This window comes from Aulonocara stuartgranti (assembly GCF_965226115.1).
Source record: "Aulonocara stuartgranti genome assembly, chromosome: 18".
Classification (NCBI taxonomy): domain Eukaryota; kingdom Metazoa; phylum Chordata; class Actinopteri; order Cichliformes; family Cichlidae; genus Aulonocara; species Aulonocara stuartgranti.
In genome coordinates this window covers 32,199,763-32,343,941 of record NC_138954.1, presented here as the reverse complement: position 1 = coordinate 32,343,941, position 144,179 = coordinate 32,199,763, and the positions used below count along the sequence as shown (strand labels likewise).

The 144,179-nt window shown below is 40.2% G+C and overlaps 5 protein-coding genes across 11 annotated transcripts; 2 read left to right on the top strand and 3 right to left on the bottom strand.

Moving 5' to 3' along the window:
• Positions 1 to 15,410: 15,410 nt before the first annotated feature.
• Positions 15,411 to 17,766, bottom strand: LOC309694076 (uncharacterized protein). Of its 2 annotated transcripts, XM_082513826.1 has the most exons (5): positions 17,624 to 17,766; positions 17,105 to 17,229; positions 16,730 to 16,829; positions 16,515 to 16,624; positions 15,411 to 16,282 (listed from the first exon to the last, which is right to left on the bottom strand). In XM_082513826.1, exons 1-5 carry the CDS (start codon positions 17,703 to 17,705, stop codon positions 16,094 to 16,096), a joined length of 606 nt encoding a protein of 201 aa, XP_082369952.1. In that variant the 5' UTR covers positions 17,706 to 17,766; the 3' UTR covers positions 15,411 to 16,093. The 2 variants fall into 2 exon arrangements, 1 of the variants encoding a protein (XP_082369952.1); XR_014272787.1 differs by lacking the exon at positions 16,730 to 16,829 and having other exon boundaries at positions 17,624 to 17,719.
• A 30,260-nt stretch (positions 17,767 to 48,026) lies between these two features.
• Positions 48,027 to 49,512, top strand: LOC309693654 (piggyBac transposable element-derived protein 4-like). The gene is made up of 2 exons (XM_082513078.1): positions 48,027 to 48,601; positions 48,691 to 49,512. The coding sequence occupies exons 1-2, from the start codon at positions 48,059 to 48,061 to the stop codon at positions 49,237 to 49,239; spliced, it is 1,092 nt and encodes a 363-aa protein (XP_082369204.1). The 5' UTR covers positions 48,027 to 48,058; the 3' UTR covers positions 49,240 to 49,512.
• A 36,114-nt stretch (positions 49,513 to 85,626) lies between these two features.
• Positions 85,627 to 105,418, bottom strand: klhl20 (kelch-like family member 20). The gene is made up of 14 exons (XM_082514237.1): positions 104,970 to 105,418; positions 102,661 to 102,724; positions 99,010 to 99,267; positions 98,778 to 98,886; positions 98,163 to 98,369; positions 92,998 to 93,156; positions 92,721 to 92,815; positions 92,488 to 92,603; positions 92,148 to 92,331; positions 91,898 to 92,041; positions 91,643 to 91,776; positions 90,204 to 90,412; positions 89,990 to 90,096; positions 85,627 to 89,565 (listed from the first exon to the last, which is right to left on the bottom strand). Exons 2-14 carry the CDS (start codon positions 102,681 to 102,683, stop codon positions 89,481 to 89,483), a joined length of 1,830 nt encoding a protein of 609 aa, XP_082370363.1. The 5' UTR covers positions 102,684 to 102,724; positions 104,970 to 105,418; the 3' UTR covers positions 85,627 to 89,480.
• A 153-nt stretch (positions 105,419 to 105,571) lies between these two features.
• LOC309694289 (uncharacterized protein) lies at positions 105,572 to 143,644 on the top strand. 5 transcript variants are annotated; one of them, XR_014272837.1, is made up of 6 exons: positions 105,572 to 105,807; positions 106,933 to 107,017; positions 137,105 to 137,194; positions 138,717 to 138,972; positions 139,078 to 139,253; positions 141,145 to 143,644. XR_014272837.1 is itself a non-coding variant. In XM_082514247.1 (6 exons), the coding sequence occupies exons 1-6, from the start codon at positions 105,794 to 105,796 to the stop codon at positions 139,117 to 139,119; spliced, it is 582 nt and encodes a 193-aa protein (XP_082370373.1). In that variant the 5' UTR covers positions 105,572 to 105,793; the 3' UTR covers positions 139,120 to 139,847. The 5 variants fall into 5 exon arrangements, 1 of the variants encoding a protein (XP_082370373.1); XM_082514247.1 differs by lacking the exon at positions 141,145 to 143,644 and adding an exon at positions 136,898 to 136,956 and having other exon boundaries at positions 106,897 to 107,017; positions 139,078 to 139,847; XR_014272838.1 differs by lacking the exons at positions 138,717 to 138,972; positions 139,078 to 139,253 and adding an exon at positions 136,898 to 136,956.
• On the bottom strand, positions 107,892 to 118,035 carry LOC309694286 (LIM/homeobox protein Lhx8-like). 2 transcript variants are annotated; one of them, XM_082514244.1, is made up of 8 exons: positions 117,646 to 118,035; positions 116,141 to 116,299; positions 115,051 to 115,172; positions 113,580 to 113,800; positions 112,826 to 112,926; positions 112,265 to 112,360; positions 110,620 to 110,800; positions 107,892 to 108,586 (listed from the first exon to the last, which is right to left on the bottom strand). In XM_082514244.1, the coding sequence occupies exons 1-8, from the start codon at positions 117,676 to 117,678 to the stop codon at positions 108,510 to 108,512; spliced, it is 990 nt and encodes a 329-aa protein (XP_082370370.1). In that variant the 5' UTR covers positions 117,679 to 118,035; the 3' UTR covers positions 107,892 to 108,509. The 2 variants fall into 2 exon arrangements, with proteins under 2 accessions (XP_082370370.1, XP_082370369.1); XM_082514243.1 differs by lacking the exon at positions 117,646 to 118,035 and adding an exon at positions 116,580 to 117,484.
• Positions 143,645 to 144,179: the final 535 nt, after the last annotated feature.

Here is a 144,179-nt window from a genome sequence, read left to right as displayed (position 1 = left end):
AATTTATGTGTTTCTTCCCATTAGTCTTCTCTCAGGATGATGAGATCTAACAGTCTAAATTGTTCTCCCACAGTTGCTTTTTTTGAGCACTGAGGTGATATTACCTGAAATGTCTTTGCATAATAATGGAAATTTCGATTTGTGGTGTAATTGCAGGATGATTAGAGTTACATTAAGCAAAAATACTTAAGTCTACAGGGAATGGCTCTGTTTTGTACAACATATTATTTGACCACAGTGTCCCTCAAGCTTAGAGGCAATGTTATGCTCAAGTGGCCTTTCATTGTGATTCATGACTGTATCCAAACAGGTAAAACTGAGACTCTCAAATGAAACTTGACTCTAAAGAATGATGAAATCTTCCTCAGTGCCACCTAGGTACAAGTTGCAGCCTGTGTCTCTGTGTCTTTTCCCCTTTAACTCTAGTATGAAGTCCAGCCAGTCCTCTGTCAGAGTATCAAAGTAGTTGCCCAAACTCTAGTGGCAGAATGGCAAAACACGTGCCAGTGACTGTTGTTTCTGCCTTTGCCAGATTAATCATTGCTGTGGTACACTGCCATGACTACCATTTTTGCCCCTCTACAACAGCCGAGGCCGCTCATGGAGAAAATGTCTGTATCAACTGGCCAGCTTCACTCCTCTAGGCTGAAGTGCGGGAGATTCATGCCAGCTTTTCAACCATGCTCAGCCTCTATGGTACCACACCCCCCCACAACCACACACAACTACATACACACACACACACACACAAATTCCAAGCAAAAACAGATTTTTTTTTTTTTAAAAAACATGTTGTGGCACCTTGTGAACATTAGCTTGGCATTGACTACATCTGACATCGACAGATTATTTCTAATTTTCTTAGAAATAAGAAAATTAGAAATATGTGGTAATTGAGTCTGTGATCAAAGTGAATTATCTGGTTTAATGGTGTTTGTGGTTCCACAGTGTACTAGTTTATTCACTGGTTGACCTGGGAGGACACACAAGTCATTTTGGGGTTGTGTCAGGAAGGGTGCCTGGCATAAAACATCAAACGTGAATAAGGGAGCAGCCAAAAGTAGCTTCTTATTATCTGGTTTAATGCTTTTTTTTGAGTTTTGAGTTTCTGTCTATGCTAGCAATATGTGAAAGAACTAATCTTTTCAGCTGAGACTTCTGAGTGCTGAAATTGTGCATAGATATTTTGGAAAGTAAACCAGCTCATGGGTGCTTAGCCCACCATATAATATTACCAGATCCAGTCAGCCAGGCAATACTTTTTGTATTCTTAACTAACATTTATAACTAACAGGATTAAAGCTAATAAGCTGGTAAGATTTAAACCATGTGTCACAAGACAGGGTGATGAATGCTCTACGTCCAATTTTACGTTTGGAAACCACAGGAACTCTAGGAACTCTCTACGGAAAACTATTTGGGATACCAAGCAGTGCTCGGAGAAGCTCAACGAGCTATATGGTGATACTTTTATTACATGTGGTTTCACTTACCTAATACTTCTAGCTAATTAGCTAACAGTTTGCTTAGCTAATGCTCACGTTAAAACAGCCAGACTATCTTCTTAAAAATTCTACTCCAAGCACCCAAGAAGATTGACTTCTCCTATCACTGAAACCTATTAGGTTGTGCTTGTTATCCTAGGAATCAATAATGACTTGGCTCAGCCTCTCCATCATGAATTACATCTAGCATATGGTTAATTACAGCAGTTGACAATCAAACAGAACAAACAACAAGAAGGCCAAAGGCTCACAGCCCATATTTCAGCGTGTTCCAACACCGCAGGTGTTCATCTTTTTTTCTTCCATTATTTCCCTCTTTGCTTTTTGTCAAGCCAGAGCCAAGATAGGATCACTGCAGGAAAGGAACCATCATGTCATGAAAAATGTCCATGTTAAAAAGAATGTTGGAGTGAAAGATGGGGAAGAAGAATGATGAGAGAAATAAGAGGCTGAGACCAGATGTACACATTGTGGAAATATAATAGATTTCTTCCCTATGAAGCTCATGTCTTCAACACAGCCAGGACATCCATCATGGTGCAGCTGGCAGGGAAGACTGTCCCATGAATACTTTATAGTTATAACATTTATTCATTTTCTCATTTATAATAGGACTGAAAGTCTGACCTGATATCTCTGTACACATTTTCACAGATTTTCAGGGAGTGTATCAAACCTCTAAAGTAAAGGTGACAAAATGATCTACCTTCTTCACATTATCACATTAAGTTAACCATTTGCTGGAGCACAGATGACTCCCACTGACACTGATTATTATAGTAACTCAACACAGTCCACCTAGTTCAAAAATTACCTACAGCAGCATTTGGAAGGATTTGACACTAAAGCAAATCACTGAAGATTATAGAAATCAAATGTCTATATTCAAATGACTCAATCACATTTTTTGTAAGTCAAAATCTAAAAATGCATTCTTTGTGCCTAAATATGCAAATAGGCTTGATGATATTCCCAAATGCTTTCCGGTTTGGGAGTACATTATTCCTTTAAAAGCCAATGCCTATATTATTTCGCCATCTGCATTACACAGATGGAGAAATAATAATGACCTTTTAATGAGCTATCATCACTAAATTCTTATTATCTGTTTTTCAGGACCTTCAAATTGTAATTTTCTATCAGCAAAAATGGCTTAAACCCTTCCAACAGGATGTGATGAAATGATTGCTTTAACTTTGTAGGTTTTTAGTTTGTTTTTTTCCATTTTCAAGCTTTAATATCTCTGAAATCTTTCACCCAAGGTCAACAGTAAACTGTGGTTTATGCAGAAATCCAAATATTTGAGGGACATAATGCATTAGTTATTCTGAAATTAACTTGCACTTGCAAATTAAGCTGCACTCCTGAGAATCCTGAGAGTTGTAGAGCTATGGTACCATATATTAACCTATCAACTAAAAAAATGTGAAGGACCTAGATCAAGCAGTTTTTTAGAATTTTAAAATGACACCTCAAAATATACTTTTGGTAAATTGGGATGAAATGACCCTTCTGTCTAAACACTTATGAAAACAACACACAGGCAAAAAAAAAAAAAAAAATGAAAGCAATACTTGGGCTACGGTTCAGATTATTAATAATAATAGCACCAATAAAAAGATGAAAAAAATTGCTCCACCTTATTCAGCTATTTGTTTATTGCACCACGAAGTTAAGTGACTAATATGAGAGTGTTAGATGAGGTTTTAAATGCTCCCCATGGACCCTCGAGATTATGACCTCTACATTAAAGAATATTTGCAAGCTCTTATTCTTGTTCCATTTTTGCACTATACAACTGATGATGCAGCAGGCACTGAGGACTATATATTGTAGCTAAAGACTGTCATCTGCGTTGATTTCCTTATTAATCACAGTCGAATTCACTGCAGCGAGCGTGGAAAGAACGTCGCACCGTATCACGTATAATTTGATTCACATATACGTTTTTGTGAACTCCATTGTACACGAAGCGATCTTCACGGGGGGGCAAAATGATCTGGTCGATATGCCCCCGAAGGCCGTTAAGGCGCTACTGGCAGAGGATGACAGCTAAGTCAGTGTTAGCACGCTGAACACTATGCTGGAACAGCAACGGGAGTTTTACAAAGCTCTGATTCACCAACAGCAAGATAACTTTAAGACATTTGTCCAATTAATCATGGATGGAACTAACAAAAGGTTGGACAGCATTCTAAGGGATGTACAGGATGTTAAATCCAGCCTGCAATTCACGGATGGGGTTGTCACCGAGCTGCAAACTGAAGAGAGGTGCATTAAAATCAAACTAAAAGAGTTTGAATCGGCGGTCAGCAGCATACGCGAGAAACACAGAGAATTAACAACCAAGATGGATTATTTAGAAAATCAATCGAGAAGGAACAACATTGTGGTGGATGGATTAATAGATGAAAAAGCAGAAACATGGGAAGGATCAGAGGAGAAAGTCCGACACATGCTGAAGAACAAGCTGGGCCTGGATAGTGACAGCATTCGCGCTCACAGAGTCTGTCCACACAAGGAAAATGCACGAGCCAGGCAGATTGTGGTCAGACTACAAAGATTTAAAGATAAACAATTAATTTTCTCAACTAGAAAGGTACCAATCTTTACATCAACGAGGATTTTTCAGAGTCCATCAGGAAGAAGAGGAAAGAACTGTTACCACAGCTGAGAGCAGCCAGAGACAGAGGTGATATTGCCGTCCTGAAATATGACAAATTAATTGCTAAACCGAGGTCACAGAACGCCGGAATTAATATTTAGACTTCAGCAATGTTGTCATTTGTAGCTGTTGAGATCAATCGGTCTGATCGGTATTAGAACAGGTCACCCAGATTAAATTACTTGGTGTTACCATAAACCACCACCTTTCATGGTCTCAGCACATCAACTCTGTTATTAAGAAAATGGGACAGGGCATAGCTATGGCTAGGAAATGCTCCTTTTATATTACTTCTTCAATTATGAAATATGTCATTAATGCACTAGTATTATCTCATCTAGAGTACTGCTCAATGTGTTAAGGTGTTCATATTATACTTGTATTTTTAAAGAAAGCAATACTGGTAAACACACCACACTTTTTTTATGCTCAGTTGCAGTATCCAGATGAAATACATAATCATGCTACACGATTCTCAACTAACCATAATTTAGTAACTCCTCGAGTAACTTTTTGAAAAAATTTAGAGCATCTTTTCAGTGGAATAAGTTGCCTTATGCCAGTGGTTCCCAAACTTTTCGCTGGGCCCCCTTTGTTTTATAGAAAAATGTTGCCCCCCCGCGCGCACACACACACGCACGCACTAACACATCCTCCAACCACACACACCCATATTTTGCTCAATTGCGGTTTATTTCACACTAGTAAACAATTAAGCAAATACAAGTAATCTACAGGTAGTGAGAAAATAAACTACTAACTCTTTTACGCTATGTCCACACCAGGGGCGATTTTAGCCCAGTTTTGGAGGTGCTTCAGCACCCCCAAAATGAATCAAAGCACCCCCAAAGATTTCTTACTTTTTTTGAAAATATTTGCTGTTTTTGGGACACACTACTAAAAGTATAAAAAGCATACAGTACTTAATTGAGATGGAACATTTTAAGAACAAAAGTATAGATAGCCCCCCTCCCAAAATGGTTTGTTCCAGCTTGCCTCTCCCCTGCTCTGGCTCTAGCGCTCTTGCTGGCAGAGCGATAGTGGCTGAGACGCAGCGGAGCGGAGGTGGAAGTGCCTGGCTTAAAACAGGACATATTAGCTGCATTTAACCTTCAGTTACTCTTTATATAGTTAGGTAGGAGTCAGACCATGTTTCTTTTTAGCTGAAAAACATTACACCCAGGTAACCTGCAGTGTTGAAAACGTGTTTCCCGACTATGTTTGCTACCCTACAATTCGTCCTGCTCTGTAGTAAAAATCAGCGACATTTGACCGTCCTGTTGCTCCCATTGAAATGTATACAGCCTATTTAAAATCTAAAACGTAACATTGTCCGTAGCCTGCTGTTGTTGCCACTGTCCTGTTTGAAATGTAATGAGAGAAACTGGTTATTTTGTCATATGTGCCAATATTGAACCCAAGGTACTAACTAGCTAACTGGCTGGATGCCCATTAACCTTATAACTCCTGTTGTGTGTGTGTGTGTGTGTGTGTGTGTGTGTGTGTGTGTGTGTGTGTGTGTGTGTGTGTGTGTGTGTGTGTGTGTGTGTGCAGAGAGACAGCCAGGTTCATAATGGATATGAGGAAGTTTTTTCAAAAAAAGGAGCCACATTCAGGTAAAAGTGTAAAATCAAATGATCCATCATTAAAGGATAATGTTGGATCAGTGTTTCAATATTTGTATCCTTTATTAGATGTCCGTGTGGTTTGGTTATTTGCCTTTTGGTTGAAAGTACGCTGAGAGAGGACTTTTTTATTAGTGATCTTAATAGTATTTTTTTAATCTAATTGAATACAATCTATTTGTGTATGATTGTCAGTCCAAAGAGGGAGAGAGGAAAGAGGGGAACATGAGGACAAAGTCAGGAAGAACCAGGTAAGAAAACGGACAGGGAGCACTAACAGGCAAAACAGGAACTGTTAAACTGGCAAAGAAAAACAAACAATTTTACTCGTACAATCTGGAAGTTGTGTTCTCCCTATATTAAAGCTGCTATACAGAATCTGCAAAACAAACTGGGTTGTCAGCCCTGGCACTGCATTACCATATTGAGCTTCAGTCAGAGGAAGTCACGGTTGGCAAAAACTTTTTGAAGCTCAAGAGTGAGGCTGGTGCCATTCCAGATATGTTAACATTGTACAATCTTTTGGATAATCAGATCTTCCCCAAACTGAAAACTATTATTCAGGTTGCCCTAACAAACACAGTTAGCAGCTGTAGCTGTGAGAGGTCTTTTAGTGTCTTAAGTCAGCTCCATACCTGGCTGAGAAGGACCATGGGTCAAAGCAGACTCCAGCACCTGGCTGTGATGTCAGTTGAGAAAGAGATGCGTGAGAGACTTGACCACCAAAATGTGATAGACAGATTTACCAACCTCAAGGTGAGGCGACATAGGTTAAAAGAAAAGAAAAAATCTGCAGAGCCATAGTAGTATCTGCAGTAAAGATCTTTTCATACATTGTATACATTGTACCAAAGGCTAAGTTGTCTCCATTTTCTAATTTTTTAATAATATTTTGTATATTTCAAGGACTCTTCTATGTTTGGAGTGTATTTTTTATGTATCTGTATTGTATTATACAGACACATTAAAAGTGAATCTCTGTCCAAAAAATGCGCACAGTTTACTTTTTACTCACTGTGAGCATCATTCATCATTTTCCCCAGTAATTAAGGTTAGGATATGTATTGCAGCATTTAAATAACCTTGATCAGATTTGATGGTTTTGTTACAGACTTTTCAAAAAAGTGTTTTGCTTTTCTTTCACAAATGTGGGGATTAAATTGTGTTAAAATGTTCAAAACAATGATGTCATGTTTTGTGACGAGGACCAAGGCACAGAGAGACTTGATGAATTTAAGAAACTTATGATTTAATAAAGAAATTTGCAGACTTGCACAGAGAGGGTAAAATTATGATGACTGATAATGGAGATGAAGACAACAGATGATGAGGACAGGGAGGAACAGGGGTTTAAATGCACCAAGGAGACACTCAGAGGGAACTCGGGACAACTGGAGACATTTAAGGACGCAGGGACTGAGAGACAGGGAAGAAGTCTCATCGTGATGAGTAAAGTTTACCTTGCCTGGATGGGCAGCTCAGGTTCATTGGCTCAATCAACAAGCTACCTACAGTAAGTTCCAGTCCACACAAAGATCTTGGTGTGATCTTTGTTGCACACTAATAACAGAGATTCAGTGATTCCTATAAGCTCAGAGTAGACTAAAAGTGAGTGAGGCTTTCCCTGAGCATCAATGACTTATTGTCTTCCCCGGGCTACCAACTGATGCCTTTATTAGGGCACAAAATGTCCAGAAAGGCCTCGCTTGGTGGTCTGTTGCTGTAGGTACTCCTTCATTCATCTAGAAAAAAAATGAAAGGGGTCAGAGGTATAGTTTATTATGTTTTGGGGCAGGGGTTGGCAACCTGCGGCTCAGGAGCCGCATGCTGCTCTTTAGTCCTTAAAGTGTGGCTCAGCGTGGTTTTGGGAAAATAAATTAGAAGTATTTAGCTGAAGTGTGATTTATTTATGTTAGTTCTTTTTAACTTGTAGTTCTAAATTGGAAGATTATTGTGATATTGAAATATAAAAATAAAATTATATTCTATTATTTTTTCATCGCTCAAAATAAGCGTCAAACTCGCGGAAGCTGGTATACCCGCAGAAACGGCATTTATCGAGACTTTCAACCCCAGGTAGGTCAATTATGGATCTTCGGATCCACATTATGTCAGCAGCTGTTCTCCACCGTGAACTACGTTAAAAACAAACAGCGCTCACGCCTCACAGACGACAGCTTACAGTCCTGCGTAAAGATGAAAGTGACTTCGTACAGCCCCGATCTGCAGACGCTGTGCGCAGAGGTTCAGGAGCAGAAGTCCCATTGTAAACATACCACGGCAGACCCGACGATGTTTCCATGAACACACTTTACAGCATCTCTTTACTGACCACTTTTCAGACACGGCTGCTGTACGCATACAGACGGCTGTAGCTTTTCAGCTCACAGCCCGACACATACCAACAACAACACAACAGCAGAGAGAGCACAGACTTTAAGGCGGCGAGGTGTGATTGCGGGTGCCGCTCACGTGCGTCGCCTCCCCTGCAGCGGCGCTGCAGACCACGCCCCGCCACACACATTAACCAGGTAAAATACATATTTAGGCAGAATTTAACAAATATCTATTTTTAATTTTTTTTAGCAGCATAGTGCTTTTTACAATTATTTTTTAAAAGTCAGGTCAAGGCAAAGGTTGTATAAGGGTGGCGGCTCACAACAATTTTTCTTTGTTACATGGATCATTTTAGTTCAGCTTTCCTTTTTTTATATTTCTTTAAGAGTTCAAAATGTGTTAATTACCATAAATAAAATGTAATTTTCTCTGTAGCACTTCATGGATTTCATAAGCAACACACCTTGTTCACACAAAGCATAAAGGTAAAAACAGTATATACAGTCTTATCTTCATTTTAGATGTCAAAAAGTATCTGTGGCTCCCAGTGTTTTCCTTTGCGTGGAGACCGGGTCCAAATGGCTCTTTGGGTGTTAAAGGTTGCTGACCCCTTTTCTGGGGCATATTGATCCGGTTGGTGTTTGTTACAATCGGTCCAACGTAGCTTTCAAAGGAAAATAATTCTTTATACTCTTCTAAATAAACCTATAACCCTTAACCTTTCTAAAGTCACACACAAAACACGTGAGAAGGACTTCTAAGGCTTTCACATAGCAAGAGTAGTAAATATATGTCTGTCAATCAATCTTTGCACCCTGCTTTCAAAAGGACTTCAAGTGAGTAATATAGGTAGTGAATTGCTCTGTACACTGCAGAGCACAGAGTGATAGAACAGACCTTTACCTGACCTTCACAGCTGATGAGGCCTGCTTGTATTTCAACATGCCCCTCTTCTGTATATGGCCCCCACACTGAAATCAATGACGCTGCTATCAGAGTTTTTATGTGATTCTTAGAAACCTGCCAGCAGCAGCATTGAGTGATTTGATTCAAAGGGACTTTAGGGATTAACTAATCCACAGGTAGCAAGCCGCAACCTATTGGAGCTCTGCCTGGGTGCAAATTCAAGAAGGTATTCTTCAGAAATCCTACTTGTGTGAGTTACAGATAGGGTATACGTGTGTGTGCTCACTGATCTAACATTCACTGCTGCCCTCTTGCTGAGCAGTGATAACCCAGTTTACCCAACAGAAGAATGTATGACATTTTTAGGTGGTGTAACAAACCCTTTTACAGCCAAGTATTGGCAGTCTTCAGTTCCTTGCCATTAAAATATAAACAGCATTTTAAAATGTTTAACTTGCAGTCACTTTTCTCCTAAGGCCTCTATTTTGAATCTTTAGTGCAGCAGATAACATTAAACGTAGATCTTTGTCTACACGGGGGTGTAGTGATAGAGATAATACTTTTGTTTCCTGGATGAACACCTGGCACTCCTCACTGCTTGCCCAACTCTTGCTTATACAGCACACCTCACTTGTTTAGTACAGGTTTTTTTTTTAATTAGACTCAATACTTTAATCGTCTTACAGTCAGCATGTTGAGGTGTCTATGAGCAAGAAAAGCTATTGAACCCCAAACTGCAGTCAGAATAAAACATTCAAGAAAAAGCCTTTGACTAAAAACTAGTTCTGTCTGCTCCTTTATTTACAAGGGGTCACCACAGCAGGTAGCTCTGCATGTCTGATTTGGCAGATTTTTGCCAAATGGCCTTTCTGATGCAACCCCAAAAAGATCTGTGTCTCCTCTCAGGAGTGAATTTGGGATCTTTTACTTGTTGGTGAGTAATTGACTTTTATTAACCTTCTGTTGAGCTCCTGAAGATAATTGACTTTTTCTTACTCCTTCTGTTTAATGAGTATCGAGGAATTTTTTCTAGTAATTCTCCTGCACTGTTAGCTACTGCATTACATGGTTTATCTAATCTCAACATTTACTGAAAAGTATTTCAGTAGACAGAAAGCTCTCATTTGCTAAGAAGGCTTTTATTTTTGAGATAAGTGCAGGAACTGTTTTAGGAAATAAACCAAATAAGATTATCTAATGCAGTGGTTCTCAAACTTTTCACAATGAGTACCACCTCATAAAATATATGGCTCTTAAAGTACCACCTTTATGACCGACATTAAAGTACAGTAGGATAGGACTATATTTAACACCACATGCAGTTTACACAAGACAATTTTAAAAAATAAATGTTATTTATTTCAACTGTCATAAACAGGATGTGACAAGAGATAATAATAACAACTGCACTGCATTAAAATATTAAAACATTTTTTAATGTTCAGATTAAGCCTCTAAAAACATTAAAAAATGCCCATGCAGCAGTATATTAATATTATTAATATTATATTAATATTATACCTTCTACTGGGGATGGATTATCTCAGTTGTTCTCCTGACTGAAGTTTGGTCCATTTACATCATCCCAACATGTATGACGTTATTTTTGTGCCACTATTCTGAGCGCACGTAAAAAACATTTGAGCGCACGTAAAAAAAAGTTTGCAGGTGCAAGTGTTGCATTTTGAGGGGAAATTTATTTTGAGCAAAGAAAAGCTAAATTTGAGTGAACAAAATTCATTTCTGCGTGCAACAAATGTATTTCAGTGTTTGCTATTATCCATACACACACACACACACAACAGCAGCCCCTCTCGCTCAGTTTTTGCATTTGCGCTTGCTCGCAATGTGTTGCTCGCGCTCTCAACATTTCTGCCCGTGCGCGCTCAACTCTTTCTTTACACCGTTATATTTGTGCCACAAAACCAGCCAATCGCAGACTTGGATGCAAAAAAATCTGATTGGCTGTTTTGGTCTCCAATCAGCTCGAAATGACAAAATGCAAAATCCCAATAACAGGCATCTCCGAAGCTAGATAGATATATATATATACTAAATGAGAAAGATGATCAGACAGGAAGAAGGCAAAGATGAGGTTAAGAGATCAATGACTGTGTAATCTATTTATAAACTTTAGAATTTATAAAATTTTGTCTCATGTAGTCTGGAAGATGAGTGGATGGTGGGGTGGGTGCAGTTTTCTCTGTGGTGGGGTTGGGTGGACTGTCCCGGGCTCTGTGGGGCCGGGGGGCGCTGCTGCACTGGGCCCCGGTCTGGATGGGCCTGGGCCCCCTTTCCCTGGCGGGTCGCGGAGTATGGGAGTGCCTACTGGGGTCAGCGAGGGAGCTGGCCCCAGGGAGGGGTCACCTGCCCCTCCCTTCCTTCCCTCCCCATCTCCAGCTGCCTCCCTCTTCCCGCTCCACCACAACCACCCACACATGCAGGGCCTTGGAGTAGGGGTATGTCACCAGGGTGCAGAGGAGGCTACCCCCCCCCCCCCCCCCCCCCCCTCTGTCCCCTTCTGGCTGCCTCTGCCTCAATTTTATCCCACAACTTAGACATTCACATTACTCACACTCTCATTACACATACATATAGGATCTTGGGGGTGGGCACGCTACACGGAGTCCAAATTACCATCAGGGTGTACACCCCACCCCTGGCGTCGTTGCCCACCTCTCAATTTTGAATACACGTAGACATTGAGGGCTAGCAGGAGGGACTATGCGCTTACCTGCTGTTCTCTGGCAGGTAGCTCCATGCCCTCCTGGGTTTTAAATGCACCTTAGAACACACATGCATCAACAGTACAATGAGCGGGTGGAGGGAGGTTTGGAGTCTTCTCTCACCCCCGTTCTCTGCGGCCTGCTGGAGCGGGGAGCTAGGAGGAGTTGGCCGTCCGACTGTGGTCTGGAGTGTGGGGCCTCCCTGCTGCTGCGGAGTCGGGGCGGTCTTCCTCCCCCCACCACAGGGAAAAGGATAACACCACCTAGGTCTGGGTGCAGTTCCCCCCCCCTCCAGGGGCAAGGGTACCTAGACCCGGTTCGTAGAGTACGCTTGGGGAGTGTGATCGTGTGTACAGCGTCTCTTTATGTCTGTCTCCACGTTGGTTGAGTGTGGAGTGAGTGCATATGAGAGCATGAGGGTGGGAATGGATGTTTGTATCTGTGTGTGCCTGTATGTCTGTGTCTATATGTCAGGTTGGGTGTCAGGCGCCACCTCTCTGGGGACACCTCAGGCCCTCCAAGGTTTGGAGGCCTATCTCCACCCACCACCACTTCCCCTGCCAGTGGCGGACTCCCTCAGGTGTCGGTGCGTTGGTGGTTCTTTGTGTCTGGGGGTGGGCGTCCGGGTACACACCGGCTCACTCCTTGGCGGCCGCTTATCAGGGCCTGGAGCCTGGGGCTCGCTCGGGCCACTTTGGATGTGGGGTGCCCCCGGCCTCTCGGCCTGGGGCTCGGTCACTCAGGCACAGCTGGCTGCCGGTGGAGCTCACGGGCGCGACACTGCAACTCCCCCTGGCTTCTGCTCCGCGGCTGCTGAGTGAGCCCTCATCTGGGACTCTCCTCAGCTCTTTCTGGGACAGTGGCGCGGCTGCCCCTCTGTTGGTCTTCCTTGGTCTCTTGTGTTCTGGGGGCCTCTAGATGTCTGGAGTTTTGATCTCCTCCATACCTGCTTCATACCCTGAAGGACGGGGCTGTGGCTCCCCACACCCTCTAGCAGATCATTACATGAAGGAACCTTTGGAATGCAAGCATGCTGATCCACACAGGTGTACACACAGGTGTACACGCGGGTATTCACAGACGTGGACTACAGCTTTCTTGGCTGCTGCCTCAAAGCACATTGTGCGCTGTCTATCTTGCGTGCTGCACAATATCGTTTATTATTTAGTATCTACTGATATCTACTGCTAGCTAGTTTATTGTGATGGTGCCGTTTTTTTTTATTATGTTGCTCTTTGTTGTTTGCTTTCTCTTCTGTTTTTTTTCTCCATACAGGTGACCCAGGTGTTTTTTTGTTTGTTTTTTTTCTTCCCCCCCTTCTCACCGTCTCTTCTCCCCTTTGGTTTTCTTTCTCTCCCTCTCTTTCTTTCATTCTTTCTCCCTGTCCTATCCCCCAGTCATGTCTGTCCCATTTGAAGCAACTGAAAATAAAATAAATTCATAATTATAATAAAGGTCAATCAAATGGACCAATATGGCAAGACCATGATGATCCACTTGGTAAAATAAATCCGCTTGGCATCTTTCTTGGCCTTAAGACAACAATTCTGATGGCTAAAGATCCAAACGGGACACAAAAAAAAAAAAGAAAAAAAAAATAGAATTTATAAGATTTAACATGTGAGCATAATGTCAGTTAGGTACAGCAAGTTTTTTTTTAATGTTATTTAATGGCATGGAAACAATTTTGTACTTATAAATATATATATAAATATATGGTGATTTTTCTAGTTTGCATCTAAAACTACTGCCGACAAATTCTAATTAAAATTAGAATTAATCCATTTAAAATACATAGGAGGAAACCTCCATGTTTGCCTGCCATCTTGATTCACCCCTGCTCTTGCTCCCCCTCATTTACACTTCATCCTCTTCCTCCTCACCTCAAGGCTCATCTCCTTAACTGAAGTCAGGGCTCTAACACACAAAAACGTGCACGAGCATATTCACTTCTTTCTTATATTGTTGCAATGAACTCCCAAAAGATTTCACAGAAACACTCCCATCTCCAGACAGTAAACAATGAGCTGGCTAAACAACAACAGCAGCAGGTTAAAAGCTACTATTAAACCAGCTAATGTTAGGGTAAAGAGCTCACTTCCCCTCTGATAAACAGGTTTTTTCCATTCTCACATTAAGAGTTTTACTACGTGTTTGACTCCAAGATTGTTAAATCGACTTTTCAATTCAATTCAATTCAATTTTATTTATATAGCGCCAAATCACAACATAAGTCGCCTCAAGGCGCTTCATAGATACAGAGAAAAACCCAACAATCATATGACCCCCTATGAGCAAGCACTTTGGCAACAGTGGGAAGGGAAAACTCCCTTTTAACAGGAAGAAACCTCCGGCAGAACCAGGCTCAGGGAGGGGCGGGGCCATCTGCTGTGATTGGTTGGGGTGAGAGAAGGAAGACAGGATAAAAGACATGCTGTGGAAGAGAGACAGAGGTTAATAACAGATATGTTTCAATGCAGAGAGGTCTGTTAATACATAGTGAGCGAGAAAGGTGACTCGAAATGAAAAACTCAATGCATCATGGGAATCCCCCGGCAGCCTATGTCTATTGCAGCATAACTAAGGGAGGATTCAGGGTCACCTGGTCCAGCCCTAACTATATGCATTAGCAAAAAGGGAAGTTTGAAGCCTAATCTTAAAAGTAGAGATAGTGTCTCTCTATTCTACTTTTAAATACTCTAGGAACAACAAGTAGGCCTGCAGAGCGAGAGCGAAGTGCTCTAATAGGGTGATATGGTACTACAAGGTCATTAAGATAAGATGGGGCCTGATTATTTAAGACCTTGTATGTGAGGAGCAGGATTTTGAATTCAATTCTGGATTTAACAGGAAGCCAATGAAGGGAAGCCAAAGCAGGAGAAATATGCTCTCTCTTTCTAGTACCTGTCAGGACTCTTGCTGCAGCACTTTGGATTAGCTGAAGGCTTTTCAGGGAGTTTTTTGGACATCCTGATAATAATGAATTACAGTCGTCCAGCCTGGAAGTAATAAATGCATGAACTAGTTTTTCAGCATCACTCTGAGACAGGATATTTCTAATTTTAGAGATGTTGCACAAATGGAAGAACGCAGTCTTACATATTTGTTTAATATGTGCTTTGAAGGACATGTCCTGGTCAAAAATGACTCCAAGGTTACTCACAGCATTACTGGAGGCCAAGGTAATGCCATCCAGAGTAAGAATCTGGTTAGATACCATATTTCTAGGCTTTTCAGGGCCAAGTACAATAACCTCAGTTTTATCTGAATTAAGAAGCAGAAAGTTACACTGCAAAAACAGCTATACTTGAAACAAGCCAAATATTCTTAAATCTGACAAATTTTTCTTGTTTTGAGCAAAAAAATCTGCCAATGGGGTAAGCAAAAGTTGCTTGACTAGAATTCTTAAAACTAGCAAATTAATCTAACTGCCATATGCCTTTTAACTAGACAAAATTGTCTAAAATGTATGCTTATTTGAAGAAAATGTGACTTATTATAAGTAAAAGACACTTTGATATTTAGAAAATCTGCACCTAAAATGAGTATTATGCTTTCTTGAACAAGCTGTTTTCAAGAATTATTTGCTTACTTTAAGATTGTACACCTTAATTTAGATTTTTCACATTAAAAAAAACACCTTACTATAGGACAAATTTTCTTAAAACTGAATTGTTTCTTTCTTGATTGAGCTAACTATAAGAATTATGTTTCGACTCTGAGAACAATAATCAGCAAAAATTCCTGAGAATAAGACACCATCTCTTCAAAAAGCTACTAAAAATAAGGGAATTCATCTTAAATTAAGACAGCAAAAGCACTCTTAGATTTTGCGCTTTTATTGACACAGCAATGGGTCAGTAACTCACTGAGGTCTGTTCCAGGAGAATCATGCCTAAAATTATACATTTCAGCAGGGTACTGTGTAACATGGCCAATATAAGAAGTGCATATTCCAGATACTCTTAAAATGAATAATAACAGTATAACACACTCATGGCTGGTATCAAAAATAAATTTTGCTGAAGCTTAAAACAATCACTATTTCAAATCCTATATTACATAACATTTTAGAAGAACAAGTTTAACGACCACACAAACAAACATGTGTTTTACATTTGAACAACTTTTCTATAGAAAAAAAAACAACCTCACTGACTAACACTGAGTCTGATAAACAAGGCAGATGGAGTCTGTCATCTGGGAGACTCACTCAATGAATGACTTCCACTCACCAAGCGCCTTCTTGTAAGAGGGGGTTGAATCTCGGTCATGGATGGAGTCTTTGAGTATTTCAGTTTGCAAGACAGACAGCAGCGTGGAAATGCACTATGGATATGTGAGGTGGAGGGCATAGTAATATGCCATCAGATAGAGCAGTCCCTCATTAAGATCCTTCCGGTCAAAAGTGCTCACCGGTGTGGTTCCAACAGCTATCATGCAGTTGCCTTCAGAGACAAGCAGAACTGGACAAGCCAGGGGTCGCTGACGCAGGTAGCCTTCAGGGTCTTCTGAAGTCTACATGACAGAAAAAAAGAGTATTAGAACAAGACTGTAAGAAACACAATTTTTGAGTTGCATTACAGTTTAAAATAGATCAACTTTTTTTGTAGGTTTTATTAACATAAACATGTTATGGGGATCTGAACTTTAAGAATATTTGACTGACTCCACAGTAAAATATATAAAATGAAAACATGAGTAACTGCAAAATTCAAAAATATATACACATAGAATATTGCAGCCTTACCTTTAGGACATGGAAAAAAGCCTCACTACAGATGCCCAGCTTCTTAGGTGGTACTGTGCTGGAAGGGAAAAGCATGGGAAGGGCTCTGAACACAGCTGCTGCATGTTCCACTGGTTTGAAAAAAGAAAAATAAGACAGGGCAACACCATTAAACATTGCAAATAATGTAATCTGCAAAGCATAAATGTAGACAAATCAAAATACTGTAGCATTACCTCCATCCAAAGTTTTTGGATGGAGGTAAGTGCTGGGTTCCTCTCTGAAGAAGTCACCATCTCCAGTAGTTGTTAGCGTTTTTTCAGCAGCAGTCTTGTTCTAAAATACAGTGTACATAGGGCTAATTTCACATAAAATTGCACAAGAACTTTAGGTCTCTAAATATGAAAGATAGTACAACAAAATATCAGTAAAGTGTTGAACAATAAAAAATATGTATATTTAATAAATGTGTAGGCCACTTGATTTAAATCAAAACTAAAGAAGATTCTACTGTCTATCTGTTAAGTGAGTATTGGTGGAATTATTTGAAACTGCATAAAACAAGCTGGTGTGTTCTCAGTTTTGTCACACAGCGATAGGACAGAACTTACTTCTTCACATTTGTGCACTGCAAGCCATAGAGCCCGACGCCTGAGGCAATGTTCAGGACCAGGAAACAGATCTTTGATGTCATCTCGTGAAAGTGATGAGAGCAGGTCTTCTCCAACATTTGCTTCTGCAATAGGAGTTTCCAATTATCACTACATTGCATTATCCTCATGTGCAAGCCAGCTGATAAATGTTTTGGTTTTTTTTTTTGCTTCCTGGGCTAAAGTATATAATGAAATAACTTCACTAATAGAAATTTGAAACTCCCACAATTTCTGTAAAACTGGCATTAACTTATGGCACTTTGCACACTTGTTGAATAAATTCACAGACACTGAAACTAATAACTGGACATGAATTCTTTCATAACTTTCTGCACTAGCATATTTAAAAATGCTAATGCAACTAAGCTAACCGCACAGCTAAGCTAAGCTAACAACCGGGTATAGCCTGCCATGCTAGCGACTTAACATGCAACATACCAGAACACAAAACATAGAAAAAACAAAACAGTCACATACCTTTCAGGTTGGCAATTGTTATTTCGTCCAGTTTTTCCATGGCGTGCCTTAATTTCTTCACACTGTACCAACTGTATCGCATCTACACCCAGACCCCAAAATCCTGCAATCCAACCACTTAGGCACGGAGCTAGAGGCGGGAAGGTGGGCTGTACCAACTCAGGAGTATGGGGTTGTGTACGGAAATGGTTTAGTTCGCTCTTTTATACCTATAAAATGATATATATTTAAATATTTGACTATTTAGTTAGATTATGTTCTGTAAATACTGACGTGTGGGTGCTGTTACTTACTACAGCTGTTATAAGGCACTGAATTAGGATAGCCATTCCTACCCCATAATGGAATAATCCTGGTTATCTTGACTTTATGGGAAAAGTAGTTCACAGACCAGTAAAACAAAATGATTTGGCGCTGTGTTATCTACATCGTTTTTGTGGGTCTGACCCTCAAATCCCTACTGAGTCATATTAATTCTGCACATAGCCATAGTCCAGATTTCCGTGAAGATTGTGGCATAGATGGATGTGTCAAAGAATATCGTGTTTACAGCTAATTTTGGTATCACATTCTTCGAACACACTCCGACCACCTTGCCAATGGACGATGCAGCGGATCGATTAGGACACAAAAATCTGTAAGGTGAGACTGACTATATACTTTAATATCTTTGAAAATAATCATATAAAATATTCATGTTAGATGTCTACTTGTTTTTACAGCTTAACAGTAGATATGTTAATGCTTATTCCTTATAATCCACAACAATGCTATCTATTTATAAAGAATATTCTGATAGTGTTTAATTTCTTCTACTAGAGAAAACAACATTTTGTATTTTTTTAAACTTTTGTTTTAAATAAACCGATTGTCATGGTCCGCAGTCTCCTTGGTTGTTTGTGTTTATTAATATTCATTGTGTCAGTTAGTTTCCTAGTTATTTGTTAATTATTTCCAGTGTTTAGGTGTTCTCTGTACCTCCCTTGTCTTCAGTGTATTGTCCCTGGTTCGATATTCGTGTTTATTCCTGTTTTACTTTGATAGTCCCTGCCCTGCATCGGTGTATTCTGTTTTGCTTCCTCCTGGTCTCTTCTCATCTGATTAGTGTCAGCTGTGTTTCGTGCCTGTCTGCCAATTCCTCGTTTCCTTTTGTGTGTGTATATTTAGTGTGTTCTTTGTCGGATCGTCTGTATTCTCTCCTGTGTTATCATCTGTGTTCCCTCCCTGATGTTTTCATGTCTTATGTTCCTTGTTCAAGGTTGTAAGGTTTTTGCAACATTTTCCATGTTTCCTGTGTTCTTTAGTTTAGCTTTCCCATTTTAGGTTTTTGAGGATTTTTCAAGGCTTTTAAACTACAGTTAAGCTGCCAAATAGCAATGAGCATTAAATGAATATCCATTTATTAAACTCAGCTTGAAAACATGCATATTTTAGAGTAAATTATAAAATGCAGTATATTTCTGACATTAAAATTTTTTAGAAATTATCAGTGTACCTTGTATTTAATTTCCTTATCCGCAACTAGTCAATTAATCAACCAATCTCAATTGCAGTTCTAGGAGGGAACCCTCATCAGCAGTGAACAGAAATCTGAGTAACATGTGGGCATACAGGACTGATTCAGTGGTGGAAAGCCAGCCAACAATGATATGATATGAGATTCCATTCCATATTACAGTTTCACACACAAAGATATGACATGTGCGGTCATGAAATATTACCTGGGTGATGTAATTGGACTACACGTGAGCTCAACATATGTTTTATAAAAGGTACACTGCTTTACATGCATGAACTGTATTTTCAGGTTATTGTTTTGGACAGTTTTGTGACAATTTTTAAAATGAAGTTGTTGTTTTCCTATAAATTCTGACAGTTGAATGCGATTTTAGCATTGCCATAGTATAGATATACTGATGCTGATCTATTATTCTGTTTGACATGGCCTAAAGTGAATGAGTTGTGCTGTTTCTGTTTTTCAAATGGGCCTGTATTTCATGTTTACCATGTGCTTTTAGTTCCTGCCTTTGTTCATATACTGCATATTGTGTCAAACTTGACAGCAATTATATTAAACTTTAGTGTCAATAAATACATTTCTTAAACTGAGCAGCTGTTTAAATGCCCTTACTCTTGAAATGAGAAAAATAATCTTATTTTTATTCTGGAAATTCAACCAAACCATTGTCATGCCTTGTAACTGGTAAATAAAGCTCAAGATGAGCTGAAATATCCTTTTAAGGAAAAGTTAGACATATTTTCCTAGAATAAGCTTTATTTTCTTGTCCAAGACTTGCTTGTTAAGAATATATTTTCTTTTTAGGCAAAAAATAAGAAAAAATGTCCATAAACAAGGTTTTTTTTACTTTCTTGAAAATCGTTTTTTGCAGTGTAGCGGCCATCCAGGTCTTTACGTCTTTAAGACATTCCTGCAGTTTAACTAATTGGTGTGTGTTATCTGGCTTCATGGACAGATAGAGCTGGGTGTCATCTGCATAGCAGTGAAAATGTATGCTATGTCTTCTAATGATGCTGCCTAAGGGAAGCATGTATAATGTAAACAGAATTGGTCCTAGCACTGAACCCTGTGGAACTCCATAATTAACCTCAGTGTGTGAAGAGGACTGAAATGTGAAGCTCTGCTGCTACGTAATTATATAAAAAGATGTAAATTCTGTTTCAAAGTAAGTTTGTACTGTCCCTTATTTTAGATCTGTATACGGAAATTATAAAGCCTGTAATTACCTGAGATTAGAAAGCAATTAAAAAGGATCACTGTTGTCCCCAAAGCACCTAAAATCAAGTGGATACAATCTGCAAGAAATGTCTTGCAAATTAAAACAGACATGTTTGTGCTAGAATTGAAACAGCAGAATGTTAATTAACACAATAAACAATCAAAGCAATCATTTGGGAAGATGAAATAAACAAGAAGTGTGAGCCATGAATCGTCTCTGATGGTTTGATCAGCGTTAAAACCCACAAAGGTTCACACCGAGGTGTTAAAATTTTCCAAGGAATCTCTTGCTTTGGCTCTGGATTTGGTCTGTGGAGTACGATTGGCACTGTTAGGAAGCCAGTGAAGGAACAAGTTCTTTTTGAATTGTAGATCTTTAATCTATATCTTACATATTGTTGAAGTACATGCAGCTTATGCACTCTCCATTAGTTAAGTTAATATGTCACTGTTTATTTGAGCGCAATAAAACGTAAAAATGAGATTTCCCATGTCTGACACCCAACCAAGGCCTGATCTTTTTCAAGGGAGGGGCCAAAGTCCAAGTCTTCATCCCTCCATTCGCTCCATTCTGGCTTTGAACCCCCATTATGCAGGCTATTAAATTCCTGCCACAGAGCCACAGCATGTAAGAGCTGGAAGAAGTTTAATTGCTGCTGGTGCTACATTGCTCCGTTTTGGTTGGAGGCTTGATGTCATCTCTCAATTTACTGAGCAAATTTCAAGTTGGGTGGCTTGGTAAGCTGTATATTTTTGTTGTATTTTTTCTGGCATTCAAAATAAATTGAGTGGAGAAAGGTCTCACTCTGGTAGCACAGGCTCTTAACTCTCTGTGATGTCTCCTCTGTGCAGCAATAACTGCTGCTACATGAAGCACAAAAATAACACGTGCTGTTTTTTGTACTGTTTAATCTCAGTGCAATTAGCAGTACACTGCACGTTACAAAGATTAATAAATAAGTATGTGCGCTTAAATATTTTCCACACCATAACGTTGTGCCTTGAGAAATTACGCATAAAATTACTTACATTTCTTAGAATTACATATGCAAGAATCTGTGAACTCCCTCCTCTTACATGCCATCATGTCACTCCGCTCTCTTTGTAAGTACAGATTACTTTTTTGTGCCAAACCCAGTGTGTTTGTGTGTGTGTGTGTGTGTGTGTGTGTGTGTACTTAGTGAAAGTGAAATTAGGAAAGAAAATGTCTAAGTCAAGTGTGCACCACCTGTTCCCAGTACAACCACCATTTGTTCAATACAAAAGCTTTCTTGTAGACCTATTATGAAAGAGTACTGTCAGCTACACTTTAAAAACATTATACTTCCCAGCGGTGTCCACAGTACAGAGGTAGCATAGTTCTCCACAATTCTCGGAAGGAGAGAGAGTCCAAATTTATTTTTCTCAGGTTTCAAGAGTATTGTGTGTATTATGATATATTATTAATGCAAAAGAAAAAGTTTTGTGTGAATACTGCAGACAGAAGAGCTTACAGCTCCCCTTTGAGGAACCGATCCAACAGTGAAGTCCTTTCAGACACACTAGTTATGTGAGGCACATGGCCTCAGTCCAGCAGCTCTTCTAATAGTGCCTACTGAGACAACGATAATATGATTATAAGAAAGATAGTTAATTGAGCACAGGTGTCGTTCTTCTTGACTCTTCCTAGTCCTTCATCGTCAACCAATCAAATCCTGTTTACAAAATAAAAGGAAAAGAAAAGAAAAAAATTGTTGAAATATTGTCTGTAGATAATATTTTAGTTCTGCACAGAAGGATCCCAGAGCAACCAGGAACAACTTTTTATACATCAAACAGCAGTTGTACTGCAGTATAGCTGAGAGCCAAAGCTGTTGCAACAGCCTGAGCAAAGCTCAGTGTAGCTTTATCTGTAGGACTTTTTAACCACAATAGCTGCAGGGCTCAAGGGATTCCAGTGTGGGTGTGTGAGTCCTTCACTTTGGTCCAGACTGAAGTAGCTGAACAGATTTTGGATGTTATTTTGTACACATAATCACATGATCCCCGAAGGAGGGCTCCTAATGATGGTGAATTCCTGGCTTTTTTCTCATCACTCATTGAGTTAAATCTTCATATTCTTTCTAATAGCTGTGTGTTCTGTTGTACTCTGTCATACTTTTTCCTTTCGTTCTTTATCTTAATGCTAGTGATTACATTTTTTTGTATGTAATCTTTAAGTCTTGTATTGGTGATTTTTTTTCTTTCTATATATTTTTCCTCTCTTCTCTCAACTGTTCATGGTGGCTCTTTCAGTTTAATTCCTGCTTTTTTTCAAGGTTTATTCATCACGTCTAACCTGCCTCAATATTAAGTTCATGTCAGATTGAGTTTTCTTTTCATTAAGATTAGTGAAAAACATGTTTTTGTTAAAACAAGGTTAATTTCATAGAGACTTGTGGTTCTACAGGATATACAGATAGTTTCAATGTTATGGTGCCACTGTCCTGTGTCTGTGACCCAGTGTTTTGACTTTTGTATTATTATTGATTGATTTCATCATGGTTTTTGACTGCTACTGTTTTGGTTTCTGTTTTGTATTTCTAGCTCTCCAGTTCTTCTTGATTTGTGATTTCTAGTTCTTAGGTTTTGGTTCCTGTGCCCCTCATGTTTAGTGTAGGTCCAGTTCTGTCTTCTTCTTCCCCAGTCAGTCGTGTCTCATGTCACTCCAATCCCTGTACTCTGTGTGCCCTCTGTTTACTATCAACTCCGTGCCTCTGTGCCTGTCGTGTGTTTTCTGTTTTACTTTGAAAGTCCGTGTCCTATGTCAATGTATTCTGTTTTGCTTCCTCCCAGTCTCGTCTCATCTGATTAGTGTCAGCTGTATTCCCTGCCTGTCTGCCATTTCCTTGTTTCCTCGTCTGTGTATATATAGTGGATGTGTCCAAATTCAGGGGCTGCATCCGAGAAGACTGAGAAGGCCGGAAGTGCGAGGCTGTGAAATGGGATGGTCTAGCCTTCAGAGTTGTCACCGCTGTCTTGGTGGAGTTTAATAAACGCAGCCATCTGCTCCTTGCTATCTAAAGTATATCAGGACATTAGAGAAAATTCTCGACAGTCTCCCACTTCTGTTTGATCAGCTTTCTGTTTGACGTTTATTCAGCTGTGTGAAAACTAACTTTAATCTCAGCCAAACTGATTTACTCACGAACAAATAAAACACTGAAAAAAGCCAAACAATAACACTTTTAAGTTATCGTGTTTGACCTGAGTAGCAAAAGACTGCACAGGGTCTGAAAACAATGTGCTGGGAGTCCGGTGTTCTCGCCAGCTGTAGTGAGCCTTGACCACCCGGTCAGCTATCGAGGTGGTGGGTAACAGATGTCTCAGAAAACGTCAGAAGTTTACACAGCTACATTCTCACCTGAAAATATCTGCAAAGTTTATTTTGTGACCCCGAAAGACTATTTCAAACTCTTTAGCTGCCATTGCCACATTTGAAAAGTATTTTTTTCTTATTATACAAATATTATAAATAATAATTTAATTAATAAAGTATTTAACAGAGTAATAAGAGTAATATTACAACTAAGTAGCTGCCGCCATTGTTGGAAACTGGAATTGGCTGGGCCACACTATGAATTCTGGGATAGGCTGGGCCACAAAGGATACACCTGACCCATCCTTCAAATTCGGGAAAATAAAGGGCGCATTTGTCGGCCGTGTTTGGAGCAGCCTTCGAATTAGGACAGCCTTTGTCGCGTCGCTGTGACGTAATCAGCCCTCAAATGCAGCCTCCGAAGGACGCGGTCCTTTAATTGAGACACAGCCATAGTGTGTGTTCTCCTTTGCTCCTCGTCAGTCCGTCTGCTTGTCATCTCCTGCATTTCTCCTGTGGTATTTCTCCGTGCTCCAATGTTCCGTGTACCCTGTCTCAGGTTTTTCAATGTTTTATGTCTCAGGTTCCCGGCTTTTGTTCCTTCGTATCACTTTTTTAGTTTCACCCAGTTTAAGTTTGTTCAGTGTAGTCGCTGCAATGTTCAGTTTTTGTTTGTATTTCATTTTTGTCCCATTGTAAATAAAGTTAACTCACAATAAGTAGTTCGTCAGTGCCAGCACTTGGGTCCTTTCTCTCATTCCTTCCACGCCGTCTGGCCGACATATGGTTTAAAAATCAAAATCCCTATGGAGAATTTTATGATGGATTTTTTACTTCTGGAATCTCACTGTTGAGCTCTGAAGTTTGATATTGATTGGCATACTTGAATAGTTGGTCCTGTATGAAATAAATGAATAAATATCATTTTTTAAGAATACATTGGCAGTTGTCAGCTGGCAAGTCTGCACAAAAAAACATCAGTTAAATAACTGCAAAGAAAACAATTAGCATTTAACCACGTAGATATAAATTTTTTTCCTGCCCATTATGCAATAAAAACATCATCATTTAGCAAATTATAATAAACAATCAACATGGTATTGAAAACTTACATTTGTTTAGCAGTAACAGAATAATTAACAAAGCATATCTTTAAAGATTCCCTAATTAATATTTTTTTATTTTAACCCAATATTTGAAAATACCTCAGCTCTGCAGAAAGCTCTAGAATGATTTAATGCATTGTTTTGGTATTATAGCCCAGAGATCTACTGCCATGGTGCACTTCTACCACTCAACTATCCAGTTATCCGGATCTAGAATTTCCAGAATGGTACTTTTCTGTCACTTCAAAATTGGGCATTTGGTTACAATTAGAAATACAAATATTAGAGATATTAATGCATGGTGTAGACATTTCAGCTTTGGTCAACTTCTCTTGTACATCTATGAAATAACCAAAATGTGTTATCATCTGTGGTGTTTTATCCAGGTTAAGGTTAAGTTATCTGGCCACTAAAAGATATATTGGTCACTTGCCATATTAACATTAAGGGGTAATGGTGCTGTTGAGTGCAGTAGCACAACACTGACCTACAATAACATTTTATCTCTGAGCCATAAAATCTTAAACTGCACAAAAAGAAAAAGCAAAGAATTCTTTCTTAAAATATGTTTGCTTTTGTCATGACCTGTGGCAGCAGGGGGAGTCAAACGCAGGACTCTGAGGTAAAAGTTCACAGGTTTATTTACAACAAACTAATGCAAGGAATCTGAAGGCTTTCCTGCAGTCAGGTTCAAGGCCAGTCAGACAGGGACGTCTGCGGCTCCCATTTTCTCCAAACAATTTTCCAACCTTATCACTTTGAGTTTCTGCACAGAAGAGAGGTGAGTGAGTCCAAAACACAAGGAGCAAAAAACCCCACCAAACTGTTAATCCTATTAACAGCTAGGAGTGGCACTTGATGTGGTCTGGTGCTGTAGCCCATTTGCATCAAGGTTTGATGTGTAGTGCATTCAAAGACGCTCTTCTGCATACCTTGGTTTTAAGGGTGATTATTTGTTACTGTCGCTTTCCTCTCAGCTCAAAGCAGTCTGGCCATTTTCTTCTGACACTCACTGGAACTACCGAGGCGTGTGTCTGACACAACAGATCAGCAGTTTCCTCTATCGGTAGCAAACGATTTCAGCTCCCTTTCCCATCCCTGTAAACAAACGTTCTGATTGGCTGCCCCTCACAAATGAAAGGTCTGAACATCAGATGGGAGGGGCTGCTGTGCCTGAAATAAGCACACTGAGATGATAAAGAGCCAAGAGCAGGAAAAAACTGACATATTTGTACATTCATTGACCTCATCATTTAAAAATCTGGCCATCCAACCTAGTAACAGTACATATATAAGATAGAAAATAAGAAAAAGAATAACCATCCAAATATTCATCATATATATACAATGTAATACATTTTTTTTTTAAATATAACAACAACTAAAAATCAAGTTTATAGAAAGCAATAAAGGTAAAAACAAAGCCACCACGTCTGAAATCATTTTAAATGCATGATCTTTAGCAGATTGTATGAGAACAAATGAAAAAAATATCCTTATATTTATTTAACAAACATGTAGTTGTAGATCTGTTTATTTTAGGTTTGTTCCTTGTTATCCAGTTGTTGTAAGAGTTATTCTACAGTTTCTTGTTTTGATCAAAGTCTTTCTAATCTCTGTCTTTTGCTTTATATGTGATTACATTTTTACTGTCAAATGAAAAAAAAAAAAACATGTCATCTGACTAATTTGCCTTGGGGTGGGTGGGCAAGAATGGGATGGGAACATAGATAAAAATAAGGCTGAACAAATTTTTGTAATGTTATTGGTCACACTTGGACTACACTGTCCAAGGACTTCTGTTGGAAAGAGTTTAGCCATGGAATTTGTTACTATGTTTCAAAGTAGCATACAGTGTAAGGCCAAAACTGGCCTCTGGGTGAGACAGTTTCACTGAGTTTTTGTTAATCCAAAATTAATTGTGCTCTGAAAATGTACCAAGGTTACACTCTGGAATAATGAACTGCAAAATCTGGCCAATTATTCATTCCACAAATGTTATATGTGCACTATGTTTTGTGAGAAACAAAGAGAAGGGAAAAAGGAGAGAAGAGGCTTTTCAAGCACCATCCTTTGTGCCAAGACACTTCTATTCAGCTCCTAAGTATGCACTGTTCCCAGAGTTTGAGTTAATTTTGACAGACATTTCTATCCAAACATGTTCACTTCAAAGCTGAGAAGGCAGAGGGATTTTACTGAATCAGACTTGCTCATTTTTAATGAATTTGTCTCCCATCTTCTTTTAGGATCATGAAGTCTGACCATGTTACCCAGATAGCAGAGTTTAAATATTTAACATATACTCATATGTCAGATACGAGTGTCTACTCTGCGTCTACTCACCTCATTGACATTATTATGGAATAATAAATATACTCTGACAATAATTAAATTCAAAGCATCATTATCTTTTTTCAAGTCAAATAAAATGTGTATATCAAAAATGTGTGGATTTGTTAAGCCTTTATGCCGTGTATCGAAAAAGCTTTTAAAAAGCAGTCAACTGCAGGGTGAAAGGCCTGGTGGATATTGATTACAATAAACTTTAGCACGGCATTGAATAAAGCCTGCTGGTAGTGTAACCGTAGGTGGGAAAGGATTAGCCTGTGGTCTTTGACACATATGTAATATTAGAGAAAATATCAATCACATACTGTAGCTGATAATCATGTTGAGAAGTTAATATGCAACAAAAGCATTAGTTTGCCATAACAGATGAGTGTGTAATTCAATGTAAATTTAGTTACAGTTCTCACAGTTCTGCACACTACACAGCTCCCAATGCTTCTGGACAGAAGATTTGATAAACACAGGGGCTGAAGACACAATCGGAATCTAAGAAACAATGACCTATAAAGGCAATCTAAGCATAATAGAAATGAACTTCGATAATCTAATGAACTTAAATATAAACTATAAACATCGAAATATATTAAAACTCAAAATGCTGGGTCAAATGACCCAGATTTTATGAAAAAAAACAATATAAATTTCCTTGGTTTATTAGACAGTCAACAGTTTAAAGAATGGAATAGCCCTTTATTGTCATTGTACATGCACAATGAAATTGTGGGTGCTCCACACCAACTGAGGAGAAATAAAATATAAATAGTAAGACAGCAGAAACAAAAAACTAACAGGAGAAATATATACAATATATACAAACAAGAGAAAGGAACACATTAGAGGACAGGCTGCAAAGTGCTTGGAAGTACTTGGTGTGAGTAGAGTCCATGTGTGAGTGACCTGAGTGATGAGGGTTACTCAGACCACGGGCAGGGGTGGGGTGTGGGGGCGGGGTAATGTTTGTTAACAGTCCGAATGGCCCAGGGGAAGAAGCTGTTAGTAAGTCTGGAGGTGTGAGACCAGATTGATCTGAGGCACCTAGCAGAGGGCAGTGGGTCAAACAGGTGGTGGGCAGGGTGCAACAACTTAACAACCAGGCAAGGAATACACTTTATTTTCCCCTCATGATGAGTATTTGCCAGATTGATGCTGACTGGCCTTGTGTAACTGGACCCTTTGGTTAAATTATTAAGCATTTATTTAAGGCAGCTGCTGCCTTTTTACCAACAGAAATTTTGACAGCTTGACTCTGAACAGCTTGGTTGATTGCCTGTTAGTGTGAATGGTTGCCAGGCTCTGCCAGCCCTGTGGTTGATTTGCAAACTGCTCAGGGTGTACAAATTCTCTTGAACACTATTACGTGGGATAATCTTCTGTGAACATCTAAAAAGAAAAACTGGTATTGGTAATGGATAAATGGATAAAAGTACCACAGCAGGAAAAGCACAGCTGTAACTAACAGTAATATCATCCAATATCCCAGTAAAACCATTATAATGTGACAATGAGCCAAGATGCAGAACCCTAAAATTGAAGCAGATAATACAATTGGACCAGTATTATATCGTTACACCTGTGCTTTTCCTGCTGAGACATATTAAAATTTGCTTCTTTGAAATTGGCGTATTACACTACCTGGCATAATTTGGTAATTTCACCAACCGCATGGCCTGTGATTGTTCATTGCTCTCTCTCTCTCTCTCTCTCTCTCTCTCTCTCTCTCTCTCTCTCCTTTTTTTTGCAGTGGTTTCACTGGAGCAAAGGCAGATATTTTCTGTTGCACAAAAATAAACCTCACATTTACATATGAATCATTACTGTAAGCTGCCCCTGTTATTTACTACTTCCCATGTCTGTGATGTGCTGTAATTAGAATGACATTTAAAACTTTAGGGAGCAGTGTATTCCAAAACCTGCATCCAGTTTTATGTGCAATCATCACAGGTACATCCAGGAATGTAAAGGGGTGGGGGTCAGAAATTGTGGTCACTGGGTTGAAGCCAGTATTACATGATATCCAACATTCAACTGCTGTTTTCGACCCATAACTGTAACTCATCTTCAAGCTTCCAAGCTGACAGTGGTGGCCAAATTACTGACCATCAGGTCTAGGCCTTGAGCTCATGTCTCCTCTTTTAAGCCATAGCCAGCTGCTGCCTCTCTAATCCTGCTCACAGCTGTTTTCCTCCCTCATCTCTCACTGCACCTCACATCATTTGTCAGTGTGCTACCTGCACAGCTAAAGACTTTCAGGAGAAGTAGCTGAAAATAAAATGTGCTCTCCCAGCAACAAGCTGACCTACCACCATTACGACCCACCTAGCTCCAATCTGTATCACTCTTGCAATTATTGTACTATTTTCCCTTTGTGGTGCCTTAAATGCAATAGCTAATGGCTGACTAACTATCAGTTATCTTTTAATCTAATTATAAACAGCAATTTTAAAAAAAAACAGATATTCGTATTTCCTTTGATGCAATTTGAGTAGAATGATTTTACGATATTTTATATTCATATTCCATATTTCTTTTTTAATGTAAGTTTTACTCATTATGCTCTCCAAGTGTTTTCTAATGAAGATATTTTTGGCCATTGAAATACTGAACTACTAATGTAATAGCATATGTATAGTGATTTTTTTGTCCTACTGTCCTACTCTTTAACCGTGTATCCATATAGCACTTCATTCTGCAGTCTTCTATATAAATATAACATCTGCATGACTGCAGTGTTTTTAAGTATTTGTCCTAACCTGCTGTCTCTGATTATGACGTTTAGTTGATCTGGGTCAAACCCTTGTGTGAGTTCTCCAGTTCCAAATGGACTTTGGAGGAGAGGTTTTGTTCAATTAGGAGGACACTAAAATCGTGGGTCTTGAATTGAGGATGAGAGCATAATGCAGTCTTATGTCAGTTTGTGAAATTGTGTTCAAGAAAACTATTTCTCATGTGTTTGGTCTCACATGTGACCTGATTAGAAATGGTGTTGTAACACTTTCCAAACCGATCGGTTTTTTGTTGAATTCTGAATTGTTAAGAAACTAGAACACAGTGTTTTGCTACCAGTAGATAATGTGTACTGTGTCCTTCTTTCTACCAAAAAAATTTGTACTAAAATGTACACATATATTTGACACATTTGTTTGTTTGTTTTTTTTAACCAAGGCGATTGATTACACTCTTTGCATACAGAATCTTGAGTTAGAACAGCAGGCAAAGCATGCATGCATGCCACACAGCATGTAGGAAAAAATGCATAAATATATACTATCATAAATCAACATAAACAAATTGTAATAACATGTAGTTGCAGATAAATGTGATCTGAAGCTGAGGTTAAAGTAAAGCAGCCCCAGAAATGTGAGATATTTTGAGTCTTAAATATGTAGTGTGCTGTAATCCATCATCCAGGATTAACTGCAGAGGCAGTAAATACTTCTAAAGTTTGCTGCTCAGACAGCAGTCGATCACAAACTAGGATCAAGTCTGTCAAGGCTGAGACAGATCGATGAAGAGCAAGCAACGATTTCATAAGCTAAAAATACACATGGGTGTGTGTAAAAATGAAAGACCATTAGCAATGGTTCTGTGTGATACTGAACTGTGTATGAATGCTAAGAGAAAGAGTATTTAAAACACCTACTTTATGCTTTCCAGATTTCCAGTGTTATGTTTTTTTATTTAAAGAGCGAGCAACTTTAGAAACAAAATATTCAGTTAGCAAGAATGCAGGTTTATGGATTTCTGCTCTCATCGCTCTGCCTCGGTGGAGCTCATTGTGAGCTTCCGCTTTTGGCTCACACAACTGCTCCTAATCACGCACCGGTGATTCATCATCATGTTTCCTGGCCATTTCTTAAGAAAGTGGCTGTGAGCTCCTCGTCCCTGGACTATCGAGTTTGACACGTTAGTGTAAAATCCGGCATTGTGAGTTCTAGTTTCTTCGCGTGTTCCTATTCGTGACTATTGTCTCCCTGTAAATACATTCTCCGGACCCGTCTTGTTACCCCGAACCTTGGAACCATGAGCGTGGATGGAGCAGAGCGAGCGACTGAGTATGTGGAGCACTGATTTGGCGTATGAGTGAGAAGGACCTGTTTTCCTTCCCCAAACCTTCCTGTGGACCCCTGGAATCCCTGGCTTCTCCCCCCTGTGTATATTCTGCACCTGGTGTTTTTGTGTGAATAAAGAACTGTTAATTTGTAACTTTCAGTCTGCACCAATCCGCCTGCCGTGACACTATAACTGTGAAAAAATTAAGGCAGCAATATGCAGCAGACTTGTTTACTCATCATAGTAGTCATTAGTGATTGCCTAACTCCATTCACATTTAAATTGTATTATGGCTCACTGCTATGGTTTTATGGGAGACATTAATGCATTCCTAAATAAGTGGGCTCTTGACTGACACAGGGCTGTAAAACATTTGCTAACCACCAACAGGGACATAACACATTACAGCAAAAAATACAAATAAAAAAAAGAAAGAAACTGAATAATTACAGTATGTACTTTAGCTTGAAGGTTTATTCTTGACCTTCAGAACACATTCAGTGGAAAAAGTGCATTCCAAAGTAGTCCGAAGTTAGACTTTTGTTGCAGATAGTTACAGAAAACAATAAATTATTAGTGGAGTAAATGTTTTTAAGTCAGTGTGAATTTTAAAACTGCAACTTTTATTGTTAGTGTGAGAAAATAGTGAATGTGAGCAAATTGCTTGGAAAAGGCAGATTGCTAAGGGATGGATCAGCGTTACCTGAACCCTAACTATGAGCTTTATCATAAAGGACAGTTTCAATCCTAATCTTAAAAGTAGAGAGTGCGTCTGTTTCCATCCATCCATTCTTTTGCGCTTATCCTTGTCAGGGTCACCCTGCCTTTGACCCTACAGTAGCTGGGGTGGCTCCAACCCCCCGTGATTGTCTAGGTGACTTTCAAAAAGAACATCCAGCAGACACCAACACTGAAACCTAACTTTCAGCTTGGTACTATTTTTCAATCAAGATTAAAAAGATGGTCAGCCACGGTTTCTTCAACCCAAGGGTAGAAATGTTGGTATGTTAGAGCTGTAGACTAAACACCAACATTGCAATGACTCAGTCTTTCACTTCCATCATTCCTCAAAATGCTAAAGGAAACAAAAAACTTGAAGAAATAATCGCACAAAATCTAATAATACAGCATGGATATTTATAAGCATCTCATAAATGCAAAACAAAATAACCTCACACATCCCATAATTTACACAACAGAGAACAGAAAAAACAGAGCAAAAGTTGTAGCCAGTAAAGTTTTTGTGTCATTTTCAAATCACAGACAAAGTTTGTTTTGGCTGGCTTAGACAGTACAGTGACAGTAATAACGAATAGCATCGACAAAGACAGAATATGTTACCATGTGGATATTTTGGTTACTGGCGGTGCATGCGTGCAGCTGTGTTTGTGTCACAGGGCCTGCCTGACGTACTTATTGTTGAACGAGCTGATGAAATACTGACACGCCAGACAGAAAACAAATCATGTCAACCCAGAAACTAAATGACAGACACACAGCTGTCACACTCTAATGACTGTTAAAAAATAGATGTTGAAAATTGTTTGGCTGCCATGGAAATTTATGAGACTCCATGTGGCAATTTCCTTTGAAAAGTTTTTTTTCTTCCCCTGCAAAGAGCTGCTGGGAGAAAGGAGTCTGATAATAGAAATGATGATGACGATGATAAAGAGAAGTGATTTAATAACTGTTTAGCATTGAATGGCACTTTTCTGCAGTTGTTTATTTTGACACGGTGTAATTAGTTTGCACGTGATGGGGGAAAAACAGCCCGCTTTAATTTCCTTTTTTCTTTATTTTATTGTTGACCATAAAAGTGTGTCTTTTGCGTTTCACACAAAGATTTTGATTTATGAATTTCCACGAGTCCTGCTCTGTCCTTGTCTATGCTTTGACTGGAGAACATGAAGAATATTAATGCGGAGATAAACAGGCTACATATGAAGAAGCTCTTATTATGAACTACAGCCACAGGTCACGGATGAATAAGTTTGTTAGATGGGAGCTAGTGATGTCACATTTAGACAGGGAAGAAGTAACCCTAGTAACATTAAATATGAAGTCATCTTATTCATATTCAACATGTGAAACCAAACACTTGACCCAAATGATCTTTCCTAAGCACTAAACAAGTAGTTTGGTGCCTGGATGTAATCAAACAAGTGAAAATTCAACTTAAAACTACATTCTTATAATGCCAATGCACGAAGCGCCTCGGCACGAGAACCTTGACAATCTAGTAGTGGTATTTTTGGTGTTTACAAAAGAAAATGTCTGTTTCAGCGACCTAAAAAAATTGTTGGAGGGTGGTGGTTGCTTTTGTTTGCTATTTAGCAGAGTGACGTCTTTTGTATGTGATTTTTGACACCCAGTTTTGGTCCATTGAAGGGGTTTTGTAAGGATAGGCAATGTCTTTTTTTCTACATCTACTGAACGTTTAGTGTTGATGTCTGTAAGAACTTCATGTATGTCCTATTTATAGGTCAAATGTGTTTTCAATGTCAATCATAGACTAATTTTAGACATAGTTTTTCAACTGCTTCTGTTGGCTCTTTAGTCCCTTTTTTCCAGAGGGTGGAGGACATGTCTTCTATAGGCAACCAGTTAATTTTTCTGTAGTTTTGGTTACACTTTTATAGGCGTCTCCAGTTATTATCTGCGGCTGAGATAATCACTGAAGTTACTGAAGAATGATCGGGAACAGTATGACACCTTCTGAAATGGGACTACATCATAACAGTTATGTGTGAAGGAATGCAGAGTGATCAGCAGACATCTCCAACATGGCGTGGACTCTTGATGCTAAAATAAAAGCAGCTACACAGTGGATTAGCGCTTTACTTAGTCCCTAAGGACCCCAAAGCACTTTACAAGACATTCAGTCATTCACCCATTCACACACACATTCATACACTGGTGACAATCATCAGCTCTGTACAATAAAACAGGATATATATAATGACACACATATAATGCAATGTAATATTTCAAAACATTTTAATAAATAAATAAACATTTAAATTTAACCTGGTTACAAACAAACTTGATTAATTGAAATAAATAAACTATTTAAAGAACAAAATGGAAAATGTAAAATTACCACAAAAACACACATGCATATAATAAATCGTGTTTGTTTTTACTGTGTTTGTAATCTTTATTCATAAGTATCATGTTGATAACAATAATGTTGATATTTGTAAATAAAAAATTATTACATTTATTAATCATGTAAATCTCCTGCACCTGTCATAGACGTCCACATGACGTCCAAACAAATTACCCAGTCCAAAGTTTCAAAAGTTGAAAGAGGTACATGGAGCCCTAGCAAAATCCAGTCATGTGTCTTTTTGTGAATGCTGTTGCATCATGTATCCACTCAGAAGACAATGTGTTTATACAGGCATTACAAGTGCAACACAAACAGTGTCTGTAGATGGAACAGCCGTCAGCAAACAGGAAGCATCCCCTAAGCTCTACCTCTTCAAAGAAAGCGTCCTCGCCAACACAGCTGTGGGTGACTGTGCGGTACCAGCTCCCTAAATACGGGCTTAAGCACAGATTGACGTTAATTTTTCAGTGCAGAAATAGTGATTGATTTTATATGCACACATTTTAGTGACAGGAATGGAAATCAAGTTTGTAAACATGTAGGATGTCAAAACATTCCAGGACAGTGAAAGCCGACGGACGAACGATACACCTCGAGCTGATTTACACGTGTGTGATGCTCTACAAAATGAGCCTGCACAGCTTTCTGTGGGGTTGAATGACTCTGGTTGCACAAGTCTTGATGACTTTATATCCACTTCCACATTACTGACAGACTCCAAGACACCTAAACCTCCACTGTCTGAGCTCTGGCTAAAATGCACCATTGTCTTCACCATCACCTTTTCATGTTTGCAGTGCAATTTCCTGCAGATGATTTCATCCCCTGCTAGTGCCAGTGAGGGACTCTGCATTTTATATAATAACCAGCGACCCTGGGACACAGGAGTAGGGAGGGGGTGGCTTTTGAAATGTGCAAATGAAGGAAACCGAGCCTGCAGCCACCAGCAGGACTCAAATTTCTATTGCGTGCGCACACACACATACACACACACACACGTATACAGTATATGCACACATACTATCTCCCGCCTTACAGCAGAGACAGACAGGCAGAGGGTGGCCTTATTTTCTATCACGATTTACCACCAGGATGTGTGGGTTGTCTCCTTTTCTATCCTTCTTTTCTTTTAGTCTGTCTCCTGCCATTCCTCTCTTCTAATTTACCTTGCAGTCACTCTCGGGAAGTATTTTTTAATCCATTGCCAATCTATTTCTGCGATTCATTCTCTCCTGGTTCTGTCTCGTTTTAAAAGAAAGCGCTCTTCTGTGTGTTTTCAATAACTGTACCATAACACCCCTTCTTATTACAATGTGCCACCGCACAGGTCTTTCTTAAAGTTCTCCTAAATTAGTCAACGTTTCTAAACTTTGAATTAAAAATCCCCAGTTTGTTTGTTTTTCTAACAGTTGAGAACAAATAGATGTGCATTTGCAATGGCCATTCAGTATCTTTCCCTGAAGAAAAAGAAAGGGTTTGTCTGATGTGGTTAGTCATCTCTGCTGATTACAGTTATTGTGGGAGGTTTTGGGTTTTTTTTGCCTTTTTAATGAAACCAACATTTCTTTCTTTGGAATAAATACGGTACTATCTAATTTAAGTAATGTCTGGAAGTTTTATTTTAGTTCTAAATGAGAGTGGGTATAAGTTTTCCTGGAGTTCTTGTATTAAATCAAAATAACTTGTCCCTTCCAAGGGCACTGTTAGCCACCAGGAAAGTGGCTAATTAACATTAAGATGGTCCCAGCAGCTAAGCAGGAACAGTGGTTCACCAGCTTGCCCAGCAAGTAGTCCCTGCTGAAGAGGGCAAAGTCACAGCAAGCCAAATCTGGCAAGCAAGGCTGAAAGGTGAGTAATGATTATGGTGTTCTGTCGCAAAGAGACAAACACCACAGTTTACGTTCTTTGCTTTACAATGGAACTCTGGGAAATTCAGACTGTTGTGGATGAATTGATGCTGCACAACAATTTTGTAAACCAAAACACCACGACGGCTCCCGATGTGGCTCCCATGGCCTGTATAAAGAAGGACATGGGTCCCATGATTTCATCCATTGGTTTCTGAAATCCCATTTTGAAGCCTTGAGATTAACACTTTCATCATCACCATCTGTGTTTCAGAAAAACACATGTGTTAAAGTGGGGGTGGGTCTGACTATGAAAACCACTTGCTCATTTGTTAACGACTTCTGAATCAGAAGTCATTAACCAGCAAACATAACAAAAAAACCATGACAAAAAAAATTGTTTTCATTCAAAATGACCCAAAAGGAGTTACTGAGCTCATAAACTGAGCAGGAAAGTGTTTACAGAGGTCAAGTCAGAAAGCTGTTTTCCCATTTAACCTCTGTAGGACCAGGAGTCTTCTCGCAACCACAACTATCACCATCTAGTGGCCATCAAACAGAATGCAGGGTTAATGTATTACTGTATGGCTTTATTTTTCTAACATGAAACCTAACTCCTTGTTTGCACTGTCTGTGGTGGCTCCTTATCTGAAGTGTTTTCAGGTTTCAACTCTGCTAACTCTTTAATTAAGGACTGTCCTCTGGTTTCTGGGTCATAGCCGGTTGTCTGTCTAAAGAGTACAGAAAGTCCTTATGATTTCTTGCTGCCACTTATATATTTTTAGAGGTTGACAAGTCTTGGATAGCAATGCTTTTAAACTGACAGCTTTTGTCATTTTTCTAAGAAAATCTCCAACAACACATGAACTAAATCTCCAGCTAAAGTGAGGCAGTGAGTGATGATGTACAGGATGTGATATTGGGTCAGTATGAAAAATTATTAGATCCACCTTGTCATTTTAAAGTAGACATCACTACATATGGCTTCTAACAAGCTATCTCTGTCACTTCAGCTAGGTCTGTGCTCTCTCCCATTATAACAATCTGAAAGTTCAGGTTGAAACTTGAAATTGCTCAGGGTAAGGTAAGGCAAGCGCTTATGTCTCATCTCACCCAATTGACACCCACAGTTTAAAGCAGAAGAAAGGCTGGCTGCTGCTGTCATGCTGCTTTTTTCTTATTCCTTAATGAGAACATTCGAGGGAGAGGCGGACAAAGAGACAGAGGGAGCGAGGGAGGAAGCATCGGTGTGAGCTTGTAGGCCCAACAGCTGGTATCACAAAATATGGCTCCTCAGGTAGCTTGGCAGTTGGATCCTGCCTCAGTAACAAGACTAGAATAATGAGCTCCTTCACCCTCATCATCCAGTTCTCGCAAAATGCAAAAGTTAGCGTTCACGTCCCAGCCACACAGGGAAATATGAAAGTCCTACAGCACTCATCTTACACTTATACTCACTGGCTGGTATTTATCTGGCAGTTTTTCTTCTCACAAATACAAATGTGTGTTAATTTTTCTTCCTGATATTTATATTATTGAATGTGATACCAAAATTAGAATCGCACACGAAAAGTTCCGTTTGATATATCTCAAAAAAGACCTTACTTTACTTCATATCTCCGCTTTCATACTCACTTCTTTGCTCCTCACACTGACAGAAAGCACCACTTCAGGCAAAATCATAACTCAGCCAATGCTGAGGCAGATGTGTGAGCATTTTTCCACAAAACTATGAACCTCTTAATAGCTAGTTACTCTTACACCATTGCAACTGGGACAGTGTGTGCTGTGGATTAAATCCAAGAAAACGGAGTCAGTTTCCAAAGACTAGTGTAAAGGTGAGCAATTTCAGCCATGAAGATTGTATTTTTACAGCACAGTAGAAAAAAACCATTTGTTCATGCAGATTTCTATTACAGATCACCTGTAGGTGGGTGAATATGGATATAGCTAAGGCCTAAAAATAATGTGTAGCCATTTTTTTTTTGATTGGTCACCATAGTCAATTCCTGTATCCCAAGCTTCGTTTCTGCCATTTCCAGACATTAAACTGGACTTCTACATTCTATCTGTGATGTTAGAGACTAGCAGATAACATGAATTCTAGTGTGATAGAGCCCATCCACGTATTCTGTGCTTCATTCTTGGTAAGTGAATTTCTCTTTATTTGAATGTTATTTAACCCTTGTGTGGTGTTCGTATTTTTGTTACTCAGCCAGTGTTCATGGGTCTGGTGGACCCGCTAGAGTTTTGGCTTTCCAAATTAACACTATCAAACAATTTTATGTTAAATTACTCAACAGATGTTTACTTCATCCCAATTACAAGACATATGAACAGCAAACATGGTTAATTTTTTCCCTTTACCTTTGTTAGATCACATTTATGAATTAATGTGCTTCTCGTTTTTCTTTTATATAAAATGTTATAAATAAATCAGTTATAATCAAGTGGAGTGAGTGGAAAGACACAACACATTTACACGTGAAAAAATAATTAATTGTTTAATTTTTCTTTTGAAAAAAACTGAACACGGGTCTCACAGACCCGAACACCATACAAGGGTTAATATTGATTAGCATGTATTGTTGGTTACTGCTTTCTACTAGCATTAGCTCAATGAACTCTCCTGGCTAAATACTCTCAATAATGCCTCACAAAGCGGTGGCCAAAACCTTAACACAATCACATTTATTCCCTATATTTGATTTATTTTTGCATTTGCACATATATAAAATATGGTGTCTTGGTGTCTGCGTTTCTTCTTATCTGGTCACTACCAGATAAGAAGAAATGCAGACACCAAGACACCAGACACCTGCTAATCTGAAGCTCTGCAGCAAAAAGGGTTTTTACCTTTGGTTAATCTATGATTTAATCTGTGAATACACTTTTTAAAATATTGACACACACCTACTTAAATTATTGCTTAAATGTTGTACTTAATAAAATTTAAAAACAAAATCAAAAGATTGCTCCGGTGCTACTGGTAGAACCATTGACTATTTCAAACTGGTAAGCTTGGGGGTGTAACCATATGTGCATTCAACCCCAGCTATTTTATATTTGGTTCCATCCAACCATCCTAAATTTTCTTTTGATTCTCCAGTTCTGCCTTGAGGGGGTGCTGGAGCCTCTCCCAGCTGTCATGGGGCAATAGGTGGGGTACAACCTGGACAGGTTGCCAGTCTGACAGGGCTAACACAGAGAGACAACAGCTACTCGTTCATACACTTACAACCAACTGACATGAACTAAATGGCTGTGATTAGGTGAATCACCAGTTAACCTAATCACAGCTAGAATAGCTGAAGAGAACCCAGAAAGACACAGCAAGAACATCCAAACTCTACACAGATGGAGCCTCAAGTGCATGTTACAGCGTCTTACAGTAGCTAGGCCATGTGATGGACGATGTACATTTTTCATTGACTATGATGTGTTAACTCACACAGCTCTCGAAGACTATTTAAGTTGAGTTTTAATTTTCTGCAATTTTCTGGTCACACTGTCCAGGTCCAAAAAAGAACCATTGTAAAGAACAGTGGTCCCCAACCTTTTTTTCGCCACGGACCTGTTTATGTCCGACAATATTTTCACGGACTGGCCTTTAAGGTAAATACAACAATTTAAAACCAGTACTGGTACCAAAAACAAAGAAGATCTATTTATAACACACGGGAAAAGACCCAGGGAAACAGAGTTAACAATAAAAATGACAAAAATTACCCATAAAAACCCTGAAAACCATAAATTTCACACCCAAGCCTCAACTCTTGCGGCCTGGTACCAAACGACTTACCCCTCACGCTGAGGGGTAAGTCTGACACTGCACGGTTGGCTTCAATTGTTCATTTAAGTAAAATATGAAATTTCAATTGTCTTTATGGGCATATTTATTTTATTTCTTATATATTTGATAGTGGACAGTTTAGTTTTATCTTACTGACAGTTGCAACACTGTCAGTGTCATTGTTGTTGGACATAATATTATAAGAATAGTAATCAGTTTCTCTTTTCTAAAACAATAACAAAATAAAAAATATTCTGCTTGTAGAATCTGATCAAAATCAAGCTGCAACTTCTGGGGCTAAAGATGAAACCAGTGCAGAAGTGAAGAAATCTCCAGTCACTTGAAGCTGGCATCAAAGGCATGTCAGTCTCCATAAAAACCCACGTTAAACTGCGTTACTTCACATTAAAAAAAACACGTGTACAGCCTGGTAAGATTTCACTCTCTATGGACTTTCCCCCTTAAAACAACTGTGTGGTCAGTGGGGGTGTATATAATCTCACCCATTTGAATAGTCTTAAGGCTTAATGATAGGGGTGTAGCTGCTTTCATTGGCAGGTGTAGCCAACTGCTTTGTGATACAGTTTTTCCAGGAAGTGCGTACAGCTGAAATCCTAATCTGAGGAAAATGCCAGTATATTTGTATTTTTATCAGTCTGTTACTTGGCATTAGCATTATTTCTGGTTCAGAAACCAGCCAGCCTGCTGCCATCTTTTACTTAAAGTCTTTAAGGTCAAACCACCTTCAGATAATTTGACTTGAATCAACTAATTAGTTGTACACTTTTAAAATGTTTTAAATCTGTCTAGAAACAACATAGTAATTATCACATGAGCACAGAAACATGCTTAATGCAAATACATGATCGTGTTTACACGGAAGGATCACTTCTTAATTCTTAGTGTGCTTTCAGTGCAGGTGATGGAGCATAAATGTTACAGCTGTCACTTTGTGCTGAAATTAAATGATGACACCACATTACAACTGCAGATTCTGTATCCCATCACTTATTCTAATATCATCTGGCTGCCTGACTGTTTTTGAAAGCTGTGGTGTTATTTTGTAATTGTAAAAATCTGTGCATGCCATGTCTCTGTTTTTTAATTAGCAGGTTGGTGATAGTTGAGGAGGTTTTGTTACACTGTGGTGAACATGAAGGGTTGTTGAGGCGGCAGTGCTGCAGAGGAATGCTAGAAAATGAACATTCAAGCTGCATCTCTAAGCCTTAAAATTCCCTAATCCACCTCCCCCCAAAGCGCCATCCCATCTTTCTATGTTTAATATCACTGGCAAAATCATTACACAAGTCTGAGCCAGGTGATTAGCATATAGCCCTAAAGATGAATTGCTGCAGTCCAGCCATTACAACATTATAAAATTGCGATCTGTAAGCTGTAGGCTGCAGCTTCTTGTATAAGAATTTTAACATATGTTGAAGGACTGCGTGGAGCACCCTTGGGAAAAGTATTTAACCTTTAACTGCTTCCCTTAATGTCACTCCGTCCCAGATAAGGGCCACAGCAAAACAGAGGGAGAAGAGCAAAATACTGTGGTGCAATGATGCCCCCATATGGCGGCAGAGAGAACAACACAGGCAAAAATACTGGAATAGTCTTCCTGTAAGGATTCTTCCTCAGTTAAAGGTAGCAACAAATAATGTGGGGCACACATTTCAGTGACTGCAAACAAATCTTACAGATTTACATTAAACAAATAAAGTAGAAAATAAAATTTTCACTTCCCTTTTAAAGGGTTAAATGTAGATGTAAATGTAGCCTATGCTAATGTTGGGGGGGGGGGAGAGATAGCGCATATTGCTCATGAATAGTATAAAAGAGCAACATATGGAACATACATGTAGGATCAAAACCCACTGGTTTTGAGCTTTTTGAAGCCTCAACATTTTGTGTTTTGGGTGTCACCATGTGTTTTTTTGGATCAAGAAGTTACCCTTACACTGATAAAAGACAGGAGTGCTAAGTTATCGGCTAATGGTAGCCAACTACTTAGCAAGCTGCATACATAAACTGGGGCGATCGTGGCTCAAGAGTTGGCAGTTCGTCTTGTAATCGGAAGGTTGCCGGTTCGAGCCCCCAGCTCAGATAGTCTTGGTCATTGTGTCCTTGGGCAAGACACTTCACCCGTTGCCTACTGGTGGTGGTCAGAGGGCCCAATGTAGCTGCCATCCCCAGTGTGTGAATGGGTGAATGACTGAATGTAGTGTAAAGCGCTTTGGGGTCCTTAGGGACTAATTAAAGCGCTATACAAATACAGGCCATTTACCATTGGCTAATTGGCGCTAAGACTAATGAAACCCCAGAATTTCACCTATCCAGCTTTGGCAAATATATGGGATGGTCTGCAAGCCGTGCTCTTGATCAAATAATAATAATAATGTATTATACGAAGCATTTTGGCTTCAGTGTTGAAGCCAAAATGCTTCAAATGGCTTTAACAAACATACACAGAGTAGTGGACGAGGCTGAGCTGAGGAAACTACAGGGCTACAGCTGCTTTTTTATGTATATAAAAAAAAGAAACATTATTTTAAGGAGTAGTAGTAGGAAAAGCACAATAGATGTTGGCTATACAAGTGTTATAAAGGCACAGTGCTACATACTAAGTTTATTCTTAAAACTTCCTAAATACAAAAGGATTTATACAAGAGGTTGTTTTGGGACTGTGACTGATGGTGGGTGTCGCTTTCTCTTTCAATTAGGTAGTTTGGACTAACAGAAGCTATTTTAAAACTCATTTGGCCAGAAATTAATTTGCTGTGCCTTTGTAGAGTTCGGTGTTTGTACTTCCCTTTTACCTTCATCTTTCATGTAATCAAACGTTATGCTTATGCTCCCTTTTTTGGACAGTTTATCAGTTTTACTCAATTTACAGTACTGTGCAGAAGTTTTGAGTCATCCCTCATTCCTTTATATTTTGCTTCAGAAAAGTCAGACATCCTTGTAATTTGTTTAAAGTGGTCCTGAGCAGTTCTCCAGTCTTTCTGAAAGTTTTTTAAAGTTTTAAAGTTAACATCGACTGAGTAACATGCATAAAAAGGCACCAATGAACCAGTGTTGTGTCTACACATAATGGACAACATAGCAGAGAACCAATTAAATTATATTTTGTCTTTAGGCACTTTATTACCAACAGCCTGTTGTAAAAGCACATTGTTTGCACCCATTTGTTTAGTTGACTCTGTGACAAATGTCCAAAGATAAAAAAGTTTGACAGATAATAAAATAGTATTTAATTGTCTGGTCGTTAAGAAAGAGGGGAAAATGATCAGTTAATTCATCTAATGTTCACTGAAGCCTCAGCAGAAATGGTTTCAGTAGAAGGGTAGCTGTCACAAACCTATTGTTAAGGAAGGCAAACAGAAAGCAAAGGCTCAGGTATACCAAATTACAGAAGAACTGGACTGAAAATCAGTGGAAAATCCCAATTTGAAATTTTTGGTTTAAATCATCCTCAGTAATGTGCAGAGAAGGTCAGGAGAGAGGTACAATAGTGTCTGCAGTCTGTAAAACACAGTAGGGGCCCTTTCATGGTTTGGTGGCTACATTTCAGCCAGTGGTGTTGGAGATCTGGTCAAAACTGGTGGAATTATGAATGCATAAAAGTACTGTCATGTTTTGATCTGCAATGCAATATAATCTGGAAAGCATCTGACAACTTAATTTTACAGCAATGACAATGATTCCAAGCACATTGCCAATACAGTAAAAGCATAAATGGATTAAAAACAACAACAACACACAATTATTTTCTCTATTCCCCTGTTTGCATGTTTAAGTACATTACTGCGCCTATTTCCAATTTTCCTAGTGTAAGTGACTCAAGACTTTTGCACAGCACCGTATATCAACTTGTGTATGTCTATTGTTGGGTTAAGTTTCCGTACACATGTGAATCATGTTGGTCCCAACTGAGTTATACAGATACCCCAATACCTCAACATGACCCCATTACATTTCTTGAGAGAATGTATTTTTCTTCTTCTGCAACTTGTTTCCAGTTGGAACAAGTTTCAAAATGTCCAAGGTTTGTGAACTGTCAAAAGACTGTAAAAATATCTCACTGCATTTGAAGTAAATATAGAATAAGACGCAAGAAGACAGAGTTGCAGTGTTTTATTTGCCATTCCCTGTGGAAAGGATTAGTGAAATAACACAGACTGCAAATAATAACCTGTGGAAACTCTCATGCATTCGCAATGTGAAATATTTACAAAATGTGATTTTTATATGGATATACAGTGCTGAGAGTGAGAACCAAGAGTTACTCACGTCAAACATATTATAGGCTGTGTGAATACATTGGCCTTTAGTTGTTGGCAGGGTAAACTTACCCCACACATAAACACTGTCATGGAGCAGATATGATTTGCAGTGGCAGAGCTTACAGAGCTTTGTACAGCTGCTCTGGAAAAAAAGCTTATAGCAGCTTTCAGTGGCAGCCCCATTAGTATCATAGCCCTGTTCAATAGATGTGATGGAGGAATTTTCATCTGGATGCAAGCTGATCTTCTAGGCAGAGTGCCCGACAGACACGTCAACATGACATCGCCAACAAAACCTGGGCAAAGTCTCTTTTTTTTATCAAAGCTGCTACATTTCAGACACATTCAGCAAAATGGATCCATTTGTCAAAGTTTGTTTCATTTAAAAGAGACCTTACTGAAAATATCTGATCTCTTTATTCAGAATCACAAAACACTACTTAATTTTTTTTTTCCTCGCTCAATTCCAAGAAGAGAAATACTGTTCCCTCTGCGGAGGGTCATAAGTTCCAGTCATAAAGTCTTATTAGGCAGAAACCACTTATTTATCCAAGTCAATGTTGCAAAGTAGTTTTTATAGTAAGCGATCTTACTTGCATTTCAAATGATTTGTGAGGAGGCCTGAGAGGAAATGTGAGATCCACTACTTCCTGCAAAACAGTTTAGACAGGAGAATGTTTCACTCCTCCCAAATTGTCGATCAATTTCATTACATTATCAATTTCAATTGCCTTTATCCTCTCTCCATGTGAGGAGGGTTTGCTTCTTCTAATGTAGCTAGAGCACTTGTCATTGTCTCTTTGCTTGCCCCATACTGTCTCTGTGGGCTGTCTTAGTTCTGGACTTATATATATAAGCATATAATTTATAAAAACACATCATGTACAAGTGCAATATGTGATTAAAATTAAGACATTACATGTAAGTGGTAAATTTGATGTTCATCAAGCAGCCCTTTATATATAACCTTCCTTGTCCTCTCATTCTTCTCTTTCTCCATGTCTAAGTGAAGTTATCTCTCTTTCTTTATTCTCCTACTGAAGTACAGCAGCTGGACCTTCTGTTTGTTGAGCTGATAGAAACGTTGAATTTGACATGCACCTGCCACTTAAAACAGCATCACTCCCTTCATGCTTCCTCCTCTTCTGTAGAGCTAGCTAGATTCGGAATTACCACAATCACAGATTAATGCTATAAATTATACCTTTTAACCAAAAGTAACGAGTCAGTTTATTAACCTTAAATATTTGTAGCAGCAATATTCATCCAAATAAAATGTTTTCTACAGAATGAGTACATTAACATTTGGTATTTTAAATACAGTTTTCTGGTAAGAATTGTATAGGTTTCCATAATTTTTGATTGCATTGTTTCACATCTTCTGTGGCAGACGTGGAATGGAGAGAGTGTGGACCCAAATGCTGACAATGTAGTTGGAGTGAGGAAATTTACAAAAAGCGAGCCTTTATTTGGGGCTGCACAAAACTACAAACAAAAGCAGAAAACGACAAAGACTAAACTAACAAAACCTAATCTGGGAAGCAAATAAAAAACAAGCACATAGAAACTAAAGACCAGAAAACCTGAGACATGGACCATAAGAAACACAAGTGCACATATGCAGACGATCCAACAACAGGCAAAGAAAGACAGGGGACTAAATACACAAAGTATAATGAGGGGATGGGAAACAGGAGGGAAACACAGCTTGAGACAATCAGACAAACAAGACGGGGAAGAACCAAAACTGAACACACTGACATGGGACGTGAGATTGTCAAAGTAAAACAGGAAAAGTGAGACACGCACACACTAAGACACGGACTTGACACTGAGACTGGAAAAAAAAGCAGACATGAGAACGCAGGCAACTGGGGAAGACAGAAAGGTAACACAGAAGGCATACACAGAGACGATACACAGGCTAAGATGAACGCTGAGGGGGGGAGAGCTAAGATCACTAAGAACCTAAGACATAAAGATAAATAAAACCATGAATAACAGTAACCAAAGAATATTTAATCACAAACACAAGCTCTGGGTCTCCGGACCCAGGACTATGACATATTGTTTGCTGAAGGAATGAGCTTCTAAAACATTCTTCCACAACTCATCATCATTGCCTAATAGTAAATATGCAGTAATAGCAAATATTTATTTAGCTATAGACGTGATGACATTTTAGAATTTTTCAGTCAAGAAGGAGTGCAGAGGGGTGAAGCTGTCCTGGAAGAGTACAGCAGGCTGCAGGAGGTTGTCGACATTTCTGAAAGAATAAAAGCAGGCAGCACAAAACAGCATGTTTTAAACTTAGACCCCCGGAGAGCAGTCATTTTGGTTTTCTACCTTAGACCCCCGCGGAGTCATCATTTTGCGTTTCTACCTTTAAAAGCCGGAGAGCAGTCAGTCAAATGCTGGAGTCATTCATATGTATATTAGGTCGTTACCTAGGAATTCTGGAGGGAGGGGAGTGGGGGTGAGTGATTGAGGGGGTGGGGGAGTGGAGTGTTTCAGTTTGCCATCTTAGGGAGAAATCAACACATGTCCTTTGTATGTCCTTTGTTGCTGACATTTATTGATGAAAACAGTACAAAAAAACCAACCATTTGTACACATATTTACAAATAATGATAAAAAGTGAGTGAGTACATTTCAACATTTTCAGCAATCACTCACAATCCTGGCACTGCCACGGTATCTGTCGTCTGCATTTACCACATGTGTACCTGTAGCAGTGAACACATCGCACAGTGGCCTGATTTTTTTTGCATCTGTGTTTGACCTGACACGTGGCCCTTTTTCCAGGGCTCGGTGTGGAGGGTTGTGTCCGAAGCAACTGCTCTATGATTGTGCACCAATCATAGAGCACTGTGACGGGGCACTCCCCGCTTAGCGGGGCACACCCAGTGCTCTAAGCGGGGAGTGCCCCGTCACAGTACCCCGCTTAGCGGGGCACACCCAGTGCTCTAAGCGGGGAGTGCCCCGTCACAGTACCCCGCTTAGCGGGGCACACCCAGTGCTCTATGATTGGTGCACAATCATCTCTATGATTGTGCACCAATCAGAGCACTGGGTGTTTTTTGTACTGGGTATATATATGACACAATCTCACTGCACTTAGCCTAACCCTTCATTGCCCTGAAGAATTCTGTGGTGTACGGACCTCCTCTCCAAGGAAAGAAAATGCAGAGAAGACTCACTACTCAGCAGGCGTTGGAAATGATCCTGACGGAAGTCGACCCTTGTGACTCGGATGGAGAAGACCTAGAAGTTCAGCCGGATTCGGACTCAGAGCTGTCTGATCAGTCTTCCGGTTAGTTTCACTTCATGTTATTTCCTTTTTCATTTCAAACAAGTAAGTGGATGTAGTTAGTAAGTTTGTTTGACCTTCCCATTGCTCACAATTTGAATTTGTTCACACTGCAGATGAGGAGACTGCTTCTCCACCGAAAAAGAGAGCTTGTTTGGGGACTGAGACAGTGAAAGATGGCACAGTGTGGCGTGAAGAACATGTGGGGACCCGTCTCCCTTTCACCCCAATAGAACCGTACGCTGCAGATGGAGAGCCAACGGCTAAGGCCAGGAGAAGTATCTCGAGTCGCCTTCAGAGCTTCCTGTGTTTCATCACTCTTGACATGCTTCATAGCATTCAAGAATGGACTATTCAACATGCACAGCAAACGGAGCATGTTCATTGGTTCATGGACCTCCCTGAACTAATGGCATTTATTGCAATTGTCATCTTGCGGGGGGTTCACAAGGTTCCATCTGTAAATGACTGCTGGTCAGCAAACCTGGGAAACCCACAGATAATTGGAACTATGGCACGAAACCGCTTCCAAGAAATCATGCAACACCTACGCTTTGATGACAAGTCCACCCGCAGTGATCGAGCAAAGACTGATAAGTTCGCTGCAATTTCCAGTGTGTGGGGATCATTTGTCACCAACTGCATCACGTGCTACAACCCTGGTCTACATATCACCGTTGATGAACAGCTTTTCCCATCAAAGACTCGGTGCTGTTTCCTGCAGTATATTGCAAGTAAACCGGACAAGTTTGGGATCAAGTTTTGGGTGGCCTGCGACCTAAAATCCAAGTACATTTGCAATGTCTTCCCATATCTTGGCAAGGACCCCAATCGTCCCACTGGGGAGAGACTTTCTGAAAATGTAGTAATGAGGCTGATGGAACCATTCCTAGACAAGGGCAGAAATGTTACCACGGACAATTTCTTCACATCGCTTTCACTTGCGCAAAAACTTCTTGGACGGAAAACCACCATCCTCGGCACAGTCAACAAGAGTCGCAGGGAAATTCCTCAATCCACTAGACAGACAGATCGCAATGAATTCACCACTCAGGTATGTTGCAGGTCTTTTGTGGTTCTATGTTTATGTGTTTCATTGTGTGTAAAAGGGCTATGGAAATAACAATTTATCTTATTTCTTAGGTGTTTTCAACCTCTGCTGCCACGCTGACGGCGTATGCGGCCAAACGGAAGAAGACAGTCTATATTCTTAGCAGCATGCACAGCGTGGTTCAGACTGATAACACTACCAAAAGGAAGCCAAACACTGTCACCCTTTACAACAAAACAAAGTGTGGCGTGGATGTGATGGACCAGATGGTTCGGGAGTACACTGTCCGCAAAGGAACACGGCGCTGGCCAGTTGCCGTGTTTTATAACATGATTGACATGGCAGCACTGAATGCACATGTGCTGTATCAAGCATGCACCGGGACGAAGGAAAGACGGGTGGACTTCCTGGTGGAGCTTGCAAGGGAGTTGGCTCGCTCTCATGTAGCTGCGAAGAAGGCAAGAAAAGAACAGTTGCTTCGGACACAACCCTCCACACCGAGCCCTGGAAAAAGGGCCACGTGTCAGGTCAAACACAGATGCAAAAAAAATCAGGCCACTGTGCGATGTGTTCACTGCTACAGGTACACATGTGGTAAATGCAGACGACAGATACCGTGGCAGTGCCAGGATTGTGAGTGATTGCTGAAAATGTTGAAATGTACTCACTCACTTTTTATCATTATTTGTAAATATGTGTACAAATGGTTGGTTTTTTGTACTGTTTTCATCAATAAATGTCAGCAACAAAGGACATACAAAGGACATGTGTTGATTTCTCCCTAAGATGGCAAACTGAAACACTCCACTCCCCAACCCCCTCAATCACTCACCCCCACTCCCCTCCCTCCAGAATTCCTAGGTAACGACCTAATATACATATGAATGACTAGCCAATTTAGCTTCCACTTCCAGCATTTGACTGCTCTCCGGCTTTTAAAAACCTTTTTAACAGGATTTTTGAAATTGCACTTTATTTACATAATGTTTGAAAATAACTGCCCAGAGGTGTTAGGACAGCATGCATCTGCACAGCTTGCGTCTATTAGATCTTGATTTTGGACATAATCAGACATAATCTTATTTCTTTTAATGGCTAAAAAGTACAAAAAACTACTCTGGCTTAGACACTCCACTTGAGTGCATGTTTTCCAGGAGTGTATAAAAGACGTATAGTTAGTTAGTTGTAGATGTATGTATAGTTTATAAATCTGTAAAATTAAGCCAACACAAAGTAACCTAAATCTGCATTCTTTTTAATAGTCATCAGGTGGTAATATATGTGATTGCTAAAACACTTCTGGTTCCATAAAGCTTTATTGGAAAGCAGCCCTCTGAACTGACCTCTTTAAACACGTTTCTGATGAGTTTATTGGCTCAGAAAGGAGGATTAAGTATGGTAGAGGTGTGGCTAATATGAGTCATGTATGGGTAATAGTTTTTGGAAACATGGCTAGCATTAGCAACTAAACGACCTTTACTGATTTATCATCGTAATGGATAGATATTATACAGGCATACCATTTAATACATGCTAATATCACAAGTAGTGATTACATCCTGTGATCCAGTACAAATACAACTGACACCAACTGCACATTTTTTCACTTTTGTTTTTGTTATGACTTTCTTTGTAAGGCAAAAGTATAATAATGCATGAAATAACAATTGTACAACAGCAAAACAACAGCAAAACAAATCCCATCCTCCTAAATGTACCTTGATATAAGCTACACTTATTCTCCTGCAGTTTATCATTTCACACTTCTTCAAATGACCAATTCATGGGCCATGCTACCAACCATCTGCACTCTGCAAGAAAATTGCTTATAGCAGGACTAATGTACGGAGCATCGTGTTCAAATCTAGAAACACATGAAGTTGCTCTAAAACGTTTACAAACCATGTCTATTGTCTTCTATTGGATTTGACATGTGACAAAAAAAATTAAACACGTGGTCCATCTACCTCTGCTTTTCACCCACGGAGAGAATTAAAACAGAGTTGTGCATTTGCTGAGATGACAGCCAGACAAGCAAGGCTACTGCTACAAAGACAGCGTTTTTAATGACAATGACAAAAATAGACATGAAATATTTCTCCTTGCTCAGATAATGAAGTGTCTGCATTTTGTGGTAAACAGAAAAAGAAGCCGCTTATTACATACCATATAATTCTTAAACACCTTCAAAGCGATGTGAAGGCTGTGATGGAAAAATGCCTGCCTTTTACCTGATGTTTACCTCTAGGGTCTTTACAGGTCAGTGTAAAGTCAAATGTTGATCCTTTATAAGCTCAAGAAACACAAACATGAAACACATTCATTACTCAAGTTTCCTGGTCACTAACCAGGTGCTCTTTTAACTTATGAATCCTCTGTTTTTGTTTGTTTTTATGCAATATTTCCACCATCTAAGTTTGGAAAGCAAAACTTTACAGTATGGTTAAGGTCTGGGCCTGTATGTTTTATTCAACATTAAATGATTAAATGTTATTTATTGGGGTGAAGTTTGTACTTTGCTAGATCTATGAAAGATTAAGTACTGCTATTACACTGATAGATATAGATATGTATTCTAATTTTTGCGTCATAACTTTTGCACTGTCCACTTCCTGCTGTGACAAAACAAATTTCCCACGTGTGGGACTAATAAAGGTTATCTTATCTTATATAATCACTGTGGGCAGCACAGAGGTTAGCACTGTTGCCTCACAGGAAGAAGGTCCTGAGTTTGTGTGGCCTTTTTGTTCTCCCTGTGTTTGCATGTGCTCTCTCTGGGTACTACGACTTCCAAAGTCCAAAGACGTGCATTTAGTCAGGTTAGGTTAACTGGTGATTCTAAATCATCATAGTTGGTGCCCACCCAAACACTAATCACAATCCTAACTCTAATCCTTTGCAGAGAACAGAGTGGGTAAAGACGACTGTTAGGGGTGATTTGTGACCTGCTATTATCAATGCCTTAAAGACAGTGGCACCGACGAAAAAACAGGACTAAGAGCTGGAGGTGGCAGAGTTGAAGATGTTAAGACTTCCGCTGGGAGTCATCAGAAGGGACAAGACATCAGAGGGACAGTTCAGGTTGAGCACGTTGGAGACAAAGTTGGGCTGAGACGTTTGGATATGTGCAGAGGTGGGATAGTGGATATATTGGGCAATAGGATGTTGAATATGGATGTGGATAGGGTTAGATGGACGCAGATTATCAGCTGTAGCTACAGCCAAAAGAAGAAGCCCTTCTCCAAAACATAGGGTCTGAGAAAGGAAAACATAGCTTATGTCCAGGTGTGACAAGTTAATGCCAGCCTTTCAGCTATATCCAAACTTTTCTCAAGTTAATGCTTCACTCCTGTGTAGAGCCTGGGTGTATCTGTGTGCCTGTGAAACCAACATTGCAACAGTGTCACGTACATTTTCCAGTTCCAGTGTCTTGAGCACGTAAGAAAAGCTGCTGTTTCCACAGTGTTGTAGTGCAGCAGTCCCCAACCTTTTTTGCGCCACAGACCGGTTTATGTCCGACAGTATTTTAACGGACCGGCCTTTAAGGTGTCGCAGATAAATACAAAATAAAACCAGTACCAAAAAAAAGAAGATTTATTCGTGAAAACATTAGAGCACTTTTGCAAATGTGTGATGTCTTGATAAATCGAGCAGATATTTGAAGTTTACACAGCAAGCGCAAATACAAAAACTGAGCGAGAGGGGCTGCTGTTGTGTGTGTGTGTATGGATAATAGCAAACACTGAAATACAGTTTTTGCACACAGCAATGAATTTTGTTCAATCAAATTTAGCTTTTCTTTGCTCAAAATAAATGTCTCCTGAAAATGCAACACTTGCACCTGCAAAAATTTTTTACGTGCAGTCAAAAAATTTTTTACGTGCGCTCAGAATTGTGGCACAAAAGAGGTTTGCAGTTACATCATAAGTTAGGACAGAGATTTCCCAGAGAAGTGTTTCCTGTGTATGCCAGCTTCGTCATCATAGGCTAACATCATCTCAAGATGGTGACCTGACAGATAAGAATATTATTACCAGAGTCTTTTACTTTTATACAACACTCCTTGCAAATCCCACGTGTCATACCCATCTCTGTCATTCTATCCTTGTTTTTAAAACATCCCAAATAAGTCCATACTTTTAGTTTAAATTTTTTAAATTTTATTTAAAAAAAAAAAACCCTCAACAACACATAACATCTACTGGACTGACAAAGCCATTAATTGCATTATTATGCAGTGACAGTCAAGAATTTTGCTGAGCCTACTGCATCGTTACTTCAAAAACTGTAGCTAAGCGAGGTCAACTCAAAGCTGTTCTCAGTTTTAGCTCTATAACTGTGGCATGAACTCCCCACTGAAAACATTGTTGGTGCATTACCACCTTTCATACTAAAACCCAGACACCCCAGGCAAGCACCAAGCTCCATTTTACTTCCTAACCTCTTCAACATACATGAAGTCACTGGCGATGTATCTAGTATAACTTCAAATCAATTTATTTCAGTTCAATTCACATTTATTTGTATAGCGGTAATTCACCACAACTGTCACTTTAAGGGTAGGGTTTAGGATATGCTAACGTCAAGTAGAATGTTTACCTGTTTAAAACATCCCAATGCAAAAGGTTCTAACAGAAAAACTCTAATGTATGAATAATCATATATTTAATATTTCAAGCAAATTGACAGGCCTCTCAGGCCTATTTAGCTATCCAATTCCAGTAACGAAACCTATACCACCATCAAAAGATCTATAGATAGATAGATTGATTGATTTACTTCTATTTTCTCCTGTTTCAAGAAGCAAGAAAGTTGAACAAGTTTGTTGATAGCCCACAAGGACTTGTTGTTTGCTGGTATCAGGTGTGTGTTCAAGGCCACAGGCGGTAGTCCCAAACAGAATGGTTCTGGGAAGATGAAAATATTCTGCTATTCTCTTGCCTCTGTGTGGTGCTCCTGGTTTGTTTCAGCCCTATGTACGTAACTGCGTTTGCTCTGTAAGTGTGATATAACTGCACATGTGTTGAGCCATGTGCAATGTTTTTATTATGGGGATCTTTAGATGGTATAGGTTTCTAAATTGCCAATCTATGAGGTGCAAATGGAGTTCATAAATTCATAAATGAGCAGAATGTAATGGTTAATATAGGTACAGGAACACATTATGTGTTTCATGGCATTATGGAAGCCAAGCTGCTTTCTTCATTGGTTGCAGTCATAATATCCTGCAGTGCAGCGCTATTACATATACTGTTACATAAACATGTATGTGTTTCACACATATTCTGGTATTTATAGGCTTATTATCAGAGGCAGTGCTGATTACACGTTGGCATGTCACTCCTCCCCCGATATGTACTCACACATCAGCTCTTCTCATTTCTCACGTTATTCTCTGACAGAAGAGTGGGAGGACTATTCATCTACAAAGAAATGCATGCAGCCTGTTTTTAAACTAGCAGTGTATGGACCACAGCTTGGCCAAAAATATTGATGTACCAAAAAAACCCAAATGTAAATGTTCAATCAGAACAAGTCACTTATTCCAATTTTATTTGATTATCCTTTAAATTGCACGTCTGAATCATGTAGACTGAATCTGCTTAACAGCAACAACAGCATAAATGTTCAGTTTGCATTGAACAAGTCATGTCTATTGGCCTGCATTCATGTCATGTGACTGTCACACAGTTGTTTCTTTTTACAACTTCTTTGTAGTTTCAGAGAGTTGAAGAGCCACAAAGACCACATTTGGAGTTAAATACTGTAATTACATGATTTATCCTGTCTGCTTTTATTATTATTGTTGTTGTTGTTTATTGGGGGGGGGGGGGGTTGTCTATTGTTTGTTTTCAGTTTATTTAAGTTGCTGTGAATTAGCATGATTCTTTTTTTTAAACACGCTTTTGATGTTTTCAGTTGATATTTTGTTTAGATTCAAGCAATAAAATACTTGATTATGTCTAGGAGAAGATCATGGCTCGAATAGATCCTTTTACGATGTTCGTGTGGCTCCTCTAAGCAGTAAGTGGTTGTTGTGAAAAGCTCTGCTTCCTGTAAGCAGCACTTTGAGGTGAGGGTGTGTCTCAAACAACCTTTTCATGATAAAATGTTTTTCACTAAGTGTAATTTCAAACATTAGCATCCACCACTTTAATACAGTCCTCTACTTTTCTTTTTCATCCAAAAGGATTTCATGCACCATAATTGGTCCACGATTTCCGTCTCAAATACATCATAAGACTACATCCAGCGTATCTGAATCCATCTTTCTTAAACAGATGGGCTTAGCAGATATTTTCATGTTTAGCAGGAGAGCACTTGATATTTTCAATCTTCAAGTTTGAGTTTCATTTTCTCTTGGAGAAAGTTGTTGTCCGGTTTTAGTTGTGGATTGTAACCAGCAGCTTTTAGGGGGACATTGAGTCAGTTCTTTCTATTCAATGATCTCAAAAAGAGCTGCTTTTGGAAGTTTTCATTGTTCACAAGAATTTTCCTGCTCCTTCTTCATGTCTTTACAGAAAGGAAACTTTTAAAGACTATTTTTCAATATAATTCATTTTAACTGTATAATGCAATATCACAACAACATTCACTTCAAGGCACTTTATACCGTAACCCTAGAAAAATACAGACACAAACCTGTCTGAGCAAGCACTCTGCCAGGTTCAGGGAGGGTCAGCCATCTGCTGTGACTGTTTGGAGGTGGGGGTAGGGAGACAGGACAACAGACACACTGTGGAAATGCAGAATGAAAAAAGGGGTAAGTATATTGTGGGAAGCACCCACCAGCTTGCAGTGTAACCAAGGATTCAGGGTCATCTCATCCAGCCCTAACTATAAAATGGAACCAAAAGGAAAGTTTAAGCCTAATCTTAAAGTAGAGAGGGTATCTGTCACCTGAATCAAAGCTGGGAGCTGTTTCCACAGAAGAGGGACCTGAAATTAAGCCTGCAGTGCGAGAGCAAAGTGCTTTTTGGGGGTGATATGGTAATACGAGGTCTTTAAGAAAGAGATGAAAAGCCACGGAGCGCTACCGATCTGTGAGTCGTTTGGTACCGGGTCGTGAGGCTCAGGTGTGAAATTGATGGTTTTCAGGGTATTTTATCAGTTTTTATCTTTATTTTTTATTGTTTTTATCGTTAACTCGGTTTCCCTGGGTCTTTTCCCGTGTGTTATGAATAAATCTTCTTCAACGATTGCACAGCATGTGCTTTTAGGCTGCAACACAGGAGGATTTAAGTGAAAAGGCCTAAAATGTACTGTAGTTGAGTTTCTGACTGCTGACATAAAGCGGGATGAAGTGAACAGCGGGCAGAGTGAATAAATGACAGCTTATTTTGGTAGCGGGGTTCTTATGAGATGTGTATTTGTTGGAGTTCACTACAAACGGGTTAAATTCCAATTTGGTACCCTACATGAAGTCCTTGTGTTTTAATAAGGAGTTTCAAAGATTTGATCATTTACACACCAAATGCTGCATTTGAATTTCCATCGACTTACTGGTTCTCAGAGGCTTTACTAAGCACAAAACAGCAGCAGCCCTGCTGAGAGACATCTGATTAAAGAGCTCACATTTGGTGTGTGTGTGTGTGTGTGTGTGTGTGTGTGTGTGTGTGTGTGTGTGTGTGTGTGTGTGTGTGTGTGTGTGTGTGTGTGTGTGTGTGTGGACAGTGGGCTGATTGAGGATCCTTATCATCTGTTTACCAGGACAGAATCTCTGATTGCAGTACTAATAGTAAATGTGCTCCCACATCCTCAGCCATAATGGAAAATAAGTAATGGGGAATGCAGAGTCAACTCTGTTGAGAAGGAAGTGATTAAACTTTGTGCTGCAAATCAGCGAGTATTGAGATGCCTGTGTGTGCACAGCACAGGCAAAGCATTTCTCTGTAAGCTCAGAATCAAAGTGGACACAGAACTGAGGTATGTTCTGTTTACTCTCCTCTGGTTTTTGACTAGAACATCTCCAAAGGGAGTTGTCTCAGAACTGAGCAGTCGCCCTCTATTACAGAGGTTAATCTTGATTCACATGCAGCCATATCAGACATTTTCATCTGCTCTCTTTTCTCATTTGGGAGTTTGTGGTGTGAAGTGGAGGGAAAAAAATGCTGGGTAAATAATATTAAGTGAAAACAAACAAGTACCCATCCTGACCACCATCATCAATCGTCATCATCATCAATAAATCCAAGCAAGAAGGGCCAAGTTCTTGTTTTTTGGAACAGTGACCACCCGTAACCCCCAACCATTTGTTTTGGTGAAAAGTTTAAACCAAAACTATGAGCTAAAAGAGACCAAATGATCTGTGTAGAAACGTGTAGAAAAAGCTGGAGCTGATATTCTGCTGTTGTTACAGACATGTAGAGTTTATGTCATATACTCAGAGTGCTTAAAACACAGTTTATAAATCACAGCTGCTCTCCTGTGTATTTTGCTTTGTCTCCATTTTTTGTTTTTTTAGAAATGTATTTTAAAAACTACAGAATGAGTTGAGTGGAACTCGGGAAGATCAACACGGCAACAGATTGTCTGCATTTGCTGTTTGTTCCTTCCACATCTGTGCTTCCTTGATTTCTGGGAGTTACCTCACTCTGGATAGCACTTCAAGGTAGACAGCTTATCAAGATGACAGAGTGTTGGCAGAAAGCCTCAAGGTGAAGTGTTGCATATTGTTCCTTTCACTCGTTTAATAATAAACCTTTGAGTGAACATCTGAAGGCTGACTCACTTTGCATTAGTCAGTGCGTTCCTTGTCTAGAGGATGTTAGTGCATATGGTTGTAATCCAAAAAAGCATCATATGAAAAGTCAGTAAAAAAAACAAATGTAATCATCTGTGTGAGACAGAATTTTATTATAGCAGTTTGAACTATTATTTTAATGCTTACAGAGAGCCTTATTAACCACTGTTTTTTAGACTTAGCAGCTCCAGGTCATGCTTTTTTTTTTCTTTCTTTTTTTACAATGGGACCCTTCAGAGGGCGTTCCTTTCTTCTTATCATCAACGCTGACCCAGACCAATTTGCAGCAGACTCTCTCTAAACCCTGAGGAGAGCCCACTCCATAATCAGCATGTCAGTATAATCAGCACTCATCACTCAGTGACCTTCATGATGTTTTTGAGAAGGAGAAGCCAAGACCAAATCCCAGGAGCTTGTCTGCAGCTAACTTTTGCATTGGATAAAAAATTAATATTTTCATATTTGGTAATGAAAGAAGATAAAACCGTATCAAGGAAAAAGTTTGTCAAATTGAATATATACAATGTGTTCTCAAAAGAATTTGCTCATCCACCCTCACACACATGAATTTGAGTGTTATACCATTCATAATCCATAATGTAATATGATGTCGGCCCACCTTCTGCATCTGTAACAGTTTCAGTTCTTTTGGAAGATTTTCCACAAGGTTTAGGAGTGTGTTTATGAGAATGTTTCACCATTGCAGCATGTTAGACAAGAAGGCCTGGCTCACAGTCTCTGCTCTAATTCATCCCGAAGGAGTTGTTTTGGGTTAAGGTCAGGACTCTGTGCAGGCCAGTCAAGTTCTCCCACACCAAACTCACTCGTCCATGTCTCTGTGGATCTTGCTTGTGCACTGGTTCACAGCCACGTTAGAACAGGAAGGGACCATTCCCTAACTGTTGGGAGCATGAAATTACCCAAATGGCGGCATGCTTTATATAGCTGCCTCCAAGCTTTACATTGTGCTTGTTGATGTAAAGCTTGGAGGCAGCTGCTGGGCCATGGAAACCCATTCCATGAGGCTCACTACGCACTGTTCTTGACCTAACCTGTAGACCACAGGAAATTTGGAGGTCTGTAGCGATTGATTCTGCAGAAAGTTGGCAACCTCTGCACACTATGTGCCTCAGTAGCCGCTGATCCCTGTTTTTTTTTTTTTTTTGGATAACCGCAGAATCAGTCAGCTAATTATAAGTTTAATCTATTTTTTTCTGAGGTCCTTTAAATAGCCAATATTATATAGTGCTAACCTTCCTGGCTTCTCTAATTTTTCTTAAATAACAGCCATTTCAAAAGCTTGAATAATTTTACTGTGGACTGAATGACTACCAAGGCCAGGTAGTAAAAAAGCTGAAAAAAAAAGTAGTAAAAAGCTGATTATTTAAAAACTTTAAAAAAAAATTAAGTAATCAAAGTGTTGTAACTAAGCTAATGCTTCAGTCTTTCTCATGACACTGTTGGGTAGTGATGTCTCATTTGTTTTCACCACTGATCTGCCACTTAGTGTGTAATGTATTTTAGCAGATCTAGTGTGGTAGGTTATAGAACAGAGGTTTCCTATATCCATGATGTTTTTCATATATTGTTTGTTTGGCCTGGTGGCCTTGTTTGACTCCACCATCTGCCTGGGGATACACAGAAACTCCTTTCTGTGTGGAGTTTGCACGGTCTCCCTATGTTTGTGTGGGTTCTCTGTCTTCTTTCCTCCCTCTGCGTGTTGTAAATCTCAGTGCTTCACCTTGGTCATGTTAGACCAGTGTCTAGACTTCAGGAGGCCATGCTCTGCTACAGTACGTACATTTATCTAATTGCCAAATATCTTATTAATCAAATTCTGTATCTCAATGAATCATGTTCAGTCTCCGGATGCCTTTTTGCCAACTGCACTGTTGCCAAAAACCCAGTGTCAGATGGTCAATGTTCCTTCCTGCTGTATAGTGTCTTGGTGCAGTTGAGAGAGAACACTGGGTACTAAACCCTAAAATGTGATGCCTCCTGTTGTGCACCTGCTTACCTGCTTAGAATTTTTTGGAAGTGGCCCAGAGGGGCACAAGGAGAGAACTTTGAAGGGGAATCAGCCAGATTTAAATGAAGTATGATTTGTGCTTTTTAATGGGAGCTTTTTGTTGCTTTCTGATCACACCCTCCAAATATGTGGAAATCCTCTTCATTTTAAATGTCGCAGCAAGACAGTAGCACAGACTAATGCTACAGTCATGATGAAGACTTTTGATAATTTTTTTAATTCACATTATTCCAAAACCCAAGTTGTTCTTTGCATTGCAAAGCTTTAGTAAACTGGATTTTCTTCTTTCTTTTTTTAAGTCTCTCATAGCTTAAATTATGAAGAATGGCACATAGCAAACAAAGCAAGAAGAGACTTATGTAATGCCTAATTTATGATATGGGAATATACTGTTTACCCAGCCAGAAAAATAAACTTAACTTTTACACCCTCAAGAGTTCATCTTCTATTCAGATATTCTCTATGGCAGAGGTGGTCAGAAACACGAAAAACTAGGCAGTGGATTGTAATTCTGGCTCAATGTTTAGGTTATATCTGCCAACACAATGCTGTAAAACCCCTGTGACACAAACATATACAGTATATACACTGGAGCAGAAACCAGATCCAAGTGAACCACAAAACAACATAAGTGCAATTGAGATTGTTTGGCATTGTGCCCAGAGCAAAGGTTTCATGGTAAGTGTATATTTTAGAGTTTGGGTGTGTCTCTGAGGTGTCAGAAGCAGTGAACCAACGATGATTCAGTAAAGAATAGCCTGCAGCCACTGGCCCCGTATATATTTATGAGACAGTAAAAGGAGAAAGAGAAAGAAAAAAAAGCAATACTGTAACAAAAGGAGAAGCGAGGAGCAGTGATGTGTGTACAGTAAGTTCTGTCTTGTCTGACTGTGTGCTTGTAGGGGTGTCAGCTATCTGTCCATCTTTAGCTCTCCATGGCATGGTGTTGCTTCTGTGTTGCATGCTTTTCCTTTTCACTCACATACCTACCTACAATATTTGGACTGCAATATGGTTGCACATATGAAACCGATGCACAACAAAAGAGGAACCTTTATATTCAAATAACTCAGTAACCTTTGGCACACACTAATAGGAAGTCTCATTACATGAACTTTAAAGTGTATTTCTGTAGAAGAGAAAAGCACTCTGGAATTTATTACTTCAACTCAAAATAGGGGAAGGATGAACAGTACTTTGTGTTGGACCAGAGAAACAACACTGAACATAAAACATGTTCTTCTCATTTGCAGGTGTGTAGGCTTCACTAGTATCACATCATCCCCACCATCCTATCAGCTGATTTTAGGTTCAATGCAACAGTGTTTGAGTTAAAGCATATGTTCAGTTTCACTGCAGTGAATATGTATTTTCATGCTTGACAGGAGAGAAGTTAATCCGGCAGCCTGCTGGGAAACTTTCCTGTGGTTTGTCCAAATGCCTTCAGTAATGAATCTGTACTCGAAGCTGCCAAAATGAGTTTTAATGTCAGAAATATTATTATAAATGTATTGAGTTCTTTAGAGGGCATCTCAATGGATTTCCTCTCCAAGATATTTTTCACATATTGCAATTTTAGGCTTAAAAAACAAATCAATACTCTGTGAAGGCCAGACAGTAAGAACACAGTCTGCAAGCCTTGAGAATATTTTGTTACCTGCTGTGAAGTTAAATTGGAATCTCGCTGAGGAGCAAATTTTTGTTGTTGTTGTTCTCCCAGTCTGCTTCCCCACAAAGAAGAGCTACCCACCAGCTGATAAATATTTTATTTCTTGAATATTAATTTTCCTTAATGGGGCTCAAATGAGACAGGTGTGCTGACACAGACAGCAGCCGTCTGCTACACTTCAGCTCCTCTAACTCAAGTCAGCCTGACCTCATGAGCATGTTTGTGCCTTTAACTCACAAGTAATGCGGCCTGCTATGCAGCTGTATGACACTCTAACAAGCCTTTGCTTAAGCAATTCATTTGTTGTATTTTATATTTGATTTTTATAGATAAGCAGTAGACATGTGTCTGGGCACTGTACCCATATATTTCCATGGATGCTGCTTTACAAACCAAGGTTTCTAGCAGTAGTGTTGTGGAAATGCTTGCAAAACTTTAGGATAGTTTTAGAACAAAGCACAGCAAAGTTATCTGATGTTGTAACATTCACTAAGGTCTCTGTTATATAAACTGGATTCTTGCATAAAGATATTTTCCTGCAAAACCTCCATGAAAAGTGTCCAATGAAAAAATTGTCATGGTTCAATAAAGTTAGTTGAGTTTAATATATTTTATTCACCTGATTGATAAATTACATATCAATATGTTATATTTTTATAATTTAATACATAATTATCATCAATGGAGCTCCAGTGGAGAGGGTGCAGTCCTTCAAGTATCTTGGTGTCCACATCTCCTCAGACCTGACATGGGCTGCCCACATTCAGGTCCAGACCAAAAAGGCTAGGCAGCACCTGTATCACCTACGACAACTGAGGAAGTTCAGGGTCTCTCCAAAGATCCTCAGGATCTTCTATACAGGTGCTGTGGAGAGCATCCTCACACAGAACATGACATCGTGGTTCGGGAACAGCTGTGTGAAGGACCAAAAAGCTCTCCAGAGAGTGATCCGTACAGCAGAACGCTGCTGCAGGATTGCTCTCCCCCCGCTTCAGGACACCTACACCAGGAGATGCCGGACTAGAGCAGCGCAGATACTGAAGGACCCGTCCCATCCTGGCAACAAACTGTTCCAACTTCTGCAATCTGGTAGAAGGTTCCGCATCTTCCGGGCAAGGACAGAGAGACTCAAGAGGAGCTTCTATCCCCAAGCCATCCGTGCCCTAAACACACACACCCGCCCTCTCACATCATCTATAATTGACTGAGACAGGACTCTCTTCCAGACACTAAACCAAGGCACAATGTACATTTCAATTCCTTTAATTTTAAATATGTTGATATTGTCTATCATGTAAAATAGTCAGATATCTATTCATATTAATGTACAGAATTCACCTGCTTGCTGCTACTACTGCACATTCCCTGTGTGTGTGTGTGTGTGTGTGTGTGTGTGTGTGTGTATATATATATATATATATATATATGAGTGGTAAGTGACGGACAAGGTAAGCGACCCATGTTGTAGGTGATGTCAGACGCCGGAGATTTTGGCGGAGAAAAAGCAAATGGTAGCAGAGTTTAAGGTTTTTCAAGCTTCAGTATGTAACCCAGTGAGTTTACACGACTCAGTAATGCACTACAACATGTTATTGTTAATTGGGATTTATCATTACTCTGTTAATCACTGAGTTGATCAAAAATAAATCAATAATAAAAGATAAATACTATAAATATAAGAATAAAACCCAAAGAGTATATTTAACACCCCTACTGGTTAGGAAGGAACAAGCCCCGCCTTCCCCTGCTCTGTACCGTCACGTGCTCAGACACAGAGAGAGACGGAGGTGCACGAGACCATCACTGATTTTCACCGCCAAGCTTTTCGCTGGAAAATAACTATTAACTTGATAAATTGAGCAAATATCCATACCGGAGATCTGCATGGACCTTGGAGAAACGGACCTGATTTATTGTGAACATTTCGGACCTTGAAACCATCGCGGTGAGTCAGAAGCTGTTAAGCTAACCTTGAAGCTAAAAAGCTAACAAGAAGTTAACAGGGAATATAATGGCCCGATTTCAATGTTGTAGATCTGCGCGGGAGCGGATGAAGTGGACAAGATCCTCTCTGAGAGTTGAACAAGATCCTCTCTGAGAGTTGAACATTAGAAGTGTGCTGGTGAGTTAAACTGGGACTGGGCGAATCAGGCTAATTGAAAAGCTAACTAGCCTAATGCTCATAGCTGTAGCTGACCACGTTTTCACTGTGGGAGAACACACGGGGTTTCTCACTGAGTTCAGCCATTTTGAGCACTCAGCTTGTGTGCTGATGATGTTCTAGTATTACTTGTTGAATATTAAATGCACTAAAATTAGATGATGGAATAAGTTAATGTTGATCTTAAAGGTCATGAATCTACTTTATTTTGTTACATTTGATGCTCGAGCGGCACTGGATAGATGTCCGTGTGTATTCTTACTGTGCTGATACGTTACCACATACTGTAAAACTACAGCCTGTGGGTTTTTGTATATTCTTTTGGTAATTTTATTCTGTACATTGAGTGTAAATAATATATTGCTTCATTGCTATGCAGTGTAAAGCAATGCTCCTGTAATTCAGTTAAAGGGCAATACTGTAAAAAAATAATCTACCATAGTTTATGGTTTATTTCTGATTTCTGATAGAAATGTGCACCTTGACGATAGAATAAGCTGATTGTGATTTAAAGATTGCATTCATGATTAAGATGCACTGTATAGACTATAGTTAGAAATTAGAATTAATGTTTTGTGCTTGTTTTGTTATAGCACTTACATTATTTACATATGGCCATGTATATCATTAGAGTGTGAACTGAATTAGTAATAGTCCTGTTGTTTACAGGCTAGGTTTTTTATGGGATCGTGAGACCTGGATCTCTTCCTGACGAGGAAGATGGCGAGCCTTTCCCTTTGAACCGAACCGAACCACAGCCATTCTGAGTTGGCCCAGAAGGGCAGGTTGCTCTTCTCTCACGAACAATTGCAACAGTGCGGTAGGACGAAATCGCACCAATCACAAACTTTTGACCTGTTGGATTTGACTTGACTGAACACTGACTATTAAGCCGGCAAGACTGACATATCTGAGCTCAGATAGGATTCTGACTGTTATTATTATTGCTGTCACTGTATTTTATTTTATGTTTTCATTCCTGTTCATAAAATGCTGTTAAATTGTTGCTAAATAGTTTAATACAATTCATAGCAACTTTACCTGTGGCTCCAGTCATTCTTCTCCACGCAACTCCCTTTATCCCTCCTGCGAATCTAGCTATTGGCCCATTCTCTCCATCTTACTTTAATTTCCCCTACCCTATCCTGTACTTGGCTACAGAAAGTGGCGAGCCAGCCAGGAGGGTTTGCAGAGTTGTTAGTCCACCCAAAATTTAATAAAACGATTAAGAGTGCCTGGAGCTTCACAGTGACTTGTATTTTTTTCTACTGGTACTTTTACGTGTCCTAACCATGGAAGTTGTGAAAACAGAGAATGTTAAAGTTCAAAATGCTGTCTTGGTCAGTGGTTTAACTAACACAGACATTGATAAAGAAATAATTGAGTTCTTAGAAGCTTTCGGTCCTGTCAGTAGGCAGATTAAGCTACCAACTGGTGGTCAGATTATTGTGGAATTTCAACATGAGGCTACTGCTAAAGAACTAGAGAAAAGATATTTGCCTTATGACAGACCTTGCACTGTGAAACCTGAAGTTGTCTATCACGTTCGAGACCTAGCCAGTGCGTATAGCATTGAAACCAGCGCATCAGCTACTGTAACTTACCTGTCACAGCTTAAAGATGTGGCAGCACGAAGCAACCGATCGTTTAAAGACCTTTTGATGGATGAACTAGCTAAAATTGGGGAGTCATTGGGAGGGGATGTCCACACAGTTGAGCCTTCCACTGAACAAGAGCCAGTGCCCCACAGTGATGAGGCCCTACCTTCTTCTCCTTTAACACCCAATAGCAACCATGTAAGTGCCTTGAATACTCACCCACCGGCAGAGGCTGAGAAACAAACCCCTCAGATTCCCACCAACCTTTTAAGCACACCTGAAGTGCAGCGGGTTATTGTAGAGCACATTGTTAAAAGCAGTGAAGTCATTCCCCCACCAAACTCGCAATACAGACTGAAACCTTTTTCAGGGAGAGTTCCACATCCTCCTTTCGAAACTGACTATGACACTTGGCGCAGCAGCGTAGAGTTTTGCTTGACTGATCCCTCGCTCACCGAAACTCAAGTTGTGCGAAAGATTGTTGAAAGTCTTTCACCCCCTGCAGCGGACCTGGTGAAAGCTTTTGGTCCAAAAGCAAACCCCAAAACTTACCTTGAACATCTTGATTCTGCCTATGCAACTGTAGAGGACGGTGACGAACTCTTTGCTCGCTTCTTAAACACCAATCAGAATGGAGGTGAAAAACCCTCACATTACCTGCAAAGATTGCACACAGTGCTAAACCTAGTCATAAAAAGAGACGGAATTGCTTCTAGTGACATCAATAAACAGCTCCTGAGACAGTTTTGTAGAGGGTGTTGGGACAGCTCATTGATTGCAAACCTTCAACTTGAACAAAAGAAAGACGACCCACCTCATTTTGCAGAGCTACTCCTCCACCTACGCACCGAGGAGGACAAACAGGCAAGAAAAGCAACCCGCATGAAACAACATTTGGGGATCCAAAAGACTCGTGTTTATTCTAACGTGCAAACCACACGCTCTCAAGGTAGGAACGATTATGAGCATGAAATGGACAGCAATTCGTCTGACCTCCAGAAGCAAATTGCTGACCTCAGGTCTCAAATCGCACAGCTCAGAGCTGATAAAACAGAGAAAAGATCGCAGAAACTTCAAAAGGAAGCAAAAAGGAACCCAAGTACCAAAACTCAGAACAAGCCGGGACAGATACCACAAATTGCTGCAGTGTCAGCCAAACCCAAACCTGGATACTGTTTCAAGTGTGGAGAAGATGGTCATATCGCTTCCAGCTGTAGTAATGATCCCAACCCAGCATTAGTAGCAGCTAAAAGGAATGCCCTCAGACAGAAGCAGCGAGAATGGGAAATATCCAGACCAGTTGATGAGTCATTTAATTTAAACTAGAAGGAGCCCCTGTCGCGGGACAGATGGGTGCTAAATCTGAACCAAGTCCCACTGAGAAAAAGACAACAAAAGCCCAATGTGAAACAGCTAATGTTCACTCAGTGCCTAAACTTCCCAAAAGACTTGTGGGTAGAAAATGCACAGCCAGAGTTGTTATCAATGGCGTTGAATGTAGTTGCTTGCTCGACTCAGGCTCTCAAGTAACCACTATTGCCAAATCCTTCTATCAAGAACACTTACCTGATCATCCTATAAAACCCATCAGTGATCTCCTAGAGGTCGAAGGTGCGAATGGTCAGACAGTCCCTTACTTGGGATACATTGAGACGAGTATCATGTTCCCCAAAGATCTCGATCAGTCAGAGCTTGAACTATCTACTCTTGCCTTAGTTGTCCCTGACATTCGCTCAAACTCAGACACACCTCTACTAATTGGCACAAATACACTTGACCCCTTATATGAGCATCTTTGTGAGAACACCTTACCTGACTTTAAGGTACTCCCTTATGGATACCAACAAGTGCTAAAGACATTAGCATCCAGAAAAAGACAAAGTGACAGTGGCAAGATCGGCTTGGTAAAACTTCAAAGTAGAACCCAAGAAGTCCTTCCTGCAAATCAAAAGCTACTAGTGGAAGGTTTTATGCATGCTAGCCACGCTAAGCCTGAACAGTGTGCACTTATTGAACAGCCCACTACCGGCTCCCTACCTGGTGGTGTGTTTGTAGATTGTTGCCTTATATCTCTGCCAAAGCACGGACCTTATAAAGTTCCTGTGTTGCTGAGAAACGAGACTAACCATGACATTACATTGCCCACTAACTGTGTAATTGCTGAGCTAGTTGCCCCTGACTGTGTCATGCCATGTCCTGAGCCTGAGAAAGGCGACCAAAAGGTGTCTGCAACGTGTAACTCTCAGCAGCAGACTTCAACCTCAAGACCCCCTCTCAGTTTCGACTTTGGTGAATCACCACTATCTGAAGAGTGGAAAGAGAAGATAGCTGAAAAGCTAAACACCTTCTCTGATGTTTTCTCACACAATGATCTTGATTTTGGGCATGCCACACATGTAAAACATCACATCAACTTAAAAGATGAAACCCCCTTCAAACAGAGATCTCGCCCGATTCATCCCCATGATTACGAGGCAGTTAAAAAGCACTTACAAGCCCTCTTAGATGCAGGCATAATCAGAGAATCTGAATCTCCATTCTCATCACCGATAGTGGTGGTCCGCAAAAAGAATGGTGATGTGCGGTTATGCATTGATTTTAGGAAGCTTAACTTGCAGACCATCCGCGATGCCTATGCCTTGCCAAACTTAGAGGAGTCATTTTCTGCTCTTGCAGGATCTCAGTGGTTCTCTGTGATGGACCTTAAGTCAGGGTACTATCAAATCGAGATGTGTGAAGAAGATAAGCCAAAGACAGCCTTCGTGTGCCCCTTCGGCTTCTACGAATTTAATCGTATGCCCCAGGGAATAACAAATGCCCCAAGCACTTTCCAAAGGCTTATGGAAAAGTGTATGAAAGACATCAATCTGAGAGAAGTGTTAGTCTTTTTGGATGATTTGATAGTCTTTTCCAGTTCCCTTGAAGATCATGAGACCCGACTCATTCATGTTCTTGAGCGACTCAGAGAGTACGGGCTGAAACTCTCGCCCGACAAATGTCGTTTCTTCCAAACATCAGTCCGTTATCTAGGCCACATTGTATCTAGAGATGGCGTAAAGACTGATCCCGAAAAAACTGAAGCACTCAAGACTTGGCCGAGACCCCAAACCTTAAAAGAACTCCAATCGTTTCTTGGTTTTACCGGTTATTACCGGAGATTTGTCAAAGATTACTCAAAAATTGTCAAGCCCCTCACCTCCCTCACAGCTGGCTATCCTCCGAGACGAAAGCATAGTAAAAACCCACCCAGTGATCCAAAGTATCTGAACCCCAAAGAGCCCTTTGGTGATCGTTGGGGACCAGAGTGCCAGAAATCGTTTCAAACTATTATTGAAAAACTCACCACCTCACCAGTGCTTGGGTATGCTGATGCAAAGCTACCTTACCTGGTACACACAGATGCCAGTACAACCGGACTTGGGGCAGCTCTTTATCAAGTGCAGAATGGAACCACACAGGTTATAGCCTATGCAAGTCGTGGTCTATCCCGTAGTGAAGCTAGATACCCCGCCCACAAGTTAGAATTTCTAGCTTTAAAGTGGGCCATAACTGACAAGTTTCATGACTATTTATATGGAAACACATTCACAGTCATCACCGACAACAACCCATTGACTTACCTTCTGACCACAGCAAAGCTTGATGCCACGAGTTATCGTTGGTTGGCTGCATTGTCCACCTATAACTTTGACATTAAGTACAGAGCTGGGAGACAAAATCTTGATGCAGATGGACTATCTAGGAAACCACATGACAAACCTGAAGACGATCCAGTTTTTACCCAGGAATGTCAGCGCATTGATAAGTTCAGATCCCATCTCTTGTCCTCAGTCAAAGATGTCGAGCTCCAACTTCAATCCGATACCGTGATGGCAGCCTGTCAAAGATATATGGCTATGGATCAGACTGAACCCTCTTGTGCTCTAGTCCAGTCACTTGCCATGTCTGCAGGTGCCATTCCAGACATGTTTCAAGAAGAAGGCAATGATAACAATCTCCTAGCCTTACCCAGATACACCCATACTGATCTTGTCAACCTGCAGAGAAAAGATCCAGCCATTAGTAAAGTCATCAAGCTGCTGGCAGCTGACTCACGTCCACCAGCCGATACTAAGTCTGAGTCTCACGATGTTCTCTTATTTTTAAGGGAGTGGAAACGTCTTGACCTCCAAAATGACTTACTGTACCGGAAACGCCAGTTGGGGCCAGAGACCTTGTTGCAGTTAGTCCTTCCTGATTCCTTACGCCCTACAGTTATGCTTAATCTTCATGACAACATGGGGCATTTAGGGGTCGAACGCACACTGGAACTCATTCGGTCACGTTTCTACTGGCCAAAAATGGCAGTTGATGTCGAAAAGAAAGTGAAAGCTTGCGAGAGATGTGTCCGTAGAAAAGCCCTGCCAGACAAGGCTGCTTCTCTGGTAAATATTAAAACTTCCAGGCCCATGGAGCTAGTCTGCATGGACTTCCTCTCAATAGAACCAGACAGTAAAAACACTAAAGATGTCCTAGTGATCACGGATCATTTTACAAAGTATGCTGTGTCCATTCCAACCAAAGACCAGAAAGCCACCACCGTTGCAAAGAACTTATGGGAGAACTTCTTAGTTCATTATGGCTTTCCAGAGCGACTTCATAGCGACCAAGGGAGAGACTTTGAATCGCGTACAATCAAAGAACTGTGCTCTCTGCTCGGTATCCGCAAAGTCCGAACAAGTCCTTATCATCCTCGTGGCAACCCTGTTGAGCGATACAATCGCACATTACTCAGTATGCTTGGTACCTTGAAAGACACCGAGAAACATCACTGGCGTGACTTCGTAAAACCACTTACTCACGCTTATAACTGTACAAAAAATGATGTAACAGGCTATTCTCCTTATGAGTTAATGTTTGGTAGACAGCCTCGCTTGCCCATTGATATTGCCTTTGGCCTGCCACAGCCAAACAAGCCACAGTTGACTCACTCTCAATACGTCAAGCAGTTGAAAAGCTACCTCGAACAGAGCTACGAAATAGCCATCAAAAACTCCCAGAAAGTAGCAGACAAAAACAAGAAACGGTTTGACAAAATCATCCGTGAATCCACACTACATGTGGGAGACAGAGTCTTGGTTCGAAATCTCCGCCTGAGAGAGAAGCACAAATTAGCGGACAAATGGGAGCAAACAGTGTATATTGTTACCAAACAAATGGAAAACTTACCAGTATACACTGTAAAACCAGAAAACGGAGATGGACCCAACAGAACGCTCCACAGAGATCTGTTACTTCCCTGTGGATTTCTCTCACCAACAGAGCATGAACCCGAGCGAGTCACAAAAACTAACAGACCACGCACAAGACAAAGTTCAGCTTTGGAAGTTGACTCCGACCAAACACTTGAGGAAGAGGAAGATGAGTTTTATTACCCTGAACCTCCACAAGTGAAAGACAGACATTTCTACCAAGTATGCGCCATGCCGCCAACACAAGGATTCAAACAAAACAAATATCCTGTAAATGATGACGAACAACCTAACACATTACCGGACATGACAGACTTACCTGAAAAGGAAACTGAGAACGAAACTGAAACATACTTACCTGAAGGCGAAATTGGAAGTTCAACTGACACCAACTTACCTGAAATGGACCGTGAAACAGACCTACCTCAGACAGAACGTGAAAGTGAAGCAAACGTATCACCAAGTGAAAGTGACACAAGCCTACAAAATAACACACCAAGTGAGTCTGAAACAGACACTCGAAAAGACAAAAATGTTTTGTCGACCAGTTTGTCAGATTCACCGTTGTCAGAGAACTCAACTCATCAACTTTCACCTGAAAGACAAGTTGAAAACGATGATGAACCTGAAACCTTGCAAACAGAAACACAGATCAGAAGATCTGAAAGAATTCGCCAACCATCCCAAAGACTCACTTATCCTCAGCTAGGTAACCCACTAGTAACAGTGGTTAAATCACTCTTTCAAGGATTGAACAAAGCTTTCATCGACTCCCTTGCTCATGATGTTACCTATTCCCCCAGAGCCATGCACGGGGACGTGCATGAGATTTAAGAGGGGAGGATGTAACCCAGTGAGTTTACACGACTCAGTAATGCACTACAACATGTTATTGTTAATTGGGATTTATCATTACTCTGTTAATCACTGAGTTGATCAAAAATAAATCAATAATAAAAGATAAATACTATAAATATAAGAATAAAACCCAAAGAGTATATTTAACACCCCTACTGGTTAGGAAGGAACAAGCCCCGCCTTCCCCTGCTCTGTACCGTCACGTGCTCAGACACAGAGAGAGACGGAGGTGCACGAGACCATCACTGATTTTCACCGCCAAGCTTTTCGCTGGAAAATAACTATTAACTTGATAAATTGAGCAAATATCCATACCGGAGATCTGCATGGACCTTGGAGAAACGGACCTGATTTATTGTGAACATTTCGGACCTTGAAACCATCGCGGTGAGTCAGAAGCTGTTAAGCTAACCTTGAAGCTAAAAAGCTAACAAGAAGTTAACAGGGAATATAATGGCCCGATTTCAATGTTGTAGATCTGCGCGGGAGCGGATGAAGTGGACAAGATCCTCTCTGAGAGTTGAACAAGATCCTCTCTGAGAGTTGAACATTAGAAGTGTGCTGGTGAGTTAAACTGGGACTGGGCGAATCAGGCTAATTGAAAAGCTAACTAGCCTAATGCTCATAGCTGTAGCTGACCACGTTTTCACTGTGGGAGAACACACGGGGTTTCTCACTGAGTTCAGCCATTTTGAGCACTCAGCTTGTGTGCTGATGATGTTCTAGTATTACTTGTTGAATATTAAATGCACTAAAATTAGATGATGGAATAAGTTAATGTTGATCTTAAAGGTCATGAATCTACTTTATTTTGTTACATTTGATGCTCGAGCGGCACTGGATAGATGTCCGTGTGTATTCTTACTGTGCTGATACGTTACCACATACTGTAAAACTACAGCCTGTGGGTTTTTGTATATTCTTTTGGTAATTTTATTCTGTACATTGAGTGTAAATAATATATTGCTTCATTGCTATGCAGTGTAAAGCAATGCTCCTGTAATTCAGTTAAAGGGCAATACTGTAAAAAAATAATCTACCATAGTTTATGGTTTATTTCTGATTTCTGATAGAAATGTGCACCTTGACGATAGAATAAGCTGATTGTGATTTAAAGATTGCATTCATGATTAAGATGCACTGTATAGACTATAGTTAGAAATTAGAATTAATGTTTTGTGCTTGTTTTGTTATAGCACTTACATTATTTACATATGGCCATGTATATCATTAGAGTGTGAACTGAATTAGTAATAGTCCTGTTGTTTACAGGCTAGGTTTTTTATGGGATCGTGAGACCTGGATCTCTTCCTGACGAGGAAGATGGCGAGCCTTTCCCTTTGAACCGAACCGAACCACAGCCATTCTGAGTTGGCCCAGAAGGGCAGGTTGCTCTTCTCTCACGAACAATTGCAACAGTGCGGTAGGACGAAATCGCACCAATCACAAACTTTTGACCTGTTGGATTTGACTTGACTGAACACTGACTATTAAGCCGGCAAGACTGACATATCTGAGCTCAGATAGGATTCTGACTGTTATTATTATTGCTGTCACTGTATTTTATTTTATGTTTTCATTCCTGTTCATAAAATGCTGTTAAATTGTTGCTAAATAGTTTAATACAATTCATAGCAACTTTACCTGTGGCTCCAGTCATTCTTCTCCACGCAACTCCCTTTATCCCTCCTGCGAATCTAGCTATTGGCCCATTCTCTCCATCTTACTTTAATTTCCCCTACCCTATCCTGTACTTGGCTACAAGTATTACCAAATATACTAATCAATTGTCATATAACTAACAACATCTGTTTTATCATCTCTAACACCCTGGAGGACAACAGGGAGAGTTTAGACGCTCTCCAAGATTACATCGACCGCTGTTTTCAAGATTTAGTAATGAAGGCCCAGAGTGCATCTTCCCCGAAGAGATGTCGCCCGGCAGACTCCCCCGGTACAACATCGCCTGCCGGCAAAGACATCGCAGACATCCTGGAGTCAATCGACAAGCGATTGTCCAGTTTCGATGCGAGGCTGTCCCTGGTGGAGATTTTACACTGGGAATTTAAATCTCTGAGAGAATCCCTGGAATTCAGCCAGCAGCAGGTGGAAACGCTTGCCGCTGAAAATGCCACGCTACGGGAGTCGGTCAAATCTCTCACCGATAACGTGACCCAGCTAAACATTGAAAATAAAAAAAATAAAAGAGTCCGTTATCGATCTACAAGCCCGTAGCATGAGCATCTTGTGTTTTCTGGTATTCCAGAAACTGCCGGAGAGGACGCAGAGGCAACGGTGAAAAGCTTCATTAAAATCCACCTGAAGCTGCCGGAGGACACCGTAAAGTACATCAACTTCGATAGAGTACATCGCTTGGGGGGCGTGCGGTCGCGGACCGGGAGACCACGGCCTATTGTGGCCAAATTCGGTCAATTCAAACAGAAGGAACAGGTGAAGAGTCGCGGCAGAGAGCTGAAAGGAACGGACTTCAGCGTGAACGACCAGTTCCCCAAAGAGATCCTGGAACGACGCAAGGTCCTGTTCCCAGTTCGACGTAGCTTCATCCAGAAAGGCTCCCGTACTGTCATCGCCGTGGACCGGCTCTACGTGGACGGACAGCTCTACCGCGACCCCGGCACCACACCGTGGTTATATTGACTGCACTCCAGATAAGAACCCGCTACACTCTTTTCTTATTCATTCACACTTTCTCTTTTAACATGGGTTTAACCTAGTAATATCAATATGATGTCATAGCAGATATAACACCGTCACCCTCCGTCATTGCTTTAATTGGAATGTTTTCGTTTCGTTTCCTTTTTTTTTGTCGCTCACAGTTCATGTGGTTTCTTTCTTTCTCTTGTCTTTCACTGCTGTGATCACCTACTTCCCCACTCACCTACAAACAACACCCTCTATTTCTCCATATTTTCACACCACGATCACGCAAACACATCAGCTCAACGGCAGCACATTCACAACAGCCTCACAGCACGCACAGACTTGCAGGACACATAACACAAGCCACGCTTGTTCATATTAGTGAATATTCACACACATAGTCAGACTTATGGAGCCTCTCACCACACTTCTTTTTCTCTTTCTATTTACAAACAAGTGATGTTTCCACATTCTCTCCACCTGTCTAAACGAAACACCCAGCATACATCATTAGACACACACACACACACAGTAAATGGAGCTGGCACCAGAGGAAAGAGGTTAAAGATATTTAACCAGCTTAAAAAAAAAAAAACTACAGGCAGATGTTTTATTACAAGAAACTCACAGACCTGTCACAGGTTTAAACGAACTTAAAACACCTGAGTTTCCTAACGTGTTTGCAGCCGGTTATAATTCTAGACAACGGGGAGTAGCAATTTTAATACATAAAAATGTTAATTTTACAGTACTCGATACAGTTATAGATCCAGAGGGTAGATTCCTTATTATTAAATTATCAATATTGAACAAAAACTATGTATTGTAAGTATATATGGTCCAAATGTTGATGAACCCTCATTCTTCCACGGATTTTTTAGTGCACTCTCTGAACACCTTGATTGCACACTCATTCTTGGCGGTGACCTCAACCTTGGACTAAATGAAGACATGGATAGGCTCAACACAACAGGAACTCAGCGCAATTGGCAGTCCACAAATATAATCAAACAGTATATGAGCGACTTTGGTCTTTGCGATGCATGGCGCTCTCTTCACCCCACCAGTAAGGAATATACTTTTTTCTCGCATGTTCATCACTCTTACTCTCGTCTGGATTATTTTTTGGTCAGCAGCTCACTGCTGTGTGACATTTCAGACACTGAGATTCATCCTATAGCTGTCAGCGATCATGCTCCTGTATCTTTAACACTAATGCACAAGAATAACACTACGCCAAGAAAAAACTGGAGATTTAATATATCACTACTTAAGATGAAGACTTTATTAAATATTTTAAAAAGGAATGGACTTCATATTTAGACTTTAATGACACTCCCGGAATATCTGCTTCTGTTCTATGGGAAGCAGGGAAAGCTGTGATGAGAGGTAAAATAATTTCTTTCTCATCACACAAAAAGAAAGAAAACAAAAATATTCAGGAATTAGAAAAAAAACATCAAATCACTAGAAGAAGCCTACGCGTGCGACCAAGATCAGGAAACATTGAACAAAATATGCAAAACAAAACTAGAATTAAATGAAATTATTAATAAAAAAAAAAAAACACAATTCGTTATACAAAGACTTCGCTTGCAGAATTTTGAACACAGTAACAAATCAGGTCGATTTCTAGCAAACCAGCTAAAAATAAATAAAGAAAAAACAACTATATGTGCTGCTAAAGATTTATCGGGGAACACAATATATGATCCTGGAAGAATAAACAACATTTTTAGGGATTTCTATGAAACTTTATACTCACCATAAATAAACCCATCTAAAAATGAAATTGATCTGTTTCTTGACAACGTAACTCTTCCAAAATTACTAGACAGTCAAGCAATGGAACTGGATTCGCCACTGACGCCAAGTGAACTCCAGGAAGCCCTGATAAGTATGCCCAGGTGCGAACACAGGCGAGGATGCAGGAGTGGATTTAAACAAAAGCGAGCCGTTTATTATGGCTGATGAAAAGGAACAAAACAGAGTGAAGGCAGCATAAGAGTAACAGTTAAAACAAAACCCTAAACTGGAAATAAACTAAGGAAAAGCTATGGCTTGAAATACAGAACACAGAGGTGGTAACACAGACGACGCGACACAGACTGTAAGAAACACAGAGACTAAATACACATGAGGGATGATCAGGGGAAGTGGCCACACATGGGAACGCAGCTGACACACATGAACTTAACGACAGGACAGGAGGAGTGAAACTGAATACACTGACAGTGAATGCAGGCCTTCAAAGTAAAACAGGAAACATGAGACATGAACCAGGGAGAAGTAGTACGGGGGGAGGTGACATAACTGACAGCATGAACTTGACAGTACAAGACACACAGACATAAACACACGAAGGGCAAGGGAGACGTGACGCAAGGGTGATATATACAAATGGCTGGACTAACTCAATGAACCTAAATAATCAATAAACATCAACATAGACTAAACACAAAACACTGGGTCGCACGACCCAGGACCATGACAGCTCCAGGTCCAGATGGCTTCCCTGCAGAATTCTACAAAGAATTCTGGATAATTTTGGCACCAGTATTCCACGGCATGTTGCAGGAAATCGAGGAAAATGGCAGACTACCACCAAATATGAATTCTGCCAACATTAGTCTCCTGCTAAAACCAGGCAAAGACCCTTTATTTCCCTCAAGCTATCGTCCAATTTCTCTTTTAAATGTAGACCTTAAAATAATCTGCAAAGCTCTCTCAAAGAGATTAGAGAAAATGACCCCCCTCTTAATTCATCCTGACCAAACTGGTTTCATAAAAGGTCGGCACTCCTCAACAAACACTCGTAGATTACTTAATTTAATAGACTACTCATACGATAAAAACATCGAAACCATAATATTATCTCTAGATGCAGAAAAAGCATTTGACAGAGTTAACTGGAAATTTTTATTCGCAACTTTACACAAATTTGGTTTTGGAAACTCTTTCATAAACTGGATAAGAATATTATACAATTCCCCAACAGCTCGTATCAGAACAAATGACCAGACATCCTCCAGCTTCTGTCTCCTGAGGGGCACCAGACAGGGATGCCCACTCTCCCCTTCACTTTTTGCAATTTTTATCGAACCTCTAGCAGCAGCATTTAGACAGGCTACAACAATTAAGGGCATAAAATGTAAGAACATAGAACATAAAATCAGTCTCTATGCGGATGATGTGTTGCTTTTTCTGCAAAACACACAAACCAACCTCTCTGAGGTAATTAGTCTAATAAACTGGTTTTCAAGAGTTTCAGATTATTCAATTAACTGGCCAAAATCTACAGTTCTCCCCATTAACTGCTCCTTCCATAATTCTTCCTCTGCCCCACTGCAATCCGGAAATATTAAATATTTAGGTATTAATGTCTCTCCTAAGCTTTCAGACTTAACTAAACTAAACCACATCCCACTTCTAAAGAAAGTAGAAGGCGATCTGACTAGATGGAAATCTTTACCCATATCACTCATGGGAAGGGTCGCCACTATAAAAATGATGATCTTGCCAAAAATAAATTACTTATTTTTGATGATCCCTAACAAACCATCACAAGATTGGTTCAGATCTCTGGATTCATATATTTCCAAATTCCTTTGGAAAGATAAACCCCCGCGTATTAGCTTAAAAACGCTACAAAGAACCAAGGATAGAGGAGGATTAGATCTGCCTAATTTTCACCAATACTTCTTAGCCAACAGGCTTCAGTTCATCTCAGAATGGTTAAAACATACCTTCTTAGTTGAGCCCTGGCTAGATGTTGAACAGGCACTATGCAAGGATCTAGAGATTTCAGACCTACCATTTATTAGCTCAAACATCAAAAGACATGAATGCTTTAAAAGTATCAACATCAGCTTTTCTCTAACAGCATGGTGGGAGTTTCTAAAAATAACGGAGTCTTCATTAATCCCATGCAAACGTACACCTATCTGGAATAACCCTGACATATTACAAAACAATAATATGATTAATTTCCCAGAATGGAGTTGTAAAGGAATTAAATACTTAGAACATATATTAGAGGGAACAGAATTTATTCCATTTGACAGACTAGTTGCACAATATGGGATCAACAAGACAAGGTTTTTAGAATATCAACAAATTAAATCCATAGTAAAAAAGAAATTTAACCTCAGTCAAGTTGAATTACAAACACCACTAAGTGCGGCACATTTTCTTACTCTTAAATCCCCCAAATTATTATCTAAAATATACAGAACACTTTCTAAATTAGATGAATCAATATCCCTTCCTATTGCAAAGTGGGAAGCAGATTTATCAGTCAGCTTAGACCAAAACTTCTGGTCTCAGATTTGCTTAAAAACCTTTAAATTAATTAAAAATCCCAGTCTGCAATTAATACAATACAAAATACTACATAGAGTGCACTATTCAGGTCATCGGATGTTCAAGATGGGCTTTACATCTTCCAACAACTGCTCACACTGTCAAGGCAATACACCAGACAATTACATCCACGCTCTTTGGTTCTGTCCACCAGTGCAGAAGTTTTGGCGCGAGATATGTGAAGACTTATCAAAGTGTCTGAAATGTAAAATTCCAACCTCCCCCTTAGTGTGTTTACTGGGCAGCTTAGATAATGTCACTTCAGAAAAGAATATAGCCCATATGGTTTTCACTGCCCTATGCATAGCCAAGAAAACAGTCCTCATGAACTGGAAAAATAAAAATAATCTTAATTCTAACCAATATAGAAATTATCTATTAGATTACATTAGTCTTGATACAGCCTCTGCCACCACATCAGATCAATTGCTCTGGACTCCTTTTATCAGCTCCATCACCTAGTGGGGGTGGGGGGTCATAGTTTGGTCCCGCCTTCACTGTTGTGATTGGTGTGGGGGTAGGGACAGGCTTAGGGTGTCGGGGGGTTCCCCGGAGGCATCTTCCTTGGGGGGCTCAACCCGGGGTAGCGGTCATGTCCGGTTGGGGGCTCTGTTGGCTCTCAGGTGACTGTTTCCTCGCGGCTGCGTGCAGCGGGGCTAGGGGAGGGTCTGTGCTGACGGACGTGGGTTACTGACCTGGTAGCCTGGCTGGCCCTGGGTGGGTCCGGGATGGGCGTGAGGTTCTGGGGGCGCTCCGTCTCTGGGCTGGGGCCCGGGCCGGGCCTCGGGGGCTTGGATCCTGGTTGGTGTGTTGCCGGGGTTGTGGGCGGGTGGGTGCATGGGGGCCCGGCCCTGGAGCAGGGTGCCGCCGGTGCGTCGAACCACCTGGGGGGCTCTTCAACTGGTGGGGGAGATGGTCACATCTTGCAGGAGCTTTCCTCTCTTCAGGAACTCTCTCTGCAGGAGGGGGAGATACAGGAGAGGTGGAGGAAGATCTCAGCCTGGGCGTTTACTGTCTTATGTAGTCTGGAAGATGAGTGGATGGTGGGGTGGGTGCAGTTTTCTCTGTGGTGGGGTTGGGTGGACTGTCCCGGGCTCTGTGGGGCCGGGAGGCACTGCTGCACTGGGCCCCGGTCTGGATGGGCCTGGGCCCCCTTTCCCTGGCGGGTCGCGGAGTGTGGGAGTGCCTACTGGGGTCAGCGGGGGAGCTGGCCCCAGGGAGGGGTTACCTGCCCCTCCCTTCCTTCCCTCCCCATCTCCAGCTGCCTCCCTCTTCCCGCTCCACCACAACCACCCACACATGCAGGGCCTTGGAGTAGGGGTATGTCACCAGGGTGCAGAGGAGGCTACCCCCCCCCCCCTCTGTCCCCTTCTGGCTGCCTCTGCCTCAATTTTATCCCACAACTTAGACATTCACATTATTCACACTCTCATTACACATACATATAGGATCTTGGGGGTGGGCACAATCACGGAGTCCAAATTACCATCAGGGTGTACACCTCACCCCTGGCGTCGTTGCCCACCTCTCAATTTTAAATACACGTAGACATTGAGGGCTATCAGGAGGGACTATGCGCTTACCTGCTGCTCCTTGGCAGGTAGCTCCATGCCCTCCTGGGTTTTAATTGCACCTTAGAACACACATGCATCAACACTACAATGAGCGGGTGGAGGGAGGTTTGGAGTCTTCTCCCACCCCCATTCTCTGCGGCCTGCTGGAGCGGGGGGCTAGGAGGAGTTGGCCGTCCGACTGCGGTCTGGAGTGTGGGGCCTCCCTGCTGCTACGGAGTCGGGGTGGTCTGCCTCTCCCCACCGCAGGGAAAAGGATAACACCACCTGGGTCTGGGTGCAGTTCCCCCCTCCAGGGGCAAGGGTACCTAGACCCGGTTTGTAGAGTACGCTTGGGGAGTGTGATCGTGTGTACAGCGTCTCTTTATGTCTGTCTCCACGTTGGTTGAGTGTGGAGTGAGTGCATATGAGAGCATGAGGGGGGGAATGGATGTTTGTGTCTGTGTGTGCCTGTATGTCTGTGTCTATATGTCAGGTTGGGTATCAGACGCCACCTCTCTGGGGACACCTCAGGCCCTCCAAGGTTTGGAGGCCTATCTCCGCCCACCACCACTTCCCCTGCCGGTGGCGGACTCCCTCAGGTGTCGGTGCGTTGGTGGTTCTTTGTGTCTGGGGGTGGGCGTCCAGGTACACACTGGCTCACTCCTTGGCGGCCGCTTATCGGGGCCTGGAGCCTGGGGCTCGCTCGGGCCCCTTCGGGGGTGGGGTGCCCCCGGCCTCTCGGCCTGGGGCTCGGTCACTCAGGCACAGCTGGCGGCCGGCGGAGGTCACGGGCGCGTCACTGCAACTCCCCCTGGCTTCTGCTCCGCGGCTGCTGAGTGAACCCTCATCTGGGACTCTCCTCAGCTCTTACTGGAACAGTGGCGCGGCTGCCCCTCTGTTGGTCTTCCTTGGTCTCTTGTGTTCTGGGGGCCTCTGGATGTCTGGAGTTTTGATCTCCTCCATACCTGCTTCACATCCTGGAGGACGGGGCTGTGGCCCCCTCACACTCCCTAGCAGATCGTTACATGGAGAAACCTTTGGAATACAAGCGCGCTGATCCACACAGGTATGCACACGGGTGTTCACTGCTCGTAGACCCAAATTACACCTTTCTTGGCTGCTACTTCGAAGCACATCTGTCCTGCGTGCTGCACAACAACATTGAATATTTAGTATTTACTGCTGTTTACACTTAGCTAGATTAATGCGATGGTGTTGTGTTTAGTATGTTGCTTTGTTTTTTTTTTTGGTCTTTTTTTGCTTGTTTTCTATTCTTCTCTCAACAGGTGATCCAGGAGATTTTTATTTTTTTTCTCCCCCCCTTTCTCACTGTCCCTCTCCCCTTCTGTTTTTCCTTTCCTTCCTCTTTCTTTCTCCCTTTCCTATCCCTCACTCATGTCTGTCCCGTCTGTAACATCTGAAAATAAAATATAATAAATAATAAAAACAAAGATCGACCAAATGGACCAATACGGCAATGCCACGATGATCCATTTGGCAAAGTAAATCCATTGGGTATCCTTGTTGGTCTTCAGACAACAATTCTGATGGCTAAAGAACCAAATGGGACAGGCGAGGAAAAAAAAAAAAAAAAGGAAAAGATATATATGAATCTTATAAAGTTTGTATCTGTCTTGTGTGAAACTTGTATGAAAAGCATACAAGAGTGAAAACAGATATAAGATCCCTTGAAAAATTATATAATGAAACTTGTATGTTTTGGATACTTACTAAAACAATGTATGAAAGTAATGAGAAAGTGGCCACTTTCATGAGTAATCACATATAAGTTTTTACTATTTCTTTTCCATATGGGAACACTCCACATTTGGGAAATATATCATTTAAAATAAAACCAGTGTTTTTGTTGCATTTTAAAACTCTAAAGAACTAAAGAGTCTGGCACAAGAGGTAATGACCATCCTGAGGCCAGGCCACTGCAAATAAATTAGCAGGTTTCAGCAAAGAGAGGGCTCGAGTCTGGCAGGTGAAAAAGCTGAGCTGTGTCTCCGTGAGTGGTTAGTCCTGGAACAAAAATGATTTTTTGAGTGATTACTGATTTAGCAATAACACAGATGTAGTGTTTTCAGCCAATCACCAAATAAACTTTTAGCAAGTTAATTGTCCTGCGAATGAAAATGTCTAGCAGTACTTCTGCTATAGAATAAAGCTACCTCGCAGTTTCTGTGTGTAGATTGCTTGGAGGGGAAAGCAATTTCCTTTAATCTTCCCTTTCCTGTGAATAATCTGTGAAATTCTTGCAATATTTCCTCTCATATGACCCTTTTCCACAGGGTGTTGGGTGTCTAATCCAGAGGCAGTTTAACACCCGAACTGGTGCAGGTGTAAAGAATAGAGGCACCAGCATGACACCATATAATTGCTGGGTCCAAAGTTGGAACCACTGAGTCAGTCACTAGCTATTGGAAGGGCTACCACAAGAAATTCACTAATGATTGGCAGATATATGTCACAAATTCTGTCATATGACATTACTAAAATATTACTGCAACCTCTATGAAATGCATTTTCATTTAACCAATAATTTGCCCATAAATGAGGCTTTTTAACAAATCAAACTGCTTGAAAATTGATTAAAAATTCATTTTTTAAAATACAAAATTCAGAAAAATAGCCCTAACAAAACACAGTGTGGGTACCTCAGTAAACATGTTTCATGATTTTTAAGTATAATTTTGCAAATTAATGGGCAAAAGAATGAAAGGGAGTAAACCAACTCACTGTAAGGCACTTGAAGTACAATTTTTCAAATGCATTCAGTGCATATTATATGAAGTTTTATTAAATTTTTATGCAGATGGGCTGATTTCTGGCATATCCCCCTATTAAGACTATCTTCTTGAGCAAGTACTGACAGATTCCATCACAGCTGCTTGTTTTAGATCTCTCAGCAGACGTCTCCTCGTACCTGTGCCTCTGCCGTGGACAGTGTTCTTCAGCGTACTGTAACAGTCGCAATTGAGTGGTGTCTCTTTAAGACAACCTAAGTTAATGTTTAGTGATGTCACAAGCATGCGCCACTGCCCTCTGGTGTGTATGGAAGAAACGTGCCTGCATATGGACACATGGACTGAGATGGTCCTCATATCTTTACTTCCCTAACTCAATGTAGCGTTACATGTCGTATGAACACTGCTCGCCTCGTATGATAAAACGGCAGCCGTTCAATCGGGCCTTGTAAGGTTTGTGCAGAGTGTGTTTATTAAAGAACAATCACTGTGGAATAGCCAGTACCAGTGTGGCCGTGGGTTTTTGACTGCTGCCTCCTCTCAACCACTGAATACAACCCATGCTACAGTACCATACAGTGAATATTCAGCTTTTAGTGAAGTAGATGGAGACGCAGTGAGTTCTGAGTTAGTGTTGGCAAAAAACCTCTGCATTCTGAGTGAATTTTGAGGTGGCACAAGATGTGACATGACAGTTAAGATCACTTGCTATGAAGATTCAGACTCCACTCAGACTCTGTTTGTTTTCCCAAGAAAAACAGGATGTGTAATCCCCCTCTTCCACCCATAATTTACACCGATTGACATGACACCACAGCTTTGATGGGAACTCCAGTGGGGCCAGTGCCACACCAGACTACCTTTAGCCACACCCCTGGATAAAAACAGAGAAATAAAAAAGATCATTATATGAGCAACTTCTGTGACAACAAAAGCAAATTCTTCTCTGATCTTTTCTCTGACAACAACAAGAAAGTTAAAAGAAACACGATCGTCTGTTGTGCTGCTGCGACTAAACATCATTTTACTTCTCTTCTGTCATTAAAAAAAATCCTTTCAGTAGTTGGGAGACAAAGAGCAGGCTGCTGATCCTTAACCAGTTCTTGATCCTCAGTGGTTACCTCTTATCTTCTCAACAATAAAGAGAATCAGAATCACCAAAACTAAACTGCAAGGGATGCGGAGCAGAGACCAGGGTTCAACTGTGAAACCTTGGACATTAGCAACCATATGGAGCTGTAATTTAATGGGAAACCAGTCTTGTTTTTGAAACCACATGGATAGCACCTGACCAATCAGTAATGGCCTGGAGCATGTCAAACTTCTGTGTTCTTCCAAAATTTCTTTATACCTAATCCTAAGCTTCTGGTTATAACTTAAAAAAAAACCTAACAGTGGTAAGTTGATTGAAAAAAAAAAAAACTAATGAAAGTGATGGTAAGTCCAATTCTAGACATGCACCAGTTGTCTTGTGTAACCAGTACAATTAGTAATTCAATATCTGTAATGTATTCAATTTTGATTTGAATGAATTAGGTATAAGAAAAAAGGGTATCACCAGTAGTTATGCTATTTTTTTTACTTCTTCTGTGTTAATATAGCTTGTTTTCAGATCTACATTTCACTCTTAAAGTTTTCCTTCAAATTTTGCCAGATAGTGACTAAAAATGTACTCTTTTTTTTGAAGTTGTCTGCTTGGCTCTTTTATGGAAACCAGTCCATTAAGTATCACGCCATAGAAATGCACAACCCTGTATAAGGGTGTATGCTTGTGCTCAGTTCAGTGAATTAACTCAAATCTCTTCATTGACCTCAACTTGCACTATAAATCTGAAAATGTTTTGAAAAATGTGTCACACAAAAGTCCTCTAATATGCTCCAATAACACTAAGATTGAGATTTTGATTTTCCATGTATTTCAATAAGTGCCCTGCAAAAGGCTAAATTATAGATGATATAAAAGATGGACGCAGCTTCTAGGTCTGAAAAGAGAAGTCAATGTGGAAGTCCCTTAAGCCTGAATTGTTTTAAAAAAACCATCTTGTTATTTATAAGTTTGTAGAGTATGACCCTACAATAATGCATTAGAGAAAACCCCAACAATCATATGAACACCAATGAACGCCCTTTTAACAGGAAAAAAAACTCCAACAGAACCAGGCTCAGGGAGGGGCGGGGCCATCTGCTGTGACCAGTTGGGGAGAGAGAAGGAAGACAGGATAAAGACATGCTGTGGAAGAGAGACAGAGGTTAATAACAAGTATGATTCAATGCAGAGACTATTAACACATAGTGAGTGAGAAAGGTGACTGGAAAGGAAAAACTCAATGCATCATGGGAATCTCCAGCAGCCTACACCTATTGCAGCATAACTAAGGGAGGATTCAGGGTCACCTGGTCCAGCCCTAACTATATGCTTTAGCAAAAAGGAAAGTTTGAAGCCCAATCTTAAAAGTAGAGATAGTGTCTGTCTCCCGAATCCAAACTGGAAGCTGGTTCCACAGAAGAGGGGCCTGAAAACTGAAGGCTCTGCCTCCCATTCTACTTTTAAATACTCTAGCAACAAGAAGTAGGCCTGCAGAGCGAGAGCGAAGTGCTCTAATAGGGTGATATGGTACTACAAGGTCATTAAGATAAGATGGGGCCTGATTATTTAAGACCTTGTATGTGAGGAGCAGGATTTTGAATTCTGGATTTAACAGGAAGCCAATGAAGGGAAGCCAAAACAGGAGAAATCTGCTCTCTCTTTCTAGTCCCTGTCAGGACCTAAAATGGCCTAAAATTAGCTAAGACTGCTGGGTCTAGAGATGCTTTTTAAGTAACGGTTTAACTACTGCTAGCTTGAAGGCCTCTGGTACATAGCCTATTATTAGAGATAAGTTGATCATACATTTGGACAGATTTCTAGAAATGCTTAACCAACAGTTTTAAATTCTCCCTAATGTCGCCTGCTCTGGCCCCTGGAAGACAACTACCCGTGTTTGGTGGCGTAGCTTTGCATGTCTCAGAATAGAATTGCCAATTAGTTTGATTGCCGGGGGGTGTCGCTGAGTGGGGAGACAGAATTAGACACATGAACTGGTTGGTGTACCAGGCTTCTGTTTAAACTACATTTCCTCCTCACTGTCACCCAGCCATCCGGTTTCCCCAGCTGCTCAGGACAGTCTGCAGCTATATAGGGGGGCCTACGCTACCTTCGGCTCCACAGGCTACAGGGACCTGGCTATTTTGAGGGTGCAAAGCAGAGTCTCCAGTTCAGTGATCCTGGCCTCCAGAGCTGCAAACAGGCTACATTGAAGTATCATTATTGCTAAAGGAGGCTGAGGGGTAATTAAACTTACTTAAACTTAGACTTATATCACTTTTAACAGAGAAAAAAAAAAAAAGGAAAAGAAAAAGAGAGAGAGAAACCCTTCCGGGAAAAAGTTTAATCGTTGTCATAGTGAACATGGTGAGCTAAGACAGCTCGCTGATACACAAAAACAAACATCTGCAATTACAACCACGTTTTGGGTGAGGCTTCTCAAAAGGCTACCGACTGAAGGCTGGCTGACAATTATAATACAATGCATCATTAGTAGAACATATGACAGAAATACCACTCAGTCTGGGAACCATATTTCTCTTGCTTTGGTCTAAAATCTTTTCCAAAAATGAGGTTTGGTCTGCCTTGTGTACTTATAATTCCATCAATAACTGCTTCGTTAAAAGGTTGAAAAAAAAAAAAAATCATAGTTGTTTATAAATCAAGGACTTAACACTCAGAACAAGCATGCTGTCACACAGCTGAAAAATTGGGTGGTTTAAATAATAAAACATGCTTCTTACAACAAAATTACGACAACCAAAGTAATAAGATGCATGGACTCTTAAACTGAGTGGCATTTCCTTGTAATTCTGTGGCAGTTGAAAATAGCAAAATGTTTTTGGAAGAGTCTTCAAGAAGCAGGCAAACAGTTGTTGTTCAGCAACTGCGTATGTGTCACAATTCTTCAACATCCAAAAAAATAAAAAATAAAAAAATAAAAAATAATGAAATGGTCAACGATTCATCTTTTCAAGTGAGCATTTCTGAAGCATAAACATTCATTTTTTTTTTAAAGTGGAGCTCTGCAAAGAGTAACTACACAAACAGACAGCAGTTCTGCCTCTTGAAATCCTCCCCTGTGTTAGCAGAGAACATAATCCAAAAACTACCCAAAAAAATGTAAATAAATTAAAAAAAAAAACAACAAAAAAACAAAACAAAAACACCAACATTCAGGTTGTGACTCGCTCGCTTATGACATTTTAGTTTATAATAAAAAAATAAAATAAAAATAAAAAAAATAAAAAAAGAAAGAAAAGAAGGAAAAAAGGATGTTTCAGATTCCATAGTTTAAAGTGCAGAGCTGCTGTAATGAGCTGCATGTGACACATGTAGTGTTGCATGTGGGAAAAGAAAACTGCTTCTGCACAGCATCAAGGCAGCGATGCCTGAAATGTATGATTCCCCAGCTGACCTGTGATTCTTTTTTTCCATCCCAATGTCTGGAAACACCTTTATAAAATATAATTAAGAAACAAACAAAAGAAAAGATAAAATCTAAAATACATTACCAATCACAGTGCAATAAATTCGGAGAAGATTCATTCAAAACTAAATTTCACCATCTATTTAAACTCTGTGAGAGATCAGTTGTACAACCATGTACCACTCCTCATCTGTATCACCCTTTTCTGTATAAGTGCTGCATTATGAGCGTCCACCAGCAGGCGGTGCTGTTACACTGTATGATGACAGAACAAAAGCAAGGATGTGGGAACTGAAAGCAGAACAAAAATGGACCTATGGCTCTGTAAACAAATATATATTGTCACACTACTACGCACGTAGCAATTACTTTATAGTTAACAGTTCTATTCATGTGGTCCATCCTGTTTTACTGCATTTTTAAAAAGGCTATTCACACAACTCTGAAGTTTTGAAACAGAGACTGCAAAGAAGGTAACAGAACTCCAATTTTTTTTTCTCCTCCACTTCCATGAGAGATGCCTGATTTCTGTGATTAGGGACAGTATGGCTACAGAAGCAGAGTCCTTTCTGATTTTGAATTAATTACAACATCATTATGCGAGTCTGCGAGGTGCAGCATAAGTTGTGGTAAAGCTGTCACACAGAGAATCAGTTGGATGGCTTACAAACAGGTCCATCTGTAAGCTATCCAATGATTGTAATATTTCAATATGATGATGATTTCTTTTTAAAATGAACTAATTTTATTTATTTATTTTTTTTAAATTGCACTGGCTATGGCTAAAAAGAACAGATTTCTCTGTGAGCTTTACTGTAATGACACGCAGACACGCCAATCAGCTGTGTCCACATTTGATCAGTGGGCTCAGTGTCCAGTACAGTCAAGCAACCCTGTTTGCTGTGCATCAGAGAGCGCTCCAACATCATTCTGTGTGTGCAATTTAAAATGCTCTTCAATTCTTTCTTTCTACACTGCACATTGAACAAAATCAAGGAAACTTCCTGAAATTGTATGCATGTTCTTAAACCTTAAATAAATTCAAACAAGATGGAATTCTTGGCAAAAGACTCTTGGTGCCGGCAGTGTGATGAAGCATCATCGAGTGTTCCCAAGTAATTTTTTTCCCCATGTAGACATTAACAGCTGCCTGTGCCATCTGTGATTGAATTTCTAGTACGCAACATCTTTACTCATATTTCGAATGTTCAACCATTGCTAATCAGCTAGCCTTGGCTATTCCTATTTCTGGTTTTCCTACTTCCTGGTCAAATAGACTGCATGGACAAAAGTATTGGGCCACACTTTTTAAACGTTGAATTCAGCCGTTTCCAGTTCTAGTGCTGCAGTTGTAAAAATCAAGCATCTAGCCATGCAGTCTGACTTCACAAACATTTCCTAAAGAGCTTATTGAATTTAAGCATGACACTGCAATAAGCCAGTTTAATGTTTCTTCCCTCCCAGATATTCCACAATCAACTGCAAGTCGTCTTATTCCAAACTGGAAGCATTTAGGAACTGCAGCCTCAGAGTGTTAGACCACATCAAGCTACAGAGTGAGGTCACCAGGTGCTGAGGTACATGGTGTGTTACCAACACTCGGCACAAAAATTGTGCGCCAGGAGATCATAGCATAGGTCTCTATGGCTGAGCAGCTCCTACGGGTATTATGGTAGGTGACCCAGTAGTTTGGTCCATAGCTGTGCAGCTGTTCTAGTCTTTGATGCCAGGCAACTTCCAAAAAACAAGCTCATCCAAATATACCATCTTGGACAGCACGAGTTCTTGTTCTACTCTGGACAACTGTCACAAGCTCGTCTCGACTCTAACCAGAAAATACAGTCCAAGATGGAGAGCCTTTTTGGGAAAAACAGAAGAAGTTCCTTTCATGGCACAAATCTAATCATTTGAAGTGCTGAAGTAACATTCGAGGTTGATTTTTGATGTCTCGGTCCACTTGGGGTGAATTACATTCTTCTAAATAAAACAAATAAAATCTTTAAAGACCTCAATCAACAAAAACAGCTACAGTACCAAAAATATGGTTTTCCTCTGTGTGTCCATAGTAAACATGCAGATGCCTTCAGAAGGAAGCTGCCTGACTGTTACTGATTAATGCTACACATGAGGCCCAGAGGAAAGCTGTACGGTTCAAAGCCTATGCCAAACGGAATGAGGGAGTTTGAGCTCTTACAGTCAGTATGCAATGTTGTATCACCAGGAAATCTCACAATGAAGAGAAAGTATGTTTGCCCACTGGGTGTCTGTTCTTTAAACTTACTGAAGGCGGTGGGTGGTCAGCAGCAGCAGTTTAGGGGGGGCTGCCATATAAAGCAAAAGGAAGATGAGCAAGGCTTTCGGCTGCTGTTAAACTTCTTCAGAGGACACTCACTGCCAGCAGCTTTCTTGACTAAAGGTAAGCACCGGTTTAAATCCAGACCACAACGCTTGGAAAATAACTTTGAAAAGGTTCGTCCTCTCTGAACTAGAAGCTTAATGGTACTTGGTAGACTTCCGCTCTCAGTGCACTTCATGGCGACCGTGGTCAGTCAGTTAATGACTTTGATTTGAGGGTTGGGGGTGAAGTAAAGTTCAAAAGTTTGTCCTTCTATTGTCGTCTCATCTCCCCGTCCTCCTCATGGTTCTCACATGTCCACCTGGTTCACAATGTTTCTTTTGGAGGCACAAGAGTCAGCCAGAAGAAGCGCCAGCTGATGAGAAGTGTGTGTGGAAGGAGAGGGGCAGTGGTGGCATTACCAAATATGGGATTCACAGTGAGTCATTTTAATGACGCCCACTCCTCCACCTAACCGGCGGTAGTTCATTCCTCCGTACAACCTAGAAAGAGGAGACAAGTCAAAGAATGCCAACAATGCAAACACAGGGCTGCACAATTAATCCAAGTGTAATCTCCATCACCATTTTTGCTTCCCACAATTATAAAATCACATTTGAGCAATATTTAAAATTCTTGCTCTGCCATTGAAAACACAAAGAAAAAGCCACTCAAGCACTTCCTAAAACTCAGCCCCTGTCCACATGTCTGCATGTACTAATCACAGCTGTTCACTGCGTCATGCAGCTTGAAGTTCCCTGCAGGAGTCTGTGTGGCTGCAACCAGAGTTAAGATTAGCATTTGTGTTCAGTGTCACAGCTATGAATTTATTTAACACATGTAGACGCACATCACATAGCTAAGTGTTTGACAGCTGTACTTGATGTATAGTAACTAAAGAACTGATCCTACTAGAATACCATTTACCTCCACGTGTTGGCGTCAGGGTCATAGACTTCTATAGTTTTCAGATACGTCGTGCCATCAAAGCCTCCAACTGCCATCAGTTGACCATTAACCACTGCTAAGCCCACCTACAGACACACATAGTTACTCCAATGCCTCATACAACATATGGTATCATTTAAGGTGTGCATTAAAATACATAAACATCCATCATCACTCTCCAACACACACTCACCCCACTCCGTCTGGACGTCATTGCCACTACAGGAGACCATTGATTGGTCCTGGGGTTGTATCGCTCTGCGCTGCTTAGCTCTGTGGTGTCGTCTCTACCTCCCACAGAGTAAATCATGTCCTGATAGACCGCACAGCCAAGGTGCTTTCTTCTGGTTCCCATGGGGGACACTGTGTGCCAGCGGTTCTCTTGAGGGTTGTAGCGCTCCACTGAAGAGGAAAGAATGAGGTGATTAAATAACAGGAGAAAATGGCATAAATATATAGACAGATTTCAATCATTGGTTCAACTAAGAACATCGTTCAAATGTGGTTATCAATGGGAAACAAGAAACACCACTTACATACAGTTTGGTTTGCTTTACCATTAACTTTAACCAATAAGAGTAAGTGTAACTCCTTAGCTATTGGTCATTAAAGATCATCATCATCATCAAGCCTCTGTAATTGTATTCAAGCCCCAAATTGCAACCCTAAACTGCTCCCTGTTGGTCAAACTTAACTGAAAAAGTTTCAGTTTTTATTACACTGCTTTTAGACATAAGTTACAGCATTTTGTCAGATAAAGTATCAGTTTTTACACACAAATATAATTCAACAAATTCTTTTAATCTAAGTATTTTAAAAATGTTGCATTTTTTTAAATCCTCAGCTTTTCAACTAAAATCTGTCTAGTTATGTTTAGTAATTATAGTAGTCAAAATATGACACTGTGCACTGGAAATTGTTATAGCGATTCAACTAAAGAAAAAGAAAAAAAAAAAAAGAAAGAAAGATTTAAGACATTTGACACCCATCCAAACTGAGGCATGTTTGTCATTTGTTTTAGTTTCTGTGTATTTTTGACATTTAAAATATTTATTTTTAGGCCTTTTTGACACTATAGAGGACGGGAACAGAGAGCAGTGAATGACACACAGGAAATGTCCAGAGCCAGACTAGAACCCAGGCCCCTGCGGCAGTCTTTATCTAAATGTGGCTCGCCTGCTCTGTGAGCTGTTCTGGCAGCAATACTTCAGACATAAAGACTTGAACAACCTCCAGGGAGAAAACTGAAGGCAATTCTGAAGTGCCAAAAACTGCAGTTCCCGAAGTGGCCATTTGAGCCTTTTCCAAACATTTGTCCATCAAGGACTGTTAAAATGTTAAAATAAAGTGCATAATAACAAAGAAGTTGTTTACACTCCTATGGATTTCCCCCCTTTTAAACATTACAGCGATCATTTTTGTGCTGCCATATGGGGCTGCATCTGCTTGCTGTTTGGTATAGACAATCTATGCTCTCATTTGGTGAGTGAAATGCCACTATTTGAGATTAGTCTATTACTTGGCACCAATTAGCAGGTACCTGATAACCAAATCTTGCTAAGGTTAGCAGATGACTTAGTATTTCTCCATCTTTTTTATACAGTCCATGCTTACACATGATTCAGTGCACACCTGTGTTTAATGGAGATGTCCCATCAGATCCTCCTACAGCATATAGAAATCCTCCCAGTACAGCCACAGCTACACCCAGTCGCCTGGTGCTCATGGATGCGACACGAGTCCATTTGTTCTCCTTGGGATCATACCTGAACACAGCCAGGTTGGCCATTTAATTCCAAAGAATCATTTTTGCATTAAACTAACTTTTATCTAGTAGCCACCAATGGAACTGGAAACCCAAATAGTATAGTACAGGAAATCTGCTACCTTTCAACTATGTTGAGACAGGAAACTCCATCCTGCCCTCCCACTGCATACAGATATCCTCCAAGTACAGCGACGCCAACACTGGTGCGACAAGTACTGGTGGGGGCCACATCGCTGCTCCACTGGTTGGTTTTAGGATCGTATCTAAAGTGGAGGTAATCATGTAAATAGTAGAATAAGACACACACACAAACAGACTGTTGGAAAGCTGTGAATATCTACAGTGAAAGCCTCAGGGACTTCCGCTGACCTCTCCACAGAGTTGAGATATGACGAGCCATCGTGACCTCCCACTGCATACAATAGATCATCCAGGACACTGACACCAACTCCACATCGCCGCTTACTCATTGAAGCTACCATCCGCCACTCATTAGTCTGCGGATCATAGCGCTCCACACTGGAAATAGCGTCACCGCTGCACCAACCTCCAACTGCAAGAGAAAGAAAGAAAGAAGAAAAAGTAAAAAATAAAAATCAGGCTTTTCCTACAAAATACCAACAGTCGACTGGTAAGGACTTAAATTAAAAACAAATAAAATGCAATATTAGGAAATCATGGTTTTAATTTCTGTGCCTAAGATACTGACCTGCAAAAAGGACCTCTCCACATCGGATGGGTTTCCTGGGTCGGGTTCTGGGACCCTGCATTAGCGGTCTCTCCTGTGGTAGCAGCAGGTAATTCTTGGCCTCATCCACCAAGTCTCTGTAACATTAACCCCAAAGTAAACAGTTTCATATTAACCACAATAGCATCAATTTCCTCGATTATATGTGCACAAGCAGGATTTTTACCACTACTCCCCTTACAAACAGCACTCACCTGCACTCCTCGTCACTCTTGATGAGTGGATCTGAACCCACTGTGCCCACGAGGAACTTGGGGCTGAGGAGTGGCAGGCGGACATGCTGTAGGACCTGCAGAGCAAATACAATTAAAAAAGTCAAGCTTGAAACATTAGTCAGACTAGAACAACTAACTAAAAATGTAGTTCACAAACTATCAGAAAAACACTCAAACTAAACTAACAAGGAAAAATGGACTAAGAGAATTAAACCAAAGGAGATGTTGAATGTACTGCAGGCTTCTAGCGACAAACCTGGGGTAGCTGAGGTCTTCGCTCCTGGATGCTGTATTTCACCCAGGCCATCACGGCATTGAAAACCTGCTCCTCACTCCGCACGTTCAACTCATCACTGGAGATTATGTCAATGAGCTGGTTGGCAGGCAGGAGCATGAACTCCTCACTTTCCATTACCTACAAAAATGAAGTGCAACAGACAGTCAAAGAGAGCACTGTTTATTAAAGGTCTCAGCACATCAGTCAGCAAATCAATTTTCATTACCATCAACGTCAAATAAATTGTATTCACACTTTTTAAAGCAATTCACCTTTCTCACAAAAGCATGATGTGAAATCTCATTTCTACACTAACAAAAGCAAAACCTGTCACGGGGAATAATCTCGCTCTGTCTTTTCTTCTCTCTGTTCTTTGTTTTCCAAAGACAAATTGGCTTTTAGCTGATGACATTAAAAATAACTGAGGTGAGGTGACTGAATAGCTCTCATCAGTTCATTTCACAATATTTTAGTTGGGCTAGCATCCTGACTTTCTCCACTTAAGATCATTGCCCTGTTGATGCCTGCATTGTCGTTGCTCTGTAAAATGTGTTGGCACAACTTTGAAATCATTGCGTGAACATGGACTGGAAGGAATCTGGGCCTTGAGGTAGCAAAGTGCAATTTTTAACATAATGGCTTACAGTACTGAAAACAGAAAATTCACTTTAAGAGAGAAGTCTTAAAAGAGACCTACAGCACTGCTGTAACACTTTCTCAAAGTGTTACTGTGGACTAAGGTAATGCCACCTAGAGTAAGTATATGGTTAGACACCACGTTCGGAAGATTTTTTTTTTTTTTTTTTTTTTTTTTTTAAATGGGAAAGAGTACAATAACCTCAGTGTCTGAATTTAGCAGGAAATTAAAGGTCGTTCTTTATCTTTAAGACATCCTACAGTTTAATTAGTTTGTGTATTCTAGTTTCATGGATAGATAAAGATGGGTATCGTTGCATAGCAATGAAAATGCAAGCTATAACTTACAATAATATTGCGTATAGAAATGGCCCTAGCACAGAACCCTTTTGTGTGTGAACAAGACTCTCTATTTATTAAGATAAGATTCAAACCACTGTAGTAAAACATTGTGGTCAACAGTACTGAATACTGCACTACGGTCTAGCAGCACAGAGAATAAGAGTAAGATCATCTGTAACCCTCACTAGTACTGTGATGAGATCTGAAACCCGACTGAAATTCCTCTGCAGATGAAAGAATAGCTGTAAAACAGATAACTGATAAAGATTTTTTTTTTTTTTTTAAATAAAAGGACGGGGAAAAGATTGGTCTATAATTAGCCAAGACAGCTGGATCAAGTAAAGGATGATGACACAGCTGTTCAAATATGTCTCTAGAAGGGACAATACTTTGTGTACCTTCTGAGAGAAAGGTTTATGATCAGGGATTTGGTAATTAGGTTAAATGACAGCTGTTTAAAGCCACGATTTTCAAAGGACGGTAAGGTCTTGCATCATGCATGCTTTGCACCGTGCGGGTATATTTGTGGTGTTCGTTGCCTTTGTGGAAACATGGTATTGACAGTTTGCAGTGCATGCTATTCAGCTTCTTTTTCAGACTTTCAAATTCAATTTTATTTATATAGCACCAAATCACAACACCGGTTGCCTGAAGGCTCTTGTGCCCTGTGATATGTTGGCCCTTTAAACAGCCAAAATATCTTCACCATCTTTTTCAGTATTTTCCTTGTCTTTGAAGCCTTGGGCTAATTCCACTGGCGCTTCAGTTTCTGTTTTCTAGTTTCATCTTTTATCTGCTCACACTCCTTACGCACTGGTATGTATAGCTTCAGTATCCAAAACAGTAGCACATGTGCTTCCGCTAGCCACTTCCCTACACTGTATTTGTTAAACTAACTTGAGATGGCTATAACTCTGTTCCAACCACATGACTGATCTGGCAATTATTTATTTATTTATTTATTTATTTATCTATCTATCTATCTATCTATCTATCTATCAAATTTTATAGCAACCATGTCTCATATGAAGGTTATCTTGTGATAATCTTCTTTACAGGAAGTGCAGAATTATTAGGCAAGTTGTATTTTTGAGGAATTATTTTATTATTGAACAACAACCATGTTCTCAATGAACCCAAAAAACTCATTAATATCAAAGCTGAATGTTTCTGGAAGTAGTTTTTAGTTTTAGCTATTTTAGGGGGATATCTGTGTGTGCAGGTGACTATTACTGTGCATAATTATTAGGCAACTTATCAAAAACAAATATATACCCATTTCAATTATTTATTTTTACCAGTGAAACCAATATAACATCTCCACATTCACAAATATACATTTCTGACATTCAAAAACAAATCAGTGACCAATATAGCCACCTTTCTTTGCAAGGACACTCAAAAGCCTGCCATCCATGGATCCTGTCAGTGTTTTGATCTGTTCACCATCAACATTGCGTGCAGCAGCAACCACAGCCTCCCAGACACTGTTCAGAGAGGTGTACTGTTTTCCCTCCTTGTAAATCTCACATTTGATGATGGACCACAGGTTCTCAATGGGGTTCAGATCAGGTGAACAAGGAGGCCATGTCATTAGTTTTTCTTCTTTTATACCCTTTCTTGCCAGCCACGCTGTGGAGTACTTTGACGCGTGTGATGGAGCATTGTCCTGCATGAAAATCATGTTTTTCTTGAAGGATGCAGACTTCTTCCTGTACCACTGCTTAAAGAAGGTGTCTTCCAGAAACTGGCAGTAGGACTGGGAGTTGAGCTTGACTCCATCCTCAACCCGAAAAGGCCCCACAAGCTCATCTTTGATGATACCAGCCCAAACCAGTACTCCACCTCCACCTTGCTGGCGTCTGAGTCGGACTGGAGCTCTCTGCCCTTTACCAATCCAGCCACGGGCCCATCCATCTGGCCCATCAAGACTCACTCTCATTTCATCAGTCCATAAAACCTTAGAAAAACCAGTCTTGAGATATTTCTTGGCCCAGTCTTGACGTTTCAGCTTGTGTGTCTTGTTCAGTGGTGCTCGTCTTTCAGCCTTTCTTACCTTGGCCATGTCTCTGAGTATTGCACACCTTGTGCTTTTGGGCACTCCAGTGATGTTGCAGCTCTGAAATATGGCCAAACTGGTGGCAAATGGCATCTTGGCAGCTGCACACTTGACTTTTCTCAGTTCATGGGCAGTTATTTTGTGCCTTGGTTTTTCCACACGCTTCTTGTGACCCTGTTGACTATTTTGAATGAAACGCTTGATTGGTCGATGATCACGCTTCAGAAGCTTTGCAATTTTGAGACTGCTGCATCCCTCTGCAAGATATCTCACTATTTTTGACTTTTCTGAGCCTGTCAAGTCCTTCTTTTGACCCATTTTGCCAAAGGAAAGGACGTTGCCTAATAATTATGCACACCTGATATAGGGTGTTGATGTCATTAGACCACACCCCTTCTCATTACAGAGATGCACATCACCTAATATGCTTAATTGGTAGTAGGCTTTCCAGCCTATACAGCTTGGAGTAAGACAACATGTATGAAGAGGATGATGTGGACAAAATACTCATTTGCCTAATAATTCTGCACTCCCTGTAATCTTCTTTTCTTGACATTCATTCCATCATACATGCATGTGTGGTTTCAAACAAATGAAGGGGAAGGAATTACAGAAATGCCAAACTATAAAAATGAGTTTTCAGCATTCGCTTAAAAGAAAAACTAGAACCTCAGTTTTACCAAAACAGAGAGGAAATTAGAATACATCCAATTAGTAACGGCAGAGAAATGTTCCTTGAGGCAGGAGAGGCTGTTGAGGTTGTTGGGCTTGACAGAAAAATATAACTGTGTTTCATCCTGCAAAGCAGTGGTAAGAGATCCCATTAAAACCATTAACTAGGTGACCCAGGGGTAACATATAAAAATAAATAAATAAACAGAATTGGTGTAAGGCTTGAAGCCTAGGCACTCCACAAACGAGCGGTGCAGATTAGAGCATACATTGATTAATATGAATTCTAAAATATCTGTTTGATAAGTATGAAAAAAAAAAAAAAAAACTATTAAGGAGAAGAACCGGTGATCCCAACCCAGCTTCATAGTATGCTAATAAGTAGCATTATCAACAGTATCAAAGGCTGCAGATAAGTCAAGCAGGACATAAATGGATTGCTCACCTTTATCCGAGTGCATAAGGACATCATTAATAATTTTCAATAACGCTGTTTCAGTGCTGTGTCTGTAACCTGATTGGAATTTATAGAAAATATTATTTACTCTAAAATCCGAATGAGTTGACGACCAACAACTTTCCTAAGGATTTTGAAAAGAAACAGATTGGAAATTGGCCTATAAGTATTTAAATCAGTGGGCTCTAAGGAGGTTTGTTTTTTAGTAGAGGGACGACGCTGGCTGGAATCCAGCCAGATGAAAGGGACCGACTGACAGGCAGGGTCAAGTGCACAAGTGTGACACTATATTCAAAATATCTGTTGAAGAGATTATTTGAGAGAGACTTGGAATATGGAGAGCAGTCTTTTTCCGTCTCTGTTCAGCCTTTCTTCATTCTCTTCTTTGGCGAATCTGACTTTTAACAGTGCGACATGATGCTGAATTGAAGAGCATATATTATTAAACCAGTTAACTAAGTCACTGATATCTGAAAAAATAGTTTTTGATGCAGTTACATCTGGGTTGCACATCACCAGCTGTTAGTATCTGCACCTTCACAGCCCGTTTGTACTTGACAGTGTGTTTTTGCCTGAAGTGGAGAAAGTGATGCTTTCACCTTTAGCAGGAACAGATTTCTATTTTATGTACTGTGATTTGTTGGTCTAAAGTCTGAAGCTTTGAAGTAGCTCCAACTGTCGTCTTTACCTGCATTTGTCTTCTTGTTGTGCGCACCACAGAACGTAAATGTATGGCCTTACTATACCAACAACACCATGATATGGCACTTTTAGATCATTTACAAATGTAAACCATTTTTATAACAGATGCATTTGGCACGACAGAAAGAAATCTCTATATCCTAAATGTATACTAACGTATGTATACTAAATGTAAATTTTGCACATTCAATCTAAAGCAACATGTAGAATCATTGTAACACGTAGCACTATACAGCGATTATAAACGACCGTGAACAGTTGTATGTGGGTTCTTACCTCCTGAAAATTGTGCTGGGTGAACTTATCTGCAATGCGGAGCAGCTCGCGGCAGGAGTGTGTGTCAGCAAAGGCCCTGATGCCCAGGCAGTTAGATGGATCCAGCTGCCTCTTAAGGAACTCGCAGCACGCCTCCTGGATCTCAGCAAGCTGGAGGAGGCAGGCTGCAGGGAGCAGCGTCTGGACATTCCCCTCCTCTACAGTCACCTGAAAGGGTGCAGATCAGGACATCAGATACACTGAGTTTTTTAGCTTTAGCAACTGATTGATCACAATGTGTGGTCTCCACAGCTCCTCCGTTTTTATGCATTCAAACTGTGGCTCCATGTCAGTCTCCTCACATCTTTTGAGAAAGTTCTGCTATAGTCAAGGTTATAGCCAAGAAACATGTTTTTCATTTTAATCATAGACCTTACTGTACTCTGCAGGAAACAAAGCCGCCTGCAAAGGTTTTGCTCTCCTGATTCGTACTTTTGGAAAACTTTGCCATAGACTTGTTTGGACAGGTTTTTTTACATTCAATATGCAGTTTCATCAGTTTGTCTTTTTTTTTTTTTTTTTTTTAAACTTAATGTGCACCTGCGGTTAATTCTAACAGCATGCTACCATCCCTACCTGTGATGTATAAGCAAAGTCAATCAGCAGCTCCATGGCTCTCTCATCAATGTCACGAATAACCACTTCCGTCTGCCTGCTCTCTGCCAGCTCTCCAGTAAACATGGCCCTGAAGAAGAACGGGAAAAAGAAAGATGACATTATTTTTTTGTGTCACAGCAATCACTGGAGTCCAGGAATTTAGCTGTAAATAAACTAGCCTGATGTGGGATCACACAGTGTCTCCTCATACCTGAAATAGGGGCTGCAGGCAGAGAGGATCACACGGTGCGCGTAGATCTTCTTGGCACCCACCACCAGCACCACGTCACAGAGCTCCCGGTGTTTTCTCAGCAGGTTGATCACCTCCAGGGTCTGCCTCGGGTGTTTGTCTGAGACGTAGGGCATGCGTGCAGGCTGGGGGACCCCTTCAGGGAGCTTGTTGGGGTCCCCCAGAGTACAGCGGCTGGTGATGTCCATTCCAGTGGCGTCCTGACGTGCGCTGGTGGCCCTGACATTAGCACATATCAATATACTCTTAGTTACATTAAATTAATTTCAATTAGAATAAGCTAGCCAAGAACCCACAGTGATGGTAATGCTGAGAGAATGCTGACCCCAGCCAGGCAGTCGGACCACGAACTTTAACAGGTAACAAAAGTGATGAGCAGTCAGGCTGCGCCCTCCATTTCTACCACTCATGTTTCTAAAGTACAATCACTGTGGTGATCACTCTAAAGTCTCTTTGTGCTCATTTTCATCTTTGCATTGTATTAATATCTAAATACTACGGAAAAGATCATGTGTGTTCTCATTAGGATGTGTTGGTGTGTGAGACTGTAGCTTATAGGTTTATACTTGTAAATGACAAGTGCGAGACAAGGTGTTTCAGGACATTTTGCAGAGAAACACATAAGTAACAAAGTACTTTCTCGTGGGAGTAATTAAGTTATATAGTGCATTACTTTACAAGAAAAGTGTTCCGAGTACATGCTAGGGCTGTCACGATTAGTCACGAATACGTCAACTATTAAAATTGTCGACGACTGATTTAATAGTCGACTTGTCGTTTAAAGCTTTGCAAGATCCCGAAAGACGCAGGAATAAGTAGTAGGATTTAAGAGTGTAATAACGGACTGAAACAGAAGACGGCAGCACTGCATGTACAAGGACCTCATATCACCATATCACCCCCCCTCCAAAAAAAAGAAAAGCACTTCACTCTCAAACTGCAGGCTTACTTGTGGTTCCTAGGATATTTAAAAGTAGAATGTGATGCAGAGCCTTCAGCTTTCAGGCCCCTCTTCTGTGGGCCTAGCTCCTAGTTTGGATTCGGGATACGGACACCTACTTTTAGGATCAAGATTAAAACTTTACTTTTTGATAAAGATTACAGTTAGGCTTGAATTAGGTGACCTTAAATCCTTCTTTAGTTATGCTGCAATAGGCTTAAGGCGCCATGGGTGGCTTTGCTCACAATGAAAAGGAGGAGAATAGGTCAAAACATGAAGCCAAGACTTTGTTGAGTGGTTTTGGGTTTTTTTTTGCAAAGTTATTTGCACAAACGAAACTCCTCCCCCTTTGTGTCTGTGTGTCTCTGAGCTTCTGTACAGGATTATCAATAAAATACCGGTAAAAAGTGGCTAGATCGTAGCCGCAGCAGTTCTGACAGAGGTTTCTTCCTGTTATAAGGGCGTTTTTCTCTTCCCACTGTTGTCAAATGCTCGCTCATAGGGGGTTGTCTGGTTGTTGGGGTTTTCTCTGTGTTATTGTAGGCTCTTTACCTTACAATATAAAACGCCTTGAGGCGACTGTTGTTGTGATTTCATGGTATATAAATAAAATTGAATTGAACTGAATACAGTGTCAGTCTATGGCCATCAGCTGAACCTAATATAGCAAGGTCAGTACCCTGCATGTGCCTCAGCCAGTGTAAACTTATCCACACCGGTCGGTTGACTTGGTGTACCCCTGCATCTTTTTAAATCCCAGGATGACTTTGGGTTTGGGATTTACTTCAGCTCATGTTCCCAGTACTGGTCAAGAATTCCTAACACCTGAACGCATCCTCTTCACTTTGTGTCCTTACCATTACAGATGGGAGAAATGACATCATTGCACATACATGACCTTTGTTAAAGACGTTTTGTGGATTGTATTTAATACATAATGTAAAGTTTCAAATCTTAGTCAAAAAAAAAAAAATCAGCAAATAAATATCCTTTGAGTGACATATTTTCACATAATAATGTGAAAATAAAATGCAATGTAATACAGGGCAACTCAGCAACAAGACAAAACTGCTGTGATATTTTTAAAAAAGGAACTTCATCTAGCCAGCATTCACAGGAACTGTTGGCCTGAGGAGAAAAGGTCATGATACACTGAGCCTCTAATGCTTTCACTCAAAACATTCTGACCTTTCATTATGTCATTTGAATTGCCCTAACAGTAACAGTAGGAAAAGTACAAAATTAAAAAGCTTAAGTAGGTGTGACGTTTTAAAGACTGGAGTCAAAGTAGTGGGGTAAATGAGGAGACATAAATGCTGCACCTATAGAGATTTTGATTTAAATTTAAACTGCTCCAGACTCTTATCAGAGACATTCGGGAAATTTTTTATACTCCTGTAATTGGATGATGTCAGAGTAGGCGCCATTCCTACACGATTAGCTTTGGCTCTGGCGACACCCCACCGATCTGATGTTCAAACCTTATGTTTATAAGTGGCAGCCAATCAGATCAAAGTCTCTTAAAATGTGGGTGGTCTTTAGAGGGCTAAAATAGCTCATTTCAGACAGAAGATGAACTGAGGGGCCACACCAAGGTAGTATAAGATAAATAAGCATCATTTTGAACAATGACTCATACAAAACTACTCCAGTAGCCAAAGATTACAATTATGGACCTGAAAATTGACCTAACGAGTATCCTTTAAAGCTGCTGGTTGCACAACACAGGCAACTTTTAACTATAAAGCATAAAACAATAATTAGATACTGTCTTAGTGTTAACGTCTTAAATTAGGTCCTACCTACCCAATTACACACAGCTATTTTAGTTTTATATGACAAATGTAGAATTACGCTGTTTCATTTCACATTAATGACACTAAAACTGCCTTTACAATTAAACTTCCGGAAAATCGGGTCAGGATATTTTCTTTCCTCAGACAGAACAGAGAAAAGAGTTCACCTCAGTCACATTTCCAGTATTCTGTGTGGTTTCTGCTTGGACTGCACGAGTTCATGGCTGCAACACATGCATGAAACAGCTCATGTTTATAATCTGGATGGGACCTCAGCCCTTATACACTATTATGTTACATTATACAAAAATGCTAATGTTGATCATTCTTCCCCCACCCAAAAGAGAAAAAAAATAACCTAATGTCCATCCCGTTTCACCTGTAACATGCACAACAGACTCCATGAACACAGTTTTTCATTTTGCATAGTGGCTCTGGTGTTTCCCCTTACTGTGAAAAGTTTATTTTTAGCCAGTCTTGTTTCACAGACTCCTGCTCTGCATCGTGACACCACCTATCTTCTCCAGTGGGCCATCAAACCTAAATTTAAAAGCCCAACAAAGCAGCAGAGCTAAGGTCAGTACCACCAAGTGCTATAGAGAGTTCTGGGTAGAACTTCTATTGAACCAGCCCCTTTGATCCCGTAAAGAAGGGATTTTTCTGCCTTTTAAGCTTATGTGGTGACATAACAAGGTGTCAATGAGCCATAGAGGATCTTTAACGCTCACACTGAAGGAATTTGATTGAGGATTTCCGTGACTACCACATCTGATATAATACTGCCGTTAAAAAGAAAATTGGTAAACAGTAACCAAAGAATCTGGAATTAACAGCCACATACTTTTGCCATTCTTCCCAGAAAACTACCACACTTACCTGCGCATTGGCTTTGCATCCATGCACTGAAGAACAATGTTTGGTCCTATACTTTCAAGTTAACCTGTGAAGAAAAACAACACAAATCAGCATTTCCTGCAGTTAGTCTGACCCCCACAAATATAAGATAAAAACTAGTATTTTTTTATATCTGATTTGTGATTCCTGCCTGCTGATGGGAAAAAATTACAACCTCTTGTGACAGCAGAATAATCATTTTTTCCTGTGATTTACTCCACACCACAATCCTACCTACCAAATTGACCACTTCTGTCAGCAAGACTGAGACCAAACAATCTACTGCTATCAAATTATGATCCTGCAATAAAACCTACCTTTGTATGCGTTTTGCTGACACTATGTGTGTGCAGCCTTCTCTCTGTAAATGTTCAGGAACTGGTGACTCACAGTGTCTTTCCGCTTCCTTCACATCTCACTCCACTATAACAAATTCTTATAGCCTTCTTCCATTCCATCAATTATTTCCTATCAAACACTTTTATCATCATATCAACCAGTATCACCCCTCTGCTGCCAGTCTTAATTTAAGTTTTTTTCCACATCCAATAACTTTTTTGATACTCACTAAAGCATGGCTCTCTATAGGCAATCATAGTCCTCTTTTCCTCTTACCTGAGGAACACCTACACCAACCCTGGCTGGTGGGGATTGCTGTCATTTTTCTTTTTAATTTAATGCATTCCCATTTTACTGCGTAGTATAACTTCATTCGAACATCTTGGCTTTACCAGAAAACTCTGAAGACCCTGGAATGATTTCAATATTTTACAGTCCACCAAGGCCAAACAATGTTTTACCCAAGAAGTTATCATACTTTACTCCAAATTATGATCAAATTCTTATCCTCAGTGATTTTAACATTAAAATTATGTTCTAACTGGTCAACCATCAATGACCATTCTAAATTTCCCTATATGAATGAATCCATCCAAGCATTCATTCATTCATTTTCTTCTGCTTATCCATTTCATAAAAATCACACACTTGATTCTAAAAATAAAATATCAATAGTGTAAATAAAAATAAATATCTCAGCACTGCCAGCAGCTCTCTGTCTCACGAGTGGCACAGAATGCTAAGCTGGCTTCCACCAACTGTTGAGTTAACAGACTGCTATCTATCTCCAAACATACTACAAGTAGCTCTCACTGTTTCAAACTTCAAACACACTGCTACCATTGCAGCGAGATGGAAAGAGACAGCAGTAAATGCTTAAGCCTACTGTAATTAGTGAAGATCAGTGGACAGAAATGAGCTGAACAGCTGAAGTTAAATATCAAGATTTTTTTTATGTATGTAAATAACAGTTAACTAAAAAAGTAAGCTAATTCATTACATTGTTTAACGGTTGCACCTTTTGTCTAAAAGTAAACCTCTAAAATAAAAACCCCCACACAACAACAAAACAACAACAACTGGCCTTACTTCCAGTTGATGTCACTCATTCAAAACCTGGAGTCCCTCCTTCACACACACATTCTTTCTTCCTTCTCGTTTTTGTCATATGGTTACACTGAGGTGTCAAGTGTTTCAGCCAGCTGCTGCTGCACTAGATTAAATTAACCCAATCAGAGAGAAGTCAGAAAACAAGACCCCAAAATGGAAAGCGCTGTGTGGGTTCATCCAGACAGTAGCGGGCTTAGAAGGCTCATTTTAACGTAAGCTTTATTTCAAAAATATCCCCAATATTACTCCATCGGTCTACATTAACACAAGGCAGCTCTCTATGAGTTATTTATTTTTAGCTCTTCGACATGTAGCTTAGCTAAGACACGCTAATTGTTGGCTGATAGCTGCATTAGCAGTTACCAGACTGGTTGGCGATTTATGATTTCCAGTGCTGTGGTAAGAGTTGTGTTAGTATGTGACTTAGCCAAAGAGGAGATAAAAGGAGAAGTAACGTCTTCCGAGGCTAAATGCGTTCCAAAAAACTGAAAATCGGGACTAGCTTCTTAACGCTACTTAACTTCCCGAGGATATGTGGGAAAGCTAGTGCTACAGCTAGCACTGAGATAGGAATTCCCTTCACAATACAAACGTTAAAACAACCTAATACAAGCAGAGACAACAAATTTAAACTATAAACGACATTCAAGAATAATCCAAAGCGTTTAGACTATTTCTGGTCGTCAGAGATGCTGTTTTAGCATCAGCCCACAAGCCACGGATTGAATATTATAAACTGTAGTGCTAACATTAATTAAATCAGTAGTGAGCGGTATATACCGATACCATAAGCAATGACAACTACGTAGGAAAAAAGCAAGAGTGTACGAAACGGGTTTTACCTTAGAGTTCCATCCCAACCACAGACATTAGTCAGCCAGGCTCTTAATGTTTACAGTTTTAAGCCGTCGGTTGTTGAACTCCGCAGCTTTTCTTCCTCGGTAATATGCGCATGCCGAATGTCAAGCGCCACTTCCTGATAATTTGATTTCAAAATAAAAGTAGGGGACTATGTCATCGCACGTAAAGATAAATAATAAAAAATAAAATGTACCTGAAGTACTGTGCAAAAGTCTAGTGTAAGGGTCTAAAAAGTAGTTTGTACTATTCCAACGAGCTTGAAAGTCAACATTTTGTTTGAGCATCTTTTTTCTACAACACAGCCTGTCCGAGTCCAACAGGACAATGCCAGTGCTGATCGTGCTGATCGATGTAGCGGTTCCGAATGACAGCAACATCAGAAAGAAGGAACACGAGAAGCTGGAGAAATACCAAGGGCTCAGAGAAGCGCTCGAGAGCAGGCACGTGCAGGGGGGGGGGGCTTGAGGGGCTTGAGCACCCGCCCCTTTCCTGATGGGTGCCCAAAGTGCCCTTTTGTTGAAGCAACTTTTCAATTTTTTTTAATTTTTTTAATTAATTTTTTTATGTGTGTGGGCGCGCGGAGTCCTGTCTGTGCTCCTCAACAATAATATTTAACTATTAATCACAGTTTTGCTAAATAAAAGGATCTGGCTTGCATCAGTCACATGATCACATTTAACCAATGATCGCCCTTGACGGCAGAACGCGCTGGTTACGAGCCGGGAACGAGCTCACAAAGAGCACGCGCATTTTTTGCGGTCCGGAGCTGTAGGAGAAACTTAACATATTTCTTCCATACAGACTGATGCGACAAAACCAGTAAGTAGGTGTGCAGCGTACACTGTAGTGTATAGCACACAGGAATGTTAGCTTATTACGTACACGTTGGTAAGCTGTCTTGTTGCAACTGACGAACTGAAACAAACGAGCGTGCTGTGTGTGCAACAGCGCGACAAACATTACCTGTCCTTTTATTAACTGCACAAGTAGTGCTGGTCACAGCTGCTGGCTACCTGTGTAAGGCTGTCATGGGTCTGTAGCTCTGTCACCGTTTTAGGGAACATATTTAGTTTTAAAGTAATTCTCTGGGCTTTTCCTGCCTTTCTGGAGGGATTATATTTCACTAAAAAACGATCTAATATGCATGTCCACATAATTATGCATTATTATAATTATAATATATTAAAAAACACACTGTATTTTACAGAACATACATTAAGAAGTAGATTATATTAGATTTATATTTTAAATAAGACAAAATTTGAATTTTACAGCAGTAAAATTATTGTATCTCTACAGTTTAAAAATGTAATAAGCTTTGCCCCTGCACAGAGTGGATAGTGAAACAAATGGAATCATCATAATGACATTATTTCATATTTATTACTTCCCCCTCCTCATTGCTTTATTATTGTAGCTCTAGTAATAAATAATAATGTAAGGATGCCCATAGTATATACAGTATTCTGAAGAAGGTCTAAAATGTCACTGTGTGTGCATGTGTGTTTTATGTATATGGATTTTTTAAAAGTATTACTCATGATATAACTTTGTCCAGACATGCCTGGTAAGGACATGAGGAGGAAACAGTAGGAGCTGTGTGAGGCTACTAAAGGCAGTGCTATAACATTTTTCTGTCATCATTTTATTATAGATTAAGTGCAAGAGTTGTTAGGTGTGGATAATTAGATTATAGTTTATTGCAATAGCAAGTTGTGCCTTGTTCTCAGATAGACAGCAAGTGGAGAGTGATATATGAAAAGATGGGATGGAAGGAAGAAGAGAAGCAAAGAGTGATTCACAGGCAGAGCCTAAATTATTTCTCACAGTTTTTTGTTGCCTTATGGTTCCAAGCGCTGTCACCAATCTTTGCATTTTGTTATTATCTCATGACACTTGTTTAATCAGCTACCATCCCTCCTATGGACTTTTTAATGTCAACAGTCTCAGATCAACACAGCCCTGCCCTCCAGCACTATCAGCAGCAGGAGCAGCAGAAACCCCTCAACAGCAACATTGTACCCATCAGGTAAAACATCGGCTAAGTTTGCTTTGCCTTGTTGCCCATATTAGATTCTTGATGAATGTGTGTTGTTGTTATTCAGCCTGGTTCAATGTGCCCCTTTTTAACTTTGAGCACCCGCCCCTTTAAACCTCTCTGCACGGCCCTGCTCGAGAGGATGTGGAGGGTGAAGGTAACGGTGGTCCCCGTGGTAATCGGAGCACTAGGTGCGATGACTCCCAAGCTAGGCGAGTGGCTCCAGCAGATCCCAGGAACAACATCGGAGATCTCTGTCCAGAAGAGCGCAGTCCTGGGGTGTATATACGTATATATTAGGAATGCAACGATACTCGTATCGTTGAGCGCTCAGTGGATCCACTGAGCGCTCAACACAGACAGCATCGTCAGAAGGAAAGTTGATCAAATAAATTAAACATTTTGTATTGTTCGATACATATGCGTACCGAACCGAAAGCACTGTATCGAACGGTTCAATATCGATACGAGTATCGTTGCATTCCTAATATATACGTGTGTGTGTAGTCCATTAAGGGGTTTTTGAATATCCCTGGTATATCAGTTACAGCAGTTAGCTGCTTTACAACACACACCCTTTATATAGTTTCGTATTCGTTCTTCTTTGTAAAAGCGCATACTCCCAAAGAATACCACGGTATAAAAACAACTTTGTTCCAACACCCATCACTCAAATTATCAAATCATAGTTTCTATATCCTACAAGAGTGCAGTGTAGACTTTTGATTGGCTTTTTGTATATTTGTGGTATTGGATATGTATACACTCACTCAGTGTGTAGTTCATACGAATTCTATTAGAATCTAGCATTCATTTATTAAACACATTTACTGTATTACTTTTTTTAAGAATATCACTACTGAGCAACAAGTGTTCATTTAATTGTAGTCAATAATACTTTCAGTGTCAGCTGGAGAATACTGACATTTTGTTTACATTTGCTTTTTAATATACAAAACATGTATTCTACATGTTTATCTTTGCAACAACAACAAAAAAAAGACTGTTAGTAGTGTAACTCAATCCTGACTTTTCTAGTAGTCATAAGACAGGGCAAAAAGCATTTTAAATCCCATCCCCAGTTCTTTAACCTTAACAAAAACATCACTCAAAAAAAAAAAAAAAAAAAAAGCAAACAAGCAATTTTACATCATTTTCAAACAAAGTGCCTTATCTCATCAAATCCTTCAAATAAATTAAATTTAACACATTAACAAAAGTCTCATCTTACAGACATCAGTTTTCACATTAATTCTCATCCATTTCATTTCATGAAATTAATGCAGTAACTTGAGCTGATGAAGTGTCTGCTTACATTAGGCAGCAGTGTAAATTCAGTACTCTTCATATGCTGGACAATGAATTTAACCCATCCAGTCCTTACGAATTCATTTTAAACCAACTCCTCTCACTCTCTATTATTTGCTCATCATCCAACCATGAAGGAACCAGTGGCTTTATTTTTCAGGCAGCAGGTTGAAGCTTAGGCATGGCTGACTGGCAGTTGTGTCAGTGAATGGGACATGTGTGGCTGCAGCAGAAGTGGGTCTGGAGTTTGGACTGTGGAAGTAACAAACTCAAAGTTATTCAATGATCATAGATGTCGGTAAATAAGCATGGTTTCTGACAAGGTCTCAGACTTTGATTTTAACAACAATAACTGATTCCCAGTACTGAAAATGGGATTCCTCCAAACTATCAGCAAGTGATGCAGAGATTACCTTAGCTCTGAGTTTCCTGCGTATTGGTAGATTCAAAGACTGATCAGCATAGCAATGACCGTATTACCATCAGTGTTGGGGAGTAACGCAATACATGTACCGCCATTACTCAAAGTCTCTTTTTTTTTTAACTTGTTTTATTAGTTTTAATCTTTTAACTTTATGCATCAAGCAAAAATGTAATTATATGCAACATTCTCTGACTGGAAGAAATTTGTTTAATATATAAACCTATTTTCTGCACATTCCAGCACATAAAATATATATTTTTTTGTGTTTACACTCACTCTTTCAAATAGATGCAAGTAAAACACAGCAGAAAGTAAATAAAATCAAAGACTCGTGGTCCTTTTGCTCTATTTTCACCTGTAAAGCAGGAGTGGAGCAGGCGGAGGGTTACCCTGGTGCAGGTGTGCCGCAGCGGTCAGTGGAAGAATCCGCGAGTTTCTCTGTGTTTCCCATTACGTCGTAGCGCACTCGGTGCTTGCTTGGAAGTTTAGGGGTTTTTTTCGCTGTAAAAAGAAGTTTTCTTCCCACGCACAGCGGACACTAATGTTTTTGTCACTTTTTATGGAATCAAACTTAAAGGTCAGTACTTCCACGCTTTAAACGCTGCACGCTCATACGCTCTCCCGCACTCGATATATTATCCATTGTTGATCTGCAGACAGCTGTTGTCACGAACGTAGCACTTGCTTATATCACTGTCATGAGACATTCTCGCAAAAAAAAAAAAAAAAAAAAAAAAAAATTTCACGGTTTTAGTAACGCAGCGTTCCTACGGGAAAGTAACGGTAATCTAATTACCGTTTTTGCAATAGCAAACCTGTTACTTTACTCGTTACTTGAAAAAAGTGATCGGATTACAGTACTGCCCATCTCTGTTCAGAATACAGTTACTTTGTTCAAATGAATGGATTACACGGCGATACTTTCCTGTTTCATATGTTAGGCTATGCCCTCTCTATTTTTAGTTTTCCATGCCGGTGGACACCCAAACAAAACGCGGATTAAGAAGCTCTAATGTCCGTGTCTCAATCTCGCGGCTCATGTCACCTCTACTTGCGGACCGCATAATGACGAGAAGAAATGTTTTTTTAAGAAATTATTCACAAAAATGATTTAATATGAAAGCATTAGGCAGCGTGTTACAGGCATCGCCTTAAAGAATGTAGCCTCATGGGCAGTGTAGTCCGTGCTGCAGGGAGAATGGACTGCCATACCCGTTATGTGTCTGTGAGCGAGGGAGGGAGAAAAAGAAAAAAGTACGAGCTGTCACGGAGCAGAAAGCGGAGCTGGAAGCATGTAAATATAATAATAACCACTGCAGCCAAGAAGAGTGCCTGACGAGCCCAGTTGTAAGTAAGCTATTAAGACTCAACTGTACACTGTGTTCGTGTTTTCCTCCGAAACAATAAGTTCCGTTGGAGCAGCCTTTCAACCAAAGTAAAGCTAGTTTTCAGCTACGAGCCCGACACGAACCCGACATATTAGCCAGAGTTCCCTTTACGGTTTTACGCCTTTACAGCTCAGAGCCGCGAACCTGTTTTACAAGTGTGGAATAGTTTTCTATACGAGATCGCTGCAAAAAGTGCAGCCTTACCTAATGTCAACCTACTGTTACTCATTTTATATTAAGATTTAAAATCTAGTTGGTATTGGTATGGCAGTAAAAGTAATAAATCACACAGCAATAGTACATTCATGTAGTTGTAAAAAGCATGAGAATATATTAAGTAATCCAAAGTATTGAGAATATGTTACTCTCATTGAGTAACGTAACGGAATACATTACAAAATACATTTTGGGGCATTTATTCTGTCATCTGTAGTGGAATACATTTTAAAGGTAACCCTCACAACACTGCTTACCATCCATATAGGTCAGTGTGGTGAGGAGAGGTGCATCTGGAGAAATATAGGTGGTATACTGGAGATCATCCATCAACGGTGGAGACAGCTGACCAGGAGCAAGTGATGTCATCATTGTTGACTGGGCAGGATTTGGGTTAATGTGCTTCTTTTGACGAGCTCGGCAGTTCTGAAACCAAACCTGTATGAAAGAAGCCTGGATTAATCGCTGGTCTTGGAGTGATGGTTTCCCTTGAAAGCGCAGGGGATTGTTTTTCTTCACACAGAAAAATGTCTAGACATCAACTGTGCAAATACCCTGGATTTCTCACTATTCTCAACTTGAGGGAAAATGAACTTTGCAAGTTCATTATGTTGCTTGCTGGCATTTTAAATTCTGGATTTAGCTCCAGATTCTAACTGTTTACATTAATCCAACAATTAGCGCAAAGCAATACACCAAAAGTTACACCTATGTTTAGGGCTGCTACGATTAGTCGACTAGTCACGATTACGTCGACTATCAAAATCGTCGACGACTGATTTAATAGTCGACGCGTCGTTTAAAGCTTTGTAAGATCCCAAAAGACGCAGGAATAAGTAGTAGGATTTAAGAGTGTAATAACGGACTGAAACAGAAGATGGCAGCACTGCATCTACAAGGATGTCAGCTGCCGTTAAACCCCGAAGAAGAAGAAGCTGTGTCCCAGAATTCATAGCGCAGCCCAGCTCAGTTTCCAACAATGGCGGCAGCTAGTTAGTTTTAAAATTACTCTTATTATTCTTTCTGGGTCACAAAATAAACGTTTAACATATTTTCAGGCGAGAATGTTGCTGTGTAAACTTCAAATATCTGCTCAGTTTATCAAGACACCACATATTTTCAAAAGCGCTCCGACGTTTTCGGAGACGTCTGTTACCCGCTAGCTCGATAGCTAACCGGGGGCAAGGCTAACTAGAGCCGTGAGAACACCGGACTCCCGGCTGTCACTTAGATAACTTAAAAATGTTATTGTTTGGCTTTTTTCAGTATTTTATTTGTTCCTGAGTAAATCGGTTTGGCTGAGATCAAAGTTATAATTTTTACACAGCTGAATAAACGTCAAGCAGACAGCTGATTATCAGAAGTGTGAGATGCTCGAGAATTTACTCCGGTGTCCTGTTATATTTTAGATAGCAAGGAGTTTATTAAACTTCACCGAAACAATCTGCAAATGTCATTAAAATTTAATAAACTATCATCTTGTCTTTATTTTTAGTTAGCACAGACCTTAAACACCTAAAGCTGTAAGCTAATGATAGTTATATAAGAGCAGATGCTGCTGGTGCAATAAACTGTACGTTTTACATCCAATGGATGATGATCTGATTAGTCGACTAATCGCAAAAATAATCGGTGACTAGTCGACTATCAAAATAATCGTTTGTGGCAGCCCTACCTATGTTATGACCAGTTATGAAGAAATCTGACAGTTACTGCGAACTTTAAAATTCTTACAAAAATTGCCACCCACAGAGTTTAATTATGACCCAAAATTTGTTCACTCCAACCAACTAAGCATGCATTATTTCAAAGGGACTGCTAAATTTGCTCACTTAATCCTGTGACACGTTATTGCAGGACCTCCCTGCAGTCGTTTAGTATTGTCATTCAGGTCTGTTTTACCTGAATAACCCTGCGGCTGAGTCCAGTTCTCTCTGCCAGCTTCTGCAGCGTCTGTGCATCTGGGTTGTTATCTTTAGCAAACTGGGTCTGCATCACCTAAACAAGTGGAGATGACAGATGAGTAAATGTTTACATCACTGAAATCTAAGATGGGTTTCACTGTTATTTTAACAGACCATGGTAGCAGAGTGCTATGGTGTTCAAATGCCACTAGAGGGCAGAAAAACGTCAAAATAAGCTGAACAAATATCTGGCTTATATTGTTCTTTCCTCTGAACACACTCAGCAAACAGAGCCCCAGTAACATTCACTAGTCACCATACAATCATACACAGCCATCACTTTAATATTAAAACAGTAACTTAACAGGGTTCTCTCACAGAAGAACAAAGTATTCACTGGATATTAAAAATGTAGACATGAAAAAAGACAAAGTGCTATTATTTTAGTCATCCATGCTAGTGGTTGTACTTGTTGTGACACTTTTAAGTGTAAATGGTCTAATGGCAATGCAGGAGTTAGCACGCAGGAAAAAAAGAAGAAAAAAAAAGTGGACAACACCTGTAACTGGTCCACAGTGAAGCTGGTCCTGGCCCTCTTAGCTGGCTTGGGCAAAATGCTAAGGTCATCTTTGTCTGCCATCTCTTCATTTTTTGGTTGTTCTTTAAGAAAAACAGGATTAAAGGACATTTTAAATGACTGGTCCCATTTCAGGTCAGATGCCCTGCGGACATCACCGGAACACGAGTTCCATCTAGAAGACCCATGTGTTAGAAAGGTGTCTTTTTGTACAGGGTCAGGCTATATTCTTCAGTATGTGTGACAGAGTGGTAACAGGAGGATTCAGCTGTCTCTCTGCAGAGTTTAAGGTTCGGTGTGATATTGTGACAGGCAGAAGCATTCGTGTTAGCAGTACAGATATATTTTCAAAGTGGGTGTTACTAAGAACTTATAATATTTTCATTTCTATCCTTGAGACATTTATTCAAGTATTTGATGTTTGAGTGAAACTAAAATGCCAATGCAAGCAAGTATGGCATTGAACTGTAATGTCTGGAGTATTCTAACCATAGGTTTTTTTGGAAAGACTTCCAAAAAATAGTTTACATGGCAGCAGAAATGACATACCTCAGTAAGATGAGCATGTGGTCTGTACATGACATTTGCTCGTCTTTTACTTAACTTTAAAATTCAAAGTTGAATTTTTTTTTTTTTTTTTTTTTGGGGGGGGGGGGGGGGGGTGTAATATTCATTTCACAATCATTTTACTGTTTGCTGTAATTCAGATCGGACCCTTGTCCATCCATACACTCACTGTTTTCCTTGGCTCGTTTGAGATTCTCCATCATAATATCATAGTGTGGCCGGCAGAAGATTCGATTCTCCAGAAGTCCGCATTCTTCCCCTGTAGAAAGCTGGCGTTTACACGAGGTGCAGGAGAAACAAGCCAGGTGGAAGGTGCTACCTCTCGCCCGACGCACCCAGTCACTAGAATGGATGTTACGCCCACAACGGGCACAGCGAGTCCCATATCGCCTGGAACAGAGGGAAAAAAAGAAAAGAAAAAAAAAATCTGTATTTATCTATGAAAGACTTTCTTCAGGTTTTCAGTCCATCCTTGATACCCCATTTAAAAAAAAAAAGTCATTTACATTTTTTCCTGTACTTAAAATAAAAACAAAAAAGAAAACGAAAACCCTCACCCAAACAAGATTTTGTTAGCGATTATAATGTCTAAGGCATAATCCATTGACATTTTTAGCCTTTCCTGTCAGTTCACTGTACCTACATTGCCTACACGCCCCAGTATGTGTACCAGCCCGGCCCTGACCCTGCATGAGGGCTGATATCAATCATCATCTGAGATCAAAGTGCATGTGTACCTGATCGCAGGTGTGATGAATATAACCAGACAATCCATTTGAAACAAACATATTCTTCTCCAGTGATGCATTTGGGGATAAGCTGCAGCAGCTTGCGCTTCTTATCCCCTAACAAGAGAAGTTGATGTGTCATACGTTATTCGGACTTCCTTAAGAGTCATGTTTTAGTCAGTTGGAATAGTCTCCCTCTGCCAAATATTAACTATTAGTCAAAATTTAAACAGGATGGAAATGACAGGAAGTTTCTAAACAACTGAAAGCAAAAGGCAGCCCAATTGCGAGGTGTTAAATATTTTCACCAGTCAGTCGATTCTGACTAAAATTAATTCATGCACGTAACACACAGATCAGATAGTTTTCTGCTCTTTGATATCATTACTTAAAGACTAGATGTGTACTATAAAAATATGAATATCATATATGCAACAAAATCTTACATTAATTATATTAAAAAATTACCTGGGGGCATAGTCCCCACCTCTTTGCATTCGGAATGGTTTCCTCTGTTAGGATAAGCATCTGGTTAGGTCAGTTTGTTATAGTGTTCTTGTTCTTCTAGCCAAATTGTTTTGTTTAAGCTCATTTTCCATTCCTTCATGTTTTGGATAAAATCTTTATGATCTTTTGGGGTGAAGTGAAAGCTACATTTTTGTAATTGTAAAGCGCTTTGAGGGCCCCAAAAAGCGCTATATAAATGCAATCCATTATTATTATTATTACTACATTTTGAATAGCAAACCTGTGTGTCCTTTCACTGCTTGACAGGAAAAAAAAAAATCATATACCAATAATGTTAAACTATTCTTGAGTCCCAGATTCCCACAGTCTGACATTTTATAAAATTCACATTTAGAATAGAACTAACTGCATATAGGACACAGGTGGTGTGCGTGTGTGATGTACCTGAAGTAGTCGAGTTTGCAGAAAACCTCTTTGTCTCTGATGTAACAGCTCACGTGTCGGCCCAGTGAAGTCTTACACACACTGCATGAGAGGCAGCGCACGTGCCAGCACAGATTATTGACCTAGGATTTCAAATTTTGACAGAGTTTAGAATTATTTAAATACCCTTCCAAAGTATATTCTATCATCATTACTAAAGACCATAGAGGCTCCTGGAATTATTGGTAATGCTTTTATTTTTCTGAATGCAATGAGATATTATTGTTCTCATTTGATAATTAATAAGCCTTTTGTGGTGTGATTCCAATTCCAAAATAATACCAAATGTACATCCAGAGACAGAAAAGCTTTAATGAGCCAAATGAATTTTGACTGCACACTCATCCATTCTGTCCTTATAGACACAGAAGTGTTTAAAACATTTTATTTATTTATTTTTCTTTAATTAATTTTCTACAAAGTTTTTTTTTTTTTAAAGCAGAATAATTATGTTCCTAGTGTTAGAAGTTAGTGTTAATAGAATTCCTTGGAGTACTTTAAAGGACAGTACAGATACAATGAGATTTATGCATCTTAATTTTACAAACACAAATATAAAAATAAAATTAAAAAAAAGTCAATGTATCAGCATTGCCCTCTAAAGCACAAAGAGGACCCCATGCCAAGGGTTCAACAGCTGTACCTTAAGAACTGTGACCCCAATGACAAGGCGATCATAAACCTACGGGCAAAATGAAATACTTTATTTTCTGAGGGTGAAGATTAGTACGAAGCATTAATGTGCTGTGTAAAATTGCAGAAATACTTGTTCTGCTTAGGCTAGCTCATATATTTATATCAGTTTTCAAAATTAATAAACCCTCAAAATGATTTAATTCCTCTTGTAGGACAATCAAATCCACATTTAGCTATAAAGAGAGGCAACTTTGCTGTACAACTCTATTAAAAGAAAGCTGACAAGTGCTGAAAATATCTGAACTACTTTTCCCCCTTTTCTTAGAATGATAACTGGACTGCTTTGTATTAAAACTGGCCTAGTTTGGAAGTGTTGTCAGTGACATTTTGGCCAGACACAGTATGTTAGTTTGACCTTCAGGAGGTATCTGTCCACTATCTCCAGACCGCAGGAGGTGCACACCGGTTTCCCCTGCACACAGACCTCGGTGGGGACCGCAGACGAAGAGGACGAGGAGAGGGAGGACGGAGAGTAAGAGTCCTCATCAAAAATATCATCGGGACCAGAGGAGCCCTATTAGAAATAACAGTCCCCAGAGTAAAAAAAATAAATAAATCAAAATGATTAAAAAGGGACAGCAAAAAAAGAACTTTACACTTTTAAAAATGTCCTCAAATGTGTCACGAAATTTAGGAGCATAAGTCAATTTAAAAATTAATTGCGTTTGTTTTATGTACATTTGCTACTCAAATGCGTACACTCACGCGTGCTCCTTGCAATTTCTGTGTCTGTCTCAAGCTGTTATCCCCACGGGAAAAAGAAAACGCAGTTAATTTGGAAGTGAAACACCTACTGTGTCGCTATAAATATGTCCTTGTTGTAGCTGAGTGAAAACAACCTCCGTCGATGGCGTTTCTTCTTCTGACATGGTGTCAGCCATAAGTCTGGAGTGACGCACTAGCCTGACTGGCACCTAGTAAAAGTTATGTCGTCCTCATATGACAACCATCGAGATTAGCCTTCGCTTTCTATAGGTATGAGTGTACATTTATTTTATTTAAGTAGACATGGGTCCAGTCATGGTGTCGAGCTAAATATTATTTTTATTACGGAAGCCCACACATGACTTAAAATATTCTATTAGCATTGTGGGGAAAAGAGGACGTATATGTTCAATTAGCAGCTCGTGGGACCGCATGTAGAGCGGCCTCGCGCACAGCTGAATTTAATTCTGACTAATTGTGTGTTTAGTAACGCACGTGCACAGGCTAAAGACCACTGTATGCTTGTCACGCTACAGTCTGCACTTGGCTACAGTCTTCCAGAGTCAGGTCACAAATCAGGCTTCCCCCCCTTTCTATTACATTTTTGAAAGTGTAGCTACATGGCGTAGGCTACGAAAATATGAAACGTGGAGGTGCCCGTCTTTATTTTGTATTTATATTGCTAACGTCTGCATGAATAAATATTTATATTTTGTTTTATTTTATTTTATTTATGTACTGTGATGCGGAACTTATGCAAATTGAAGAAAATGTGTCACTTTTTTAGAAGCCTGTACCTGACTTTATCGAAAACAAAAAGTTCGCTGAACCCTCTAACTTCAAATATTGCATTATATTTGGGGTATCTTAAAAGTTCACTAAGCTAATTTAGGTCGCTGGCCCACATTCGTCAATTGTTCATTGTAAATGAGCACTGGGATACAGGGCAGCTGAAATGTAACGAGTCTGTTTGAAAATATTATGTAACTAATTTTCCGAAATAAACATAATAATAATAATAATAATAATAATAATAATAATAATAATAATAATAATAATGATGATGAAAATAATAAATAACTATAAGCTCGTACGAAGTTTGTTTTACCTGTGATTAACTTACAGAATGTGACTTAATGATAGATTTGTACTCACCACGCTGTTGGACACACAGTTAAACATTTTCATGAAGCATCCCCGTTCAGCCAGATGTTCACAGCAGCAGCGGTTCGCTGTTTTACCCTCCTTGTTTTATTAGTCCACCGCGCTTCTGCCGACTCGCCTGCTTTATTGTGACGGTCAGAGGTTTGTTTCTCTTCTTACCACTTGTTGCAAAAAAAAAAAAAAAAAAAAACCGACAGAGAAAGACCGGCGCACCTCCCACTGCGTTAGTCTGAGACCGCCCGCTGTAGCAAGAACTCCATTTCGGGTAGATTGGTTTAAATCGTTAGTGTTAAATTAAGAACAAAAATACTTATATTGATATTGATGAATCGTGAGCTTTAAGGCCTCAAAACTTTAGATATCAATATCAGTCAGTGAAAAATTACAAATTGTTGACTGAAATTACAAAGAAATTACAAAGAAATGAGCCAAAAAGACATTCCCCCCCATTTTTGCTTAAAATATAGGTCCAGTAAAACGAATTTGATTTGGAAAATTCCCATGAGGCAATGTAATATACAGTTATTTACTCGAAAACGACTTTACAATATTGTACTTGGGAAAAATGTTAATATTTGCACGCTGACAGTGTAGAAAGGGAATTTACAGCAGACAGCTTTTCAGTCGAAAACATCTAACCCAGGATTTTATATGGAATCACAAGATTTCGGTTTATATCATTTAGTTTATTTCTCATAACCTGGAAAAAAACATACTGCAACACTTTGAGAAAATCTTCTTAAAAAATGAACCTTCATAAATCTTTTCTTGTGAGAGACACTTATAGGTTCAGTTAAGCCCAGCCGGACTTTATCACCACTCTTCATCTTTTCCTTCCTTGTCATTAGGGACCTAAAGAAAACATCACAGGTTGTGTTTGGGCGCTGAATTATATTTATTTAGACATCCACACCATCTGAGCAGCTGCTAAAGTTGTTGATTTAATCCTTCGAAACTGCTCACAGTACATTAGAACAACAGTTTTAATCAATTCAATTAAGTGACCCTGCTGTTCTTTTGCTGTGCAGCATTGAAATACAGTGTGTCTATATTTATAACTACAAATAAATATTGAAAGTTAAGCTATTTATTGCAATACTATCACAACACTTTCATGACTTTTCATGTACCTTTTATTGTCCCCTTTAAAAAAGAGATGTGCCCCCCACATACACACATCCATTCTTTGACGATTACCTTATGAGACATTAAGTAAAGATGAAGGCTGACCAGAAATTGGGGTCGAAAAAGCATGAATGAAAACATTCTCAGAGGGCACTTTCTGAATAGAGAATCAAGAGGCAGGTCAAGAATTCCTTCGGGTCTTATCTGCATATGCAACCCAATACCGCAGCCCACTCAGACTTCTAAAACTGTATCTTTGACGTGGAATTTATTGGCTTGATGTGTGCTTAACCCTGAACAGAAAAGTCTGCTTTTAAAAACTGTAATGTGAAATATGAAAGTAGCAGCACCACAAAACATTCAGTTATTAATGGATGTCATCTGGACCTTTTCTGAAATAGCTATAAGAATGTACGAACATATTAAATGGAACGGTCTTTGTCAGCACTTTCTAGGAACATAAACTTGTTAAACTGTCTAACAGACGGAGTATTGTATCTTTGTCATAAGATGATACTATCATTAAAATGAACATAATAACTTTTTCAGTGAAACAGGCATTTCTGATATTTTCTTGCCCTACTGGAGGAATGGCGAGTAACATTTGTGCAGTGGTTAGCACTCTTGTCTCTCGGCAAGAAGGTTCAAATCCACCATGTGACTGGGCCCTTTCTGTGTGGACTTTGCATGCTCTCCCCGTGTCTGAGTGGGTTCCATCCAGGTGGTCTGGCTTCCTCACACATTCCAAAAACAACCAAAAAGTTGAATGGGAGGCAGAGCTAATTGGTGATTCTAAATTGCCCATAGGTGTGAATGTGAGTGTGACTGTGTTAGCCCTTTGACAGACTGACCTCTCCAGGCTGTACCCTGCCTCTTGCTGGATGGATGGATGGAACTTATCATCATATCATTATAACTTCAGAGTACACCAAAATGACAGATAATGTTGTAAAAGGTTAAATCTAATAAAGTTCCTGTCTTTTTGTGTCTAGGAGTAATTGTAATTGGACAAACTCTTGAAAAATGGCCTAACCTCCCTGTCAGCACCCAATGTAGAGACCCAAAACATAACTCTACTGTAACTCATCTCTCTCTCTTAAACACACACACTGAAGCTGATGTAAGAGGATGTTTATCTCCCAGTGATGCTGATTACAGACATGCAAACCCTTACTTACTTCTTCTCTACAAATCTGAATGGAACTGAATGGTTCAGCTCCTCCAAAAAACAAACCAAAACTGCCCTGTTTGCATTTGCATGACATCTGACATTAAATTTGAAAATTTATAGTCGGACAGTCAGCGTGTGGTAACTCTAATAAAATCTTTGTAGCACAATTAGTTTGATCTTGCTTTTCTTTCCTTTCACTTTAAATATCCACTTTAAATGTTCTGCCAAAATTAGCTCAGGCTAATGAACATTTAGTAAAACTACAGTGTGTTCCATGCTAAGTCAAAGCCATGAATGGCTATCATTCTTAAACAGAAAACACTGTTTTTGCAAAAGAGTTACCCCCTGCACCTACTACAGCTTTCTTCAGGCTTTATTTATTTTATTTGCAGCAATATGCATTAATCTCATGTCAATGAAGCTTCCGTATGACTGTTCCCACCACTAACACATGACCCTACGCTGTGTTCACTGCATCATTCCATGTCTGGCACTGATCACCACCTGCACTCATGTATATATCTTTCTACGTAGCACTTTAATTCTTATTCTTATTTTTATTTTTTCATGTCTATTTAAGCGTAATTTATGACAGTATGTTTGCACTGAAGCACTGCAGCAATTTCCTAATGTTGTAAACCTGCTCAACATTTGGCAATAAAACCCTTTCTGATTCTTATTCTGATTCTTCCAGTTGAGGACATGTGAGATGTTCTCAAACATTTATACTCATACATACTATGATTTACTGCAAAACTGCATCAACACTATGCAAGCAAATGTTTTATTTGTCTTAATGTCACTGTAAAATATTCTAATAACTACTGGCCTCTGTGCAGGAACAGAAGCCCAGTGCCCTGTCCCCCTCCCCTACACAGTGACAAGTTTACTGTCATTAAGTCAGAGTTCGTGAGCAGTGGCAGTGTTTGTCAATGGGCTTGGTTTCCCTCTTTGGTCATAAACATCCCAGCATCATAAAAACACACAGTTATTTTTGGTTTAAGGCAGCTTTTGCTTTTAATTTGCACGTGACATGCTATGGCTTATCTCACTGCTTGGAAGTTTTCTCAGTACGGGTGTGTCTCTGTACATCTTTGTGTGTTTGTGTGCAAGTTTATCTGAGATGATTTAGCTGAATGTCAGAGAGTTGCTGCTGAAAGATCAGTTGGGACTGCGTGCATCATGGCTGCTCACTGAACGTGTGGTTGAGAGAGGAGACCACCTTCCTCGCCAACTGCTAGGTTTCCATAGGTTATCTGACCCCTGGCAGGAAGTGTTGTGACAGGTATGGATGGAAGAACATGACTGGAAGACGGTGGTCCTTTCATTCTGTACACCGGAAACTCTACAAACGGTTACAATTAGGAAGGGCAGCACTTTGTGTGTGCGTGGATATATATGTGTGTGTGTGTACCTCTTTAGAAATCTTTGTGGGGACCAAAAACTGGAATTTTACTATACTTGTGGGGACCAAAGGTCACTTTGAGGACAAAAGTGCCTGTCCTCGTGAGTTTGAAGGCATTTTTGAAAGTCAAAATGTGGTTTTAGTGTCAGGGTTACAGTTAGGTTATGGTTTAGGCTAAGGGTTAGGGTTAATCCTTCATTTTTGATGGTTAGGATAAGCATTATGTCAATTACATAACCTCACTAAGATATAAAAATGAGAATGTGTGTGTGTGTGTGTGTGTGTGTGTGTGTGTGTGTGTGTGTGTGTGTGTGTGTGTGTGACAGAGAGTGGCAACAGTTGCCTCAAGGCGCTTTATATTTTAAGATAAAGACCCTTCAATAATGCTTCCAGAACGCCAACAATCAGATGAGCAAGCACTTGGAGATGGTGGAAAGGAAAGACTCCCTTTTAACAGAAGGAAACCTAAGGCAAAGCTGTCTGATTCCACAGACAGCCTGAAAGCTGAAGGCTCTGCCTCCCATTCAACTTTTAAATATTCTAGGAACAACAAGTAAGGCCGCAGTCTGAGAGTGAAGTGCTTTATTTGATCAATATGATAATATTAGGTCTTTAAGATAAGATGGGGCACAATTATTCCAGACCTAGTATGCATTGAGAAGGATTTTAAATTCAATTCTGGATTTAACAGAGAGCCTATAGAGAATGCAGCGATAGAACGGGAGAAATATGCTCTCATTTTGATGCGTTGAGAGGTTTTGAACATTTTAGTTTAGTTTAGGGTAATGGCTGACGTTGGTTTTTAAATTCTTTAAGTTTTAGTTGATTTAGTATCACAAGATTATTGTTGACTAAATCTAAAGTTAATTCAGTTTACTTAAATATGTAGTGTTTACAAAGCCTCTTATTTTCCTTGACATCAAATGCAAAATGTGTCCGTATGTCTACGCTTCTCTTCCCCACAAACATCGATGTTTTGTCATGTTTCCATGAAAAACAGTAAGCATGGGGGTAAGGTCGCTGACATACATTAACAGTATGAAATTAACAAGTGATGTGATAGTTTTGAAGCCACACAACAGCTACCTAACGTTCAGAGCACAAGGTTCTTGGTATGTTCACCAAATGCAAAGTTTTTGTGACACGTGATTATTATATGGCTTATTAGTATGACACAAATTTGTGCGTGTCAAACCTTTTCAACTTGGGTGAAAAATTTGCGTAGCTCTCCAGGTGGGGGTTAGAGAGAAGTGAGCAGAATAATAGGATTCATCATAAGTTAAAACAAATACACTACTACAACCTCCTTGTTCTGTTGGCTGCTGAGCTGCATATTCATGGGTTTCCAACATGACTGTATTCAAATCAGTAATGGGTGGTGAAACTTTGCTTGTCATTTAGTGTGAACATCACTATACAAGTTTCTCCAAATGTCTCAAGTCCACTTTTTTTACTTTTGGACCAAATGTCTGAAATGTCTGCTCCACATATCAAGCCAGATTTTTTATTTTCCAGGTAATTCCACTAAAAATGCTCCAACCGGCACTGACGGGAGAATCACAGTCAATAAGTTTAGTGGACAGCAGGTTGCATTATTTCAGGAAAACCTGATAATTAAATCAGCCACACCACTAACTCTAGCACTGAGATCAATGATATAAAAACAATTCTCACACGTTAAGGTTGTTAGGAAGTTGTTTTTCCATATCTACTAGAATGTAAACATGCTTTCAAACATCCTGGTGGATAGGTTCACTTTTGGAACCAGACTTGAGTGAACACAAGAGGGCCAAACACCCAGATTTCATTTAGAAGTGAGGTACTAGGTCTAAAAACATGCAAGAGGAACCCCCAACTTGTTCAGTGTAAAATCAAAAAGACCATAAAGGAAATAATATGCAAAATGATAACAAAAAACATGATAGGATAAAGCAATTTAATAATACAGACTGCCAGCTAGAGCAGGGCGATATGACCAAAAATATTTATCACGATATACATTTGAAAATTTGCGATAACGATATAAGTGACGATATAATTGACACTAGACAAAATACTTTACAACTCCACAACTTTATTAGTGCAAAAAAAACCCCCATCAATGTATTTTCACTTAAACAAGCAGCTGTTTTTTATGTGCATTAAAGTTATATAAAAATTTAACAGTGCAAATGCAAATTCCTCGCTGACAGTTTAACCAAAAGGCATTTCCAGTGGAAACTGGCCGACATATCCTCAGCATAACCATGTATAATATCCACAAAACTTAAAAAGAGCTTATACACACACAATACGGCACTATTATGTTGAGGCACAGTTTGTATCACTCCGCGAGGCTGCCTACGATAGCTGTAATGCTCCGACAATCCATCAAGCGGTGCGGGTTCGTAGCTTAGCAAAGTCGTACTAAAACATTTGACAGATTTTTGAGCGCCGTGTACCTAAAATCGTTTCGAGGTCAGTAAGCACAACCAGAGTTCATACATAAGGCCCATTGGATTATAAGGGGCGCTGTCGATTTTCAGAAAAATCAAAGGATTGATTTTAAGTGTGCCGTATTTTCCAAAAAACACGGTAATAACGACGGCCCGCTAGCATGCGCTACCAAAAATAGTGCTTTGTTGTGTAACTGACGGATGAAAGCTACACCAGTTCCACACCACTGAAGTTGCAGCATTTTTACAAACGATTCTGGTCCATCCGCTTCATTCAACGATCTGCTTTCGCCGCCATGCTTTTTCCGCTGTGTGCGTATGAAAACAAAGGCACTGCGCATGCGCGTTTTACCCATATTCTATCACAATATTTCATTTTTCTATCGTTGCCCAACATTATTACCGTGAACGGTATGATATGGCCCAGCCCTACTGCCAGCTAATGTAAGTGACAGCCAGCCGTATAGTCTATAAGCAAATAATGTTCGTCCATCTCTACATCATTACCTTCTCTTATTATTTTTCAGCTCCAAAAAATCTCCAGGACACTGGGACAAGTACAATAAACAGCACGATTCTGGGTACTGTATTGCTCTGACAAGGATAAGTTGGTAGCAGCCGGGGTAACCAGAGGAGTACCACATCTGGGCCTCATTATCTAGTGACAGATGAGTTGTATTCTGCCGGGCAACACAGCTTGGGGCTGGGTAGAGGTGTATTCTGACAGAGGGAAATGACATCATGCAGAGAAATGATGATGATTCCTGGGCCTCGGGGAGCCATTTCTGGTCTAGAGGCATTTCATTAAGTTTCATTTTATTGGGATTGTCATTAACTGATACAGTAAAGAGAGTCTCACTGCGGTCCTGAGCTAGGTCCTTGTTGTATTTCTTGTATTTCAGAGGATCAAATACACCCGTGTGCATAAATGTGTGAATGAATGAATGCCCCTCCTCTCGTTCATCATTTTGCTATTTTCTTCCTCCTTCATGTATTCCCTTTCAAAAATGGAAATGTATGAGATTGGAGGTTTAAATTACAGTATCTGTAAAAAGTTAAATTGTGTAAGGAGAACATTGTAGGAAATGCATTAGAACTTAGACATGGGTAAAGTAAAGTAACATTGACACAAGCATGATGAGCTGCTTTCTTGCATCACTTCACTTCAAAGACTAGCACAGTCTGATGGTATGGATACCGCAGCCGCCTGTGGAGGAGCTACAAGGCATCTGTTTCTCTAAAAGCCTGAGCTACTTGTCCTGTGTGTCTGTTTGTTTATTGGTATGTTTGTTGTTAATTTTTTGGTTTTGCAATTTCCCACAAGGAAGAGCTGCAATGTACAAGAATATTCACATGAGTTTAGGACAAGTTCATCTTTTCTTTTTTCTTTTGCCTTTAAACTAATTCTCAAGACACTAAGGCAGACACTAAGGCAGAACAATATTTTCTAATGATCCTTCAGTCCTTTATCAGGACAAATTTGGTAACAGAACACAATTAATCGATGCTCAACAGGCACGTACACAGACAAATTAATCATTAAGGGGATTTAGGATTGGCCCGCCCCTCCCTGAACCTGGTTCTGCCAGAGATTTCTTCCTGTTAAAAGGAGTTTTTCCTTCCCACTGTCGCCAAAGTGCTGCTCATAGGGGGTAATATGATTGTTGGCTTTTTCTCTGTATATATTATTGTAGGGTCTACCTTACAATATAAAGCACCTTGAGGTGACTGCTGTTGTGATTTGGCGCTGTATAAATAAAATTGAATTGACAATTCTAACACTCATTTTTTATCACTTTAGTGATAAGAGGAAAAAAAGGTCCCAAAACATTTGGGTGGTAGTGTATGTGATCATGTTGTAAGGATCGCGAGTATATCTGACTGAGCCAACCACGATGCAGGTGTTTTTCTGTATACAGATTGCATGTGCAAGGGCTCTAAGTACATTCTAGGGAGTACTGGTCTGAATGTTGATAGCCCTGCAAACCCAAACAGAAGCGTGGAAAGATCGGCTCTCCAAAAACGGCATGTGCCTGAACATCAAGAAGACTGAGTACCTTGAATTGGGCCCCCAGACCAACAGTACCATCACTACGAAACTCGACCAGACGCCAGACTCCGAGTCAACGCAGCGTGGATGAAGTGGCGTCAGGTCAGTGGAGTCTTATGTGACAAGAGAATGCCAATCTATCTTAAGGCAAAAGTTTATAAGTCGATTGTGCGCCCAGTGGCACTCTACGGGTCAGAGTGCTGGCCAGCGACGACCAAGCACGAACAAGCCCTGCACACCATGGAGATGAAGATGCTGAGGTGGCCTCTGGGTCTCACACGACTAGACTGAGCAAGGAACGAAGATGTCAGGAAACGATGGGGAGTGACACCGATCACAGACAAGATGCGGGAGGCGAGGCTCCGATGGTACGGCCATGTTGCCCGTAGTGATAAGAACTCCATCGCAAAGACAGCCCAGCAATTAGATCTGGGTGGCAACAGGCCATGAGGAAGACCAAAAAAGTGCTGGATGGACCGAATCAAAGATGATATGAAGGCTGCGAATGTTACACCAGAAGATGCCCTGGATAGGAAGAAGTGGAGGAAGGCATGCAAAACAGCGGACCCTGCATCGCGGGATATGAACTGCTAGGGAGGAAGAAGACTGGCCTGAATATTGATGTGGTTGTAAGGTTTGTGTTGCATCTTGTTCTCAATTGTGAGACCGAAAATATTTTAAAGACTAATGTAACAATGGAAGAATTTCTTATTCTCATCAAGTCTTTCTATAGTTTTGTTTGTTATTAAAATTAACAAGATAAAAATTTTATAAATCTCTGTGGCAACCTGTCCAGGGGGTACCCCGCCTTTCAGCCTATGTCAGCTGGGATAGGCTCTAGCCCCCCACACTCTGCAAATGAGAACTGGATAAGTGGAAGAGGATGGATGCATACAATTCATTATGCTGCTGTATTCCAGTTCAGTACACTATCTTTAGCTGAAAGGGAGTGATGTTGTGCTGAACACTGTACAGAGATGTTGATAAAATTGATAATTACCAGTCTAAAGTTCTCAGGTGGCAAAAAGGAGATGAAAACAATGCAACGGACTGAATTAAGAGGTTAACTTTGTCTCCTGCTGTGTTACAAGCGTGAGTCTGCATGTGTTCTCTTGGCTTCAGTTTAGCTGAGATGTTTTGCTTACCCGTCATTCACATCAAGCTCACTGAACCTCTGTTTCAGCCTGTGGAGTTTTCAAAGCTCCCCATTCTGCTCCAAAGGAAACAGTGTGCTCTCCTCAGAGGCTAGCTAACGTGCTAGTGCTCTACTGAGATTAGTGCAGTCAGTCGTCGCCTCTGATTTTCAGTGGCTGTATTGCAGTGGAAACGAACAACAGTCTCTTTGATGTCGGCACTCACATATTGAAATGGAGAATGCTGTAATGCATCTGGGGAGGTTAAAAAGACCTGAATTCTTTGTTTTTATAGTATCCCTCTGTAACGACACACCGACAACCTGTGAAAATGGGCAGTGTGTAAAATGTTAAAAAAAAAACCAATGCAATGACTTGCAAATTTCATAAAACCATATTTTATATACAATACTACATAGAAGTGTTTAAACTGAAACATGTTATTACAAATTTTGAATTTGATGGCAGCAACATATCTCAAAAGTTGGGACAGGGACAACAAAAGGCCAGAAGGATAAGTGGTACTATAGGCTGAAAATAATGTGTAATATTTTATCATCAGCGCTGAAAGGTAAATACATGCTGCCATCCGCACAGTGGGCCAGATTTCCTAAACAGGGCAAAATGGCAAGTGAGAGCAATCCCCAAATAGCGCTAACAGGAGTGATTCACAAAAGTTGTGTTGTCTTACTTGCAATTTTGTGACTGTGCTGTCTTTTTAAACTTATTTTGACTGCTGTATAGATAATAGGATGCTACATAGTGGTAAACATGGTTCTGGCCAAAAGCAAAAACGAATAGCAGAAACAAAGTAACGTTAGCTTGTTATTCAAAATGTACTTAAGAAGAATTTTCACATACTCATTGATTCGCTTTACTTTAGAGCACTACCCTCATCACTGCATTTTCTGCAGCAGCAAATAGTTACTGTGCTTTTTAAAGTTTCTTTTGGCTGCTCCCTTATTCACTGTGTTGGGATCACTGTGGTGGCTAACTCAGCAAATTTATTTGGCAGATTTTGACACTTCCTAATGGGGTTAGGGTTAGAGATTTGTATCTCCTTCTGGAAGCAAACCAGGGATTTTATGCTTGTTGAGTTTAAACCACTACACTATGAGTACTACCTGCTTCGTCAGATTTTAAATAACCCTATAAAATTCTTGTTATTCCTGAAGATTAAACCAGCAGGTATGAATATTTTGGGGTGTTGCTCAATGACAAACATCACATCTGTGGTTGGTTTTCCACTGTCATTTGTCAGATGTCTGCAATGTAAACAGCACGTTTCAATGCCTTTCTCTGAAGTCAGAAGAAGAAAAATTATCCAATATTTAATTAAAAAGCACAGATCAGAATAAAGAACAAATGGAAGAAAATATAAAATTTCTAGCTGAACTGTCTCCTCCTGATCCCCCAGATTTATTTATGCATTTGGTTAAAAGGTTAAGAACTGAAAGAAGTTCTGCATTACTACACTACTGCATTAGTAAAGTTTTACCAGGCTTTGTGTGTGTAAAAAAAAAAAAAAAAAAAAGTATTTTTACCCCAAAGTCTTTTTATATGATAGAGCTGCATTTTTATTTTATTTTGTTTTATTTTATTTTTTGCCACTTTAGACACAGCAGTCTACATCTTTATGAAGTGTAAGGTTAAACTGAAGCATGTCCATCATCATATTTTTGATGGATTATATATAGGCATTAAATAAATGTTTTGTATTAAAAAACACATAAAAAATATGTAAAAAGTTTCAGACAACAGACAACTGTAAAAAGTTGTCTGTTGTTTTTAGGAATGAAGACTGGAGTGTCACCCAGCAGTTGTGAGGCAGGGTACACAGTGTGTCAGTCTGTGACACGCAGAGACAGACAACCATTTAGAATAACCTGTTAACCTCAGATGCATGTCACTGGACTGTAATACAATGAGTTTTGTACTGCACAAGATAAGCTACCAGTTGTGCTTTTTCTAAAATAACCTCACAGCTCACTCTGGCCATCAACCATCTGTTTTGTGAAGCTGGAGTTTCAGTGTTCGGCTCTTACTGTGATGTTAGATTTCCAGTAAAAGATTTACTAAAATGTTTGCTGTGTTTGTGAGCCTTTTGGGTGCAAACTGCTTCTTATATTTGACAAAGGGTTTGTTTGTTTGTTTAGTAATTCCAACAGTCTATATTATTTATTAAGGTGTTTAAATGTCCTTCATGGTTAATAGTTTTTTTTCTCCTTCCTGCTCCACTGCGTTTTGTATCCTTGTCTTCTCCTGTGGTCTGTCTTCCCCCTTCCTTTCTTTTACTATTTCTGTGCCACTGTGTCTCTGTCTGCTGTTCCCTGCTTTTTACCTGATGATGGTAGCCTGCACTACCATCATCACCTGCATATGCTGAACATTTCTGCATGCAGCACCGTGAACATGCATGGTGTGTGGCGACAGCAAGATATGCACCGCATTTACTGATAAGTTCAAGGACTAAATGGCAAACTAGTGCAAACATCTGGATGCATTTTATTGAGCTAAAGGGTTCATATAGGTCCTTAAAGTTTAAACACCACACTTTATCCATTATTTTTCAGATTTTTATTACAGGTCCTGACCAGTATAACAGTACATTTATTCACATTGCTATTGCACAGTGACTATTATTTTCTACTTGTACACCTCTGAATAAAAAAGATTTTCATGCGTGGTTAGCATATTAATAATATTGAAATCTCATTTGCATATCTTACTATAATAATAATAATATTAATGATAATAATTCATATGATTAATATTATTACAGTACATTTTAACACTGTACTACTCCTGTCACCGTTTTGTTCCACAGTTTACCCACTTTAAAAGTTATTGCTGTTACCTTGAACTAAAACCAGAATCTTGCTGTATTTGTTGAGTTTACAGTGTACCTGTGGTCACAGGGTGTCCTTTTCAAGCCAATATTAGACAAAACAGTCTTTACTTCAAGTAAAACGCAAAGCAGCACAAGTTTTCTCAGCTCTCTTTCCAAGTCTGTCTTGAGGCCTCACTCTGATGCTGAGAGCTGAAACCTCAGCTTCAAAGCTCTGTCTGTCAGCTGATTGGCTGACACAGCGAACAAACAAACTCCAAACTCACTGAAAGCCTATTGCTGGTGCTGACAGAACATTTTCATCCCATTTCTGTATCCCTCCACTGGCACACACAGATATGTTGCTGTGAAGTAAAACACCCTGCTGTGTGTGCGTATGTTGGACAGAATGTTGGATTCCTATCAAGCTATGTTGGAGGATCTAAAACAGGCACTTCTTATTATCACTCACACTTTATTTAATACATCTGCAAAGGCTCCAATGCAAAACGAAATGGTATATACATATATATATAAAAAAAAAAAACTAGCAATCTGAGGTCCTAAAAGCAGATATAAAATGGATAACACACAGGTTTCTACATACCTGTGTGTTATTGCTGAGACAGCACAGATCCTCTTTGCCACCACTTTCCACATAAAAGGCTCCTTGGGTTCGCCTCCCACAAGAACACCTTTCTAGCACATTTAATACTTACAGCATGTAGGTCAGATGACATATATATATATAAAACACCCAGCACGCCCCTGCGGGCGGTTTATCCTTCAAGCTCGGGTCCTCTACCAGAGGCCTGGGAGCTTGAGGGTCCTGCGCAGTATCTTAGCTGTTCCCAGGACTGCGCTCTTCTGGACAGAGATCTCCGATGTTGTTCCCGGGATCTGCTGGAGCCACTCGCCTAGCTTGGGAGTCACCGCACCTAGTGCTCCGATTACCACTGGGACCACCGTTACCTTCACCCTCCACATCCTCTCGAGCTCTTCTCTGAGCCCCTGGTATTTCTCCAGCTTCTCGTGTTCCTTCTTCCTGATATTGCTGTCATTCGGAACCGCTACATCGATCACTACGGCCGTCTTCTTCTGTTTGTCTACCACCACTATGTCCGGTTGGTTAGCCACCACCATTTTGTCCGTCTGTATCTGGAAGTCCCACAGGATCTTAGCTCGGTCATTCTCCACCACCCTTGGGGGCATCTCCCATTTTGACCTTGGGACTTCCAGGTTATACTCGGCACAGATGTTCCTGTACACTATGCCGGCCACTTGGTTATGGCGTTCCATGTATGCCTTGCCTGCTAGCATCTTGCACCCTGCTGTTATGTGCTGGATTGTCTCTGGGGCATCTTTACACAGCCTGCACCTGGGGTCTTGCCTGGTGTGATAGACCCCAGCCTCTATGGATCTTGTACTCAGAGCTTGTTCTTGTGCTGCCATGATTAGTGCCTCTGTGCTGTCTTTCAGTCCAGCTTTGTCCAGCCACTGGTAGGATTTCTAGATATCAGCCACCTCCTCTATCTGCCGGTGGTACATACCGTGCAGGGGCCTGTCCTTCCATGATGGTTCCTCGTTTCCCTCCTCTTTCTTGGGTTTCTGCTGCCTGAGGTATTCACTGAGCACTCGGTCAGTTGGGGCCATCTTCCCAATGTATTCTTGGATGTTCGTTGTCTCATCCTGGACTGTGGTGCTGACACTCACCAGTCCCCGGCCCCCTTCCTTCCGCTTAGCGTACAGCCTCAGGGTGCTGGACTTGGGGTGAAACCCTCCATGCATGGCAAGGAGCTTTCTTGTCTTTATGTCAGTGGCTTCTATCTCCTCCTTTGGCCAGCCTATTACCCCAGGAGGGTACCTGATCACGGGTAGGGCGTAGGTGTTGATGGCCCGGATCTTGTTCTTACCATTCAGCTGACTCCTCAGGACTTGCCTGACCCTCTGCAGGTACTTGGTGGTTGCAGCTTTTTTAGCGGCCTCTTCATGGTTCCCATTCGCCTGCTGGATCCCCAAGTACTTGTAACTGTCCTCTACGTCTGCAATGTTGCCTTCTGGTAGTTCATTCCCCTCAGTTCTGACTACCTTCCCTCTCTTTGTTACCATCCGACTACACTTCTCCAGTCTGAACGACATTCCAATGTCATTGCTGTATAGCCTGGTAGTGTGGATCAGTGAATCGATGTCTCGTTCACTCTTGGCATACAGCTTGATGTCATCCATGTACAGGGGGTGGCTGACAACTGCTCCGTTCCGTAGTCGGTATCCGTAGCCAGTATCCGTAGCCAGTCTTGTTAATGATCTCACTGAGGGGGTTCAGGCCTATGCAGAACAGCAGTGGGGACAGAGCATCTCCTTGGTAGATCCCGCACTTGATGGTGACTTGTGCTATGGGCTTGGAGTTGGCCTCTAGTGTTGTACGCCACATCCCCATTGAGTTTCTGATATATATATATATATATATATATATATATATATATATATATATATATATATATGTATGTACATATATATATATACATATATATATATATGTACATATATATATACACACACACACAGTATATACTGGGTGGGCCAGTATGGGCCATTTATATGGATACACCGTAATAAAATGGGAATGGTTGGTGATATTAAAGTCCTGTTTGTGGCACATTAGTATATGTGAGGGGACAAAATCCTCAAGATGGGTGGTGACCATGGTGGCCATTTAGAAGTCGGCCATCTTGGATACAACTTTTGTTTTTTCAATAGGAAGAGGGCCATGTGACACATCAAACTTATTGGTAATGTCACAAGAAAAACAATGGTGTGCCTGGTTTCAACGTAACTTTATTCTTTCATGAGTTATTTACAAGTTTCTGACCACTTATAAAATGTGTTCAATGTGCTGCCCATTGTGTTGGATTGTCAATGCAACCCTCTTCCCCCACTCTTCACACACTGATAGCAACACCGCAGGAGAAATGCCAGCACAGGCATCCAGTATCCGTAGTTTCAGGTGCTGCACATCTCGTATCTTCACACCATAGACAATTGCCTTCAGATGACCCCAAAGTTAAAATTCTTAGGGGTCAGATCGGGAGACCTTGGGGGCCATTCAACTGGCCCATGACGACAAATCCACTTTCCAGGAAACTGTTCATCTAGGAATGCTTGGACCTGGCACCATAATGTGGTGGTGCACCATCTTGCTGGAAAAACTCAGGGAACGTGCCGGCTTCAGTGCATAAAGAGGGAAACACATCATCATGTAGCAATTTCAAATATCCAGTGGCCTTGAGGTTTCCATTGATGACGAATGGACCCACTATCGTTGTACCCCATATACCACACCAAACCATCACTTTTGTTGTTCCAACAGTCTTGGAGGGATCCATCCAATGTGGGTTAGTGTCAGACCAATAGCGGTGGTTTTGTTTGTTAACTTTACCATTCACATAAACGTTTGCCTCATCACTGAACAAAATCTTCTGCATGAACTGAGGGTCCTGTTCTAATTTTTATTTTGCCAATTCTGCAAATTCTGTGTGCCGATCTGGGTCATCCTCATTGAGATGCTGCAGTAGCTGGAGTTTGTAAGGATGCCATTTGTGAGTAGCTAATATCCACCGAAGGGATGTTCGACTAATGCCACTCTCCAGTGACATGCAGCGAGTGCTGCGCTGTGGGCTCTTGCTGAATGAAGCTAGGACAGCCACTGATGTTTCTTTATTAGTGACAGTTTTCTTGCGTCCACATTTTGGCAAATCCAACAGTGAACCAGTTTCACGAAACTTAGCAAGCAGTTTGCTAACTGTAGCATGGGAGATGGGTGGTCTCGTAGGGTGTCTTGCATTGAAATCTGCTGCAGTGACCCGGTTACTGCGTTCACCAGATATCAACACAATTTCAATCCACACCTCACGTGTTAACCTCTTCGACATGTCAATGGCTGTGAACAAAGAGAAACTTGTAAATAACTCATGAAAGAATAAAGTTACATTGAAACAAAGCACACCATTGTTTTTCTTGTGACATTACCAATAAGTTTGTGTCACATGGCCCTCTTCCTATTGAAAAAACAAAAGTTGTATCCAAGATGGCCGACTTCTAAATGGTCACCATGGTCACCACCCATCTTGAGGAGTTTGCCCCCTCACATATAATAATGTGCCACAAACAGGACTTTAATATCACCAACCATTCCCATGTTATTACGGTGTATCCATATAAATGGCTCACCCTGTGGCGGAAAATTAACACTGCACATGACTCTGAACACACCATCCCCACTGTCAAATATGGTGGTGGCAGCATCATGCTCTGGGGGTGCTTCTCTTCAGCAGGGACAGGGAAGCTGGTCAGAGTTGATGGGAAGATGGATGGAGCCAAATACAGGGCAACCTTGGAAGAAAACCTCTTGGAGTCTGCAAAAGACTTGAGACTTGGGCGGAGGTTCACCTTCCAGCAGGACAACGACCCTAAACATAAAGCCAGGGCAACAATGGAACGGTTTAAAACAAAACATATCCATGTGTTAGAATGGCCCAGTCAAAGACAGATCTAAATCCAATCGAGAATCTGTGTCAAGATCTGAAAACTGCTGTTCGCAAACACTGTCCATCTAATCTGACTAAGCTGGAGCTGTTTAGCAAAGAAGAATGACCAAAGATTTCAGTCTCTAGCTGTGCAAAGCTGGTAGAGACAGACCCTAAAAGACTGGCAGCTGGAATTGCAGCAAAAGGTGGTTCTACAAAGTATTGACTCAGGGGGCTGAATAATTACGCACACCCCACTTTGTAGTTATTTATTTGTAAAAAATGTTTGGAATCATGTATGATTTTCGTTCCACTTCTCACGTGTGCACCACTTTGTTTTGGTCCTTCATGTGGAATTCCAATAAAATTCCAACACTGTCCACACCTTCTGTTTGTGAGGGCCAGCCACGAGGAGAAAGTTTGTGAAATGAAATAATCATACAGGAATAGGAGCTAAAGAGAATGAACTGAACACCTGCACCAAAGCACAGTATAAGAAAAAAGAAGGCATCACGCACAACTACTGTAGTAGAGTCCGAGAATAAAAAATATAGAGATGAAAATTGGTGTAATAAGTTCATTTTAAGTGTTTTATTTTTTTGATATTTGTTGCCACTCTGGGGGCCACTCCAGTGTTGCAGATCAGATGGTTCTGCAGTGTGACAGAATAAAGGAAAAGAACACTGTGCAGGGTGTTTTGCTGTCAGGTCTCAGTGACCTCTGTGATGAAGCATTCCTATCTTTATGGAACTGTTCTCTCCTGGGATGATAGTCGCCCCCATCGGTAGAGCACTCGGGCTCACCGAATGTCTGATTTTTGGAACATTGTCTTGGACAGTGATCTCCCATGTTTTCAAATTTATAGTGAGACCAGATCATGCAGAAATAATTGTTTATTTATCCTTACAACCCAATTGTACTTCAGTCGTAAAGATGATGAAAGAAACCCCCAAAATCAGTTACATCCATCACTATTATCAACAATGAGAAAAATCAGTAAGAATCAAAGAGAAAGAACACAGACGCACCTTACTAAGACACTAGCAGGGTATCAGTCACAAAAGATCATTGAGACAATGTTTTTCGTTTGTCTTTTGTTGGTTATATTTTAAATAAATTCTCTTTTCTTACAGTGAACCTGCTTGACTTTTATACTTACTATGAAACATACACCTACAAAATCCTAAAGTCAAAAGTCAAATCTTTAAATTATTATTTTCTTTTTAATTCTTCTAAAGAAATATTCAGATAATGACACATTTGTTTACTTCCAGCTGTTTTTTAAGGGTGTAATATTCTGACGTTTTTCATCAGACCTGGATGCTGATCAAAGCAGCGTCTGTCAGTCTGCTGACTAACGCTGCTAAAAACCATAACCTCTGAGTCACTTCTGTTTTAGAAAACTTTCATCGCTTTATCTGCCGGGGCACGCACCGCAAGCCACCGCTGTTTATCGAATCATATCATAATCACAACAAACCGCTTTGGAACTAAAAGTGGACTTCAAAGCTGTAGGAAAATATTTTTGGCTGCCTTTATCCTTTCTTTATTTCTTTCTTCATTAAACCATCTGGACCTTCTTCCTCTTTTTTCTTGATCTGTCCTTCCAGTTTCCTTCCTCCTCCTCTCTTATATTCTACCTCTGTCTCATACATTTCCCTCCTTAAGCCCACATTCACCATTTCTCCCTTATTTCCCTCTCAGCCATCCTCTTTCTATCTATCCTTCCATCTCTCCATCCTGCTCTCTCTGACATGTCTTTGTGTTTCCTGTCCTTTGTGAAACCCTCCTCTCTGTCACATCTTGTTTTCCTCGTTCTATCCTGTTTTAATCCAGTCCCCCCCCCCCTCTTAGGACAGAGTCACGCTATTGGAGGAAACGGGTGAATAGTAAGCGCTGAGTGACAGGTTATTCTGGTCCGACTGTGGAGGTAAACATCTCGAGGTAATGGAGGTAAACGTCCGGTCCGTTGGCTGGGTGGTATACAAACAATAGGCCAGTAGGTTCTGGTTGGGCAGTGACACAGTCCGGATTGTCTGGTGGGCCAGAAAACTCACACAAACTAAATGAATCTAGTCTACTCTTCCACAACTAACTGCAAAATTCTTATTTTCATATCATAGCAAAACACTTCAGTGAATCACCTTGTCCAAACTGGCAATGTAATTTTTCATTTAATTTTTATTAATAGTTTCTCAATGTTCAAAAATGTGGAAAGGTCAGACTAAGGACCCGGTAATAAGGTTTACTTATAGACTTTGATATTCAGGTAGTCAGATAGTCAGGAAGGGCATCCATGTAAACCTGATTACCTATAACAAACTTAAACAAGACAACAAAAACCCCCAAAAAAACCAAAATCATTTCCTGTACAATTAATACTTCAGTGCTGTTTTGTGGTGGTCGTTTAATTTCACTAACTGTAACTTTTTGTAAAAAGGATTTTATCCAAGCCACCAAAGTGGTTAAAATAAAACTAGGTATTATAGATGAATGCTAATATAAGGGAGTTCATGTACAACAAGATAGTTTCTTACATGCACAACTAAATTATATATTTAAAAAAATCTTCAGGTTACGTATGTGGCAGTCTGCTGTTCTTTCACAGGATGCTGGATCAAAGAACATAGCAGGTAGGGGTTGCTGTTGTTTCTGTAGTTTGACCTCACAGTAGCAGCTGGGATCAGCCCCTAATCTATTTATTATTATTAGTATTATTAAATAAGAGACAGTTACCTGCTTACCTCATCTTTTTGGTTTTTGTTGTTATTTTTTCCCCAGATTTCCGTTGCATTTGTTGACCTGCCATCCTGTTCTGGTGATGATAAAGTCAATCTGCAGGCTCAGAAGTCAAACTGCTACATTTGAAAGGTAAATAGGGGTCACGTGTGTAATTTTATGTGTGTGTGTGGTACGGCTGTCTGTGCAATAAGCATTCTGTGTGTACACGCACACTCTAGCAACCACACAAAAACATACTTTTCATGTGGGACGTCTCCATGTTATGGCTGGGTGCTCTCAGAGATGGAGAGTTAGTGGAGATGCTGAAGATAAAGAGAAGCAGACAAAATGTACTAGCAGTGCTTACAGCAAAGCCACGGCAAGAGGTTTCATCTGTTCTTCTGGGCTAGATATTCTCAGTTCAGATAAATGGTAACATTTATTTAAACAGTCACACATTTTTGCTTTCTTGTCAAACTATCCATTGTTTTTCAACAAGGCCACGAGAGTGAAATGTAAAACTGTGACCTCAATCCCTCAGACCACCCTGATTAATGATGCTGTTGCTTCACGACAGCAGTAGCATCGCGATCAAGTCGTAGTGGATCAAGTCACAGTCATATGTTTCATATTGATACTGTTGTTCGGTTAGTTAGTTGTTCCGACAATTAAAAGCTACAAAGTAGCCTTTCATTTTGCCTGAATCCTTGAATCTCTTGAATTTTCTTACCACATGAATTTTATCTTCCCCTGTTTCTTCCTCACTGCTAGCTTGTGCTAGCAGCAACAGCCTCCTGTGACTGAGAGGCCTGGTTACTAGTTGTTACTAGTTGTTGCTGGTACTACTGCTCACAGTGCAGCAGTTAACATGTTGGTTAATTTGACACATTCTGCTGCATCTATTTTCAGATTTTCAGCTCCACCTTTTCACCACTTGATCTACACTAAATTTATTCTACAAGCTCCGTGAGCGCACAGTGAAGGTAGCGGAGGGGTTGGTCTGATTGGGCAATCCAGTGTCAGTAATGAAAATAAGTGAATGGGCTGCTGTCAGTGCTTGTACAGCCAGTGTGCAGCAGTCCTTGAGGCTGGCAGATGCTGTCAGAATGACGTTTGGGGTTTAAATTGTAAGAAGTAAAGTTGAAAATTACAGAAATCTATCATTTAATTACTTTGGTGTATTGTGAATGGCCATGGTGAGAAAATGTGTAAAATATGTGAAAATACAGTTCCCTTCACATTTACCAATGTCATGCAGTGGGCCAGATTGGAGTCTTTGCCAGGCCAAATCTGGCCTCCAGACCTTATGTTTGATACCCCTGTCCTAAACACACTTCATGTTATTTATATTATTAGTGGATGAACAATGCTTTGCTTGATGAATTCTGTTTCACAATGATAATAAGAGTCGACTTCAAGGGGTCAAAGAGCAATTATCCCTGTGGTGTCCCTTTATGTTGCACTCTTAAACACATATAACTCAGTCTTTCTTTAGACAACTGTCTCATCATATGACCAACTTCTGATCTAAAGAGCAGAGTGGGAGTCATGACAAAATGGCTGTGCATTAGTGCACACGCCACATGCTAAAAGAGATACAGCGGTTCTTTGCCAATGCCAAGCCTCCTACTGTACATTTTACTGTTATATTCTTCTTTTTCTTCTTTCCTAGCGGTTCATGTCCTGCTGGATGCAGGGTCTGCTATTTTGCACACATTCCTCCACTTCTTCCTATCCAGAGCATCTTCCGGTATGACGTTCGCAGCCTTCATATCGTCTTTGATTTGGTCCATCCAGCGCTTTTTTGGTCTTCCTCGTGGCCTGTTGCTGCCTCCGGTCTAATCGTTGGCCTGTTTTTGCAACGGCGTTATCATCAGTGGCTCGCCCTTGATGGTGATAGTGCCGTCAGTCTGGGGGCCGCATTCGAGGTACTCAGTCTTCTTGATGTTCAGGTGCATGCCGTTTTCGGAGAGCCGATCTTTCCACACTTGTGTTCGAATTTGCAGGGCTGGGTGGTCTTCTGTTTCCGATAGGCTCACGTCATCTGCATACAGGAGGCTCCATGGGTGTGGTGATTGCAAGTCGGCCATCTCAGTGTCCATACAGAAGATGAGCAATAGGGGTGAGAGGGCCGAGGCCTGGTGGATGCTGACGGTGATCGGGAAGGCTGGCGATCATGGGACCACGCTTGTAACGTTGCAATAGAGCAGTTGAGTCCGTTTCACATAAGCTTGTGGGGCACCATGGGTTTGTAGCGATCGCCAAATCAGCTCGTGAGGGACCAGATCGAATGCCTTTTCCAGGTCCAGGAAGACCAGAACATTTTACTGTTACATTAAACACAGACCTTCCCAAAGTGTAGGGCCCGCCCCCCAGAGCCATTGCAGGGGGGGTGCGGTATGAAAAGGGGGGGAAAAAACCCAAAATGCTTAGACACTGCTAGCACGGGGCGCCCACACAAACGCAAAGCAGGAGATGAAGCATTGCTGAATATGTTTCCAAACCATCTTCATACTAAGCCAAAGACTAGAAAACACGGTGAAGCATATCTGCCCTTTGGTTTCACCTGCACAAGTGCCGAGGTAGGTCTCCCTGCAGGGTTGGTTTTCCCTTCGTCGGGAGCAGCGCTGGGCTCTTCAAATCACGGACAAACAGGATCCCACATTCTTGATTTTTAGTTCACAAACACTTGTTGTAATGACTAACTACTCCTGACATTTTGGAGATGTTTGCTCTTTATACAGTAAAGTCACCAGTGTGTGAATGTGTGTGTGAATGGGTGGATGACTGGATATGTAAAGCGCTATATAAATACAGGCCATTTACCATTTAAAGTTACAGTGGGATACAAATAACATCAGGCTGATCCTGCCACGATTTGTTCCCTCGGTTCAAATCACGGACAAACAGGATCCCACAGTTGTTTATGTTTTTAAACCCATTTTGCACAGAGAGGCATTTTTGGAAAAATGCATTGATAGCGATTTTGAATATTATTACACAGGAAAAAAACAACTACATGTAAAATAATTACACCGTGACGCCTCTGCCTTTCTAAATGGAGGGACAGTAACTGTGTGTGTTTATATGTAAGCATGTAAAACCTGCAGACAGTCAGATTAACAGTATTTTGTCTCAATCTGCCATTGTGCTATTCATCTCATGTAAACAATAACGTGGCGCACAGCCTGACGTGAAAAAAGGCACATACCTTTGATGTTGCGTGACGAACTCTGTATTCCTCGTCCACACGTAAACGCAAAAAAGGAGTTTTAGAAAATCTCAGTTTTCTGTGATTCGAAACGCCGTTTATGTGTGGACGAAACAGCTGCGTTTTCAAAACTACCCGTATAGGTGCGGACGTAGCGTAAAAGAGTTAGTAGTTTATTTTCTTACTACCTGTAATTTATTGCAGATTTCTTGTATTTCGACCGTGGCTCAGGGGGTTGGTTCTGTAACCAGAAGGTTGCTGGTTCGATCCCCGGACTCTCTGTCCTGGTCGTTGTGTCCCTGGGCAAGACACTTTACCCTACCGCCTACTGGTGTTGGCCAGAGGGGCCGATGGTGCGATATGGCAGCCTCGCTTCTGTCAGTCTGCCCCAGGGCAGCTGTGGCTTCAACCGTAGCTTGCCTCCACCAGTGTGTGAATGCGAGAGTGAATGAATAGTGGCATTGTAAAGTGCTTTGGGTGCCTTGAAAAGCACTATATCAATCCACTCCATTATTATTATTATTTCCTTAATTGTTTACTAAATGTTTGAGGTGTGAAATAAACCGCAATGGAGCAAAATAGGAGTGTGTGTGGTTGGAGGATGTGTTTGTGCGCATGCGTGCGTGCACGGGGGACGGGGGGGAACATTTTTCTTGTAAAACAAAGGGGGCCTAGCAAAAAAAGTTGGGGAACCACTGCATTAAACATATTATTTGCACTTGTATTTACAGTTTTTCCACTCTTTAAGACAGAATGTTAGCGCTGTTATTTCCAAAATCAAATGCTAAAAATCACACCAGCTGTCACAAACACATAAGAAAGAGAAAAGAAACAGACTGTCAATCTTTAAAAAATGAAACTGACATCAATATCCTGTCTCTGCCTCTAGGTGTTAAGCCAAGAGGGACACACACTCACACAAAGGAAGTGTGTGAGGCCCTCTCTGTCTGGCAGAGTGGAAGATGATTCTCTTCAAGGAATGGGACCACTTAGTAATTTATTCACACTGGTGGCCAATACAAACCATCTCCTAACATTACACTGTTAGATCTAAGCATGCAACAAGTCTGTGATCCTACACACCAAGAACTACACTAAGACCTGAAATTTGAAAGAACCATTCACTGCCCACAAATGTGTGGAATTTACATCTCAGCCCTTTGCCGAAGAATATGCAAACTGTGCCTTAAAGTAATTTAAATCTAGACTGGTTTTAATGTTTTTATCTTCTGTGAAAAGCACATTGAGTTTGCATGTAAGCAAATGTGCTAATAAATAAAACTGCCATTGCCATTCTGTTTAGGTGAGAAAATAATGATTTGATGGCTTGGCACATATATTGTTGCAGGCAGAATCCCTTTCACTTTAATGTACATTTAAGTTTCGTTAGTTACACAGCTATTACAGCAACCAATGAGATGCTCCAACCAAAAAGCATTAAAAATAGTCCTCATAAATACAATTACAGTAGCTTTGAGACCAACATCGCTATTAATGTGAACCAATTTTGTTTCATTTTCACCTTTTAGTTCGTGCAAGCATATGCCTATAAAAATAACTGCAAGCTTGCTAACGCTAGCTTTACTTTATCTGCAACTTAGATTCATCCGGCACGGTTTATAAATCACAGTTCATGTCAACATCCAACTCAAATCGAGAATCAGTGGCTCCTACGCAAGCTAGGCTTCCTAAATCACATTTCATCTTATTATATAAAACACTGCACCTCCAATCTCGTAACTGTTTTTAACTAACATCTGTTTAACCTCCTGGGACCTGGCATCCACATATGTGGACATCACATTTTGGGTTAAATTTTGCTCTACAAGGGCCTGATATCCACTTACAAGGACATTATACTGCTACTGTTCTATGAACAATTTTAAACAAATATCCTCATATGTGGCTCTTATTTTTCTTAAAAACAAAAATAAGGTAAAAAAATAATAAAAAAATCTGGTAATTCTTTGTTTTTACATTCATCGGGTCCCAATATGCCCGAATATCAAAGAGAAATTAAAAATGCATGCAGTGGAAGAGTTCAGGTCTTAGGAGGTTAATGCCTGTTTTATTCTGATTGTGAACTGATTTCTTAATTATTAATTACTGAATGAACATCAAGTTTTATAAAAAAACAAAAAACAAAAAGACTCTAGTGACCAAGAACATAACCTCGTTAGAGATCCCATCATATAAGCTGAGATCTTACTGTTTTTGTGACCACCAGTCACTACTTGGTGACCGGGAGAAAACTCCCAAACCCTGAAAAACCTGAACCATAAAATAATTTCCAGAAAATTTTAATTGTTTTAACTGAGCTGTTGATGAACCTTTTGACAATTCGTTGAAAGAAATTAAATCTTAATTTGTACATGTGACTTTTAATTTGTATCTTTTTTCTGTAATTTATTGCTTGAAAATGTATCATGCAATTTATTCAGGTTGTTCAGGAAAAAAAACACACTGATGGTGTAGAGGTCTTATTACATTACGTTACAGGGTTTAAGTTTTATAAAAACTATTTACTGCATGACAATCGAAGCTGTAAAGGAAACAGTAAAGTGGTGTCAAGAGATGTTGGAATTTCCTCACCCATTTGGACTAAAGTAAAACATCACCTTGTGTAACCAAAATGAAGAAACAAAGGTACCAGACAGCTACTGCTGCCGTGCTGCCACCTCCCCCAAAAGGTCTGGGTTCAGGAGGTAAGGGATATGTGGAGAGAGTGAATGAGGAGAGTGGGATACAGAGGGGTGAGGAAGGGTAGGGAAGTAAGAGGAGACCTCAGCACCTTCTTGGAGTGTTTATATAATGGTGGTAGGATATCCTGCTACATGGTGAAATCATTACAGACTTGTGTAGTCTTGGTTTGTGTGTGTGTGTGTGTGTGTGTGTGTGTGTGTGTGTGTGTGTGTGTGTGTGTGTGTGTGTGTGCGCCAAAGGTCAAAACTCTTTGTTGAATTTGTTGAATCAAACCGAGTGAGTGAGATGAGTTAGTCGTTGCATGTGCTGCACAGATCTTTATGAAGAGGAAATGTAACAGTTAAGACTGCACTGTAAAAAGTGAAGCTCAGGAATTCTAACAAAACAAACTAATGTTTTTAGTTTATGGCCATTTAAATCAAATGGGCATATTATGTGTTTAATATTAAACATGACCAACGTTTGTAGAGGTAATCCCAATAAGACCTCAGCCCGCCCTGCATTCTCCGATGTCCTCAGAGCAGATATGTCTGATCTTGCTACTAACTTACATACTTGAATTCAGCCTGTTTTAACTTTAAGATCCTTGCAGTAAAAGATGCATTATAGTGACCAGCTAAGCACTCACAAAAAGCGTCACAAAAAGAAAAACAGGTTTCAAATTAAATATATGCTGATATTTATGAAGTAATTACATGTCTCTGATTTTTTATTTTCTGTATTTGTTGTTGAGCATTCAGTAGGACGACTTCAGTTTGTTCAGAATGCAACAGTCAGAGTTCTGACATTTACTACATTTACTGAACATATTACCCCAACATTCAAGTCTTGTCACCAGCTCCCAGTTTGATACAGAATTCCCTTTAAAATTCTTCTGTTAGTTTATAAAGCTCTCTGCGGTTTGCACCAAAGGAATATCTGTGTGCGTGTGTGTGTGTGTGTGTGTGTGTGTGTGTGTGTGTTTGTGACTCATAGTCGCTTACTTTGACCTTTCAAAATAAACCTGCAGAGCTTGTTGTCAGCATGTTGTCAGTGACACAAACGCTGACATAAAAATAAAATCTGATCATTAGCATTGAATCCATTATATTGTGTTACTAACTCGCTTATCTGCTGCTCATACATGAAGGATGTCGGTGTGTCTGAGCACTTTGAAGGGGATAGAAAGGTCACAGGAAAGTCTCTAAATCCTTTAATCTTCACTGTTAAACCATTTCCATT

Excerpts from the sequence above, each read along its gene's own strand:
- LOC309694076 (XM_082513826.1), bottom strand. The coding sequence starts at position 17,705 with ATGCGATACAGTTGGTACAGTGTGAAGAAATTAAGGCACGCCATGGAA. Across the intron at positions 16,625-16,729 it reads TCCAAAAACTTTGGATGGAG|TGGAACATGCAGCAGCTGTG; the intron begins GTAATGCTACAG and ends TTTTCAAACCAG. Across the intron at positions 16,283-16,514 it reads CTTTTTTCCATGTCCTAAAG|ACTTCAGAAGACCCTGAAGG; the intron begins GTAAGGCTGCAA and ends TCTGTCATGTAG.
- LOC309693654 (XM_082513078.1), top strand. The coding sequence starts at position 48,059 with ATGGCACGAAACCGCTTCCAAGAAATCATGCAACACCTACGCTTTGAT. Across the intron at positions 48,602-48,690 it reads GCAATGAATTCACCACTCAG|GTGTTTTCAACCTCTGCTGC; the intron begins GTATGTTGCAGG and ends CTTATTTCTTAG.
- klhl20 (XM_082514237.1), bottom strand. The coding sequence starts at position 102,683 with ATGGATGCAAAGCCAATGCGCAG. Across the intron at positions 98,887-99,009 it reads GCCTGCAGCCCCTATTTCAG|GGCCATGTTTACTGGAGAGC; the intron begins GTATGAGGAGAC and ends GTTCTTCTTCAG. Across the intron at positions 90,413-91,642 it reads GACATCTCCATTAAACACAG|TGGAGCGCTACAACCCTCAA; the intron begins GTGTGCACTGAA and ends TTTCCTCTTCAG.
- LOC309694289 (XM_082514247.1), top strand. Across the intron at positions 107,018-136,897 it reads AGCAACATTGTACCCATCAG|GTTACGTATGTGGCAGTCTG; the intron begins GTAAAACATCGG and ends AAAAATCTTCAG. Across the intron at positions 138,973-139,077 it reads GTCTGGGGGCCGCATTCGAG|GCTCACGTCATCTGCATACA; the intron begins GTACTCAGTCTT and ends TGTTTCCGATAG.
- LOC309694286 (XM_082514243.1), bottom strand. The coding sequence starts at position 116,666 with ATGGCTGACACCATGTCAGAAGAAGAAACGCCATCGACGGAGGTTGTT. Across the intron at positions 115,173-116,140 it reads TGGACAGATACCTCCTGAAG|GTCAATAATCTGTGCTGGCA; the intron begins GTCAAACTAACA and ends TTGAAATCCTAG. Across the intron at positions 110,801-112,264 it reads TCAGCCGCAGGGTTATTCAG|GTTTGGTTTCAGAACTGCCG; the intron begins GTAAAACAGACC and ends TCTTTCATACAG.